At 32.4% G+C, this 144,179-nt stretch overlaps 9 protein-coding genes across 12 annotated transcripts; 2 read left to right on the top strand and 7 right to left on the bottom strand.

Moving 5' to 3' along the window:
- Nucleotides 1-4,974: 4,974 nt before the first annotated feature.
- LOC122606823 (cell division protein FtsZ homolog 2-1, chloroplastic-like) lies at nt 4,975-11,402 on the bottom strand. 2 transcript variants are annotated; one of them, XM_043779689.1, is made up of 9 exons: nt 11,288-11,402; nt 10,189-10,856; nt 8,500-8,799; nt 8,338-8,428; nt 7,470-7,594; nt 6,772-6,864; nt 6,366-6,431; nt 5,969-6,089; nt 4,975-5,348 (listed from the first exon to the last, which is right to left on the bottom strand). In XM_043779689.1, exons 2-8 carry the CDS (start codon nt 10,810-10,812, stop codon nt 5,970-5,972), a joined length of 1,419 nt encoding a protein of 472 aa, XP_043635624.1. In that variant the 5' UTR covers nt 10,813-10,856; nt 11,288-11,402; the 3' UTR covers nt 4,975-5,348; nt 5,969. The 2 variants fall into 2 exon arrangements, with proteins under 2 accessions (XP_043635624.1, XP_043635625.1); XM_043779690.1 differs by having other exon boundaries at nt 4,975-5,382.
- Nucleotides 11,403-13,778: 2,376 nt separating this feature from the next.
- Nucleotides 13,779-15,343, bottom strand: LOC122607339 (protein ABSCISIC ACID-INSENSITIVE 5). The gene is made up of 4 exons (XM_043780293.1): nt 14,234-15,343; nt 14,086-14,157; nt 13,958-13,987; nt 13,779-13,874 (listed from the first exon to the last, which is right to left on the bottom strand). The coding sequence occupies exons 1-4, from the start codon at nt 15,341-15,343 to the stop codon at nt 13,779-13,781; spliced, it is 1,308 nt and encodes a 435-aa protein (XP_043636228.1).
- A 5,782-nt stretch (nt 15,344-21,125) lies between these two features.
- On the bottom strand, nt 21,126-26,567 carry LOC122607340 (mitogen-activated protein kinase 3-like). Its single transcript, XM_043780294.1, has 6 exons — nt 26,353-26,567; nt 25,994-26,123; nt 22,779-22,916; nt 22,353-22,685; nt 22,076-22,259; nt 21,126-21,627 (listed from the first exon to the last, which is right to left on the bottom strand). The coding sequence occupies exons 1-6, from the start codon at nt 26,517-26,519 to the stop codon at nt 21,458-21,460; spliced, it is 1,122 nt and encodes a 373-aa protein (XP_043636229.1). The 5' UTR covers nt 26,520-26,567; the 3' UTR covers nt 21,126-21,457.
- A 5,809-nt stretch (nt 26,568-32,376) lies between these two features.
- Nucleotides 32,377-34,586, bottom strand: LOC122607341 (L-ascorbate peroxidase, cytosolic-like). The gene is made up of 9 exons (XM_043780295.1): nt 34,467-34,586; nt 34,018-34,192; nt 33,865-33,930; nt 33,337-33,385; nt 33,164-33,249; nt 32,996-33,075; nt 32,806-32,908; nt 32,573-32,631; nt 32,377-32,489 (listed from the first exon to the last, which is right to left on the bottom strand). The coding sequence occupies exons 1-9, from the start codon at nt 34,583-34,585 to the stop codon at nt 32,474-32,476; spliced, it is 753 nt and encodes a 250-aa protein (XP_043636230.1). The 5' UTR covers nt 34,586; the 3' UTR covers nt 32,377-32,473.
- Nucleotides 34,587-41,118: 6,532 nt separating this feature from the next.
- LOC122609253 lies at nt 41,119-41,625 on the top strand. The gene has a single exon (XM_043782311.1). It carries the CDS (start codon nt 41,119-41,121, stop codon nt 41,623-41,625), a length of 507 nt encoding a protein of 168 aa, XP_043638246.1.
- A 2,882-nt stretch (nt 41,626-44,507) lies between these two features.
- Nucleotides 44,508-52,825, top strand: LOC122606720. Of its 2 annotated transcripts, none has more exons than XM_043779578.1 (14): nt 44,508-44,622; nt 45,303-45,401; nt 46,052-46,179; nt 46,266-46,419; nt 46,514-46,623; nt 46,882-46,965; nt 47,051-47,099; nt 47,229-47,320; nt 48,644-48,779; nt 49,103-49,206; nt 49,590-50,878; nt 50,967-51,077; nt 51,209-51,931; nt 52,535-52,825. In XM_043779578.1, exons 2-13 carry the CDS (start codon nt 45,309-45,311, stop codon nt 51,769-51,771), a joined length of 2,913 nt encoding a protein of 970 aa, XP_043635513.1. In that variant the 5' UTR covers nt 44,508-44,622; nt 45,303-45,308; the 3' UTR covers nt 51,772-51,931; nt 52,535-52,825. The 2 variants fall into 2 exon arrangements, with proteins under 2 accessions (XP_043635513.1, XP_043635512.1); XM_043779577.1 differs by having other exon boundaries at nt 52,538-52,825.
- A 3,632-nt stretch (nt 52,826-56,457) lies between these two features.
- On the bottom strand, nt 56,458-58,990 carry LOC122609254 (probable terpene synthase 11). The gene is made up of 7 exons (XM_043782312.1): nt 58,967-58,990; nt 58,613-58,874; nt 58,144-58,516; nt 57,814-58,032; nt 57,565-57,703; nt 56,836-57,087; nt 56,458-56,748 (listed from the first exon to the last, which is right to left on the bottom strand). Exons 1-7 carry the CDS (start codon nt 58,988-58,990, stop codon nt 56,458-56,460), a joined length of 1,560 nt encoding a protein of 519 aa, XP_043638247.1.
- A 15,319-nt stretch (nt 58,991-74,309) lies between these two features.
- Nucleotides 74,310-78,229, bottom strand: LOC122607037 (APETALA2-like protein 2). 2 transcript variants are annotated; one of them, XM_043779959.1, is made up of 10 exons: nt 77,669-78,229; nt 77,461-77,486; nt 77,278-77,308; nt 76,608-76,695; nt 76,384-76,529; nt 76,117-76,161; nt 75,886-75,986; nt 75,676-75,800; nt 75,436-75,558; nt 74,310-74,827 (listed from the first exon to the last, which is right to left on the bottom strand). In XM_043779959.1, exons 1-10 carry the CDS (start codon nt 78,148-78,150, stop codon nt 74,567-74,569), a joined length of 1,428 nt encoding a protein of 475 aa, XP_043635894.1. In that variant the 5' UTR covers nt 78,151-78,229; the 3' UTR covers nt 74,310-74,566. The 2 variants fall into 2 exon arrangements, with proteins under 2 accessions (XP_043635894.1, XP_043635895.1); XM_043779960.1 differs by lacking the exon at nt 76,117-76,161 and having other exon boundaries at nt 77,669-78,228.
- A 51,245-nt stretch (nt 78,230-129,474) lies between these two features.
- Nucleotides 129,475-130,656, bottom strand: LOC122609255. The gene has a single exon (XM_043782313.1). It carries the CDS (start codon nt 130,654-130,656, stop codon nt 129,475-129,477), a length of 1,182 nt encoding a protein of 393 aa, XP_043638248.1.
- Nucleotides 130,657-144,179: the final 13,523 nt, after the last annotated feature.

The following is a 144,179-nucleotide window of genomic DNA, read 5'->3' on the forward strand; positions in this document are numbered from 1 at the left end:
GCGCCTTATAACTTAATCGTAAATATTTTTGTTCGTATTATATAAATTTGTGATAAAACATATTAATGGATTGAGTTTTAAATGTAATCTCATTGATATAACTTACACGCTTTGACTATACAATACAAACAAAAAGTTTTATGGTTAAAGTTAAAAGTAAAAATAATAAGAAAAAATCAAAATGTAACACTTAAGATGAATGAACTACTTATATAGAATAATTTAGGTAAATTACATATTTCATTCCTGAAGTATGCTGATTATCAATTTTAGTTATAAAATAAAGGAAAGGAAGAAAAGTGAAAAAAAAAACTAAGGAATATGGACAAGTTAACGGAGAAAACTAACGAAGTTGACCCGGTGACCAAAAGTGAATAAAAATGACAAGTTTAGTATAGAATTTGCAATTTTTTAAGTTTAGTGACTAAAAGCGAAAAATGTAACAAGTTGAAGGACCAAAAGAGTAATTTACCCTAAAATGAAAGATGTCTTATGATGAGGTCAAAAGTCAAAACATCTAATTTATTATAAATTAAATTCAATAGAATTAGAATGTACTGTACTATAAGTCTATAACACTTTTCTAACATGAATGAACAACGTAATTTTCAAACTTAAAAAAGAAAATACATGAAAATAAAAATAAAAAACCTGAGAAATTGAATATTTATGGCCATTTCTCTACACTAGCTAGCTAGCTAGCTTGTACTTTTGAAGTTTTTTCAATACTCGTATATGATATCATATCATAATCTCATGAAGTAAAAACTTGTATTTATTAATTTGTATAAATATATAAACTAAACTAACACGGGTTCTCAATCCTTACATGAGTTGATCTAGCTTCTTGAACCAAAGCTGTTTTTGCTGACAATATACTATTGTTTCCTAAAGTTGAATCAAAGACAGTGCAATCTATCCAATCATTCAACAAATCTTCTTGGCCCCATGTCTCTGGGATCCAAACCCGACCCGCCATATCAACCCGGTGCCTCTTTAGTCTCTCCCTTCCACTCTCTTCTGCCGGTTGTGGTGGTGGTGTTGTGGTGGTATTTTCACAAGCCACCGGTTCATAAGAAGTAGTTTTTGTTTCAAGATTGTTGTGGCTTTTATTATGGTGGTTTTTGGGAATAATGTCCATTAATTTGTTGATTTTGTCAAGTTGGTGTTTGTATAAGGAAGAAAATGAGATAGTAGCTTAGCTTAGCTAGAAAAAAGATATCACATATGTGTGTGTTGATTGTGTGTGTGTGTGTATATGTGGTAATAAAAGAAAGGTGGTAATGGTGGTGGGTAGGGTGTGTGTTAATGCATGTAGACCCATTGGCTTGTTTTCTATGGTTTGTCAAATAGTATACGTATTACCGATTAAGAAATACTAGAAGAATGTCTCCGCAATATAAAGGCCGGGAACGAATTAAAAACAATAAATGATGGTTATTTGGACAATGCGTTTAAGCGAATTAAATTTTTAAAAAAAAAAGAAGAAAAAAATATTTATTATCGTAGTTTTATATCATAGATATAAAAATGAAATGAGTGGCTTAATGTCATCATATATTCATATACAAATGAGTGATGTGACAATTTCACACCCAATATGATAATAGAGCGCAAATCTCTTATAAAATTCAAATTAACCTTGTTGTCTACGAATTAGCATTGACGCCTTGGTGACATATATATGCATGAAACCTCTAATGGTTCTTCAATGATAAATGAGGTATCATATAACATCCACGGTGACAACAAGAGCAACGTCTATACTATATCCAATAATCATCATCTTTTGAATTGCCGTCAACCAAATCCAAATTCCCAAATGCATTCAACCTCCACACCTTCATATATACCCTTAAGGGCTACGCACATCGCAATACCATATCCACTGGAAAAATACACTTCGCATTATAGAGCCCTTCGCAGTTCGCACCATAAACTCCCCGTGTATACATATATATAAAAAATGTTTATGTAAAAAACAATTAAATTTGAAGGACCATGAAAATATTTCCCACGGATTATCCACGGGTACCTAAACATATTTTTTGAGAAATATTTCCCACCGATTTCCCACGGTTAAGGTATATCCGTGGGTAATCCGTGGGTAATCTGTGGGAAATAGTTTCCCACGGATTAACCACGAACACCAGGAAAAATTAATTAAGTGAGAGTTCCCACGACTTTTTATTTGTGGGAAATGTCTGGAATACTTTTTTATTTTCGTTGGATTTTCCACGGATAGTTGTTTTGTGGGTATTCCGTGGGAAATCCGTGGGAAAATATAAAGCTAATTTGATTATGTAAATTCAACTCCATTCTGTGGGTAATCCGTGCGAAAACTTTCCACAAATCTTTTGCCATGGGAAAATCCGTGAGTATACACAGCCTTTCTAGTAGTGACATGTGCCAATTAATAAAACTAATATATAAAAAAAAATTTGGTTAATGTAAAACTATGACAATTTAGATATAAAATTGATGCATGAAGATTCACGAAGCACAAAATATATATTTTGATACACGTTAATTTTTATGGTTCACGATGATTTTCAGTAAAGTGAAACTTGTTACATTATTGTTTTACAATAATAATATTTGAACAAACAACGTGTATAGCAGGTCAGAGAAGTTAACGGTATAGATTCCTTTAAGTTATCCCAATTTGAGGAATAAAGTTAGAAAGATTTTTACCTTGATTTAAAATCAAGGGTTAAAATTCTAAAATGATTATTTAATCTCAACCCTTAATTTTTTAATCAAGGGTGAGATCTTCCTAACATTACCCTTCAAGTTAACTCAATGATGCAAACCCAGGTTCGAATCCCCATTCCATCAACTTTGAGATATATAGGTAGTCCTTCTATGAGGTCTTGACTTGGGTATACCTAGGTTCAAGTCTGAGGGGGCAAGATTTACCCTTATTAATTGTCGTGCGGATTAGTAGGGGTTTTCGCCCCATTGGGTATTTGAAATAAGCATTTCAATTTTGAAGGAGCTCTCTAGCACGACCTCAGTTAAGACAGCGTATGCTAAATTTTCCGCTGTCAAATCACGACACGAAGGGTGAGATCTTCCTAACATTACCCTTCAAGTTAACTTAATGATGCAAACCCAGGTTCGAATCTCCATTCCACAAACTTTGAGATATATAGGTAGTCCTTCTATGAGGTCTTGACTTGGGTATACCTAGGTTCAAGTCTGAGGGGGCAAGATTTACCCTTATTAATTGTCGTGCCGATTAGTAGGGGTTTTCGCCCCATTGGGTATTTGAAATAAGCATTTCTATTTTAAAGGAGCTCTCTAGCACGACCTCAGTTAAGACAACGTATACTAAATTTCCCGCTGTCAAATTACGACAGTGAAATTCACCTTTAAAAGAAAACTTATTGTGTAGTGTTTACAATATGCATCAATAATTGCAAGCATATATATAGTGGGGTTGTTTTTGGAATTTTGATAGTGTTGTACTTGACTTCGCTGATTTGTGAGGTTGATGCTGATTGTGGGAAAAGCTAGGAATTTTATGATTTTTATTTTTACTTCTGGGTGATGGGAACACGAAACCATCAATGGAATAGGGTAATCTGGGAAGTGGGAATTACGTTATAAAGAATCGATATCCATCACAAATTATAATATCCAATTAAACAAATGCTTTATTATTATGACGTATAACTAGTACAAATTAAATGACTAGTTGTTGGCTTGTCTTTTCTTCATAACTTACACATCGCAAAATGAAATCATCTTTTACACTGATGGGTGGTGGTTTTCGCATGGAACAATATGATACATTTTTCCAAAAAAGAAAAATGAAAAGAAAGAAACGAGCACCCCTAAGAATCGGAGACAAAACAAATGCTAACATGAACCAGCTCAAAAGGTTATACGAGTAATATCTTATCTTATAACTTATATACTCCGTAACCGCTAAAGTGTGAGTCTTGATTACATTGCAACTTATATAACTATCGTATTATAATATTATTGAAAATAATTGTTATCTAATAAAAAGAAAATTTAATCAAATAAATGAAATTTGATATTTGTTATAAAAAATCTACTCCGTAGTAAAATGATATTAATTTTTCATGAAATTTTTTCTCTTTTCATATCCACTTGTCAAAAGACTTTTGAACTCTATCGAACCATTAAAAATATGGCATTTGCGTATTAGATTCAACTATTGCTATTATACCAGGCAAATACCGACTAACTTATTATTATTATTACCGTATAACTAACTTATTTTTATTGTTATCTTTTTAAAAGCAGCTAAATAAATTTATAGACGTTTCATAAACGTTTACAAAACATCTGCCATTGTTCCAACCCCCAAATTCTATAGTTTAATGAGCAAATTTATCCATATCTATCTATCTCTATCTTTATTATTTCATAAAGTATTTGCAATGTGTCTTAAAAGTTAGAGTATAATATAGACATGAGATTGGTGTTACAAAATTTCTTGAAACCTATATGAGAATATGACTTTCATATTTTGTTTGTTCATGTCAAAGGATGAGTTTATCCAAGACTGCTAAGGGAATGAAAACCTTAGGGGGGCAACGGGGCTCGGCATTGACGAGGAATGGGTCATGCAGCTGTGGAACACTGTCGCCACATGCGACGCATGGTCACATAATGGGGAAGCTCCACATTATTTGCCGAAGAGGCATGGAGACGAGAGTAGGAGAAATGATTAGTGTTTGGAATTGAAGGAATATAGGAAAAATGGTGGAAATAATTAGAGGAATACAGTGAGAGATGGTGAGACATGAATGTCACTAAACTGGTATTATAAGACATGACGTAAACATGAAATGAGGTGACATGATATTATTGATGGGTGGTGACATATGATATCATAGTTGTCGCACCCTTCATAAATATATAATATTAGATATATAATAGGATTGTTTTAAGACTATGCACTAATAGTTGTTCCAAATGATTTAGTTTATATTAAAGTTAATCAACGCCATCAATATAAAAACTTTCATTCAAACAACCTTATTAGTCATTACCACCAAGTAGAGGTAGAGAGATCTTTACATTTCTCATTCTTCATCCTGTCTTTGACGCAATTTGATGTCGCTTATTCGTTATTGGTGTTTCACATGTTATTTCTATAACTTTGGGTTCTATTTTAATACTAAGATCAACTGAAAGTTTGAAATGTTACATATTAATTTATTCGATTCAAATAGCATCAAATTATTGAGATGGATTTGACAAGTGGAGGATATTATTTGATGGTCACTTCAACCACCTATTTGTGTAGATTCTTGTCCCCATAATTTTACGAAAAAATCTTGCTACTCTCTTCTCTGCCACTTCTTTCTCTGGCCATCAATGCAAGAGAATATATCATAATCACTGTAATTAATAACATTATAACTAATTTATTTAGATATTTTCATTATCATTTTTAACAAGATATATGTTACAGAAAAAGAACAATGTAATGCCTACACAAAATATAAATATGTAGACTATTGTAAGATGAGAAGCAAGTTTCACTGAAAATATTTCAGTTTTATACAAGTTCCAGATATATCTAAAGCTTGCGTGGAAAGAATATTAGTAAAACCTATGGATACACTGCTTTTCCTAGCAACACGTTCGAGTGTTTCATAATGTCGAATCTGTATCTCAGTACTAGAATGCAACTTTCACATAAACATGTGATTAACAGGGAATTGCTTATCATTTTTGCATACCAACAAAAGTGATCATTGAATGGTGACATGTCTAACCTCTAATTTAAATAATATTGGCAGCAAGTAATATAATTGCCATCCACTTTGCAATATGCAGTTACAACCTTTTATTTTTGGTAAACAGAGGTTGCATTATGCTTCTCTTAAGCCTTTGCTAGCAATGGCAAACAATCTTTCTACCTACACAACCATACTTCGGTATATATGTATATATCACAAGGGCAAAAAGTTAAAATAGCGACCTTAAGCTCTTGGATAGCGTGAGCGTCCTTTCTTCCTTAAAAACTCAGGGATTTCTACAGAGCCGCCTTCTGCGAAGGCTGGTGATCGCCGGTTCATTCCAGCTACATCTGTCTGCCCGCTCTGCATTTAGACCAAATTTATAAACACAACTGACTTGGAATTTTAGTAAAATTCCCTAAATATTGTCCTTGACTTTTTGAAAGGTTTAGTTGAGGTGGTGATTTATTTACACCACTAGCTCATACTTTGTGATGCTGAACATATGGCAACTTGAGCTAGTGGAGTACAGATAAAACTGGTGGTGTAAATATCATCTGCAGTTACTTATCGTAGGAAGAGAAATAACGGAAGGTCTTGTTTCGAAAGGGCTACATGGTCGAACCGAGTAACCGATACCTGGAGAGTCCGACTGTCACTTTCTTCTTGCCGTTTGAAGCCTGTTGCAATAAGAGTTATGCTAACCTGGGTGAAGAAAAAACTGCAATACATTAGACAATCCATACTTTTAGCAACAAAATAAAAGATCACCCTGTTCAAGACTGAGCAACTTTATGCAGAAGATGATAAGTAAGATGGCTTATTGGCATTTGCATTTCCAGACTATGTTCGTAGTGTTTTTCCAATAATATCATGAAGGTAGGTTAGCTTGCAACAATTTGATAGTTCAAAAAGCCATCCAATCAATTGTTAAAATTACTGGTAACGTAGGTGAGGGTTGGTGCCACTGCAGATATATGGTGAAAATGACTGCACCAAATTTATTGGTAAACAGTGAAAAAGTTGAGTTGAATATCAAACTTACTTGACCACTTATTGATGGATCAATGACCGCACCAAATATCAAGTTAGCACTTGGATCCACAAGATCATATATGACCTCCGCTGCAGCATTCACCTGCAAAGGTGCCATTTCAGATTTAGCTCAATGGTCAACAGATAAGTTTAGATATACTTAACACTGATACCAATATTAGAAAGAAAAAAGAAACTATTAAGATATAGTATATAATAAACGGAACCATAGACATTTCAGGAGTGTATCAAGATAGTGCAATATTAACATTTTCAAAAACAGCAAAATAGATTCAATAAAGAACATCCGTTCCCCCATTAACATCAGCAATCAATACAAATATTGTTAACGCACATTTAGAAAAATCCTGGATCTTTATATTTAAACCTTATTATTGAACTTTAAGGTCACACATATATTGGACTGACTTCTAAACAAATGGGATAACAAACATGTGCCAAAATGGATAATCTCAACAAAAAGGCCAGAGACAAATATGCTAGCACCAGTTCTACTCCAGGCAGAGTAATTAATATCTGTATAAAGATAAGAAGATAATACAGAGACAGAAATGTAATGGCGCGTTGCAGACACATACCTATACCTAAAGGGGGTTGTTTGTATGGCGTTTCTAAAATGATATATCCCATTCGGTACACAGATAATATTAGGTGTGAGGGGGTGGAGAGAGAGAGAGAGAGAGAGACCTCAAACAATGTCAAATCACTACCACCGGTAATATTCCACACAATTCCTGTAGCCCTCTCGATCCCAAGATCTAGTAAAGGTGACTGAATCGCATTCAATGCAGCATCTCTTGCCCGCGTTTTGCCTATTAACAAACAAAAGTTTATAAAGCACAAACTCAAACACCTCAAATAGGTAGCAGCTGTTGTGAATTAACAGCAATATCATGTACTACCTTTACAGGGATTGTCATGTTAAGTAACAAATTGTATTACAAACTTTCCCAATTTACAATAGGTGAATATTGAAAAACTATGCGAGATCCACTTTGATACTAAGATTGCGTTTGGTTTTGTGTTTTGTAACCGATAACTTAATCATTGAAGACTGAAGTCCCATTAATCAACTTCTACTTTTTGTATCACGCTATTCTGGATCGATATTTTGCTAAACTAATCAACTTTGGATAACTGGTTTCATAGCCTAGGCAACGCAACTGAATAGCAAACTATAAAACAATAATTACTTATGAAGCCCTTTCCACCCCAGTTGAGAGACCTTTATTTCAATTTTGCGGAACATTTCTACTTTTTCACACAAATGTCAATTTGGGTGTTTTATCGATTAACTCTTACAATACCAGAATATGCCAGATAATCATATATGTAGTTATGTGACTATTTACTACTTCAAAGTTCAATATAGAGCACACCCAGCCCTGTTTTCTATATCACGTTTTATTACAGCGATTATCTGATTCTAATTAATCAATATGACATGATCATTTTCAAATCGCATATCCAAGACCAAACACCCCAGAAATAGCACCAGGCAAGATCGCATAATGATATCTAAAATGATACGACACACGTAACTAAGTAGTAGTACCTGTTGCAGTTCCTATCCCCATTAATGACGAGCCTGCATTTGCCATAATAGCACGTACATCAGCAAAATCAACATTAACCAATCCTGGTATCTGCAGATTTATGCAAACCCATGTAAGTTAAAAAGAAGTCAAAAAAACTTAATAATGAAAGAGCTTCGTACCGTAATTATATCTGAGATACCACGAACACCTTGTCTAAGAATATCATCGGCCAGATTGAAAGCTTCGGTTACAGGGGTAGATGGAGAAACTGCAGTCAATAACTTGTCATTTGGAATGACTATCAGAGTGTCCACATTTTCCCTCAAAGATGCAATTCCTTCTTGTGCTTGCACTGCTCTTCTTCGACCTTCAAACGAGAATGGAGTTGTAACAATACCAACAGTCAATATTCCCATTGACTTTGCAACCCCCGCGATTACAGGGGCCCCGCCCGTACCAGTTCCTCCGCCCATCCCAGCCTGCATATTATAAAAAAAAAAAAGTTAAACAACTTTTTCTATTTATCTCAATATCTCCACCAACGGTTTTTATATTTTTTATTTTTTTGATAAAACATCATTTAATGCTTATTCTGATCTAACAATTTTAACCCTGAATACCTAAAAGATCAAAGCTGTAATCACTTTTACAGCTTTGAAACACCATTTATGTGACTTCAAGTCATTAAAATTGTGTTTAAATGCATATCCAAACACCCGTTTGTACACAAGTAGAAAAGTTGTAACAAGAGCCTAAGTGAATGTTTGGAAAGTTGCTTTAAGGATAATTAATGTGAGTAGAAAAATAAGATAATCATAGAACTTGGGAACACTTTGGTGATTGTACATTTATCTGAACAATCAAATTCTAGTGTATTTCCCCAAATTTTTTTATTTTGACTCTAGTCTCTAAATAATCAGGAAATTATGATAACGGTCACTTCATAAAACTGCTTATTGTGATTTCAAGTCATGCTAGTCACTTTAGATGCACATCCAAACACTCCTATTTGACCAAAACCAATAAGGAAGACCATGATTCCATGAGACAGAAGTAAATCCAAACAACAAGTATACACATCAACATCATAGATATCATCAGTTTCTACATTGGTACTACTTATGGGAAGACTATATTCTCAGTCTTAGGGCTCGGGATGTTAACTTTTGCCTCATTTTCCAGATTTTCCCAGGTTCTAAGTAGTCAAGGACATAAATTTCGGTGTTTCGGTCACGGACAGGTATACGAAATATCGTTTTTTTCGGTGGTATTTCGGTAATTCTAATATTATATATGTATTTATATATATATACATAAATAAGAGTAAAAGATAAAACCTGGAAGTGCTGAAACAGAATTCACCGAAATTTCAGAAATTTCGGTCAAATTTCGGTAATTTCGGTGGTATTTCGGTCAAATTTCGGTCAAAACCACCGAAAATTTCGGAAATGATATATAAACCGAAATTCAATACCGAAATTATGTCCCACCACCGAAAACCGAAATTTCACCGAAATTGATAACATAGCCCAGGTTACCAATTCATTTATATATTCACGTAATTCGTGTGAGTCAAGAATTTCCTTCAAACAATAAATTTCAGTTATTTAGGGCTTCATTTCAAAATTAGAATCCCCCCTCTATAAATGACCCCATCGTAAACTCAAATAATATCTAAAATATTATTATCTTTTATAAAAGTGTATGTTCGCTAAGACAATGCAAAACTGCAAATCTTGTATCTATATAACGCATTAACATAAAAGTGCACCTTCTATACTAACAGAGATTTTGACCAGCCAAATTTCCATGCTTATATTCAAAATGAAATCATTTTGATCACAATTATAACAAAGTGAAAAACTTACAGTCACGAAAACCATATCCGAACCATAAACAGCTTCTTCAATAGACTCCCTGCTTTCTTTAGCAGCATTCATACCAACCTCTGGGTTACCACCAGCACCAAGTCCACGAGTCAACTCTTCACCAATTTGCAACCGTTGTTCTGGGAAAACCGGTGACATTCTCATAGCTTGAATATCAGTATTCACAATCCAAAACTCAACACCCTTCATCGCACTCTCAATCATACGATTAACGGCATTCGACCCGCCACCACCAACACCGATAACTTTAATCTTAGCCTCATTATAACCACCCGAACCAGTTGACTCTCTCAAAATCTCAGTAACATTCGGATTAATCACTGTACTGTTTTTATTGTTGTTACTACCTCCCTCACCTCTAAGCATCGAAACCTCAGGATGCAAATTCAAAAACTGATCTTTATTGTTAAACTGATTCACATTATGCGAATTCGCCATACATTTAACATGAGGGCTATAAGAAACCTTGCTAGTACTGTTCGAAAACACATGTTTATCATCAATCATCCTCAAGGAATTCACTCTCCCACCGAAAACAGTTAGCCCCCCTATCGGATTCCGAGCTTCTAACGGTACTAATAATGGCGATATACATGTTGCCATTTAGGATTCCTCAATCCCTAAAGTAGATAACCCCCTAACAACACCTGTTTTTCAAGAAATTTGTGAAGATTATTTCCAAGAAACATAAAAATGCATACTTTCTAAATCAAATCAAAAATTTAGGATTCCGCCGACACACAGCAAAACGTTGTACATAAAAAGAACTGCTCCTAAAACTAATTATCAACCACCATATACAACATTATACTCAAGTTAACCATAACTCTAAATTCTATATTTAATGTTCAAAAAGTTAACTAATATGATATGGGTATAATGTAAAATGATTAATTATAACAAAACTTGAAATAAAACATAAGAAAGTTGAAAACTTTAAGTAAATTTAACTGCTAAAGCTCATAAGTACAAAAACCCTAAATGCCCACAAAAAAAAAATGAAATAATAAATTAATATAAATATAAAATTGGGCATGCATAAAAATGTGTATAAATTAAGAGAAGGAAAGTGGAGAACCTGAAATGGAAGTATGAGCAAGGATGGGAGTGTAATTTGGAGAGAAACGAAAAGGAGCTGAAAATTAGAAATGGGTCTTAATCTTTTTAGGTTGTTGTCAATATTATTCTTTTGTTTTTTAATAAAACAGAAATGATGATAATTATGATGTAATTAGATAAAAAAAAAAAAAAAGATTGTTGTTTTAGGTTGAAAAGAGGTCAAAAAGTGTGATAAAGAAAGACAACGAGACATCAATTAATCACATGATATCCTTATCGCCCAAACGTTGCATTGGTTGGCTACCAACATTTTCTTTTCTTTAGTTAAATTGACATTTTTTTTGGTATTATTTTAGGCTTCTAATAATTTGATAATGATGTTCATATTTCATGGTTGGTTACTTGGTTTTGTTTGCTACTTTCGATACCGATTGATTGTTTATACTTCACACTTAAAAGTTTGGTTACCAACATTTTCTTTTCGACACCAAACTACCGTCAAGATGTTCTAGTGGTTATATATCGTGTTTCCTCATAAAAGGTTTCATATTAAGAACCTCCTTTGGTACACATTTTCAAGGTTGTTGGAAAAATGGTCAAAAAGTTTCATAAGAATATCTTGATTAGACTGTGGATATTTAAGAATGTTGTGAAACTCAGTCGATATACCCGATTTTTTGAATTCGGATCGGACATCGACGAGTTGACGATACGAGTTTTCTTGGCTTAAACTAAAAATTGGCCAAGAGTCAAAATTCGGGTCAACTTGGTCAAGGCTTGAGTGTATATGGTCTTGGATCGAGTCAATAGAAAGTAAGTTTTTTTTTCTTTCTAGTTTTGATAAATTATGTTACTCGTATTGTTTCTAATCAATTATGTTTAAACTGAAAAATTATGTTATGTTTAAGTTTGAAGTTTTATATATATTTTTACTTTTTTCTTACCTATAATTTTAAAAACTATTATTTTTTACATAAAAAAAACCCAATTCAATTCGATCCGACTCAATTTCTAAAAAATCTTGAACCCCCCCCCCCTCGCCAATCCGATCCCAATCTCGAAGTTTTACAACTATGTGTCTATGTTCAGATAACTAAGGCTATTTTCAGTGACAAAATGTTCATTTAATATTGACCAAAGATATTGAGCCATCAAAATGCCATGATTGAAGATTTAATATGTTGGTCTATGTATTCATTTTGTTGGTCTATATATTGAAAAGGTTTTGTGTCAAGTTGGATGCGAGTTCAGAGCAATTTTCTTTTGTGTTGTTGAAAATTTAACTTTCAAAAAACATAAAACAAAAAAAAAAAGTTTTATGTTTTCGTTTAGCGGCAAGCAAAGATAATATGTGTCGCAAAAGAACACCACCTGTCTGTAGTTTTTCTTGTATAAATTCTCCTTACAACCTTTTGTGTACAACTTAGTTATATGGATGTTACATGAATTTTATTGTTTTCCTTTAAGCTAATTGCCATTATATTCAATATCTATTTTCCACACAAAATTAAGGTTGTTTTCTCCAAATTATACCAGCCAGGTCATATTATACAATGTCACCAAATTTTAGCACAAACATATATACCCAGGCGCGTTTGGTTTACAAATGTTTTTGAAAGTAATGGAATCTTTCAAAGGAATTAGAATCTAAAGGAATGGAATTTGACGGAATGTTTTTGATTTTTTGAGAATTCACAAATGTTTTTGGAAGTAATGGAATCTTTCAAAGGAATTAGAATCTAAAGGAATGGAATTTGACAGAATGTTTTTGATTTTTTGAGAATTCAAGTGACAGAAGGAATTTCATCCCTAAAAAATGAAGATTCCATCAAAAGATGGAATGTGGAATGAGATTCCTCCTTCTTCAAAACGCACTAAGGAACGGAATTCAATTCCAATTCCATCAAATTCTGTGAAATAAACGCGGTGATATCCTATTGTTTTTTAGTATTGGGTGTAACGACTATATATATGAGTGATGATTCTCTGCAGAAGTTCATATGAACAAAGCAGATAGCACGCCTTCTTTATCCACTGTCTTCTCAAGAACCAAACTAAATGCAAGACAATCTCGTTTGGCTCGCGCCTTATAGTTAGTCACGTCTTGTGTCTCGCACCTCCGAATGGAAGAAATTGTTAAAGTTTCTCATGCCAGTCGTTGACTGGTTGAAATTTACACCAAAGCAAAGTTTTATAATGGTTCATCGCGCATCTAAGATATTGTCTATATAACTGTATTAATCAAAATTGACAAATGCAGCATTCGTAAAGAGCTAATAAGCTTCTATATAATGACTATAATTCACACGACGTTCTGAAAGTAGCAGTTACAACTTTTACGGGACGTTCCACTATACATTCAACACGCAATGCACCTCCCTCGGGTTTTTGCATTGAACGGAAAAAAACAGGAACCACCTATAATATAATAACCTCTATTATTCGATCTCTATATAGTTGAAAAGAAATAAACAAAAAGAAGTACTAGTAGCTTGCTGTCTTCGTGGTAATCAGGTCGGGCAACTCGAGGTTCGCCTTAACACCCTCGACTTCCCTTTAACCTTCTGAACTTGTGGGACGGCTTTCATTCTCATTTCTTCAAAAAACTGCACAAAAACATGAGCTTTTAGTTTACATCAGAACAAACAGAACACTTTTGTTGGCGAAAATGGCCTAAAAGAAATGGCACCTGTTGTTTTCTTTTCCTCTCTACTTCTGCCTGTTCACAATAATAAGACCCTTTCAATATCTCTTCCCAACTCGAAAAAACATGTACAAAAGACGGTATACAGAAAATCATTAGGTTATAGTTCTTACCAGAGCTTGCTTGAGTTGAGCATTCTCCTCTTTAAGCATATTCAATTCTGCCTCCAATTCAACTGTGTAAGCCTGCAACAAACAAAAATGACCAAAATTCTGAAACTTAAAAGTCAAGTGAAAATTGTAAAAAGTAACTTCTACACACCTGTTTTCTAGCTCGTGACCTTGCAGCAGACTCTCGATTTTTTATCATCCTTCTTTGCCGCCTCTCCACCACTTTCTCCACTGGACCGTCGATTATCCTTTTACGACTTCCTCTTATGCCGCCCATATCCAACCCGTATTGATTCCCACTATCAAGCTGGCTAGTAGCCATCCCATCAGAAGATACTGGACTAACTGGCGACCCAATCCCCAAACCCTGCCCATAACCGCCAACACCCCCTCCATTTCCTACCATGCCACCATAACATGGAGGCGGCTGTGATTGATAGGTGCCGCCCCGTTTTCCTCCTGCATAACCCGGTGCCTCCCTAATGAGGGGGGAGTATGGCGGGATAACAGCACCGCCAGCCATCATGGGCCTCACCATGTGCGCTGATCCAGGTGGAGGCCCAACAACACGATTGTTTCCGTTGGGGTATAGCCCGAACGGAGGCTGTTGCTGCCCAGTTGGACCATTGGAGTGGTTTTGTTCCCTGACTACCCCTGCTTTCACTAAGAAATCCTCAAGAGTCATTTCTCCGTAAGTCGGCTGCCGTTGAGCAGAACCCGGAACTTGATCGTTACTCGAGTCATTCCCATTGCTTGGTTGATGGGGATCATGTTGAGTCTTTTGAATCTCGGACCAAACCTCGTCGACTGTTTTCCGAGAAAGTGGGCCCGGGAGGGTCAACGAGCCCTGTCGACTTAAGCTTAGCTGCCTAACAATCATATTCGGCTCGGCTGAACTAGTATTCAATCCCATCAAAAACTGTCCACTACTACTAGAACCGTTAGCCGCCATTGCAGCGGAAGTGGCGGTCGTTGCGCCACCGGCAGTAGTAGCGGCTGCAGGTTGAACTTGCGCGTGAGCCTGGTTTTCTTCAGCAGTCCAAATGCTATTGAGGAACTCGTCCATATTCATCGATCCAAAATTCTTTCCGCTCTCGTTAAGGGTGTGTTGAAACTCGTCCAAGGTAAGGGAATAGATGGAAGATTGTCGACCGAGTTGAGGCCCATTATGAACATTAATGATCCGAGGCTGTTGTTGGTCAGATTGTAATGGCGATTCGACTTCCCCAGGAGACATGATTTCTGTGTCTATCACCACCATCCGTTTATCTTGATGCTGGTTTTGATAAGTCCGATCAACTGGTCAGAAATTACCTACAACATCCAATTTATTATAAGTTTATGCCGAAAACTAAAAAGTTTAGCATATCATGGAGTAATTTGTTGTCAATTTAAAGCAACATATTCATTTGACTTTTCGTTCAACAAACAGCAAATTAAACCAAAATGACATAAAATGGATAAGGTTCAAAACTCTGGGAATATCATGATAGTACAAATTAATTCCGTTAAGATCTACCAATGTAACTAACAATGGTAGTTAGCGACGCAATGATCTATTGCTCCACCCCTATCAAAAACTCGATACATCTAAAGTTAATCTATGACTATTACTAATAACATGCATATATCAAATATTTGCTACACAATTTGCTGTCTACTATCTAGCATTTATACATGCAAGCTAATACTAATAACATCAACAAACTGCAGGCTTGCTCATTGGCCAATAACTTCTATAAATACCATCATTAATCATCTTACAAAGCAAAGCATGTGCCCAAAAAGTTTTAATTTCTAATACAGTAGCACACTAGCTAGTAGGTAAAATCCAATAACAAATTATAAAACCTAGCTAGTTCATTATCTTAGCTAGTAATAAGTTTTTTATAGAAGGTTATATATATATATATATATATGTTAAATGAACATAAATATCAAAACTACCTATACAGATTGTTTCATATAGATACGGCTTTTAGTCTTTTGTGCAAAAAAGAGGCCTAGAGCTCATTCAATATTGGACCGATTGATTTAATTGAACTTATGTGTATGAGCAAGAATTTACTGACTACCTTTAAAATTAAAAATACCTTTCAATATATCATCAATATATATATATATAGATACACATATACATAATCAAGATCTAAACATACTTATTGTGTAAATAATTATATATTCTCATAACAACAAGATCAACATAGCAAAATCAATCTAAAAGTTATACCTTTCAAATGTTGGCAATCTCACTAGACCTTAAACTTCTCCCCACAGTACTTCAACTTCCAAAATCTTGATATATTATATCCCTTCTCAACCCACATGAAACCAGCTCAAATTTCACAATTTTAACAAATACCCAAAACACCCTTTATCCCCCTAATCTAAAAGCCACCATCTTTTTATACATTCATACACATTATAGAAAAACTTAATTGAGGGAGAGAGAGAGAGAGAACAGGAATTTTAGTTGCAGAAACTAGCAGTTGTGATATATTGAAGACAAAAGAAGTAAAGGTATGGAATGTGGGACCTATTTAAGGGGCAAAAACGTCAAAGATAAATATAGAGAAAATTAGTAGTAGCAACATGGTTGAAGATGAGAGGATGACTGCAAATTTCATGCAAAAAAACTATAGGGAGATCGAAGGGTGTTTTTGGAAATATAAATTTGGATTGACACGTCTTGGACATGTGTCTGCTTTATAGAAAGCCTCGTATTTTGTTACATGTTTGGTTTCGTTACACGTGTCCTTTGCTGTTCAGAGAGTATATTATATCGACAGCCTTTTTTATATTGACCATATATACGACGTTTTTGCTTACGTAATTCTATTTCTGAATTTTAGTTTTGAGTTGTTTCTTTTGTTTGTTGTGGTTTTTTTTTTTCTTTTTATTTGTTTTTGGTTAGATCATATAATTCATATCCGACTTGTAAAAATGGAATATGGAAGGTTGAGAAAATTCATGATAAATAATTGGATAAAAAGTTGGACACATAATGTTACATTATCAAACGGAAAAAATTATTGGATGCTATTAAGAAACTTTGGACGTATTTTGACAATGGAGTTTATAAGCTTAGTTATTGATCAAGAGCTTTAAGTAAAATTTATATTAAGTTTTGTTAATTTAAATATCTGAGAAAGAAAATGTTATTACTCACAAGTTCTTCTGAAACAAATTAAGAATGTTAATAGAGTTTGGAGCTGGATTAATGTGGAGGCTTAATTTATTTTTAAGCATTCATTGTAGCTTTTTATTATTGGGTTTGGAGTTGGAGATTTTTATTAGAAAGTTCTAAGTAATTGGGACTGATAACATGCCAATGTAAAAAGAAAGACGAAAAGGAAAAGAAAATATAAAGAAAAACAAGAAAATTACCTTCACCAAATACATCCATCCAAAAGTTTCTAAAAAGAAATTAATAAAAAAAAAAAAATCAAACTTCTAGCTTTAACGAGAATTGCTACCCTTAAACAATAGATTAAACTTTTTCTTTTTTATTAAACTTCATTCTAATCTATTTTTACTCTTAATTTACATGCATACCTGAGATGAAATTCAGAATTCTCGAAAAGTCCCTATCATGTACCTATCATTTCACCACCAAGTCATCTTGAAAGTTGCATACATAAAGGTAAGACTCTATCAATTCTACTCGTTTCCGTAGAACTTAAGAGATAAACGAACATTTCAAAAATAAAAAAATCTTATAGACCTGTCTTTAAAAAAAACAAAACTAAAATTTGTCTTCTTATTTTGTTCTGGCTTCAAAAGCTTAGAATTTCTTTTGTGTCGATCCTTGACATCAATTAAGTACAACAATAATTCATACTAGCTAGATAATAAGTGAAAACACACATGACATTATATTTTACAAAGCACCAGTGTTGTTTATTCCTCACATCACATACTTGTAAACTATATATTACTTTGTGTTATTATTATCAAGGTGGTCTAGTGGTAAGACGTTTTCATATACTCATAAAAAATCTCAGGTTTAAACCCCCGTCAATTTACTTATTACATTCGACAATTGTCTCCGATGTAAGTAAGAGTGTAAGACCATCTTTAAAAGGTAGGTAAATTAATATGGCATGTAGGCTAATGGTTAATGGTTATAGGTAAAATTAATGGAAAAGTGAAAGAGATAAGAGATATGTTTCATCTAGATGAAAGAGAAGATAGTGGGTCTATTTTCTTTATTTTTTTATTGTTATATTTTGTTTTATTTTGACTCTGTATATTTTGGGATATTGTGAGGTGTTACATTTGAAGGTGAATGGTTAAGAAGGTAAAAAGAAGATAAAAGATGTGAGAAAGTGATGTTGATGTGTAAAAAAAAATGTAGGTAAATGGTTACAAATGATTTAACTCTCTTAAACATGTACATACATTTGAGTAAAATTTTGTCTTTACAATTAACTAAAACAACATTTATCTATTTACATGTATGTATATAATATTTATTATAGGGGAATGATTAATCCTTCCAACTAAATGGCCTAATAATCCTCCTAATTATGAGATGATAACATGTGAAAAAATCAGGGGGCAAAATTAGGAAATAGTATTAGTGGATACCACACGTCATCTTCTTAATGTATTAAGAAAATTATTAGACTATTTGGTTATAAGGATTTATCATTTTTCTTTATTATATATATCTTGATATATATTTCATGGTTTTGTGGGTGTCATAATACCATGTCAAATTGTGCTAACCATAGTTTTACTTTTGTATACCATGGTTTTACTTTGTATTTTTAAAAGGAAAATGATAAATCCTCATAATCAACTAGCCTAATAATCATCTTAATACATTAAGAATGTGGCATGTGGTATCCACTAATTTTATTTCGTAATTTTGCTCCCGATTTTTTCAAATGTCGTCATTTCATAGCTAAGAATATTATTATGCTATTTGGTTAAGAGGGTTAATCATTTCCTTTTTTAAAAAACATCAGATCCATGAGGACCATGACCTCGTAATATATACAGGTAAATGAAGGGACATGCTATAGATATCCTCATTTTCTAAAGGTACCCCCTATTACTCTTATTACCAGTCAAAGTTTTTACTTCATTTCATTTTCCAATACAATTAATTAAACATTAACATTTAATAACCCAGATTATTTGTAATTAATTCTTTTGCATTAAATGAGAGTAAATTTTATATATTCTTACACTACATTTTTGTATTTAATTGTTTTATTATTGTTAGGTTTTTAAATTTAAATATTACGTCGTATATATTTACACATCTATTATTATTATTTTTATCTTATTATTATTATTATTATTATTATTATTATTATCATCATCATCATCATTACTATGAAATATAGTTACTTTTTGCTAATAAAATAATGTCTATCGCTTACTTTTTGCTAATTTTTATTTAAATGCTAAGTTTAATTTATATTATTTTGAACTACATTACTTTGTTGTTGTTAAACTTTTGTTGTAAATTTGTTTTTAAGACATCGGTTTATATTTATATTTTATAACTATTATTTGTTAAATATTTAAAATTTTTATTACGCTTTTTTTCTAAAGACTTCATTTTCTTTTATATTTTATTAGAGTGTTCATTTTATTAGCTCATCCGAAACTTATCATTGAAAAAGAGTTTTTCTTGATATATAAATGATTAGATATATTTTTAATGTCATTATATTAGTTATTGTTTTTAGAAATATATCTTCATTAGTTATGTTATTTTTGGACTTCTATATAATACATAAGTTTTTTTTTGTCAATAATATTTAACAAAAATATATAAAGATAAAAATAAATAAATTTTATTAAAAATATATTGTAGTTAGTAAAAAAAGAAAGCATTTAATGTATGGGTAGAAAAAAAGTAAATATAATAAATGACATGATTAAATAAATAAATAAATGGTTGTTTTTTTATGATGTTGTCAGAGAGAGCAAGTCTTCGACTTAAATACACAACTCTAATCGATATTAGCCATGACGTGAAAGATTTATGGCTTTCTTGATCATATCATCCCAATGTTTCGGTCGAAGAAAAGCAAGGAAGGAATGTCGTACGTTATTGGTTAAAATAAGATTACTTATAATACCACCTAATCTATTTAACACAAACAAAAACTTTACACACTAAAACATGTAGTAAAATTTCAATTACAGTATAATTTTTTTTTTATTTCAGTTATTTAAAGTAATTACCTCATTTTCAATTGAAACTTTAATATAGAGTAAAAGTAAAAATATATATATATATATATATATATATATTTTGATACTTATATATCTAGTAGATATATGAACATTTCAAATAAATAATCACAAACACCCAATTATAAGTTTAATAATCTATCATCTATGCAATTCATCTGGTTTCATACTTTAATTACTTTAGCCCAACAGACAACCCAATATGTATTTGGGTAGTTATATTTTATGTAGTAGATTTTTTGATAATATCGTTAGCCCAATAGACAACCCAATATATATTTGGGCTCTAGGTTTTGTGCGTAAATTAAAGATCAAGTGTTTTTTGATGAACTGTTTTCTTATTTAATTTATTATTATTCATTGAATATAAGTATGAGACTACGAGACATATGATGATATGAATTATGAATACTAAAACACGAAAGCCTATTGGGTTGTACATTGGGCTAACGAAATATCCAACCATCAACTACATAAAATATATAGATATGGGTTTTGTGGAATTGTGGGTACAACAGACAAAACACCATTTAGCAAGTAAAACATCTTAGTATACAAGACTTAAAGTATAACATTTTTATTACTCCCTCCGTCTCATATTTAAGTGTCATATTTTGACTTTTTGAGTCTTTTTCTTTCAACTTTGACCGTAAATATTTTTGTTTGTGTTATATAACACTTGATATAACATATATGAATTGATTGAGTTTTACATTTACTTTTCATTGATATAACTTTTATCAACTAATATATAAAACAAACAAAAATATTTAAGGTTAAAATCGGAAGAAAAAGACTTGACCAGTCAAAATTGGACAATTAAAATGGGACGGAGGGAATATTAATTTATATTATGTAGCATACAAATCCAGTATTACAACATTTATAAGTTATTAAAGGAGACAATTCTTCCTCTACTAACCCAAAGTAAAAACAACAAAAAAATCAAAAAAATTAGCTAGAAAGTAATTACTTTCCTAGAATATTGTAAGTCATGCCCCAGGTAAAACATAGGATGGATAGAAGCTGCAACATGTCTAGGTTAATCATACAACATTTTTGCAGTTTTGATTTGCTTGTTTCACATTGAAAAACTTTGGTAAGTTTTATTTTAGTGCATATATAGAGTGCAATAAACACGGTTTAAGATAATGTTTTTCTAAGCATATTCCGGATTGTGTGCTAATGCTTCTTGGTAAATTAGTTGTTTGATCTGCTCTTCTCCTAAAACCTGGTGCTCAAAGTCAAATGAAAAGGGGTTGGGACAAATTGGTTCATCGTCAATGTCATGTAATCTTTCAAGGTATGGATGTGCAAGTGCCTCTTCGACTGCAAACAAGAGAGGATATATAGGTCATTTTTAGTAGTATAGCTAGAATTTCATGGGAATATATATGAGATGCAAAGGGGGGCAAAAAAAGGTTGGGTTATATGACAAAATCAACAAATTTTTTTATGAATCGGGTTGAGTTGGCCCAACTACTAACATATTTTGACTCTAATAACTAATTAGTGTATCAATTATGTTTTCAAAACTTGTAGTATTTCTAAAGTAATCTCATTTGTAGAGTAAAATGATCAAGAAGGCTTGAGCATTAAGAATAAATTTAGATGATTTTCAAGTGTTTTACCCATTCAAACCGTTTTCTTTAATACACATTTGACCCATTAGAGATCAAGCCCTACCCAAATCAACCGATTGATAGATCAATGTGTCAAATAGCCTACCACTTTGAAATGTATGCTTGAAAAAAGGTATGGTATTTTATGGATTTACCCGTTATACGTTTAGCTGGATCAAATGTCAACATTTTCTCAACCAGATCGATAGCTGACGGATTAATATGTGGGAAAGTCTCTAAAAATGATTTGCGAGGATGTCGAGGAAGCTGAGAAATATATCTAATTGCATCGTCGTTTTTGACAAACCCAAGATCAGCAGCAGAAGGTGTGCCCAAAAGCTGTAAACACATATTAGATATAATTAGAAAAACAAAAACTTACAAGTTTGAAACAAATCACATAACAACATATTTTTTAAGTACCAAATGTACCTCGGTTAAAAGTTTCATTTGATGCACATGATCTCTCCCAGCAAACAACGGTTTTCTATTCATGAGTTCCATGTAAATGCAACCAACAGACCAAACATCTATAGCAACCGAATATTCTGAAGAATTAAGTAACAGCTCGGGTGCTCTATACCATCTTGTGACAACATATTCTGTCATAAAGTCGTTATCTGCATTTGGTCTGGCTAGCCCAAAGTCGCAAATCTTCAAATCACAATTTGCATTTAGCAACAAATTACTAGGCTTTAGGTCTCTGTGAATGACTTTGGCAGAGTGAATGTACTTTAATCCTCTTAAGAGTTGATACAAGAAGTACTGCAAGTATGATGAATGAAATATGTTGATTAGGCCTAAGTTTGTAATGGCTTAAAATTTTGTTTTCATTTTTATTGAAAGTAAGAATACTACCTGACAATGTTCTTCTGATAAATTTTGGTTGGATCGGATAATTTGATGAAGATCGGTATCCATTAGCTCAGTGGCTAAGTAGACATCTGAGAATTGATCCAGTTGAGGTGGAGGAACAACATCTTTTATAGCTACCACCTGAATTTTATTAAAATTTTTGATCAGTTAACTGTTAACATATATTACAATAAATGTGTTGATTTTTCAAATGTTAACATAATTATCGTGTAATCTCTAAGAGCCTAAATGACACAAATAAACTTAAGTACTTAGATCATCTTGTATTATTAAGTTGGTTTTTAATAGGAATGGGAAAAAAAAATAATATAGGTTAAAAGCTTTAAAATAATAATAATAATAATAATAATAATAATAATAATAATAATAATAATAATAATAATAATAATAATAATAATAAGGGAAGTGATATTAATACAACAGAATTTAGTCATCTTCAACAAAAATACAACTTTTAATACACCGAGTACAACTAAATGATGCAGATTTCATTGTAGATATTTAAATGTTGTTGTAGGAATATCATTTCTCTAATAATAAATTAAGTTTTATTTAAGAAGGAAAGAAATTGGAAAGTAAGAAAAATAGGATGATTTTAGTCTCAAAATCTTCCTTTTATATAGGAAAATGATATTGGTACATTAATCTATCAAAACTATGCATTAGCTACATGTACAGTATGTTATAAATCTTATATAATCTAGTAAAATTATCAAAATGTTTGGTAGAATTATCAATTCCTTTTTATATATGTGGGATTATGAAGAAAAATGATATATTTATTAGTCTACCCTTTTAACTTAATTATAAGGATATGAGTATAAATTATTTGGTTTTAGTTATTTCCTTTTATTTTCTTACAACTTAAAAATAAAACTAACTATCCGTTAATTATTATTTTCTTTCTTTTACTTAGATTCGAACATAATTTTTTCTCTCTGTTACTATTATTATTATCTTTATTTTATCTTCCTTCCACTTAAACTAAGAGAATATAATGAACCAAATGCCCTACCCGACAACTTGAGTTTTGGGCGATTCATTTGGGTTGCTTCATTCCTTCTTCCTTTCTCACTTTTTAAGGAAAAGGCATTAGCCTTTTAACTCTAAACCACACGTTTCATATTAAAAAAATAAATAAAATAATTTTCAATTATTATTCTATCCCACCATTCAGGCAACTCCACTTTCATTTTTTTTCCCCAGGCGCCTAGCAACTCAGGATGCCACATGACGCTTTCTGGAGCAAGTAGCCCAACCCCCGGTAATTCCACTCCTCTTAGTCTAACTTGTTTCTAGACACAACCTTATGTAATCAATGAACCCAATCTCTCTTTTTTCAAAAATAAAAATAAAAAATGACAACATATTTATGATTCGCTTTAAACACACTTATATATGTCCGACGCGTCCCTAAGCACTTAGACTATGTGGTATGAGGCATCCCCCTTGAGAGGGGTCTTCCGACATGTGGCGCCAACTAAGCAAAGGGGCATTCCTCAAAAATTAGTTGTATGAGGCAACTCTAGTGGATAGGGGGTCTTTCGTCACGTGGCAAAAACAATGATTGTCTAATTATTAATTTATTTGTCTAGTTTTTATATTTTTAAATATTATTTTACACTAACTAAATATAAAATACATAAAATTATCATACACAAAATTAAAAAATCTTAAATAAAAATAGAATAATAATAATAATAAAATTCATTATATAACATAAAAACTTATAAAAAAATTACGTTTGATAATTAAATAAAATTTTATAAAACATAACAAAACTACAAGTTATAATTGATCAAATCTTTAAAAATACAAAACTAAAAGCTGAAAACAAACTATATATATAGATAAGGTTGGTTTTTGAAAAATACATGAAATTATAAAGTTTAAAATAAAATTATTAAATTATAATAAAAAAAGAAGCATGTGTGGTTGCAAGTTGCCTTCTTCTCCATCTACATATATATACACACACAACCTCTAAATATGAATAAGATATTTAACAAAAAGGAAAAAAAAAAAGCTAGAAATCCACTTTGTTCTCTTGAAGATCGGAATGCATAAAAAACAACAAGGAAAAGTGGGCGTCCAAAACCAACCGTGGACCATGGTTTGACCAGTCGAAACACGATCCCGGGACCATGTACACGGCGTTCAGGCTGCGTTTCAGGGCCGAAACTCCCCCCCCCCCCCCGAACGCTTCACACCGTATGGTTTTATCATAACTATGTGAGATATGTTGTGATATAAAAAGTTAGTAAACTTATTTTCTTCGTCTTTTCGTTCCAACTCAATATATAAATAAGTGGTAACTTCGTTTTTTTTTTCTTTTTTTTTCCCACTTTTATAACACACGTTGTTGTCTTTAGTATTCTTGAAAATCGTCTTATTATTTTCAAGTAAACATTTAACTGACATTTCACTTTTTAACGTGATTGCATATGATTGAATATTATTGTGTTTCAGTGACGACGGATCCAACATGTTAGTAGGAGGGGGAAAGGCCCGTCCTCAAAAGAAAAGTTCAACTACTTTATTTTATTTTTTTTACTATTAAGTAGCAATAAAAAATAAGTAAATCACTACAAAAGTCCAACTGATATTTCTTTTTCCCTATATCTCAAGTTGATGATAAAATTTTATGATAATTTACAATTTCACATAGGTAACATATATTGGGTAATTTATCTTTAACAATTCACACGTACTGGTTCTTTTGATTTATAAGTTTTTTTTTTGCTGGTTTTATTTAAATCTCTTGATCCGTCACACATTATGTTGTTCCTTTCTACATTTCCACTCACTTTTGTTTGGGAAGCTATTTGTACACCGCCAGTTTTTAATGATACACCATTAAATGTGTTTTGCAAAGTTGTACAGTACAATCCTATAAAACACATTTAGTGGCGTATATATTGTAAAAAAACGGTGGTGTACAGATCACCACTCTCTCTATATTCTTTTAAATAAAACTCACGACCCCATCTTTTTTATTGGAGACAATTGTCTCCAACGTAGGGAAACAAGGTTAATATACAAGACAAATAAACCAACTAAATCATCCTTCCATTCGTTACCTTTCATTTTAACTTCCTCCTAATTTTCTTTCTTTATGTCTCATTCTAAGCTAGAACACATATACGTGATCAAGTAATTAGGCCTTGTGTCTATAAAAAAAACTTATAATCACTCACATTTTCATGATCCAAATGTCGAAGAAGCTTAATTTCCCTCAACGTCCGCTTAGCATCCATGTAATTATCGAAAGCATTCATAATCTTCTTCATAGCAACCATTTCATTAGTCTCCGAATTCAACATTGAGCTAACAATCATATATTCGTTAACCAATTAACCACCATCAAAAAAAATAATAATAATACTTCATCACAAAACGAAATATCAAGGGTATTTCAGGGTCAAATAAACGTTATTTTTGAAAATAGATACTTATTGCGGGATGATATAAAACAAAAAAAAATAAAATGGACATTTGTTTTGAGACATAAATAAAGAGTATATATACTTAAACCACCAAGCATGAGCATACATACCAAACGATTCCATAAGCACCACGACCGATAGGCATAATGGGAGGAACATACTTTGAAGTGATTTCGAATTCATTACCAAATATGTTGTAACGAACAAACTGTCCATCATATGTTGATACAGCTGGGAAATCTGTGTATTGATTCGCAACAATATTTGACTCTGCCATTAGTTACAATATGAATATTGATGTATGTATGATGAGTAAAACAGTTATTGAGCTAAGCTTTTATTTATATACACAAAGAAAGTTGGTGGCAAATGTAAGGAAAAGTCAGGGAAAACAAAACATAACGCGTTTGGACCTTGGAATGTATAGTCTCGTGTGGAAATTCTATACTACGTGGAAATTTTATTATATTAATATTTTCCGACAACTTTCAAGATTCAACCCTTTAGAATCATTTATTTCGGTCGTGATACTTATTTTCGGATGATGCGATGGCATTGTGCCATTGACAACGGATCGAATAACCATTTTGAAATCTGAAGTGGTCATTATTGTTTATAGATTGACAATATATTAAAAGAAAATGTTTGATACAAAAGTAACTATATATATGTTTGTTTTCTTTTACCGACAAATTTTTTTTTAGAAAAAAAGTTAATTACTAGTTGCATGTTTTACTGAGAGTTGCAAATCGATACTTATGCGTATTTAAAATTATGTAAGCATAGTTATTATGTACAGATTATGTAATGGATTATGTATAATTTGATGGATATATAACTACTCGTGTTATCTCTAGTCAAACAAATAAGTTGTACCGGACTTAAGCCCTGTTTGTTTAAGATTTAATGGACTTTATAAAAATTACTTAATTTATTAAGTCAATAAAAAATAAATTTTTTTTTGAATTAATAAACAAAAAGATAACTGTATTAATAAACAACCTCAAATTAGTCTCCTTTTCCATTTCTTAATCTATCACAGCCAATCATCTTTCACACACCTTAATTATAACTTTTAATCTTAGTTACTCTCTTTTAATGTCATTATTTCTCAGCTCAATTATTCATTAGACCAAACTATCTATATTCAAAGATATAATAATTCATTTTATCAAATAGTGTTGATTTCAGAATATACTAATTAAAACAAGGAAAGCGAAACAAGATAATTCAGCTGGGCCATTACCATATGTTGTCAAACGTAATATATATGTTCGATGTCGTTGTATTGAACGGGTGAGGGCTGAATTATAGTAAGCTATTTTGGTTGGTCATCTGCATCATATTGTTTACTCGGTCTCCAAAACCATCTTATCCTTGTAATAATAATAATAATAATAATAATACTATGTATACAAAATAGTAAAAAAAATATTTATTTCTTGTAACAATTAACTTTTAGTAGACCACGATTAATGAAAAGTTAGAAGTTACAATGAACTCTCAAACAATATCAACCTAAGAAACCATATACCCACATATATCTCTACTACATTATAAAGCATTTGTTTCTTTCATGGGTGTTCTTAAAATTTCATGCTCTTTCATTAGAGATATCATTCGATATACTTTTGACGAATTTTTAAATCCAAGGGAGGAGCCTGGACGGCTAAGGCATTTGGCTATCACACTCTATGACATATCACCTCCTATGACCTATCACTTATCACCCTCACCATCTCACCGCTGCAACGCGTGAGTACTTTCTCTCATTAACAAAAAACTATAAACTCAATCCATCATAAACCAACTAATTAAAACATATCCAATCTTCGTTTCCTTGCCTTAAGGAAATGTGCTTGCACCAAAGCCTCAGTTGTTTGTGCTGAGAAAATTACGTTATTTTAATATATTAAAATTTATTTTGTCACGGGTAGATTTGTTTAAAAGTTTTTCATATCATATTTATTTAAGGACAAAACAACATTAGCCTCCCTTTAAACGTTGTGCGGTTTTTGGTTATTGTAATTATCCTTTATTTATGATGATGTGTCGTTGTATATATATATATATATACACTAAAAACCTTTGAATTTGAAATGTTCATTTGAAGGCAATATCATGAACACTAATAAAAGCAAATGTGGTGCGGTAAATCCAAATGGTGATACGAGGTGTGATTACGAAAAGTTGAAATACAAGTTTTCGATGTATCTGTTGAGAACCCAAGCGTGATACGATATGACAAAATCCAAATGGATACTAAGTGTGACTACGAATTAATGTTGAATATAAGTTTTCAATATATTATTTTAAAACCTAAGAGGGTTGTGATGTGACAGAATCCGAATAATGGTATACAGTGTGACAAAAAAAATTGAATAAAAGTTTCAATATATTAATTGGAAATTCAAAAAAAAAGTGTGCAATAAACCAATAAGTAACCGGTAATAAAAAGCCGAACGAGATGAAATGTTGCAAAATGCAAATAGTGGAGCGGGGTGTATGGAATGATAGTGATATATTATTTGGAAATCCAAAAAGGAAAAAGTGTGCAATAAACTAAAAGATAAGTCGTATTAAACAACCATAAACAGATACAATGTGGGAAATACATATAGTGATACAAGGATGTGACGTGGACGAACTCGCCATGTAGATGAGTCACTATTCAATTTACATAATAGCAACGGTTGGCTTTAAAAAGGAAAAAAAACATCCATGAAAAATAGGTGGGTGAGAACTAGGAATTGTATACTTGTATGTCAATTAGCAAATGCAAGTATGCAACATCACCATTTTTATCTGTCATCATTCTTTTCTTCTTTGATCATAACACTTAAGACACCAATCAAGAGAATATAATAATACTCATAACCGATCCCAACCTGACCCTATTTGGTTTGGGTGGGTTCGGGTATCCCATTCGTATTCTATTTGAAACATGTTCGGTTTTTGTCAAAATCGATTCAAGTCAAAGGATTCCAAACCAGTTCGAGTTAACCCAAAACTAGTTTTTGGACAGTGCTAGTTGTAGCTACAAGATTAACATCATAACAAAACAAAATGGTCCTTTCTAAAATACAAAGTGGTTTAGTTGAACATAGAGAGACTAAGGGGACAAAGTTGCTCACTTGATAAACTAACGAAATTTATACCCTTTGGATCGAACTAGGATTTATACATCCGTTGAATGACTCAACAACCTGGTGACGGGTGGTGTGCAATATGGCCACAACACTAATACTTCATCCCCAAACCATAAATTCAAGGGACATCCAATAGGAATTGAAAGTATCAACGAGAGGTGGCAAATCGTATCCTAAGAAGTTTGTAAATACGCAATTAATACAAGTATCAACATGAAAATAACTCTTTTAACATTTTTCTTTGATGGTTTAAGTATGACAAATTATATGTTTTATGTATATAAAAAGTTAAATAATGAATCTTAAAATATTAAAAATAATTCTTTTCCAAAAAGTGTAGACTTGCATAGTGTATTTTTTTCGTTAAATAGATCTTCGTAGATACCAAATTTGACGGATCTAATGAACAAGGATAGATCATTTGGGATTTTTTTTTTTAAGATGTTGATCATTTGCTCGCAACATGAGATCTAGCTTACGTTGTCATAATTGGGTCCGCGTTAGAGAGTCCTCTCACCCTCAATACCTAGTAAGAGGAGAAACCCCAACTAAACCATCTTGAGACATGACATTTAATTGGGGTAAAACCCTGCCCCTTTTGCACGAATCAAATCTGGTTCACTGGAGGACTTTATTTGTGAAAAATCCTTTGAATGTTTTTCTCATATTTCAAATCAAGACCTCCAAACTATTGAGCTATAATGAAAAGTACCATCATTGGCATCTATATTACATGAATCTAGCAGAAAAAAGGTAGATGCATTTTTAATATTTAAGAATAAAGCTGTATAATAACTTCAAAGAAACATTAAAATAAATTGTTATTTTAAACCGTATAATGTAGATTAACTATTGTAGAGGAACTTTAGTTAGACTTAATTGGTAAAATTTATTCGACAGTTTATTTTTTTAACGTAGAATAAGTATGTTAGATCTCATTTGTATTCTATAAAATTTATGTGATATTCACGTATTCGAACTCTAGATTTACTCTTTTATTATATTCCTTTGACCAAAATTATATATATATATATATATATATATATATATTCCTTTGACCAAAGGCCCATGTACATAATTTGACCGGAAAGTGTGACTTTTTTTTTTTTTTTTTTTTTTTTTTTATCCCTTTCTTTAACAGCAAATTCTAAATTATTACTTTACTTATTAACGATTTCAATATACCACCAAATGAACATCGCATTATATGGTCAACGGTTTCCATTTATGTTTATATGGTCAACGAGTACTTTGCAGGTTTTCGTAAAAACATTAAATTAAAGTTACAAACAATATATCTATGCTACATTGTATTTATAGTATCATAGAAATCAGGAAAAAAGAATAAAATTTATAACTTGGTAAAACAATTAATAGTTTCATAGAGCAATTGTCTCTTAGAAATGCAAAGAAAAAAAGAGTAATCTTTATAAATTTTTCAAGAGTATACATAAAATAAGAAAATTGATCCTCAAAATAATACAAAGAAAACTAGAACAATAACTTATATTATTGAGAGTAAATTATAATTAAATCAAGATTTTCACATATTATTGTTTATAATTAACGATATGTCAATATGCATGTGCATTGTGTGTGAGTTGGGCAGATTTAGGCCAAGACTTGGAGGGGTTCATTGAATTTTCAATATTATGGCTTTTATCGCCTAAGCGTGCACGTAAAGGTTCACTCTACCTTTTTAAGCCACTAACTAATCATTTATCTCTATTCTAAACTATACTTTTCATCCTTGTCTTTCTTCGAAAAATAATCAGATTTACTTGTGTGTTACACGGACTAAGATAAAAAGTCACGGTTATAATTTTTATGCTATTTTATTTGTGTTAACGATAGCCTTTAAAGGTATATTTATAAAAGGGATTAGTTTCCTGGAATGTAACTATCTTTGACCGAATGTTTATAGTAGAAAAAACTAAAGTTATGTGTATTGTATGTAAGCAACTTGAAAAAATGTTTATTGTATGTAAAAAAACATACGTGGCAACCATATACAGGTGTCACTTGTCAGATTTTAATTGGTTGAAACGAAATTCTTACATGCAATAAACATTATTTCAAACTTATTTACATACAATACACACAACTTTAGTTATTTCCTACTATAAACATTCGTTCAAAGTTTCTTACGTGAAAACTAATCCCTTTATAAAAAATCTTATTTCACCATCGGTAGAATACAATTTATATTTTACTTCTTTTTCTTTTAGAAAAAAAAATATTTCAAATGAATAGATCATTTATAATTTTGTTAGCAAGGAGACTAAAATAGCCATCTAATTTGATATTAATGGTATCGTAGAGCCATTAGCCCCGCTGCAGAGATTTTGGTACGCATTCAAGGTCCGATCCAATTGTATATACAGTTCTACGGCTATAAATATTACAAAAAAAAAGGGATAATGGGAAACCTAGCTAGTTCCATCAGTATCACAATTGGATATTAATCGATTCACCCCGTATGAATCATATAATAGCGGTATAATACCTCCATCTTAATCCTCACATGATTTAGGCACCCGAAAGATCGAACCCGTGTCTTTAAAACTTTACATGTAGGTTTAGGCTTCGATATAATTATTTGTATAAATAAGAATATAAAGATCCATATAACTAAAAGCGATACGACTTCATGTAGTAATTCTGATAATATATAATTTGCATAAGAATGTGTAACATTAAACCAGAATGAATAGAATTCAAATTTATCTCATGTATCTTCTTTCCCCCCTCAAAATAAACGGTAATAAGAACAAAAGGATCCATAACTAAAACTACGTACAGTAATCATTAACTAGATTACTAGAAATTAAGAGATGCCATTGATATCAAACTTTTAATTATTTCCTAAAAATAAAGAACCAACACCAATGAAGTCGAAATAAAGATTTATTAACCTTTGTGTCTCTAAAAAAACAGACCACATTAAAATGAAACACCATAACAAATGTGTACTCTAAACGTATATATTATTGACTCTCATGACAAAAAGCTAAAGAAAAAAGATAAAACGAAAGCATGAAATTGTAGCATGTCGCGACACCCTTTGATTCCATCTTGAAGGTTAAGCATCAGCAAATCTGCAAATGAAAACAATCAGAAACGATTAGCAAGTATATCCACTTTGTGACTCAATTGTTGTAAGTGAGTTTCGACACTTTACCCCAACTCGTTAAGTTTCATGAAGGACTCTGCAAAGGCTTGGAAGAAAGCATTGTTATCCTGTTAAGAAATAAAAAATTTGAACGTAAGAAATTTGATAATATGTGCATTTTGAGATCAAGAATTAAAACCATATTAGTCTCTCTAGTTGAAATAATCAAAAAAGTGTACTTAGATGTAATGATTCTGTTTTATAGTTTTTATGATGAAAGATGATCGATAAAGGGTGCTTACAGCAGCAAATTTCTCAACAAGAGGGCGGAAAACAGGATCAGCAAGGAGTGCCTTATCGGAAGGTAGCTGGATAAGCCCAGCTTTCTCGCCGGCAAGGAGTTCTCTGTAGGCAGTTAAAAGGAGAAAAAAAAACTTAGTAATCATGATTCATGAATGACAAAAAAGTTTAAATGGAAATAATAAATCTCACTTGAAGTAGCTATTATCAAAGACCAAGGGGTTAGTTGTCCATGATCCATCAACCCCAGACCGGTCCTTGTGAGCAGATCCCTGTAAACGTAAGTAGTTGCATTATGAAATGTTTTGTGGTTAATTAAAGGTAAGCAGTGAAATGAAAAAGAATGGCAAAGGTACCAACCAGGGTATGGCCACCCGAGAGAGCAACAATATCCTGGTCATTGAGACCCATGGTCTTGATGAATGCATTCCTTAACTGGTCAGGGCCTGAAAAGTAAAATATAAAATATTTATGACTTCAATATCGAAATCCAAACATAATTAACTTACACATATGTAAATTTTTTCACTAACCCATGCTGGGAACAGGAAGACGACCATCTGGAGGGGGAGCGTCTATGTCCTGTCATAATGGAAATCAACGAATAGGCTATAATCTTAAACGATATGGCAAACTTTGGTTGATTAACCTCTATTACTAAACCATGAATGCCGAGGTGGCAAATTTGACCCATTAAGGATGAGTTAGTCAGTAGGGGTAGTTACTAGTTCCATCTTATGGTTCAAATGTATAATAATCGAAATAATTGGCTAAAATGGATAAAATATTCAAATGGGTTGAACGGGTCAAAAGCTACCTAAATTTTATCGTTAAACTGTTAACTTGTATTACTCAAAAAGGTATAATCCTACCATTATATGAAACACTTTGATACAGTAATCATATTAGGCACATTAATTATGTATTCAAGCAAAACAAAGAAAATCTTGGACTAGAATGATTTGCCTCAACCTTTTTATCCACTACCCAACCCGCCCAAATTGTCAACTCTACTCGGTATAATTTAAACTATGGACAGTCACAAAGAAATGATTGTATACCAGTCTGCCTGGGTGAAAGGTGATAGGTGGTCCTCCAGTACTTTCAACAGCCACAATACCAGCCAACTATATCAAAATGTAGTCCAAATTATTCATGTAATCAACATATTATACTATCAATCAAATATATATATATATATATACACTATTTGCCTGATAAAAGTCGGCATAAGAAATGATTGAAAACTGTTGTTTGACAGGCTCCAACAGATTGACAGCAATGTCAAGGCCGACGTTGGCACCATGGGCTTGCTCGACTTTATTCCTCATAGTACCAAAAGGACCTCCAGTCTTGGTGTTTATATCAAAAGTCCCAGCAGAATGAAATCTAAAGAGATCAATAGTAAAACAAGATTACCAATTCATGCTTTGCTTATATCAATGGTTTAACAATTGTTTAAACCACTATGATAAGGTAAAAATTCGCTAGTAGCAGCACGTATTATGCATCAGCTTTACTAATGAACAAAATTTTTTTTATAAATTTATCAGGGTAAAACGGTTTACCCGAAAAATCATTATTTATTTAGAATAAATTAAACGTTATCTATCAGCTTATCGTAAATTTAACACGCAAAACAGAACAAGAAAGTCCATCTTACGTAAAACGTAGCATCAAAGGAGCACATTTCTTCTCAGCATACAATTCAGTAAGCTTCCTTTTCACCTCATCAACAGCTCTCTGGTATTCCACACTTACATTCGGATAGCTCTTCCCCATTTGTCAATAATAGCTACTACAAAATCAATAACAGTTATCGTCAAACCAAGTGACCAACAAAAAAACAAAAAACTCAGTGTGACATTAGTAGTCCAATGAGCAAAACACCATTAAAACATTATCGACGAAATCACATAACATAAAAAGCTAACTTAACATTCTAGACAAAATTCATTTCACGTTACAAAATCGATACGAAAACATATTAACATTACCAAGTTGGTCGAAATATGAAGGTAGAACTGATCAAGTTGTAAAATCGTCTGTGACAAAAACTAAGCAACAAGGTACCATTATATATATACTAGTATATAGCTAAGGGAGTTACAGTTGTGAACTCATAACGTTTTGACATGTTCATTATGGATTTATATCTAAGTGTTATGAGATGTAAATGATATGAATTAAATTGAGGCGTTTTTTACATGCTTACTTCAGTTTAGGAAAATTTATGTATAAGTTTCAAGATCGAATTCATTTTGTTTTGCATAATTGACCAACGTTACTAACTTACTATTTTCTTTTACATTGTAACTTTGTTTACTTTGACACTTCATTGTCCTTTCAATATTTAATACTATCTTATAAAACATTTTGCCCTTCTTTTTTAAGAAAAGATGATTTGAACTACCCAAATACCCAAATATCTATTTTTTATTCACTAACTTAAACATCTCTACCTAATATACATATAATAACCTTAAATCTCAATCACTCATTTTTTTTCTCTCTCCTCAAATCTCAACCACTCAGTTTTTTTTCTCTCTTCCATACATAATTTTATTTCTCTAATTTATTCAAAATCTTTTATCTCAAAAACCGTATATTGATAAATTATAAAAACTGTATGGGTGTTCTTAAAATTTCATGCTCTTTCATTAGAGATGTCATTCGATATACTTTGAACGAATTTTTAAATCCGGGGGCGGAGCCCATACGGCTAAGACATTTGGCTATCATACTCTATGATTTGACCTATCACCCATCATCTCACCGCCGCAACGCGCGAGCACTATCTCTCGTCGTTAATAATCATTCACTGATTAGTAAACAACCGAGAAGTAAAAACATTTTGTTTTTGAAAGACAACAATATCTATACTTATAATATAATAAACAACCTAGTGTTGAAAGTTATGTGAAGAAATTGTCTAAATGCTCTTAATAACTAAATTACATTATAATTCCTTTATATTTTAAAATATATGTATTAACCCTTTAGATCAATAATCTACATCACTCGACACCACTTCTACCATCAACAGTCACCCCCACCACCACAACGTCGCCGCCATGACTGTCGTCGCATAGCATAGCACGGTACCGTGCTAGTATTAACCCATCTCCACGTAATTATGTCTATATTTGTTAAGACGAAAATAGGTCATCGAAACAAATGGCCCGATACTAATGTTTCATTTTTAACGAACTATATTCAACCACGTATCTTCTAAAAACTTATTTTCAAAATGATATACATTTGCTTCAGTAATTTTCGAATCGTAACTTAATTTAAACGTATTTTGAAAGACTTTAAATTACACCTTTTACAACAATTTTCTTTTATACTGTAATACTCCCTCCGTCCCATATTAAAAGTACATTGAAAACTTAATTCGTCCATATATTTTATATAAAGTGTTATAAATTGGACATTTAATATGGAACGAAGGGAATAATAAACTTCTTTAAATGCGGGTACTTTTTTCTCGAAATCATGTTACACGTTCTTCTTATTTTGTGAGTTGTGAGAATAAGTTCTCACAAATTCACATCTCTTCTAAACTAAAGGAAAACTTCTATTAATATGATTGGTCCAGGAAAATCATCATCAACTTCTATGGATACATTCGAATAATATCAGTATGTCACACTACTACACTAGTCTGTTTACATTCAAACTTCCAAAGCATTCATATATGGGTGATGATACACACCACCTATTTTTAACCGTACATTACTAAATATGTTTTAGAGTATTATACTATATAATACCTTGGTGATGTATGACTAAAAGTAGGTAGTGTATAGATCACTACCCATTCATATATATTTGAATTCTCAAAGAACATGCTTTGTAAAATCATTTAACATTAACACTTTTCTAAAGACATTCGTATAAATATTAGAGTCTTTCTAATGATATAACTATAATTAAGGGTTGTTACTCATTGCACAATAAGCTTTTATTTTTCATATCAAAAGTCATCTATAATTTTAAGATAAAATTGAACTAATTTATACACTTTGACATCGCTAAATAGGCAAAACCATAAATATTAAACACATGCATCTAAGTTAAAATAGGTTTAGGTTTAGTATACTCCAATATAGATTAGAGAAAATCACGACAATATCCAAATTTTGTTGCGATCGTACCAAAATAGTCAAGTTTTTCAGGATTATCACAAAGGGATAATGACCTGTGAGTGTGTAGCTAACTAAGCCAAAATGTCTATGTAATGTAACCATCTTTAAAGTCGTCTATGCAATGCAACGAAAAACGTATTTGTGTCTATGTGATGTATGTAGCCGGCTAATCTATAGGTTACCGGTCACCAATTTGTTTCTTTTTATTTTTATAATACGTGGTTTGCTGAGGTGGAGTTTTGACCCAGATTTTTTTAGTTATCAATTACAAGTATTACATTTAGAGTTAATTTCACGGATCGTCCTTGTGGATTGTCTATACGTATTCCTATTAATATATATACATATTCCTATTAATATATATAAATATAGATCAACGGCAGCAAGGGTGGCAGTGGAAGAGCAGCAGCCCCATCATCACCGTAAGAAAAATCTGGCCATAGACCTATACATATGCCTATTAATATATATACATATAGATATATACATATTCCGATTTATATACATATAGATCTATACATACACACCTATAGATCTCCCCCACCGTAATTTCAGCGACAATTTTTGTTGGCGGCTGCGAGGTTTATAAAACAAGAAGCAACAACAGCAATTGTTTTGTCTCTTCATGAGGCACCACCACTACTATCGGTAATCACTTGCACCACCACCTCACTCTTATCTCTCATCTTTATTGTCATTCCGATATGTGTGTGTGTGTGTGTGTGTATATATATATATATATATCTATATATGATTCAGTGAGAATGTGAAGGTGGAATCGGGTTGGGATTGTGAAGTTGTTATTAGAGTTTCTTGATTTCGGGTAGTACATATTGTGGAATGGAAGGATGAATGGAATTCTAGAGTATTATAATTCTTTAACAGAAGATATATATTTTGTGTGAATGGATGAATCGATGATGATGATGATATAGATATACACTTTACCAGAAATATAGATATGATGTATGTATTTTTAATTTATTAATAATTGAAAAAGGAGTGCAAGTGGTGGTTACTGGTTAGTTAGAGCGAAAAGATAAAAAAAAAAAAAAAAACATATTCGTGCCGATTTTGGGCTCTGCTGGAAGATAGATAATCTAGGTCAAAGCACCACCTCAGCAAGCCACGTATTATAAAAATAAAAGGAAAAAAGTTGGTGACCGGTAACCTATAGATTAGCCGACTACATGCATCACATAGACACAATTAAGTTTTTAGTTGCATTGCATAGACGGTTTTAAAGATGGTTACATTACATAGACGTTTTGACTTAGTTAGCTACGCTCATAGGTCAGTATCCCTATCACAAAATAGTCATATAAATCGCAATAATTTGAGAAAATCGCATAAAGAACCTGAAAACTGCAATGCCAGACGCGCAAAATCGCTATGCGAGATGGAAGAATCGCAAAATCGCAATGCCAAACACGCAAAAGCGCTATGCAAGATGGAAGAATCGCAATGCGAAATGCAAGAATCGCAATGCAATCACAAGATCGCAATGCGATTTTGCTAAATATTGCGATTTTGTGTTTTTTTTTCTTTTACGAATTTATTCTTATTTTGGGAGTTTGATAAGTTCGGTTTTGATTAACTAGACATGTACCATTCATAATTTGTTAGCAATAAAATTTTTATTAGTTCCTGCCAATATGTGTATATATGGACGAGATTAATTGGTAGATACTTCAAAGTGTTGTCACTTTGTATACTTCAATTTGTCACTATGTATACTTCAATTACCATCATGGAACAAAAGAGAGCTAGTCGTATAAAAAAAAACGGGTCTTTAGAATTTTATAAGGATTTAGGATGCAAAGTGCTAGTACTCAAGATATAGTATATATATATATATATATATTTAAAGTTTCCCTCTAAATAAAATTTAAAACATTTGAATAATTTAATCAAACTACTACTTATAAACACACTCATACTTTCATCATCATCTTCCGATGTGGGACAAACACAATACAAACATACATCTTTTTGTAATAAAGAAACTACATTTAATCATATCTTTGGCTTTTGTATTCTATGAACTTTTATTCCACTTCAATCCCCATTGTGCCAAAGCATGCAATAATCTTGGAGTTATATGATTACATTTGATATCAGGTTTTTCCTCTCACAAATGCATGTAACTGCCATGTACATTTGTTACGTCTAATATATTTTAACAGTGCGATTAATACATATGAAAACATACATAAAGTTCATGGTCATGCTCATGGTATATCAACTTCAAGTTTCCGCTACTCCAATGTTTTCTAACTTGAAGAGTTTATGCTACTCCAATAATGTTTTTTAAAACATACTAGTTTATTACACAGTACATGAATACAAAACTTCAAATACATAAGAAACATACTACTAATAATCCCCTAAGTTAACAGTCCCGAAAGGAGATGAGTGTGAAGTCGATGTTGATTTCCCTTTCGATTTTGATCTTGATGAAAAACCATACTCTCTCGGTGGAGGAAATGATGTTTCTGATGGCATGCGTTCACAAGTCAGCCTTGTATGACCACGTTCTTTACAACGACTACATGTTATTCTTTTTCTCTTTGCCCTTAGACGGTATATGATCACGATCTTTGGGTCGGCCAAGTAGCCTTTTGTCCAAGACTGATAGTAGAACTGTTTGTAAGTCATCTGGTATCTTCCATTCAGAAGGATGAGGTATGGGATAAACAATCTCGGCATGAGTCTGTCGATATATTTCTAAAGTGTAGCAGTCCATAGCGTATACAATTGAATCATCTTGGTTTAGATGAAGAGAAACTTTTATAACATGGCCACATGGAAAACCAGAAATTTGCCATTTCTCACAAGTACACGTCTTTGCATCAAGGTCGACAAGCCTATTCAGCTTATGATCTATAACTTCAAACAATGTATTTGAACATGGTTCAACTTTCCATGATGTTGACTCTACAACACGTTTTGCAATCTTTTTTTCAGTCCATGATGTAAGATCAAAAGGATAACTCACATTGTTATCCGTTGGGTGATCATCAAATAGTTCTATTCGGAAACTTGCATTTGGATATATATATATTGGTTAACATTTGGATTATAAGGAAAATATAGTGGATTTTAAGAGTGTTGGATATATTGTGTGTTTTGATGATAATATGGTGGAACAAAACTTTGTTGGTGATGAAATTGTGTTGGAAACATGAAACTTTGATGTTGAACATGGTTCAACTCTCCAAGATGTTGACTTCACAACACATTTTGCAATCTTTTTTTTAGTCCATGGTGTAAAATCAAAAGGATAACTCACATTGTTATCCGTTGGTTGATCATCTAAGGGTTCTATTCGGAAACTTACATTTGGATCTATATATTGGTTACCATTTAGATTATAAGTGAAATATTATGGGTTTTAAGAGTGTTGGATATATTGTGAGTTTTGATGATAATATGGTAGAACAAAACTTTGTTGGTGATGAAACTGTGTTGGAAACCTGAAACTTTGATGTTGGTAATTATCTTGTACATTGTGATCACCAAAAACGGGGGTTGAAACACTTAATTGATTACTTCCAGTTCCTGACCCAATTTCATTATTTTTAGGTTGAACAACATACAATGCAACGTTGTCTGTTGAAACACTAATATAAGCCATGGATTAATCAACATCTTCGTTGTCATTTAACAAATGCACTTTGCCATCTTTCAAATAAGATAGCTTAAACCCACTTAGAGGCTCTAAACTCAACTTTTTTGCAACACGTAACACTAACCCTTTATAAGGTAACTTTTTAAATGAGAGTTTTAATGAAACATTCATAGGTAATGATAAATATTGTAAACAACCATTTACATTCTCCTGTTATCCTCCAAAACACAAATTGATCTACCCAAACAGTCAGGACATTGGATAATGTCATTAAGAAATACTAGACTAAAAACAGTCATGATTTAGACTAAATAACAAATTAACTAGTTGTACAAAGCTAAGTAAATAAAAAGTTTAATTTGGAATTGAGAGAGAAATTGGGGAGAGAAATATGGAATATATTTAGCTAATTATGTTATAGATTAGAACAGATTCAATCAAGTCATATACTTGGAATTTTCAGTCAATGAATTCCTTTCAGGTTAATGGTCTTCGTAAGTACCTCAGATAAAGTTAAGCTGCCCTCGCATTATATGGCCACCAGGTGGAACAAAAATGTCCCCCGTAAGGTTAATATTCATGTTTGGAGATTGTTGAAGGACAGGCTCCCAACTCATTTTAATCTTTGGTTTCGTGGTATCGTTAACAATTCTCTTGTTTGCCCAATGTGTTTTAATGGTATTGACACTATTACTCATACTATGTCAGACTGCAGAATTGCAAAGAAAGTCTGGACATCACTCTCGAAATGGTTGGACTACAATTTACCATACCAATTGTCGGGCGTTGATTTACTCGAACACATAAAAACTTTGAAAGCTCAAAAGAAGGTGAAGGATATCATCACCACTGTCACCTATGCAGCATGGTGGTACATATGGAGATATAGAAATGAAGCTGTTTTTCAACCAACAAAGAAAAGATATAATGTCTTAGTCGACTCTATTATCATGTCCTCTTTTCAATGGTACAGCTCTAGGTATAAGAAAGGGCACATAAGATGGGATGATTGGCTGAAAAGTCCATGCTTATTTGCTTAAGAGGTACGTCGCTAGTGAAATGTAGGTTGCTTTATATATTTTCACCCCGGAAATGGGCCGTTTGCTTATAATCGAGAATTATAATTGTTGTATTTCTTGATTGTATGTACATTAAATCTATAGTAACTTGCTAGCGATCATATATATATATATATATATATATATTCCTTTATGCTGTTTAAAAAAAATATACTTGGACTTTTTGTACCTAAATTTTATCTTTTTATGGATAAAATTGCATAAAATCTTATCTTTTTTATGGATAAAATCGCAACAAAACACACAAAATCGCAATGCGATTTCAAAATCTTGCGATATTGCGATTTTGATTCTTTTTTTTTTTCTAACATTTCCGTGCGATTTGTGAGTTTGATGTTTTTGAATTACTCCGTATAACACTTATACATTGAGCAAAAGGAGAGACATGCTTGATAACGACATGCTGGGCAAAATCACAAAAATGTTTTGTTATATGGTAACTACAAGAAATATTATCCTAATGGACAATTACTTCCTCCAATATGAATTATTATTATATACAATACTTCTTCAAAGAATATGACATATATTTGGAGGGGAAGAATTTGGCTCCACCAACTGCTGCGTTTGTTTCACATATTTTACATAATTATTAGCTATGTTTATATTGTGTTTGTTCCACATTGGAAGAAGATCAAAGTATAGGTGTATTTATAAATCTCGACCATTTGCCATAATATTTGAAGAACCGTTTATTTAGATATCTTGCTCTCTTTTGTTCCATGATGTTAATTGAAGTATAAACATAGTGACCAACTGATATTACTGATTGTATCAAACTAAAAAGACACAAAGCATCCATTCTTTTCTTTCAGTTCGGCTAACATCAAACAAGGAAATACCACCGGATATAACATTCATTACAATTGACAACAATTTGAAGATGCTAACATAAAAAAAAAATTGAAGTTCAAAATCGCAATATTCATCAAAATCGCATTGCGATCTTGAAAATCACATTGCGATCATCCACTTCGCGTTGCGATTCTTCCATTTCGCATTGCAATTTTGTGCCTCTTTATGCGATTTTCCTAAAATATTGTGATTTATATGACTATTTTGTGATAATCCGAAAAAACCTTGACTATTTTGGTACATTGCAACAAAATTTGGCTATTGTCACGATTTTCTCTATATATAAAGGTTCATGTAGGAGCCATTTTATTTGGAAGAACTATGAAAACCTCTAAATTATAAGTTGATTTTCATATGTGAATAGTATGTGTAAACAAATCCGTTCACGTATAAACAGATCAAGTTTTACTCTATACTACCTTTGTTCATATGTGGGGAGTTTTCACATGAACCTGACCCTTCCAATGTATCTAATCTAACTCTTTTATAAAAGAAACCATCTTTTTTTCCCCAAACTTTTTAGCCTTTAAAATACTTAAATTAGGCATTTCTTTTTTTACACCAATTTAATTTTTCTAAATATACTTATAATACCTTTAATAAAATTATTTACGACATATTATCCTTTTTTACATCAGTTACTTTTATCTTAATATAACCACACGACAAATGCCATTGCCCCACCGTCGCCACCGGATGTCGTCATCGCCATCACCGTTCCTATCCATCCATCGTTACCACATTACGCAAATACCGTTCTACTACCAAACTAAACTAATAGAAAGAGTGAAGGATTAATAACTTTGGATGGAAAGGTAGTTAATCATATAGATTTGACTATTTGGATATATTTAAACATAACTTTTAACCTTTGTTCTCTTAATCTTTACTCCTCAATAACACGAATACTCTTATTTTCCAATTTTTAAACCTTTAAAAAATCAAAAATACCTCTATTTTATCAAAAGCTTTGTTTTATGATTAACCTATATACCTAAAATACCTTTAATGAAATAATATACAACATCTATCCCTCAATTTTTAATATTACTACATTACTGTTTTTAAACTAATCACCTTTATATCAATGACCACACCGATAACACCACTCGCCGACGTTACCACACCATTGCCGCCGCTATCACCATCGTCGTCGTATCGCATGAGTTTTCGTCTGTTATTTCTTAAAGTAAGTGACTAAATTCTTAGTTAATAATAAACCAATAAATGAAATGAAATAATATCATTTTGTTAATAGTCACATTATGAATATGAACTAGAAGGTAGCAAACCAAACCATCCAAAGGCTTAAATTTGGTTCACAATAAACAAGGCTATAAAAAAGAAAAACATATATAGAACTTAGCTTGAATACTTACCTTCTTAAAATCTTAATAACCTAGTGTATATAATATATTAATTGATAATGAATGAGATATAATGACCAATCCACTTATCACGTGACTAGCACATGGACTCGTTAACGGACCAAAACTAACAATTGGTCAACTTAAGATTGAGATTGCCACTAACTGTTGACTATTGTATCAAAATAGCCATTTTACATAACTTTAAACCGTTATTGCAAATAGGTTGATAATATTGAGACCAAAAATACATTTTGTAAATAGAAACACTTAAATTAAAAATACATAAATAATGTTAAAGATCGTCCCCATAGTTTTTAGAAATTTCAAGTTTTATCCATATTTTTCATAAATTATAATTGTGATCCCTGATTTTGGAGTCGTATCAACATTTTTGTTAGAAAGTCAACAATTTAGGTTAAAAGTCAAACACTTTTGGTCTAAAAATTAACGATTTTGGACTAAAATTGTTGATGAAGTTCGTTAAAAACATAATTTATGAAAAATAACTCTAAATATAAAAAAAGAAAATTAAAAAAAACACATCCGGCATCCCTTTCTCTCTCTCTTTCTCTTTTTAATATATATTTTTTCCAATAAAAAGCCTCTTTGTGGTTCTCTCATCTTCTTCGCTTCTCAATCTTATTTTTTTTACTCTCTCTACATACATACATACATCTATATCTATCTATATCTATACACCTGTATCTATATTCCGTTGATCCATCGCCCTACTGTAAGTATCCGATCAATTCTTCCTTAGATCCTTCTTATTTTCCCCCAATTTTTTTTATTATTATTTTAATCACAAGATCCCTAATTTTCACGATTTTCATCAACGCTGAATCCGATTACTTTCCGATTAATCGATATATATACCTAATATATATATGCTGTATCTATACGTCAGATCGATTGAAAATTAGTTTAGGTTAATTGAATGCATTCAATTGAATCTGTAGCTGATAATTAGGGTTTTATGGATTTGATTTTGTTTAAATTAATTAATTTTGATTCTGGATATATATATATATATATATATATGTATGTATATGTGAATGCTATGTAAAGTTAGGCAGCTGGATATAAAATAAAAGTATACTTTTTTTGAAGTGGTGAAAAAAGTTAATTGACTGAGCTTTTCGGATTAGGTGAAGTGTGGCCGATTTACGATTATTTTTGATAAATTTTATAAGTTTCATTAAAGATTGTTGACTGAGCTTCAGAAACGGTCAAGGGATAGCGCGGTTAAGCCGTGTATCTCCCTGGTCTTTGGGAAAGCCTCCTTTATATACCCGGTTTTTTTTTGTTAGATAAGAGAGATTTATATTATTTTAGTCATGTATGTATATTTATATGTGTGTGTATTTTCATAATTTTAGTTATATTAAGTTGTTTGTGTTTTTTTGGTAAAAGGTAATCATGAGTGATGAAGGAGAAAAGACGTGTCCACTTTGTGCCGAAGAGATGGATTTGACTGATCAGCAGCTCAAGCCTTGCAAATGTGGTTATGATGTATGTTTACTTTGGCTATGTGTTTGATGAAGTTTACCTTTTTTTCCGAAATTGTCTAAGTTACTTGTTGGTATTAAATTAAGGGTGTTTCTGAAATTGCTTTTTAGTGTTTGATTTTCAAGTTTATTTGTTTCGTATTGAAGAGTTATTTGTGTTATGGTGAAGACGGCGATACCATTGCCAACTAGTGGTCATTATCATTAATTATAGCCAGTGTGAATATAAAGTGTCTCCTTCGCTTATTGTTGTTTAATTTGAGTGGTCGGACATTGATGATAGGATACAACAAAATGACAACTTTTATTCAAGAAAGTTTTGCTTTGTAATTTATTTCAAGCTTTCAACTTGTATTATGTTTACAGTTAGCTGTCACTCACTTTCCTTAATTCTCTTTTCGCTGTTTTATTTGACTGCTCGGATTTTGATTGCTGATTTGGCAAAAAGATGATAACTTCTTTTTCAAGAAAGTTTTAATTATTAATTTCAGTCATTATATGATGATGATTACAGTCAGTTACTACTTCATTTTTTGTGCAAAATATTTTTTTATAAGGTTTTTACATTTGTATCTCTTTATCACTGCACAATCTGTATAGTTGGGCATGGTTAATGTTACTTGTTGTTAACATTAAAGAATCATTACATTGCAGATCTGTGTTTGGTGTTGGCACCACATAATGGATATGGCTGAAAAGGATGCTACAGAAGGGAGGTGTCCTGCATGTCGTACCCCTTATAATAAGGAAAAAATAGTAGGGACGGCATCCAAGTGTGAAAGGTCTGTTTCCCTGTGTATGTTACATTGAAAGTTGACTTATATTTATTCTATAGGCATTAACGTGTACTTTTCTATTGAGCTATCAGATTGGTGGCCGAAATGAGTGTGGAGAAGAGACAGAAGTCACAGAAGGGAAAGACTAAAGCATCTGAAGGCAGAAAGCAGCTTAGTAGTGTGAGGGTTATACAACGAAATCTTGTTTATATTGTTGGATTACCTCTTGAATTAGCAGATGAAGATGTACACCTCTTTCCCTATTATCTTTTAGTGCTTCATACAAATTCACATTTACACACTATTCTAAATTTTTAACTCGATCAATGTCTTTATATAGCTTTTGCAACGGAAAGAATATTTTGGTCAGTATGGGAGGGTGCTGAAGGTTTCTATATCTCGGACAGCTGCTGGTGCTATTCAACATTTTGCAAACAATACTTGTAGTGTGTAAGTTCAATTGCTCTTAAAATGGGAACTGATAGATATTTTTTTGAATGATCTTATATATGTCATTATTTATTTGGTCATGTTAATTGTTGGCTTTTTTTGAGTACTTGATGTGTGGGTCTATGTTAGTCTGATGTACAAATATTATGGTTATGGTTAGTTATTGAAGGCACAATTATACTGGCAATTTCTTTAACTATAGCATGGTTTTCTCTATAGATAATCAACCTTTGAATTTCTAATATTTTCATTGTTCAGATATATTACTTACTCAAAGGAGGATGAAGCGGTTCGAAGTATACAGTCAGTACATGGGTTTATTTTGGAGGGTAGACCTTTGAGGTTAGAACCCATATAACATGGACTAAGAAGTTTTTTTTCTTTTCTTAATATTATATTTTGCTAAAAATTTGAAATCTTGTTGCAGAGCCTGTTTTGGGACCACAAAATATTGCCATGCATGGCTAAGAAGCACGGTATGATATTCAATGAGTTGACTTTATCAGTTTATTATTTACTTTTCTGCTCGTTCACGTTATTCCCTAAGAGTTATGGGACATTTTGAATCTATATCTCTGATTGAGCAATTTCAATTTGTTGTCCAGCCTTGTACCAATCCTGATTGCTTGTATTTGCATGAGTTCGGATCACAAGAGGATAGCTTCACCAAAGATGAAGGAATTTCAGAATATACAAGGTATACTTCATTTTTATAACATATTAGAATCATATTGGTGCGGCCATGTCCACTCGATAGGCGATATTGACTTTTCTTGAATCTGTACAAACAACTTGGTAGACTTTTGGAAAACATGTGCATTAGATTGTAACGTGTATTTTCCTGAGCTATTTTTTTTAGATGCTTGTTGTATTTTTAATTCTTTCTTCTAGGTTATGGATGTAGTTACTATTATAGTTTACTGGTGAGTTGTGCTGTTAGATTTAGACAACAATGCGACTGTGTGCAAATAAAATGGAGCAACAGACTTGATTAATATATTGAAAAGTATAAAGGACCCCTGGTCCATATTTGCTGCACATTAGATTTTTTTATATGATCATAGACTACGTTTATGGGTATATCAAATTTGTATTGTACACTAAAACTAGGTATTGAAATAAAAACAAGGATCTATGCAACGGTTTCAAATATTGTTATTCCTTTTAACTACTTCTATTATTCTCTTCATGTTTGTTAGAGATTTGCATTCAGTGAGTTGTGCTGTTAGATTTGGACAACAATGCGACTGTGTGCAAATAAAATGGAGCAACAGACTTGATTAATATATTGATAAGTATAAAGGATCCCTGGTCCATATTTGCAGCACATTATGTTTTTTTATATGATCATAGACTACGTTGATGGGTATATCAAATTTGTATTGTACACTAAAATTAGGTATTGAAATAAAACAAGGATCTATGCAACGGTTTCAAATATTGTTATTCCTTCTAACTACTTCTATTATTCTCTTCACGTTTGTTAGAGATTTGCATTCAGTAGCGTTTCAAGTGCTAAAGTTAATCGTTTCTTTTTTATGTTTCAGAAGTTTTTTTCTCGGTTATTTTAAATGCAATTTTCCTTTAACTCAATTCTCAGAGCTATCAAAGAATTATGTCTCTTGGTCAAGTTAGTGATAGAAAACTGGTTTTTTATTGTACCATTTCCAACTCACAACACCGAGTAGCTTTTTTTTCTCTCTTCGATTTCACCTTATATTCACCCATATATACCTTCTATACAGTCTTGTTTTTTTGGTGCAATTATTTATGAAGTTGCAGTTGTTTTGGCTCAATTACTAGTTACCATGATTTTGTAATTCTGACATGTTTATTACTCAATTGGAGTTGCTGATTAAAATATAATCGATAGTTTGTAGAGGAGTTGCCATTTTTTGTATGAGGTATCTGATCTTAAACTCAGGTTTAGATTAGTTTTGAGATATGTATGCCTTTTTTGCCAGTTGAAACTATGTAATAATTTATTGGGCCATAATTAACATACCTAGTGGTTTTAAAGGGGTAGAGTTCAGCAAGTTACCGGTGCTACACATGAAATGCAACGACGTGCGGGAAATATATTACCACCTGCAGCAGATGACTATTCTAATAACAGCACTTCATGGGCAAAAGCTATTAGTAAAAGTACTACAAATGTAAGATATTTTGAGTTGACCTTTTGTTTGATTTAATGTTCTTGCAATGAGTTTTATACACATTTTGGTCCTATGACTTGATCCAAGGAACTTCTATATAAGCTGTAAGCAATTTGTGTCTTTGAAGTTCAGCTGATGATATTCTGGAGATCATTTTAATGATGAAGCTTAGTAACAGAGATTTATAACGAGAGTGTAATTTATTTATGGTTACGTTAATCAACATGTTGAAAGCAAAGATTGCTGATACTATTTGCATTGATGTCAACTTTAATTTAAAGACACATTGACACATTTGGTCATTTCTTAATTCTTATCAATAGGATCCACCAAGTAGTATGAAAGTTTCCCCACCAAATAGTTTGAAAGTTTCTCCGCCAAATAGTAGTTCTGGGAGATTCGCAGCTCTTCCTGCAGCAGCCTCATGGTATGTTCTTTTTTGTGCACACGTTAAATTTGTTTTGGCTAAGGGCAATGTTAATCTATTGGATTTTGAATTGGTTGAATTGGGTTATCTACTATGAGTAGACGGGTAAGTTGGGTTGAGGGCGAAAGTGAAACGAAAAAGGGGATGGATCAAATGATTCATAACGCCCTCCTTTTTTTTTTGTTTATGCATACAATCTTATAGATTGCCTTTAAATAATAATATTGTTTTTCAATTAATACATCAACTGTTAATAAAATAAGTTCAGAAAATGTAGAAAGAAGTAGTTGTGATCATCCCGACCAATCTCTCTTTGACCCACAGTTTCAGTTATCTGCTCATCATGCCACCTCTTTGAATATCTAATGATCCATTTGATATAGGGGAACACGTGCTTCAAATAGTCAACCTCTTGCTGCAAATGCATTGAGTTCTAATGGACCTTCTAAACAAAAGATGGACACTAGTACTATGTTATCGGTTTCAACAGCACCGGTGAGTCCTTCACATGCCAGTGAGATGCTAAAGAAGTGTAGCGGAGAAAGCCCAACTGCTAATGGAAAAGGTAAGCTAGAACAAACAGAATCTGAAAATCAGGTTATGGGCACAAACCATCATACAACGGCGTGCGAGAAGCCTGCTATGGACAATGACTTGGATGTTTCTGATGAAGTAAAAGTTCACCATTTATCATCCGACATGTCATCACTCAGCGTTGGGGCAAGCCATTCATCACAACCATGTGATGATGAGAAACTTCCAGAAGCGTCCCCCTCAAATCAAGCAATCAAGGCCTCCGATCCAACCGTAATTGATTATGTTACAGAATATTCTTGGAATAAAGTACAAGAAGTGGCAATCAGTGAGGCTGAAGCGGACTTATTATCTTTTAATGATCAGAGGCTTAGGGACCCAGAAGTTGTTACAAACACACATACACATACAGGCTATACACAAAATATGCCTCAATCATCTCTATTAAATAGCACTTTGGGTTATTCTCATTCTCCCCGTCAGCAATATGTCTCTGTTAATGGCAGTTTAGATCCTTCATTTGGGAATCAGAATTTTGATAAAGGGTCCTTTTCAAATACAGTTAGTATGCCGGTAGCTAATGGGCACTCTTCAAATCTAGATGGTGATTCATTCTTTGAAGCCTCTAATGGGCATTCTTACTATTCTGCTACCGAAGGGAGTAGGAAACAAATGGGAATGTTCGATGATAGAGTAACAGTTGTGTCAAATGGGGATCACAAAAGTACCTTAGATTTAGGAGAAAACAGTATAATATCTAATATTCTGTCGATGGATTTCGACCCTTGGGATGAATCGTTAACCTCTCCTCAAAATCTGGCTAAATTTTTAGGTGACAGTGATAAACATCTGGGGTCTCAGAGGGTTTCAAGCTCAAGGAAAACACAAAACTGCAATCAGTCGCGGTTCTCATTTGCAAGAGAGGATGACGAATCCATAGATAATGGATCAAATTTCACACATAATTTAAGTGATTTTGGGCCTGGCGTTGGCAATCGGAACTTTAACCGTGATTTTCACAGTAACTCAGATGCTTATCTGGGCCAAGTTAGCAATTCGAATGGTTTCTCTTCTTTTAATTTCGAGGAATCTGATCGTACTGCTAGCCATCATTCTTCTATGTCCAATAAAGTTCCAGGTAACTTTTAACGTTATCTATTTGTAATGAGATCCACTTGCTTAGTATTACATCTATGATGATATTTTCATGATCTTTGATGATACAGTTTCGAGGTCCCAAATTTCTGCACCTCCTGGATTTATGGGCCCCAGCAGAGCACCACCTCCAGGCTTTACCTCTAATGAGAGGATGGAACAGACTTATGATAACCTATCTGGTTTGTTACCGGACTTATAGTTATTACTATTATTACATCTTTTCTTTTTCTTTTTTTTTTTAAATCTTAGCGTGTGTGTTGGTTGTTTTTTATAACCATTTTGGTTACTAATTTTTTTGTTCACTTTGCAGGCAATCATATGTATGACAGTTCCTTGTTACTGAGAAAAGTGCATCAAGCACCAGCTCCTGTATATAATGGTGGTGTTGGTGACCTTGAGTTTATGGACCCTGCAATTTTGGCAGTTGGTGGTAGAGTTCCTGGTGGGCTGAATAGTCCAGGGTTAGACATGAGATCAAACATTCCTTCACAACATACTTCTTTTGAAAATGATAATAATAGGCTGCGACTTTTGATGCAAAGATCCTTCACTCAGCAAAACCACAGATTTAGTGAGCTAGGGGATAATTTATCTTTTCCCCAGAGAACAGATTCTTATGGAGTTCCTTCTAGAATGGTAGAACAGAACAATCGATCCCTTTATCCACAGCAGCAGGCTAATTTCCAACAGCCGAGGATGTCAAATGGGCATTGGGATAGTTGGAATGGGGTTCAAAGTGGAAATGATATTGCAATGGCAGAGCTTCTAAGAAATGAGAGACTGGGGTTCAATAAATATTATTCAGGTTATGAAGATACAAAGTTCAGGGTGCCAAGTTCAGGTGATTTGTATAATAGAACATTTGGAATTTGATTTTCGAAGGATCTAACTTGCTGGCCTGGTTGGTGGTCTGAGCTTGTTGGGCATGTGATGTGAGACGTTGCACCCAGAAATGGTACGGTATGGCTGATTCATCTTCATTTGATTGGTGAAAGATTGAATTTTCTGAAACAAGGGCTTCAGAAACCAGCAGGTGACTCTTAACTCTTGTTTCATTCCTTGTTACTCTTTTAATTGGAATAATCTATCTGGCATATCATTTAGGCAAAAGTTTTGAGTGTATAAAAGTTTTAAAATACCAATCATTTTTTCAAATAATTCCCCATATATATTGGAGGAATAAATGGGTCTAATTGGAAATGGGTCTATTTGGGTTGTTGTTGAACTTATATATCAAACGGGTGATCTATATTTAGTTAAGTAATATGTAACCCTTGAATCTGTTTATTCGAAGGTTTATTCCATTATGGATGGTATTGCTTTTGTAATCATAGTTTTCACATATTTTTTTTGAAACAAAATGAATTACTTGTCGGTCAGCACAACCTACATGATCCACTTTGATCTGTTTATGACACAGTTTAACCGCATATTTAACCTGCCCATATCTTGTCACCTCGGGTATTAATATGCGAATAATTTATCAACGTTTATGTAGTCACTCCAACCGTTGTATTAGGAGTCTTTATGTTTTATCTTATTTATAAACATTGAGCTTTACACTGGGTCATATTATCTAGTGTCCATAAAGGTTGTCTGCTATTTTGAAGATTTTAGTAACTTTTGTTTGAATTAGCAGGCATAGCTAGTTATGAGATTGAGGACCTTGTTCCAGAAGTCGAGTGGAGGATATGCTGTACATAACCATCATTTAATCCGGGTGATTCTCCAGTTAAATAATCTTCGTGTTCTCTCTAGTTTCTATCAGTGTGAAGATAACCAAGTTAATTTGCATCAAATGGTCGTAAAGTGGGTTTTTTATTTACATGAATTAACATTCTTTGTGGCGTGATTAAACCAATTATACTACATATACATTTCTATACATGAATTTAAGTGAATTCATAAATTTCCCAAGTTCAGTTTATCCTTGATTGCCTAGTGATAGTGTTGATTTGTAGTTTCTCATATATATATATATATATATGCTATTATTATAATTTATACATTTTATTCATGTAACCGAGGGGATGGTTTAGTTTATGACATGATCACTTTTAGTGTAGAACTGAGAAAACAGTGTTAAGGAATACGGATTTATGTATGCAGGAAAACGAAGTGTAGTCTTGGTATCAGCCAGACAGCCACATATCTAGTCCCTTTTAAAGTCTCTAGCTTTTTCGGTTGGCTTGGTTTCTAGGATTGCAATAGAAGGGTTGAAATGTTATGGCAAGAATGCATCTTGTTTGTGCTTTTAAGGGCGCGTTTGGTTCACAGAATGTTTTTGGAAGGAATAGAATCTTTAGAAGGAATTGGAATATGAAGGAATAGAATTCGACGGAATGTTTTTGATTTTTTGAGAATTCAAGTAACTCCATCCCCATGGATTGGAGATTCCATCAAATGATGGAATGTTTACATTCATACGGAATGAGATTCTTCACTCTTTGAACAACCAAACGCACTAAGGAATAAAATTCAATTCCAATTCCATCAGATTTCATCAAATTCTGTGAAACAAACGCGACCTTAGAAAGTGTGTATTTGGCAATGTCTCAACGAGTCAACGTTATTTAAATTACTCCTTGGCATCCCAGACGGCCAGAAGTAACCATGTCTCAATGCTTTTGGCCATCGACCATGTGTTTTAGAACATGTAACAAGTTGACTCTCATCATATTTTATTGATTAGAACTCGATATATAGTGTCATAGCGCATGTGATAATTTGCTGGCACACATCAAACAACATATCTAAAACGAAGTTGCTCCGTAGCAGTTTATTTTTTAAACTGTGCTTAGAACATGTAACAAGTTGACTGTAGGTCTGTAGGATGTAAACTCTATTATGATATATATATTATATGGCATTTGTTACAACTCACAAATCAAACAACATGACACTTATGAATGAACCCATCGTAGGATTTTACACATACAATCGTTTTAAAACATGTAACCTGTTGACTTTCATCATATTGTATTGATCCAACCTAGAATATATAACATGTTGGCTGTCATCATATGGTACTTGCATACATTGAACTCCATGATATATAGTGCATGTGACTATTACTTGCACACGTTAAATAACATGATATAAAAGTAACTCAAGCATTTTATGTTAGTCATAAAATAAGGGAGCTGATATTAGTACATTACTTTTGATAGATTTATCATAATTATATATTAGTGACTTGTACAGCCAGCTATATAAGTTATATGTTATAGTAAATCTATAAAAAAATAGTGGTACAAATATCACGTCCCATAAAATTAAGAATAACCGAGTTTTAAAACATGTGTCAAGTTTACTATCATTATATTTTATTAATCTAAACTTGATATATTTGACTCATGTTTCAACTTGCACTTGTTAAACAACACGACACTTAATAGTTAACTTCTCTGGAGCATATTATACAACTTGAACAACACGACACCTGACATTTAACTCATGGTCTCATACGTAGCATTTTAGACATATAATGAACAAAGTGTTTTTCAACATGTAACCAGTTGACTATTATCATATTTTATTGATATGAACTACATGATATATTATGCATGTTACAATTTGCACTTATTTATAAACTAACACGTAAGAATATGATATTTAACTCTTTCGTAGCATTTTAGACATACAAATTACTCGCAATTATTAAAAATGAACAATGTAGTTTAGACCATGTAACTAGTTGACTATCATCATATTTATTGATCTAAACTCTATGGTATATATAGCGCATATATATTACGACTTCCACACGTTAAACAACACGACACCCGATAGTTAACTCCTCATAGCATTTAATTAGGACATACAAATTAAATAAAGAATGAAACATATTGCATTTTAGAACCTGTGACAAGTTCAAGTTGGTTGCTTTCAGATTTTAGAACTCCATAATATATAAGGCATGTGACAATTACTTGCACACATTAAACAACACGACATCAAAAAGTAAGTTACTCTTAGCATTTTATTTTAGACATACAATACAAATATAAAGAATAAGAAAACGCGTTTTAAGACATGAAACAAGTTAATTACCATCGTATTTGATTGATCTAACTCCATGCATGATATATGGCCATGTTACAACTTCCACCCATGAAACAACACAACACTTGAAAGTTAATTCGGTAGTAGTTTAGACTAAGGATGAGCAAAAAAACCGTTGATCCGCGCCTGACCCGGAATCGATCCGCCCGAAGCCCTAATGGTCCGGGTCACGGGTCACGCTTTTGTTGCACTCGCGGATCGGGTGAAGGCAAAAACCGAAAAACATTGAAGGAAACCTGTGACCCGCCCGAACCGACCCGTACCTTCATGGACCGGGTCACGGTTCCGATTTTCATGCATTCGCGGGTTGCGGGCCAAGCCGGGTTTTTGCGGTTCGGGCCATTTGCACATCCCTAGAGACACAAATTAAGTAAAGATTTAACATGTGTTTTAGAACATGTAACTAGTTAACTATCATCATATATTATTGATCGAAACTTTTATCATATTATATGGTGTAGGTTACAACTTGCACACATTAAACGACACGACAGTGTGTTGAAACTTGAAAGATAACTCATCCATGGCATTTGTAGACATACAAATAAAAAACGAACAATGTGTTTTTCAACATGTAACAAGTTGACTTTCATCATATTTTATTGATCCAAACTCCATGATATATGGCTCAGGTTACAACTTACACACAACAAAAAAATATGATAGCTAAAAGTTAACTCATCCGTAGCATTTTAGACATACAAATATAAAGAATGAACAATGTGCTTTAAAACATATAACAAGTTGGCTCTCATCATATGTTATTGATCCAAAGTCAATGATATATGTACGAGTTACAACTTACACACACAACACACTAAACAACATGACATATAAAAGTTAACTCATCTATAGCATTTTAGACATACAAATAAAGAATTGAATGAACAATGTGTTTCAAAACATGTAAGTATGTAACAAGTTGACTTCCATCATATTTTATTGATCCAGACTCCATCGTATATGGCCCAGGTTACAAATTACACACACTAAGCAACACGTCAGCTAAAAGTTAACTCATGCATCCGTAACATTTTAGGCATACAAATGAAGAATGAACAATGATTAAAACATGTAAAAATTTGATTTTCATCGTATTTTATTGATCCAAACTCCATGTGTATCATTTTAGACATAAAAAAAAAAGAAAAGAAAAGAATGAATGATGTGTTCTAAAACATGTAACAAGTGATATTTCATCATATTTTATTGATACAAGCTCCATCATATATTACGCAAGTTATAACTTGCACACATTAAAAAACACGACTTGCGAAAGTAACAGCATTTTCGACATACAAATAAAGAATGAACAATACATTTTGGAATTGAACAAGTTGACTATCATCGATCATATTTTATTGATTTAAACTTCATGGTATATATACATATGTTATAACTTGCACATATTAAACCATTCAACACTCGAAATTTGATTACTTAGTATTTTAGACATATAGAAAATGCAAAATATATAAACATCGCATTTTAGAACTACATATCAATGGGTTTATAGAAGAAATATTGAACATGGTTTTCTACACTAGATAAATAGCTATTTTCATCATGTTCATAAACAATTTGAGATGTTCTTGACGCGTTTAGGGCAACTCTGAATATTGGCAACAACACTAGATTCGGCGTAACTAGTTCTGCATTTAGCTCACTCCATAGACCATGAATTAGTTGCAATATTTGTTTCCTTCCCTCTTCCTCACTTGTTATGTTCTTTTCTTTCATGAGCAAGTGTATACTTGATTGTGTATCCCCTCTTTCATGTTCCTCCTATATATATTATTATATCAAGACAAAGCAGTGGTTAGATGATTGGTAAAAAGAATAGTATTCTTGGAAGCATTCTTGCTAACGTACCTTAGCAGTTCCTAGATCATCCCATAGACGAAGAATGGTTCCAGTCACGGTAAAGAAATTAGGGTACGGATGAAGAATATGCCTCATATTCTCATTTGTAACCCCTTCCGATATGAGAAAGAATAGATGCACCATCGCCATATATGCCCCTGATGTTGTTACTCCATTCTCTATGTAGTCTTTAAGGTTTGGCATGGTTCCTCTTTTAACATATTCAACTTCCACCAGGTAACATTGAGCTAAATCAATCCACTAGAATATAATAGGAAATTTTATTATTAGATGTTTAACCAAGGTTGCGGAAGTCGCTAAACGCTCCTAGGTCGGTTGACAAGCAAGTTGGGAGTACTTGGGTGTATGCAATGAGTACTCGGAGGTCAAAGTGGCCATGTCGTGGAGTACTCGGAGTAATCGGCCGACTCAAGTCGACTTGACATCCTACCATGTAGCGAGTACTCGGAGAGTACTCGGCTCTACTCGGTAGTAACATATGCTACTCCATACAAGGGTTAACCAAAATTTTGTAGTCGTGATTTCAAGCTACAAACAAAGTGGTACAAAGTGAACCAATTGTGCAAATTCGTATACACATATATGAACGGATCAAATTATACTTAGTGTTACTATGTTCATATGTGAATAGTTCATGAAGTTTTATAAGTAAGGTATATATATATACATTAAAACAATGAACATTATTTACAAGTAACATGATAAAATTTTATTTACCGTCTTGCATAGAAAGGGTTTGACATTCAACCCACGTTTTTGGAGGATTTTATCACAAATATCATTGTTATTGTTATAGAGAATCATGTAGCATGTTTTCATGTACTCGGGCAGTTGCTCCAACTCATTCAAATCAAATCTGTCAAAATAAAATGTCTAAATTTAGTTCCATTTAATTAACACACACACATATACTCGTATAATATAACTTACACATATATAAGAAGATAAAAATTATGAAATATAAACCTTTGAATTGCTTTAGTAAAGAGTACAAGATCATCATAAGAGCCATAGATATCATATATATCATCGATTACCAACATAATGGCAACGAGTTTAGCTAGTTCAATTCTGCTATCGGAGTACTTTTGCTCCGGCAAGACTCCTACGGTCCATAGAAAGCACTCGACATGTCTATCTCGAACAAAACCTAGCTTCTTTGCTAGACCCAAACCTCTCCACCAGCTAAAAGTTATAAAATCACAAAATTAGATACCCAATGTATCTATCTATTAATGGAACAAAAAAAAAAAAAAAAAAAAAAAGTGGAAAAAGATGTAAGTATATATATATTACCTAGAAACCTCATCCAATTCCCTTTGGAGAAGAGATTGGACATGATTGTAATCCAACTTTGCTAGTTCTAGCAAAACTGGATTGTGATCAATTTCGTTACCATATTCGTCGATATATCTTCTTGTTTCTAACTTTACCATTCTCAAGTGCCTTGGAACCTCTAAAGCTTGAAGAACCGATTTACGAAGGTTGGGTGTTAATAGTGAAACTGAATTCCGAAGATATGTGGTAGTAAATTCCTTGGCAAGTGATAGAACATCCTCTCCATTTGCACCCAAGTATGAAGCTTCATATAAACTCAATAACCCTTCTACATCTTCACATAATGACTTGTTAAACATCCCATTAGCATCCATGAATTTTCCGAAAACATCTGATTATTTAGAGGCAAAAACCATGCCATTTAATTTGTCATATATATTTACATGGTGAAATTAATGTATTCTAATAATTAAGATTAACTTAATACCTGGATTAATATGGATGCCATTTTGTCGTTGAAGACGAAAACATAGAGCTACTGTACACAAATTATCAGCACGCAAACCTCGTTTGAGCTTTGTTTCTAATATTTGAACTATCTCTTCTTCGAAATAGCTCCCAACTCCTAGTCTTTGAATGGTGTCGATTAGCTTCAATGTGGTCGTGGGATCATCGTCTAAAGACGACGTAATTATTACAACTCTTCTTGTCTTTTCTTTAAGTCCTTCTATCCTTTTGTTAACACCAACCTGCAATATTGAACGCATAATAAAATGAGATATACGTTAGTAGTGTAATGCTCTCTCTCTCTCTCTCTATATATATATATATATATATATACCTTGATGTCATGACTACTGTCCATGAGATAGAAAAATAGCGAGATCAAAGCTAGGCTAGCTAGCTAGCTATGGCGAAACTTTTCTCGAAATATATATGTAGTGTAGTATATATATTATCAGCGACCAGAAACATCAAAAGGATCGATCGATAAACAATCTATCGGAGCTTCGATCCATCTATTGTTTTATCTCAACATATATAGACAGACATATGTAAATGCTCGGGCATGCGAGGGTTATATGATTTTGTTTGAATATTCTAGAAACATTTGTAGTCGGAAAGACTTTGGAAATAAAAAATGATCGATCATACGTTATTTTATTTTATTATTTTAAAAGTGTGATGTTTATTTATTATCATTGGAATCTAATCTAATACGTACCTCTCGTATTAGATTACGTAGTATAGAGTAATATTTAACAAAAAAAAATAACATTTAATAAAAATAACTTTACGATTTCTCGCTATTATATTATTGGTTGACCAATTTGATAAAGAGAAGATTACATTTTTGTTCATTCAAATTGGTAGGATTTCATTTATTACCATTAAGTGAATTAATTACATGAAAAACCTTACATTTGGTCAATTTTATTACTTTTAACTCCGCAATTAACAATCCTCTGTTAGTTCCGTTAAGTAAGGGGCAGGTTTGTCATTTCACCATGATCCTTTTTTCTTCCACACTCAAACACAAACCCAAATTTCTGATTTAACGATCGACGGAAAATTCAAAAACTCGTCGGAAAACTAAAAATGGCAATTACTTGCACGTTTTTTTCGAATCAGGACATAAAACAAGTTGCAATCAACTCAGAAATCAATCGCGCAGAAACCCTAGCCAAAAGAAAACCGAATTACAGTTCGCCAGAAAAACTTGACTTCGCCTGAAAAGTGTAACTGTCAACAAAAATCAACCGATCGAAAAATTGTACCATCATCATGATCAAAATTCGACCGTGATTAAAACTTGATGAATTTCAAATTGATTTGACGGAAAAAACGATGATGAAATATATGAAGAAAGTTATGAAAAAGTTGATGAATCTGTTTTTGTGTTTAAATGTGTAGAAGATTCAAAAAGAAGGGATCATGTTGAAATAACGAATCTGCCCCTAACTTAACAAATCTAATAGACGACTGTTAGTTGCGGAGTGAAAAAATTGACCAACTTCAGGGTTTTTTTTGTAATTAATTCACTTAAAGATAATAACTGAAAATTTTACCAACTTGATGGACCAAAAATGGAATTTCTCTTTAATAAATTACCGAAATGATATATGTGATTTGATAAAAAAAAAAGTATGGGTTTTATACTTGCAATTGAAATTACGCAATATACCCATGTTTTACAAAATCGCAATCGGACCATACTTGGGTCTCACGGTTGTTGCTTGCGTCGTTAAGTCCTCACGTGCCTTGGACATGATGGGTAGTTTTGTCATTGCACACCCTCCAAATGAAACCCAAAAGTTATGAACGTTCCGACAACTTCTTAGATTCCGCTCACTTTTTCAATCAAATTTTTGATACTTAAAGCAATCCAAGTCCAAACTTAAAACAAAACCAACATCAAAAAGATTAAATCATATAAGTAAGGATGTTTGAACCTAAATTAATTGGCTCAGTGACAAATAAGGATCATTACCAATCATTACTCTCCTGATAAATCAGTGCAAACCTAACAAACTCTTAGCGAGTTTAAGGTGGAATGATTGGGTAATAAATATGAGTTTGACTGATTGAATCCTTATTGATTGTGAGTATTGAATGAGATTGAATTGAATGTGAATTAAATGTGTTCCTGACAAATTCCTTACATGAGTATTTATATAGGAATAATTAGGAGGGTGACAAAACTCTTTCTAAGATTCACCTAAAGTGAATATCCTTTTTGTAGTAATGATGTAACTTATACTCATTATTTAAAACTATTCATATATATATGTGTATATATATCAATTAAACAAAATTGTACAAGAATTCAATTGGACCGAGGCTATTGTATCTCGGGTATATGTTGAGAAGGCAGGAGGGTTTTAAAAGAGTGGTAAAGGTTTCAGCCCATTAGGTTAAATGGTCGTTCCATTCCTTCATCTCACGTATTTTGATCTCGAGCTCCACTCTTTCTAACCATTCCTTTTCTTGCCATATAGAGTCCGGCAAGCCTTCCTTGCGACAGCTATATATCGAGCCTTGTCACATCTCGAGCATACCCTAAGTCGGGTCTTTATATATATATATATATATATATATATATATATATGTTTTATTTATCTTGAGTATACAGCCCTCCTTCCTTTGTCACATCTCGAGTTCTCTGTTATATCTCAAGCCCCTGTTGTCACCTCTCCAGACCTTCCTATTTTTGAGAACATATCTCGAGCCCCTGCTGCATATTTCGAGTCCCGCATCTCGAGTCCCTGTAAGTCAAGCTCTTAATACATATATGTATATAAGTCGAATATGTCATCTCTCATGCCTTTATATCTAGGGCATGCCTCCTATTTTTAATTTTGTAAATCAATCCCTTATATATATATATTTCGGGTATCCTTTCTCAAATCTTGTTTCTACTATCCTTGTCTCGAGCCCTCGTACGTATCTCGAGCTTCCCATGTCTTTGTTGATCTCGAGCCCCTCTTAAGTTCTTTCAAGCTCGTTATATCTCATGCTCTTGTAGCCTCATGACTACCCTTTGTATCTCGAGTATATATTTTGCAAGTCGAGTCCTCTTTTAATTAAAAACTAAATACATATATATATATGTACATATATATATTTCGAGTATTATATTAGGGACCTCCAATTAGTGTGTGTCTTCACATTTTTAAAAATTTATTATTATTACAATAGGGAAACCGAACCCTACTTATATTATGTTATTAAGGAATAAAAACAATTAACTATCACACAAATACAGTCGAAGAAAATAAATTACAGTACTATTCATTAATAGTCTAAAGTAATTTCTTGATATTTGTAGGCTTTTAAATCTTCGATCACTTTCGAAAAACTAACCTTTGAGGTATTTATAACATAAACAAATACGAAATACCACCTTTTATAAGCAATACTAGTCTTAATGCTCGTACGATGTACGGATTATATAATATTTGATAATATAATAATACTTATATAGACAATATATAGAGAATATATGACTGTTAGATACTTATCTTTGATACAGGTTATGTCACATATCATATAGTCATAATGCACGTACGATATATGGATCGACTATATATGTTTATCGTGAATAGTTACTTTCTTTGTATAAAAATTGAAGTTATAAGAACTTAAAAAGGACTCGTGAATTTTTAGCTATATTAAATAAATATAATATCTATTGATACGTATAAATTTAATCATTTACGTAAATTTCATGGTATTACATAAACTAATTCTTAAATTTGCATTTGTCGCATGCATTTGAAATGCAGAGGTTTGTAACTTTGTATAAATAGATATAACGCTTTCAAATACGTTTATGAAATAGATCAAAAATATTTTTATCTCTACTCCTTTATAAAGCAAAACACCCTTTTTATTTTTAGTAATTTCTGTCTTTGAAATATTAAAATTGCCCTTGGACATTTCCTTTTCTACTCGCTAATTACACTCTAAACCTTTATTTTAATAATTAATACTTTAATCCCTTATATTCTAAAAATTTCTACTATCACAATAACATAAACCTAAACCACTTGACACCGCCGCCACCACCCATCACCGAAACCACTAGACCGTCTTCCCCACCACCGCCGCCGCATTGCGCGGGTACCATATTCATTCCTATAAAAAAAAAAGGGCCTTTATGCGAAATTTGATTATCTAACTTAAGTTCTAAATTTTGTAAGGAATAAAATATATTATATATAATTGGACTACCAACTTATCAAGAATACAGGATGTAAGACTTCTGGAATTGTTATCTCTATCCTTGGTAATGTGTTATTGGATTAGAAGCCCAAACGAGTAATGCTAAGGGCCTAAGGCCTGCACCATATGAAGTAGGATAGGGCCATGGATTTTATCATCTAAATGGATTAAGTAGTATCGGAGGTTGTATTGGATTTGTCAAACATGTTTTAGTGTTTATGTTGTTTATATAGGCTGTATTAAGTACAAATGCATAAAAGATATACTAGACCAATTAAGTCATAAAAATAAAAAGCACAAAATGAGACCGTATAACACCCATTACCTTCTTTAATAAAGCAAAATAGTGACTTTTTTGTCTTCACATGTAATTTTAGTATATATAAAAGATCTCCTTTTTCATACTAAAGGAGGAAAAGCTTGTGACATCACAAAAGTGACGTGTCGAGCAATGAAGGCTGCCACATTGGAAGTATGACATCAAATAGTGTGTTTTTTATGGTGTTTTTTGTGTGTGAAAGAGGGTGTTTTGGGTGGGATTAATAATTAATAATAATCAAATAATGAGTGAGAGGTTGTTTGGGCGGGTCTTTTGAATTTTGAAAGTGGGAAAAAGGCAAGTAAAGGGATAATGGAGAGAGAGGCTAAATAAGGTTTCATAATCATCAGATCTAATAAAATTTATTTTCCACCACTTTCTTTCATCTCTTTCTTGATCTTTGATTCTTTTTCGGATCCAAACTTTTGGAGGTAAATATATATATATATATATACACATTATATTATATAGATACATATATCTGTATATCTATCCATATACATACATACATCTATAAATCAATTTGTTTATTTTTTCTTGAATTCGAGAAGAAGAAGAATAAGATTAAAGGATATAGGCATGTGAAGCGGCTTCTGATGATGATATATATGTAGAGAAAATTAAAACAGCTTCAGTTAAGGATGATGATGTTGATGATGATGATGATGGAAATCAAGGTATTTGTCAAAATTAAATTCGAACCAAATCTTTATTTCTTCTTTTTTCTTGATATATTCAGATTTATGGTGGACTTGTAATAATTAGTGGATCAAAAATAGTCAAGAATCTGGATTCGAAAATCCTACAAGTCAGCAGTAGATGAAGATGATGATGAAAAGGTAATATTCTAAAGTTTTTTTTCATTTTCTTTTTGTTTTACTACTGATTAAAAAAAGAATTTATTTGGTTGTTCTTGGTTTGAAAAGGTAATTTTTTTTCATTTTCTTTTTGCAACAACTATTACTTATATAGTTTCAACCTATACTTCTTATAAATGTGAAGTTAATGTTCATATGTAACAATCTTCTCATTGAAATAAAGGGATTCATAGCTTGAAGATGATGATGATGATGAAAAGGTATTGAAACTCTTGAATATAATAATCTTCTTGCTATTGAAAAAGTTTGAAGTACAATATAAAGGATAGGGAGAACACACGGTATCTATTGAATTCAAAATATTTGGTCATGCTTTTGATGTAGGTTCGTTGGAAACTTTGAGTCTTCGTCAGATTTTCTAGATGAATAGCTCTCAGATAAATCCTCCCAGGTATACATAATTTTTCATTTATTGTTTTTGGGGGAAAATGTCACCAAATACTCAGGGAGGTGTTGGAAAGCAAAAAAATGTCAAGATTTTGATGATTGTAATGGTCTAACTAAGCTTTTTACAATGTGAGATTTTTACAAGATGTTGAATTATATCCAGGGTAAACTGGTCAAGCTAGGTTCAGGTTTAATGTTGAGCTTTTTGCAAGATTTGAAATTATTTAGGGTAAACTGGTCAAGCAGATTTAATGTTTTAGCTGATGCTCAAACAAAAAGGGAGAAGAGAGGTGAGCTGATGCGGACAAAAGGGAGAAGGGAGGTGGTTGTACTCAACTCAAAATTCTCAGCCCTTGGTGTCGATTCAATTGAAACGGTAACTTTTCATCACGGTTTACAATATAGTAATCATCAAGTTTAAGTTTTTTTGTATAATCGTGAGTCATTGAACGAAAGGACAACGATGAATGCCAATTTAAGTGCAGTTGAACTTCTAATTTAGTCGCCACATAATACATTGATTTCTCTTAAACGGACTGTTAGACTAAAGATGGCAACATGGGTGGGTTGGATATGGGCTCGGTTATAACAAGTCTCTTTTTTTAGTACATATCAGGCTGACTTGAAACACTCCTTGTCCTTTTGCTTCTATAGACATATCAAATGGATCAAAAATGATTTAGGCACTTCTAGCATGAAAATACACTATGGGCGATGTTCATCGGCCCAATCTTTTTTTAGGTAAATATGTAACTTGTTTTATATGTTGTTCAAATCTCATAATTGAACAACTTATGGTTCTTGAATAACCCATATTATTTCCAAGAAGCAGGTGAATTCTAGAATAGACGTGGGTACATCATTGCACTAGATGCAGGTGAATTCTTGAATAACCCATATTATTTGTAGGGATGGAGTAATCGTTCCATGCTTTCAACCATTGCTCTTGGAGCAGCCCAGATATATCATTACACTAGACCTCAATGATATAATTTACATATTAAGTAGTGTAATACTAGACCAGGCCATTTTAAAATGAGTGAGTCAATCTGGGCTAAATGGGTCAACTACAAAATGTTTGGTTGAAAAGGTAACTCACCAAATGTGTAGGGCTAAAAGTAGGCTGGTATTAAAAAGGCAAGACTACTACTGTTGGAGGTAAGAAGTCTCAATTTCAAATACTCTCAGACATGTTTAGCTTAATGGCTTAATTCTTCATTGTTCGTGACAGGAAACTTCGAAGACAGGTGATCACCAAACGCTTAAGAGTGCTAATGGTGAGGATGTCTGGATGATGATAATTATTTGTTTAAATTTGTTTACTTATAACTTGATGTTTTGTGTTTTGATTGATAGATTTGTTTATAAACTAAGTGAATGGTGGCTGGGTGGGTGGGACTAACAAAGTTATTAGCAACCAAATCAAACACATCCATGAAATCCTCCAAATCAAAAAAAAGTTAGTCATGTTTCGATTTTTGTTATAGGCGAAAAAAAATCAAGTAACACCTCACCGAGTGTCAAAGCGGGCGGGTTGGGTAACATATGCAATGGTTTTAGTCAAAATGTATGGTTTATATAGGGTTGGCCAAACTGGATTCTTTTGTCCATTTATTTTATAATTTCATAAGTAATCAATGTATAAAGCACTTCTGCCCGTAATTTCATAGAAGGTTATAGTCAATGGGATTTGAATATAGATGAAGCTTCTGCCTAATTTTTTCATAAAAGTAGGAAATTAAGAATCTGAATCGAGAATGGGCTAATGTATTTTAGAATGGCACTAACTTATCATATACTTTTAGTCTATATATATTGTTGTTTTGGTCTTATGTCCAAGGATGATGACTGTACCAAATGACATGTATGGAACCCGATTGTTTATCAATGAGGATATCGAAGATACTGACAATCTAAGAAGGTAGAGTTATTCTCTGTTTATACGTTTTTGAACATAATATAGTCTACCCGTTGTGCTATAAATTCTTATCAAGACACCGCATAGGCATGTTGATGAGATTGTTGAAATAGACAAAGTTACCATTAATGTAAACAAGCCTATACTCAAATGATTAGTTTATTTATGCTAAACGATTAATAAAAACAAGAGTCCAATTGCGTTGTAGTTGCAAGCTTTCTGATCAAGTTGTGTAATTAACAACTTATGTTCATTACATCCGTTGGTTTAAAATTTAATGACAATATTTTTGACTTTAGTTAATGTGATTCAAAGTGTACCATGGAAGAAGCTCATCACCAATCTGCCAAACTGGATGAGTCTTCACAGATACGAACCGACTCTAAGGTGTTTTATAAACAAGTTTGTGTTTATTTCTGTTTCGGTTATGCTTACGGTTAAAGATAATATATCAATTCCACTACAACTGCTTAGTAATTTATGTAACATTTTCAAAGGATGTTGGTTCTATTACGGGAGACTCTTTGGCTATCTAGATCAAGAAGGACTCTGCCACAAGCCCTGGTTTAAAACAACCTATTCCATTTGTCATTGATGAAACTACAATTGGTGAAAGCTCTACTTGCAGCCTGTTAACAAGTGGTGAAAGCTCTACTTGCATGAAATCGCCTGTTTTAAGTTGCAGAGTCAAAACTCAATAGCCGAAAGCTTGAACCTTCATGTCATTTACTACTTATTATCAGAGCCATTGGTCTTTTTTGGGTATAGCCGGTGTACTACAACCAAGTAGATGATTATGATTAAGACAATCTTTTTAACATATGCAAAGTGTCACCGTGTGTTTCTATTGTCTAACTTAATCCTACTTTGTCCGGTTTATATCTAATCCTATTCCATTACTTTCACATTATATATAGCTAATATATTTTAGTGTTAAATTTCGTTGTTTTAAAATCGATCCGCGGGATAAAAATCTAGTATATCAATAAAAAACAAAAATCCGTATGTGGTGCAATAGAAAGCATGTCACTTATTAAAGGAGAGGTCACTAGTTCGAAACTAGGTAGAACCTCTCCATATTTTTTTTTGATTTTTTTTTTCCTATTTATAATAAGAGGTACATAATATGGTTATTGTCATTTAGAATCGACTTTGATTTATAGATATACTCTTGTATGAAGTACAAAGTGAAATTAGTAGAATTTATAATTTAGTAATGTGGAATGTCTACATATTACTATCAAAGATTCAAAGTATATATACGATTATACGCGTTATCTAAAATACAATTAAACGCTAACTAATTAAAGTTATATATATCCTCATACATCATCAAATACTAAAAAAAAAAAAAAAAAAAAAAAGATTATGGTAAATACTACAAAAAACTTGTTGTCTAGACTAAATTACAAAACATACACAACTCAATGTGTGTTTTTTTGCAGCCCGCAATTATAAACTTTATAATACACAAGTAACATTTATGAATTAGGAGATAAAAATTAAACTTAGCAAATGAAAGATAACAAAAAGGAAATTGTTTAAGTTTAAATCTAAAACAGCGGAGCCATTGAACATGGTAGAAATTGACAAAGGTTTTTGGTTGGCAATTCCTTTTGGAGGATGGTGACAGTACTCAACTGTGAACATATATATTTAAGAAGATATTCTTTCGTACTTATAAATTATATACTTTGGTTTTAAGTAAAATAAAACAAGTATTTAAGTAAAACAAATAAAACAATAGATTTTTCTTCACTGAAAATCACCGTGCATCAAAAAATTATCATGCATCAATTGCTTCGTGAATTTTCGTGTATCAATTTAACCATGATTTAAGGGTAAAGATCTTATATTATTTATTTTACTATAATTTATGTTTTACAATACCCAACCCTTACTATATACCTCTGTTGATTATTGTACAATAGTTTCTCTTACATTTTAAGGAAAAAATTGAATAAACGAAGAATCGATGATGAATATAATTGCATGGATATATTTAAAATTATATGCATAAAATATTGTATTTTGGATCATAATCTGTAAATATAAGATGTGGCTGGATGAAACAAATTAAATTATTTATATGCATCATGATATAAATCTTAAACATAGTTCAGGAATGTTTATCATTTTTAAAAAAAATATATGCTATACAATTAACAGTTAAGATGCATGACACGGTTATTTGCAAAAGAAATAGAAATCGACGTTTGCTCCAACATGTAACTTGATATAACAAAGCGTAAAATTAATCAAGAAAGGACATGCCCTTATAAATAGTTTCCAATCTTGGTCATATTACAAATCAAGTTGGTGGACATCTTGTATTTAACTCTAAATCTAATACTAGTATTTTTTTAATGTTTATAGTTTTTGAATTTTAAACTCTGATAATGAAATTATAAAATGAATAAACGATTGTTATTTTAACATATAACAATGGCACCATATTCAGGAAGGGGATATCATGTTGTCGAAAACTTTACGAATATTGTCGTATTGTGCATAACTTTTAAAACATTTCTCTTTATTATTATTATTTCTTTTGGTGTGCCTTGTAAGTATTATGATATTTCTTTGGTGTTGTGGGAGTAAAATAATTATATGGAGGTGATGGTGATATTTTCCCCTATCATTACCTTTACCCTTATTTAGTGTCGACATAGCTGAAGAATCACCAAGCATGAGGGTTCTTTTGGTCATTCGATCATTTAACCTATTTTATTTATTTATTTATATTTATTTCAGAAAATGAGGTTTAAAATATATATATATACGAGCATGGTACCCGCGCAATGCGGCGGCAAGTCGGCGATAACGGTAGTGGCAACATCTATTGGTGTAAGTAAAAGTATTTAATTTAAAAGGGTTAGTAGAGATATTTTCTAATATAATTGATTAATGGTGTGATTATTTAATATTAAGCAGAGGCGGTACCAGGAAAAATTTTTAAAGGGAGCAAACTTAGAAAACTTATGAAAAATAAATCTAAAAGGGGGCAAAATGTTAAAATCCTATAGAAAATTTTTAAAAGTTTCTGAAAAAATTCTAAAGGGGGCAAACTTAGAAAACTTATGAAAAATAAATCTAAAAGGGGGCAAAATGTTAAAATCTATAGAAAATTTTTAAAACTTTCTGAAAATTTTTAAAATACATGACAAAATTTAAATTTGGAGGGGGGCGTTGGACCCCCTTGCCCCCCCTTAGTACCGCCCCTGATATTAAGGGTTGATGATGATGATTTAATTTATTAAGGGTATTTTGGTCAATTCGCATATCTCATTTATGTAAACTTTCAACATAAGGGTTATAATTTTTATATAGAATTATAAATATATATATATATATATATTATATATCAAAGATCTATATTAAGAGTACAAACATTGAATTGAAACAAAAATTAATAATTTGATAAGAAACCAATAACCATTTGATATAACCTCATCATTTAATTTGCATCTTGATGACTTGAAACTCATTTCGTCAACATGTCTCTTGCAGCAACAAAGGAAAAAAAAAAGCTTGATGTTGAAGTTTAATAATATTCCCATGATGGAAAAACGTGAGGTGACATATAACCCTTTGATGCAACTTGACTTGAAATCCATAAAAATGCTTCAAAGTCCAGTGAAAGAGAATTAATATTCTTATTAAGATATATTTACCATACAGTATAACTATTAAAAAATATTGTGCAAATCAGTAAAATATATTTGTGGTAAAAAAATTAAAGAGAAATAATATTAGTATCATAATTTTTTATTACTCTACCACACTATACTAACATTATAGCACCCTGAACAGATTAATGAATGAAAATCTTTCATACTAATATCATAGCCTTAAATTAAATGTTATCCCTTATAGTGCAATCTTTGTGTGATGGGCCAAATCGATGGTACTCAAAAGTCAAAATCAACTACTGACCAAGTTTATACGGTGGTCATAACTACCAAAGATACTTATAATAATGGTTGAAAATCTAAAAAACTTGTTTTTAAATGTCATTAATGAACGGTATTATTGAACGGTAATAACCATGAACGGTTACTTGATCCATAACCAAGACAACATTTATGTAATTATATCATGGGGATACCGGCTAATAATCATAATCATAGATTAATATATATCGCATGCTACAAATTGCAGATATACACGTCAAACATATAATTTTATATTACTAACAGAGTACCCACACAATCCAACGGTGGTAATGACGACTACGGTGTGCTGGTGAGAGCGATTGTTGGTAGTGGAGACGGCGTCGAATAGTGTAGATTATTGACGTAAAAATAACTGATGTAAAGAGTTAATAACGATATTTTAAAAAATAAATGACTAATTGTGTAATTTAATTATTAAGGGTATTTTAGAAAATTCTCCCATGTAATTTTTAACATAGGGACTATTTCTTATATAATATAGTATATAAATATAAAAGTATAGATAAGCTCAGAAAAACTAAATGGAAAAGATAGGTGGCCGATCGCCCTACGCTACTAATTATGTTTAAAAAACTCTATAGTTTAGCATTTAAAGTGAGTAGAGTTATGTCCGTACGATTTGGTGGTGTAATAGAGGCGGTAGTGAAGGCGACTGCTGTGGTGACGCGTGTCGGTAGCAACAATGGTGGCGGTGGTGGACGGCGATTATGGGTGGTGGTGGTGCGTGACAATAGTTGTGGTGATAGTGGTGGCGCGCGGCGATAGCAGTGGTTGTGGCGACGTCGATTGGTGGTGGTTGTGGTAGTAACGGCGGCGATTGGTGTGGTGGCGGTAGTGATGGCAAGTAATAGATTATTGTTTTAATGTGATTTTGATAAATTGTTAGAAACTTAAAAATCGATATTGAAATTTAAGTTGAATGTTGAATTTTAAAAAAAAAACTTGTTTTATAATAATAGTATAATAGGTATATATATGTATGACGATTCTTTTAAGGTTCTTTATATTTATTAGTTTGTCTACATTCTACTTCTTTCATATTTTATCTCATTACAAAGTTGTTTATCATTGTTGTATTGCCTTGTACATTTATGCTTCCTTTCATATATTACTACCTTCGAACATGTTTTAGTACACTTTGTTTTTCTAAAAAAATGGTTACTTGGCGATAAACTGTTGTCACATGATAAGGACAATTTGGGCTATTTACTAAACCGGATGTTAATAGAGCATGGATAACGTCGGTCCTTATTATGAATCATTTGAAAACTAAAATTTTCGTAAGAATTAGAAAACTGGCCAAACACATTATGTTAAGTTCAAATCACAGTGTGTATTGACCGACCAGTTTTCTAGTTTTCGTAAAAATTTTAGTTTCGTATGAAATTTCTTGTCCTTATATTATTATTATTATTATTATTATTATTATTAAGTTGATAAAATTTTAGATTTTTACAAAATTTATAAATAGTACCATGCATTATTTTTAAGGGTTTTGTTAAACGAAGCCCTAAGGATTTTCGTTAAAGTGTATTAAATAGTTGTACGCTTACCATAAAAATCAGAGGATGGACTTTTAATATAGAAACGTACAACCTTTTTATGCACCTTAGATGAAGCTCTAAAGACTTCATTTTCATTTAACATTGTGGTATTTTTAAAGGTTTGGAACGTTGTCAAAGAAAATGATTTCATTGATGACACAATAATACTTCAATGATTTGTTGGCTAACTAAATTTACCGTTGAAAAAAATATACATAACATGGAAATAATAGCAAGACTTTTACTTCTTTTATACCAAATTTTGGCAAAACCTGACGTACATACTATTTTACCAATTATATCGAAATCTAATACTTGAGGGATCTTAATCATGGAACAATCGAGGGGATCTTATAATCCTATTCCTATAATATTAGATGTAGCTTCAATTCTGTGTAACATATGGGTGTCGATCGTTTGTTATTTTGCAAAAACTGATTTAAATCATTAGTTAAATCCAGATACAAGGCTAAAATATATATATCAACAAAAAACTCCATTAAGCTTAAATAAAAGCTTTGTTTTCCATGATTCAAGACTTGTTAGTTACTAGTTAGTGTATATTTTACTAGACTAAAATCATCTATGAATTTTATCATAAACTAATACTGTTATGAAATTTACATCCACACAAGGGTATCACACTTTTGTATATATATATATATATATATATATTACTACTATTAAATATTACTGTTATGTATTATATATTTGTATTGTTTGCTATAATGATTATATATAATGGTATTATATTAACCAATGGGGTGAAACCCTAATGGTACCGTCATCATGTGACCACATGGACCCATAAATGAAGACTATAGGTCACAGGTTCAAAACTTGTCAAAGACAAGTAGAAAAACTATATCTTGTGATCCCATGTGTAAGGATGATGACTTACCGGACATGAGTTCTATCCGGTGTGCGCTCTGGGTACCAAAACAATACATGGGATCAGAGGGTTCCACCCATTTATCCCCTCTTTTTTTATTACATTATTGATGTACAGTACAACATTTTAAATTATGTTTGATGATGTACGGTTAAGAATTGATGGTGTACAGCTCAACACCATAAAAAAAGTTATATAAATATAGAATCCTCTAAATACATGATATCATATTGTTTACTTCTAGCTCCATCCTAAGCCCGAATCCGACCACATGATTTCAATTGTTCTTCCTTCTATGGTAGTTTTGTTCACAACCAAACCTTTTACCTCCATACCAACAACGAATACGAATTAGTCAATTCGCGATAACGATAGGTTATAACACCCCTAGGGTGTTAGGTGTCAAATTCCTAGTTAAAGTTTGGAACGAATGTGAAATGTAGGAAAAGGTTAAGGGGGGTTCAATCAATTTTTAATAAGAGATGGTCCCGTTGAAGACAAGGAAGGACCCTATGGCCTTTTTGTCGTGGCAAAACCCTCTCCAATGAAGCTATCAACTTGACTATAATTGCATTAGATACCTTTTTTTTCTTTTTTTTTTCTCTCTTTAATTAGTTGTACTAGTCAATAACTTACTACCAATTGGATCAAAAGGAGCATATTACTGCCTATATTCTCCACCAATGTTTTATGAGAATACTTTTTCTACAATGGGGGTTATAATTTATGTTGTTTGTACTGTAACATATACACAAAAATAACTAATTGAACCAAAAACTCGATGTAAACACGAGAAAAATGTGTGGTTAATTTATGATACGATGGAAACATGTTCGTTGAACTTTATGTTGTCATTTAGCGAGATTGTTACTGATAACTAAAAGTTGTTTTTTTTGGACGTGACAACCGTAATTTGAAGTGACCTTTTTAGAGTTATGACGAATGATTTACCTTTTTTATGACAAATTTGAAGTGAAATGTTGGTTTTAAAGTGGTATAACTTATATGGTTCTTTTTTTTTAAACGATCGTGTCATGGGACGGCGCCTAACCGTTACATTCATACGGGCAGACAGTCACTAGCGACCGATCCACGAAGTGATCAGGGACCACAAGGAAGGGTAAACCCACCAATTTAACCGCTACAGAAGACACGACGTAAATTGGAGGTAAAACCTCGTCTGCTCAGACTCGAGCCCTGATCTGCTAGGATCCAAGCATCATTGCAGGACTTCGGAATGCCGCTGGAATTTTTAACCCATTGGCTATATGGTTCTGCATTGCTTGATGAAAGCGAAAATGTTAGCTTTGATTGCAAAAAGATGAAACGGATTTAGATTTATATAAGCAATGCAGTAAAGTTATTTGTGACAAACTGGAACTATATTATGTATGGCATGAATGAAAACATCAGTTATGTTTAAAAGTCCTCATATATAGTTATCTTTTCGTACGGGTCCAATAGGAAAATCAAGGCCGGTGTGCTAATTTGTATGCGCTTATATACATATCCTTTGTTGATACTCACAATGTCGTCTTGAAATAAAACGAGTTGGCTTTCAAATGTTGAGTGAATCAAGCTTAGCCATCATAGCTTCCAAATCTGGATATGCACATCAGTGACCGCCATTTTACTACTAAAAATCTGTTTAGAAGTAGACTAGTAACACACTTAGAGCTCATAGATTCTTTCTCTCTTTACTCACACAGAGACACAAAATATATATCAGGCAATTTTGTTGCTTAATAGCATAGCCTATAGCAATTACTATATGGAAACAATCAGTCAACGGTCACTATAAACAATGTTTTGTGTTGACTCATTAAGGTGGAGGTGGTGGTGGCCTTGTCTGGTAATAGTATTGAGAAGAGCTTGTGGCAGCCATGGACGGAGAATGATAATGGCTGTTGAAAGCCGCCATTGAATGGTGGCTGCTGCCAGAAGTCATGACAGAAGCGGCTACTGGAGCTGAGAATCGTGATGATGCTGCTGACGGATTGTGATTGTGGCTCTGCAGTTGCCACCCCCAGTTGGGCTGACCTTGTAATGGGCCTGCTATGGTCCTACTATTTGTCGTATTTCCCTGAGAAACAACACTAGTTAAGACCAAAACACATTTCATTGGCGCATCGTAATTCTTTTTAGCTCAAAGTATCTTCAATCTATCATAAATCATGTATTACAGTTGGGCTAATTGAATAGAAACGTAACCAACAGATTTAGGGGAGATAACCCCATTTTGATTTAAACTAACGAACTTTCAAAAAGTTCGATTCAAGGTAACATGCCTAGCTTACCAATCAACACAATGATGTCAAATGATGTATTGGTAACTTTTTTGACCATGTAATTTGATGTTTATTTATCGTACAAATAAGTTGGTCATCCAAAACAGATATCTAATATCACACCATAGTCTGTTAGCTTTAGATGTAATTATCCTTTACAAATTATGTAATTACTGATATGTTCCATGTAACTATTTGTTGAAAATCTGAAGTCAAACGAGAACTCCAGGTTTTTAGTAAATGAGTATATAAACCAACCAAGCAACAAAACGGAAACAATATCTATTGCACAAAAACTGAACAATGTCTGGTCTTTGGATGCCAAAAATTGCATCATGTTGACTAAGCGTGTCGTAATTATATCAAAGCAAGAACAACTTACAATACTTACTACAGAATCTACCTCATAGTTGGGAACATAGGTTGGGTATACACCATTCCATGATGGAGATTGTCCTGCTGTTATGGGTAGTCCTTTAAAAGCTGTTTTACAGCCTGCTGTGGTTGAAACAGGGTTCTCGAAATGCTATAACATAACATAGAGAGTAATTTATCAAAAGATGTTTCAAAGATGGAAGATTAAACCGCAAACGTGAGATGATTATAACATTCTTAACATAAACTTGTTTGGACTATTTGTTACCTGTAATCTCCGAGTGTCATTCCCACAATTCATATGGGATTGCACTAAATTATCATTTCTACTAGGACCGGCTCCAACAGAAGGGGATGCAATTCCCAAGCTTAAAGTCAGATTATGGTCGTTCTCTGAATCACACAATAGACGCATTTTATAACCTTAAAAGATATTTGGTCCAAAAAAGATAAAGTGATAACGGAAAATATTAATTACCATGATTTGGTGCAGGAAGTGTGTTCCCTTCATAAGTACTGGCCTCAAAGTTGGTCACGGCTTCTTTTCCATTACACTCAATGGCTGCCTTGTCATAAGCCCTAAAAAATTTTTAACAAAAAGGGAGAGATTGTTGGATGATATCTTTTTGAAGTTGGGATTGAGAAACTTTGGTAATTATAATTCAGTATGAAGGAGGGAATTGAATGTTTAATTCATGATTATTAGGACCTTGCAGCATCTGCTTCACTGTCGAATAGTCCAAGATATATATACCTGAAATGCAAGCATTGTAATCTCCATGATGATAATTTAGGCCCCGGAATCATTTTTGTTTATCAAATTGGTATCTATTACTTGCTATCCAGACAAGGAATCACACAAATATCATATGAAGTTAACCTAATCGTCAATCTAAATCCGCCTCAAGTGTCTATATAGTCATTGGCTCAAACAATGCATTAATTCAGATGAGTTTATAACAAAAAGGTGCCTCACTTTTTGCCTAGAAACTGCCCCATTCGTGCTTCCCATCTGCCACATTTGTGTAACGTTACCCCTCTATATTTTGAGCTTCCCCTCGAGAACCCTGTGCTTTGCCTTCTTAGTATATGCACAAATTCTTCTTTTGAAAAGTTCTTCATCTACTCAAACCAAAAACAAAAAAAATCTCAATGATAGAAAGAAAGTAATCAAATTACAAGTAAAAACAAAATTCAAACCTGCTTCATGTCCTCCTCATAATCACTTAGATCGAAATTTATATCAGCATCAACACCTCGGAATTTAATTGCTGCTCGATCATACGCTCTGGATATCACAACCAAACTTTAATCAACAACAAAGAATAAATTAAGTCGCAATACACAAAATGGCTAATGTCACCAAAATGTAACATACTATATGTTAGATAAATGTATGTAATGACATATACTTCATTCATCCTAAAATTATGGTTCAATAGAGCAATCACACCTTTAAAATTTGTACATTAAAATCAGCAATTCAACCATCAAAGTGTCAACTTTACTTTAAATGCATTTAGTATATCATTTTCTGAAAGCAGTACTCTACAGTTTGGTAGATGTATGGTCGTCTACGTCTCACTTCCGTTAAATATATCATATGAGTTGAAAATAGCCAAGGTTCAACATCAATGATTAAAAGGGGGCAATTAGTAACCAATAACCATCACCATACGAATTCTACATGTATCTTAAGAAAAATTAAGATACAAATTAAAAAGAAAATAGCCTTCCGGTTCAATACCATTTGATAAATGTTGGTGTTACCCACCCAGCGGAGCCTACACGCAGACTGCTTCGGAAAGTATATACATTTTCGTGCCATTAGCCTAAAAATAAAATAAAACTTATAAACAAATTACCATACCTAGCTGCAGCATGAGCAGTATCAAATCCCCCTATATACACAACCAAGAAATTAAAATAAGATTCAGGACTATAGTATAATGATTAATTTATAATAATCACAATTAAGTTACCAAAAATAGTAAAAAACATAGATAATAATGTATACTAAAAATAGCAACACAAAGAAAATAAATATCCTTACCCAAATAAACTTGTTTCCCACAATCCCTGCATCATAACATAAAAAGTACAATTATAACCATCATACCAAAGTATATCTTTTTATATCTATATTATATGTACCTATATCTATATCTATAATTCTATATATATATAGACACTATAGTATTACGAGTAGTATTTATTTATATACATAATAAAAAAAATAAAAAGAAAGTAAAGAAACAAACCAAATATGTGACTCCCATCTACCAGTCCTTCTATAAAAAGTAACACCTCGGTATTGTGAACTTCTTGACCTTGGTCCTCTTCTACTCTTTTTATTAGGTTGTACTTTATGCAGTACTTGTTGTACTTTGATTTCGTCTTGTTTTTGTACTTTCATTTCTTTCAACCCATTATTCTCAGCACACAACAAAAATGACTCCGAGTTCGAGTTGTGACTCAGTGGAAACAGATGCTGAGTCACCAACTCGGTCTGACGAGCCAACTCGGGCTGAACATTAGTATCACCAACTTTTAAGATATCAAAGTTGAAACCGGAAAAACTAGAGTCATCGTCACCGTCACCATCGCCGTCACCGTCGCCGGCATTACTGGTGTCAGCATTAATGATGGATGAGTTTGAGGTACAAGATTCTTGGGTGTCTCTAAATGATGTTGTTTGGTCTTGGTCTAGTTGATTAAGGAAGTTTAAGTTAAGATCCAACATGTTTTTTTTTTAGAAAAACAAAGTTTTTTAAGGTATTTATTATGTTTTATATTATGTGACACAAACAAATATATGTGTGTGTGTTTGTGTCTATGGTTTTTTATGGATTTTGTTTAGAGATATGTTGGAAATGAATTGGTGATCGGAAAATATCAAAGAAAAGAGAGAGAGAGAGAGAGAGAGAGAGAGAGAGAATCATGGGAAAGATAGTGATTCCATTGGAGGGAGAGAGAGAAGGGACAATTGTGTGTCAGTGGCCTATTTTAAGAGTGAACATTAGTTATATGGAATGGGGGTAGAGGTCTATGGTGCTTCATGGTTACCGGTATAGCAGGTTGCCTCTTTCAAAGATATTCTCTCCATCTAAACATAAACGGGATATGGGAAAGTATGACGTAGATAGATTTACTATACCCAAATACGAGTGTAATCTAGCAATAAATTAAGGAAAATGATTAATTAATCTAATTGGCGTGATTAAAGATATGCCTAAAACTTTAAGAATTTAACATGTGGATTCCATTAATTCTCTTTTTTAATTTTGCCACATGATTTTTTCACATGTTACTATCTTATAATTAGGCACATCTTTAGTTACACCAATTAAGTTGATTTATCATTATCCATAAACTAAATAGAGAGACTGTTTTCTTTTGACTTTCAACCAAAATGTGAAAAAGTTGTAGGAAATGGGAAACGATATACCTATCAACAGAATATTACCTATTGTTTTAAATTAAATGTCTGTCACTACTCAAAAAATGATGTACCTTTTTTAAAATAAGTTCTTGATAGTATTTCTAACACAACAATCACTACACATAAAAAATCAAGAGATAAAATAATAAAAAATAATAATAAATTACATATGTCATAAGTTTATAACTTTAGGCGGATTATTAGTACAATAACCACTGGCTTCAACCCCGGTGGTCATGGTTATTTTCTAAATCCATTATGTGGGTGCTGTGGGTGAGTTTACCCAAAGCTCCAAGTTCGAGTCTTGGGGTTCTCATCTCAAAGGAATTTTCCATGAGGAGGGGGTTGGAGGTCCAGAAAATCTCTAGTTAAAATTGTCTCCAACACGTCTGAATCGAAACTCACTTTACAAAAAAAAAAATAAATAATAAAATAGAATATCTTAAATAAATTAATCATTTTCCCTTGTAATTTTTTTAAAAAAATATTCAATTTAATCTTTAAAGAAGTTTTGGTGGGTAAAGATGTAAACAAACTCAACATTCTAACTAATATTAATGGAATTGTGTTAAAATGAATTAACGTATATCAATGCTTGTTTAGTTGAATGGACAACCATGAAAATATTTTGTATTTGTTAATTTATGTGTTGTGAATATTCGATGGTTTTTTTCGTAAACGCTTGTCCGGTTTATTTTCTTGCCTTTATATGCATACTCAGTGCAGAAATAACGTCCGATGCTAGATAAACAAAGTTTTGGTCGAAGTTGACAAGGGAAGGAAATTGTACTGTTCACACCTTTGGCATGACTAGGTTAAGGGAAATTGGGTTGTCTTTTAAGGATAAAGAACACAATTAACAAAGACAAAGTAGAACTAGCGTTCTTGAGAAGAATTAAAAAAAAAAACAACAACTAAGGCACTATTGATTCATAAAGTGCTCTTAGAAAATTGAAAAACCTAAGTCAAAGACAAGCGTTTTCAAATATCTCTCTATATATAAAAGTCTATCAGAAAATGTTGCATTTTCTGAACGCGCCACATCAACAATTTCCTACGTGGCATGAGCTCCACCTCATCGACCATGTTGGCCTCACATACTAACCACGCCTCGCATACTAACCACATATGCATGTATTAGTTTGGCAAGTAACAATCAATTAATCAATATTTAATTTCAAGACAAAACTTTTGACGTGCTTCGTTCCGAACTCAGCACTTCCGTTTTCAAAGTTTGGATGCTAGCCACCAAGCTATTAAAGTGATAGATGTTAAGTTACTTAAGATTAGATTTGGTTTAAAAATCAAAAGTTGGAATCGTATATTTAAGTTTCAAATCATCCAAAATTATAGTGATATAAACTCTTGCATATATTGTATTTCATTTTTTGTAATAATCTATTGTAGACAATATTCGTTAATTTGTTGCTTAGCAACACCTTAAGATACTTTTTGGTTTAACTCGAGATATCACAACGTACAATTGTTTGTATATAAAAACTAGATGTTGTAAATTACAAACCAACATTTTATTAAAAAGAAAAAACTTTAACGCACTCATTATTGACGGCGTATTCATACAAAAACGTCGAGCTTCCGGCGTATCGGGTTACGGGAGCCGGTGTATTGGTGATTTCGTTAAGTGTGGTGGCCAAAGCGCTAGAGGAGTTAGGTGTATTGGATTTTTTATTTTTTTTTCTTTAAATTCCTAATAGATTCATTAAAAATAAGGAGATTTAAAGATTTGATTTTCACTTTGCAGGGGGTTGAAAATGAAGAAGACGATTGCTACAAGATCCGATAAGATGGAGTATTTAATATAATATTTCAATAACCCCCTAAGCTATTTCATATTTTGCAAAACAGTATTTTAGTTTTGAATATTTTCATTGTTAAACCCTATTCTTTAATATAATTAATATTTATAAAAGATTTGTATTATGTATATTCTTATTAGTGAAATGTGGTTTTTAATTTATTATAATATGTTTTTTAATTGGATTTTTAGTTTTTTTCAATTATAGTATAATTATGATGTGGCATTAATAAACTGAGAGTTCAGTGTGGAAGTTAATGGTAAAACTAATTCAGTGTGATGGGTCGGTGTATTGCTGATGTGACACTAATAAAATAGGGTTCAGTGTGGTGTGTTAAAAATGGTATTTTGGTGTTTTTAAGTATGACATTTTATGCGTCATGTATGTGTTCAATGTGGATAGACTATTTGTCTCTAAAAAAGTGTTTTGATTATTTGGTTATAAGTCAAAGAGTAAGTTGCATATAATATGAAAGTATGTTACCCTTTTATGGGCGAAAACAAAGTTCATTGCATATAATAGAAATTTGCTTAATACATATTGTTTTTCAATGCAATTGTTATTACAGACCAAACTAAAAAGTGATACGATGTAATTTACGACAAATTATGTTGAAAATAATATAGACCAGTACAACACACAGATTTCACCTAGTGTACATTATATAGATAGAAGTGTAAAGACCTCCCACAATTAGGACAAATATGAGAAATTTGTAAGTCTAGAAATGGACCAGTTAGATTTCTTCATAGTAGTTGAAAACCAGTGAATACCCTACTTGAATAGAAAATCTAGTGTTTCCGAATTCATGTTTGCTGGACTTCACTCCATACCAGATCCGACTCAATTGAGGCATTATGACAGTAAAAGTCAAAAACTGAAGACTAAAACAGAAAAGACCCTCGAAGTGTTGGAGCCCAGTAAAAGTCTTATCTAGATTAAGACTCGAGGAATACTTCAATGTAAAGTAATTACGAAGTTATAAACTGGGATTCGAACCCAAGTTAATCCTCAAAAATCAAATACCTTACTAATGGGTCACCAACTCATTGGCAATTTATGTTACTTTATTGCTTTGTCAAGTTATATTCTTACTTGCATTATTCTTTAAGTTATTATAAAATACCAGATTATCAATGCGACATCTCTTCATTATAAACTGACATTAGTCTTGATCCAGCTAACTCGCTAGTTAAGTTTCTTTATTGACATAAAGGTAATTACAACATATATACTTGGGACTAACAAATGAAATTGTTTATACTGTATAATATTTCTTCTATTTCTCTACTAGAACAATAAAAATGAAAATACTCTAATTTATCTTTCCTAGAAATTTATTTCATTTTCATTTCTTTTTCTTCATTTTCCATAACCAAGCAAACCTTTGTGGTCAAATATAAGGGATTGGACTTGTCATTCTTGCTATCACTGGAATGCTATGATCTAAAGTTGTTAATGAGTTCGAGTCCGGTTCGACGGGAAGAAAATCTCTAACCCGTTTGGCCAACAAACATAACCCTGTCAAGAAAACATGTAGGGGGATTAATAGCGAGTGCGTCAAGAATATACAACTCTAATCCGGTCAACTGTAAATTAGTTTCGATTGAGTCAAATATTAACATTCTAGTTTTCTTATGAAAAAATAGCTTGGTTAAAATCACCTTAAGATTTTGGAAAAAGGGTTACAAATTCACTGCCCCAAGACTTTCACAAACCCATCTAATGCGAAACTTTCCTGACAAATACATGTCACATCCAAATTTTCCACTTGTGCTCTGTTTGTTTTACGATTTTTCCAAATTTTATTTGTAATAATTAATCTCAAAAGCTAAATAAATAAGTAATTTTATTTATTTACTTAGTTTTTGTTATTATATATGATATACTAGATTATTAACCCGCGTAATACGCGAGAGAACATAATAAAAAATATATTTAAAGTTTGATAAATGTTAAGACATATAATTTATAATTGATTTTTATTATATAAAGTTGTTTTGTGTATATACTTGTTTAAATTTTTTTGTAAAGTTAGTTTCGATTCAGACGTACGACCTTCAACCTCCTCCTCTTGAAAAATCCCTTGGGATGAGAAAACCAAGACTCGAACCCGAGACCTTGAGAAAAATTTCACATCCGGACCCACATATTGGATTTAAAAGATACTCATGATCAACCCATCTAAGTGAAGTTGGATGATTGATAATATCAAGATATATTTAATTATTTGAAATTGCTTAGTAAAATCTACAAATTAAAAATGGAAGTCAATCAGATATATGGTGTCATTTTATGACCCGATCTTATAAAAAAATATATAACTTTTATTAACATATTGTATGTTTCATAATAAAATGAAAATGAAAAAGACATAGATACAAATTTTTTTCTATATATATATATATATATATATATGGTTTAGTGCGTTCGAATGAAACAAACTATGCCCAAAAAGTTATAGTGTGCACGAACTAACGTTTTTTTTATTGTATGCATAAACTTAGTAAAAATGTTCAAATCATGCAATGTGTATACGTGGCAGCCCATACCCATATGAGATGCCGCGTGCAAAAAAAAAATTTTTTGAACATGCCACGTGTAAGGTTTTGATTGGCCGGTCACAAAAAGTTAGATGATTTAAACTTTTTTATTAAGTTTATGCATACAATAAAAAAAGTTAGTTTGTGCACACTATAAATTTTTAGGTATAGTTGTTGCATTTTGACGCACTAAACTCATATATATATATAAGAGGAATTATGAAAAAATTTTATGGCACCTTCTCTCTAAATAATGAATGAACTTGAAGAAATATAGAACGTAATATAATTTGTATAAGTATAATAAATATCTTTTATTATAAGAAAGCACAGTTGATTTAATAACTTATCGACCAATCATAACTCTCGATTTTTTAAAGTTGACTTTCGTTTTGAATTTTGACTTTAATTTACACCTTTTTGTTTAACATCACAAATTTAGACTTTTTACCCAATATTTTTAATATAATAAATAAATAATCATAGCTAATATATATCCGAAAGAATAATAGCTAATATTTATCCATATCCAATAATATGTCTTATTATATAAGTATAAAGTTATTAATTCAAAATAGATAAAATTTAATGTAAATATATTAAGATATTAAAAGTAACTATACTATTATTTTCTTATTAAAGTGTTTAGTAATTGTTATGACACGTAAGAAAAATAAAGCATATAAAAATATAATTTATTATAGGAAATACATATAACATTGTCATATTTCAATTGAAATATTTAAGATATTTTTAATCTAATGATAAGATTTTTTTTAATCGTGTAAAATAAGAATATAATACAACATGTATAACAATAAAGCAAATAAAATGATAGTGATCTATTATGAATTTCAAATGGTCAAATATCGCTAAGTATGTCACGGTTTACAACTATGATGAACATATTATATTTTATAATATACAAATACCGTTAAGCATGTCAACATATTTTTATAAGATATTTCAATATAAAACTTAAAATGTTGATATATAGATCAGTTTTTTATTACTCAATAGTATATTAAATTTTAAACTTTAATAAACTAACATCTAATATTGATAAAGCCGTAAGCCTCATGTATCAGACATGAGCCTAAATCTAGTAATAAATATAAGTATAAGTAATAAGTAATAATTAATTAAATAATAAATTGAAATAAATGAATTGAAAGGAAATAGTTAGAAACGTAAATGTAGCTAGAAAATGAAAAAAAAAAAAAAAGTCTTAACAACTAATCCAATGGTTAGAATTTAAGTTTCTTATCATCCAACAGTTGCCTTTTAATTAAAAATGAATTTAGGGTGCTGATTTAATATTATTGAAAGATTATATCATAAAAATTTATCAAAATAAACACGTAGAGTGTTAGTAATAGTGAAGAGATAGACAAGGTGGAATAACTTTCACTTGGGGCCGTTGAGGTCAACGATCACAAAAATAGTGTGGTTATGTGATGGAATTGTCAAGGCCGTCGAGGTCAATGAGTTCTTTTTATTTTTTATTTCTTGATAGGTAAGAATATTGCAGGGTATTGTTTTTTGATGTCATTGTACTAAGTATGGTGTGGTTGTTGGTGGTGTTAAATGGTGCTAACGTGACACTAAAGTTTCATACCATATGTTGTGGTTGTGTAACCATTTAACAATACTTTTAATCTTGAAGTTAATATGAGATTATCACACTTGATAAAAAAACTTACCTTTAAAGATGAAGACTAATGTTCAATTTTTTTTTTCTCATTTTTATTCAAATCCTTCTTTTTTACAGTGGTGTGCTTTCAGCCCTCAAACTTCTCACACGTTGACAATGAAACTTTGAAGTCTCATCTAAGAGACTAACATAGTTATCTTTGTCAATTTGTCAAATTCATTCATATTTACTAAAGAACCGTAAATTAAACAAGTTTGAAGGTTTGAATGAAAAAATAGAAAGTAATTAAGTTGATTTTTCTTTTTCTTTTTTTATCAATAAAAATTTCGTACGTTAATATGTATGTCCCAGGTAACAGCAGCCATTATAGAATTATAAAATATAAAAAATAAAGGGAAAGAAATACAACAGTGGGATTGGGTGGTTTCATAGACAGGAGCAGCCATTAGACCGTCCATTTGTAGTAAACGTATCTCTTTCTGTAGTGCATTAAAGTCTCACTCGTATTTTATATGTAACAAGAAACAAGAGGGTCGTTCAGACTCATGAGAAAACACACGACTTATTTTATATGTAACAAGAATTAATCGTTACCCTTTCTTAATAGGAAGTGATAAATCTATAACAACTATTAGCCATCTACAACAAATGTACATGTTTTACTGCACAATTTACAACTGCGTAAAACATACATTGTTATGGATGACAAATAGTTGTTGTAGATATATCATTCCCCTTTTTTCATTATGTGCTTCAAAATGTGTGTCTTAAACTGTAAGAGGGTGGAGAGTAGCCATCACTTCTCCAAACTTTATCAAATTTTCACCTTATCAATATTTAATAAAAAAATTTCACCTCAATTTTTCTCTAACTTCATCAAATCACTGATACTTCCCAAATCTCCACCTCATCATTTTTATTTTATTTATTTTAAATACTATATATTTTTAAAAACTATATAAACTAAAACATATATACATATATTATAATCAATAATATAAAAACTTAAAGTACCAGGCCTGATATGTAATTAACATAAATAAAAAAATAGTTTTGAATTTTATATATTAACAAACTACAGGGATTGAAATCTAATTAGCAATAAACAAAAATATTTATCAAAATAAAAAAAAACACTACGTGTGTCTTCTACTTTGTGTCTTCTTCTTCACATATTATACACATACATACATATATATAACTTCCATTGATGAACATTAAATAAAAGCCATATTTTGACTGTTGGTTGGGTCCACACGTTTGTCTCTCAGTCAATCCGTTTCCTTCTCTCTCTCCTCTCTCTTGAGTTTCTCCATTCAGTTTTCTTCACTGATTTTCTTTATCTCTCCCTTTCGGTTTTTAGGCGGGGCATCGTAGAGCGACGATTGTGTTCCCCGACCCTACTCCCCCTATTTATCTTATTATTATGTCTTTGGACTTTTTTTTCTTTCATTTCAACTAAAAGACAAGAGTTTTGAATTGATTTAGATTTAGTGGCTTAATAATCCACATAGAACGATGTAATATTTCCTATTAAAATAAAAAAAATTGTATAAATAAATTATCCGATTAATTTTTCAAAATTACACCAAAAAGTATGGATTTTATAAGATTATGAAGTGTTATACTTATCCTAGCATAATGTGACGCAGGTGTAGTGGTGGCGTAACTAGTGGTGGCAGTGGATATATGTAATTAATGTAAAGGTAATTGTTGTGACAGGGGTAGTGTGGATATATGGAGTGATATTATTGACTTTTGAGTGAACCCTTCCCCCTCCTCCTCGCACCTCTCTTTTTTTCAACAATAGAGAAGTTGATATCTCCAAAATGACTTCCTAAATTATTAGTACGAAATGACATGATTGCCTGCCCAAAGATTTTTAACTCGCTAAGATATGACATGGATTATCCGATTCTCATTTTCTAATTGTTTATCATTATCGCATATTTATAATAATGGAAACCATAATATAAGTCGTTTATATTCAAAAGCAAGTTATCGGATTCCGGAACATGTTGCTTAACAGTGGAATTTCGGCAACATTACAACAAAATTAAAGATTCCGGCAATATTGCGGCTATATTGCCAAGAAAATCACAATTAAGCAATTAACTGCAAATCTACAATATATATGAATTAAAACAAGAAACATAATATATATCTATAATCTGTACTACCTAATAAAGCAAATGATTCTTTATTTTTCTCTTAAACTTTGAGCTTTTGAAAAACAAAAAATATCACTCTACTTTATTCACTAATTTAAACATTTCCACCTAATATACCTATAGTACCCTTAATTAAATAATTTACAATATAGATTCCCCAACCCTTAAAAATAACTATACTACCACTTTTAACATCAGTTACTTTTATACTCACCATTATTGCCTCTCCCACTACCGCCACCCGTCACGACCACCACTGCCCCCATTGGTGCCGCATTGTGTGGGCTTAAGTCTAGTACAAAAGAAAGCATCTCACCCCTTTCATTTCACAAAAATGAAGCTAGAACATCTAAAACGTATATATATATATATATATATATATATATATGAGCCCTTTAATTCAAGAACTGTGCGAACTCTTAAATTATGTATTGGATCACATGTTTTTAAAGTTCATTCACATGTGAATCGTTATAAAAATGTATGTTGTAGCTAGAACAAAACATTTTCTAAAACCTTATATGTAGCCGCTTGTTCACATGTGAATGGAAACGTGAACAAATTCATTCACAAGTTCACACAAGGTTGTATCGAAGGTTTTCAAAAAAATTATCTTCAACAACATACATTTGTATAATGTTTGTGATTGAACTTTAAAAACATGTGATACAATACAAAAATCAGGAGTTCTTACGGTTCTTGTAAAAAAAGTGGTTATTGAAATAAGGAAAGTATGTATGTATGTATATATATATATATATATGGTAAGAAACTATTGATAAATTAAAAGTCTGACAATATGAAAAATCTTAAACTCATTGGATGTTGAGATTCCATGACGGATATAAAATGCATGGAGCATGTCTCATGATTTAGAATGTTTGACATATATGTGAAAAGTTCTCGAGAATAGAAATTAATATGTTTGAAACTTTTATAAAGAACTGAAATCCGAATATGAGTATGCTATAAGTATCATGTATTTTGATGATATGAATATCAACGAAACTCTGAGAGTGTCCAATGGTGATTGAATTGTTGAACTAGAGATATAAGACAAAGTTTGTTTTGGTTTATGAATTTAATATCTTGAGATTAAATTAATGTGCATCATGAAAACTATATGATATAATGATATTAAATATACTTGATATTGATTATTGATGTTCATGCTTATGAGGTCACATGATGTTGAAAATACCCCTTTTATCATTACGTACGAAGATAATGATCACAATATTGGTTTAGAACACGTTTGCACCCCTTGAGCAATATTTTGTCCCACTAGTTTTTATCATGTTAAAGTTTTTAATGCAACAACATCCCCAAACATCTCAAAAAAATTATGTAGACTTTTTCCTGCACTAAAGTTTTCCATTGGGTTTATCTAGTAAAATTTTAACGAGGCACAATATCTTCAATCAATGGACATCCAAGAAGGAGTATTATGAATAAATATTAGTGGATGTCCATATAGGGCAACTAGAAATTTATATTGTTTAAAAAGTTTAGTTTCTTAGAGAATACTATATCTTTGTAGCTAGTAAAATTCGGCCCCGCATTGCGGGGCTTCAACTATTCCGTTGAAAATTCCAGTATAATAACATTAAACTCTCAACCGTCAAATCAAAATGATTATGTTATTAATAAGTTTGTTTCAAATATATACTTATTTACATTAGGTTACTTTTGCGCATTACGGGATTTCAATTATTGTGATTAAGTTTTGTTATTGAGGATTTATCGCTATATATCTTAGTTAAAATTTTTAACACTATGCAATACATATTAGCTTAAAATCAAAACCACAAACGATTCTAAAAGTTTGTATTAACGAAATATTTTATATGTGTAATAAACCAAAAGTCAAAAATGAAAGAATATAATTTAATGAAAAGTTTGTAATATATTAGTTAATAACATAAAAAAAAATAGTGTAAGAAAACTAAATAGTGGTACATAATGATATGTACGTGACACACAATGGTTCGGGATATAGCGATAAAAAAGTTACAGTATATTGATTGGAAATCCAAAAGAAAAAAAGTGAAAAAAAAACAATAAATAACTCGTGTTTGAAACCCCGAACAAAATACGATTTGGCAAAATTCGATTAGTAGTTTAGGATATGTAAAGGACGAATAGTAAATCACCATATAGGTGGTTACTATTCACCATGTTATTGTTCATCATTCGATTCTTATTAATATAAAGATATAATAATATAAACTTCTCTATTGAGGATGTTAATAAAAGAATATTTCTCTATCTTCTCCTCTATATATGTTTAATTTTTTTTATTGTTCTTTATTTACATATGTTGCATGCTGAACCACGCATTCGGATCTCTAAATTGGCCACCAAGTTACGACTAAAAAAACACCCTTTATCTTTAATTATGAATTCTTTTTTTTTTCCCTAAAGATTTGAAATAATCTTCCTTTGGACCCATTGTGTCTTGTCTATTCTGTATATGTTTTCGCGTGTCTATTCTATAGTGTTTGGTATGTCATTTTTTACGTATTGTCTCTCTTTCTAAAAAAAAGTTAACACCAAGAACTGCGACCGTGAGAAGCTACAAACTTTAGGAACGGTAATATTAAGAGGACAGTGACAAATAGCATAATTTTCGACCACACTAAAATTAATCTTGTAATTTAATTAACTGGATTATGTATTTGCGTTATGTTTTTTAGATCGATAGTGATATTTACACAATAAAAATTAGCACATACACAACATGTACAATACTTTGATATGATGCACAATGTATAATTATGTAAAATATATTTTTTTATGTGTCACTAATTAATTATTGTTGTGATAATATTAGAAATAAATTGTTGTATTTTGTATATCCTTTTGAGTAATTCTAGGTTTTTTACCATCAAATTATAATACCACCGACAATTATTTGTATATTCAGTAAAAGTCCAAAATAAATTATTGGGATAAAGTTTGTCAAAATAATGAGTATTATTATTAATTTTTGAAGGGCAAACAAAGTTGGTCGAACTTAACTACAAGTAAAAACCTGTGAAGAAACTACAAAAACTTTGAAAAGAAAATAAAGTGGGTTTGACAATATAAAAATTTCCACTTAAGGAAAAATCACAAAACCTTAAAAAAATCCCTTCTCATGTTTTTCCATATCGGGCAAACACAAGTTTCACGCCTCCCCCCACTTTTTCCATTACCGGCTAATCCGGTCACCTCACCGTATCACTAACGCAATCCTCTTTTCCATTTATATCTTGCCACGTGTCACCACTTATGAATGTTTTTCTTTGTGTTTCCTTGATTTCCCAAACTACCCTCCATCAATTTTCCCTACCAGCCTTTGCTTGACTAGACCATCCACAACGTTTGGGGTTTTTTTTTTGGCGTTAGTAGATTTCATATTGAAAAATAATTAATTCTTCTAATTATCCTTGTAAAAAGCTTCTAAAATGATTTTATCACATGTTATAATCTTATAACTATAAGAATTTTTGGACAGAATAACTTAGGATATATCATTACCTTTTCGTATTGTAATTAAGTAATTATGTACCTCTTGTGCAGTCCCATGTCGATTTTATTATCCACAAGAAATTTTTTTGTAATTTTAAGCGGGACCAAATTTAGGTGCCCATTTCCAATGTCTATGACAACCCTCATCCTTTATCCGGACTTGGTATGATATAATATATATGTTATTGAACCTATCGAACTATCGTTTCTTGTAAGTATAAAAACATAAACATAATTCAAAATGATCCGAAATCTAAAAAATCTTGAGGCCTTTAATGTGTAAGGGCCACGATCGCATAACTCACATATATGGTAGAGCTAGCCGGCTATGAGTATCCTACTAGTCCAGCAATATATCAAGTAGACTTTTATGTCTGGATCCGGACATGAACGGTTATGAGTGTGGAGATTAAGTAACGAGCGGAATGTACGGTGAAATATATTTGTAATATATATTTTCTAATGAAGATGCAAATTCGTTGGCATTAGATATATATCATACTCAAATCAAGTCACAGTTTCTGGAAATTACAACGGTTAGCATTATTGACATGGCGATATGATTACAACAAACTATGCGATATATCAATGTTCGCAAGAATATCGATTGATAATCGTAAACTAGTCGTTTCCTAATGTAGTTTAAGGAAGTGCGTTGTGATCCGAAAATGACATGGAAGTTGATTAAATGTAGATTAGCTCAGGAGACGAAAACTTACATATATAAAAAGTTAAGCACAAGGAATAAACTTTGGAATTATAAAAATTTGATACTAGAAACTCAAGTAGTTGAAAGATGCAACTAATTTTTTAATTAATCTTATAAAATGATACTATTATTTACTCAATTTTTTCTTTTTTATCTATGCCCCACTCATTTTAAAAATAATTACAAAAAATATATAGATTGAAATGACTGAGTTATCCTTAATGAACTCTTTTTAATGGAAAGAGTTATTAGAAATGATTCAATTTGTCTTTAGCTAACTAATTTACAAGCTAAACTCTTATTTTACTAATTTACCCTTTAAGCCTTTATCTTCTAAATTATATCAATCTATACCACTTGACACTACCACCACCATTAGTCGCCGCCATCAACACATGTCGCCTTCTCCACCAGAGCGTCATCACCACCACCGTCGCCGCATTACATGAATACCATGCTAGTTATCCTCATGTATAAACATCAATAAACGCAAATTGGTATTTAGAAAATTTAACAATCATGAGATCTTATATTCAAATATTGTATTGAGCAAAATGTTTCACATAATAGAGACATGGGTTTATTTTCCCCAAAATGAGTTGTCGCAGAACCCATATTTATCGTTAAAAATAACAAAGACGCAAGTGCCATTACATATCGATAAGTGTTGAAGCGCGTAATATGTCATTATCTATAACTTTTGTATGAAGAATTAATTGAGTTTTCTAAGTGGATAAAGTGTATATAAATAAGGTGTAATTAGCTTTGTATTTATTGACAATTAATTACTATAGCTTACTTCATACGTATCGAAAAAAGGTTATGAATGTGGTGAAACCCAGTGACATCGCCATTATGTAATCACATTGATCCACAGATAAAGACTGCATATCCTGTGTTTGAAGCTTGTCAAATTAAGACAAGTGAAAAAATTATATCTTGTAATCAATGTGTGAGGGTGACGAATCACCGAACATGAGTTATATGTCGTGTGCGCTAACATCTTTGGCTCGTCGCCATGCTTTGCCAAGAACCTAAGAAAAAAAATAATAAAAAGAGTTCATTTATTTTTGGTAAAGTGTAATAGATCATGTCATACATTAACACCAGATCATTAGACATATCAAATAGATAATTTAATGGTTTTATGAGTTTTGTTAAACGAGACCTGTAGGATTATGTTAAAATTGCATTAAATAATTATATACTTATTATAAAATTCAGAGAAACTTTTGATATACAAGTTATAATTTTTTTATGCACGTTAAATGCTGTTCTAAGAACTATATTTATCATTTTCCTAGTTTTATTTATTTATTTTGGGAATACAATACAGCAATACATACACACTCCCAATTGTACAAAATTATAAAGCAGAAAAGTCTAAGACAAGGAAAAGACGAATGGGGTGGGGCCATCTTGGATGTTGGCGAGCTGTTTAGGTGTCGGCAATGAAAATGTACGAGGTTTTTTTAATAAAAAATGTCGAATGACCGACGTGGAGTAATCATCTCCATTCATGGAAAGTCTACTCTGTCTCCCAACTTTCCATTTTTATATATTTTGATGATTCTTTTATTAATCTTTTTTCTGTTGGTTGTGGATTAAGATGTAACCGGTACCACTATAAAACATATGATTTATGACATTATTTAATTTATACATTATAGTTTATTTGTGCAATTGGAAAGTTTTTAAGGTACGCACATACATTGATACATACATATATCATTAAACATTTCTTTATTTGTCCATGGAGTTTGTAAGCTATGACAATTTGTTTGCTCTTTAAATTGGTAGATACATCTACATATGTTGAAGCTGAAACTAATTAAGACTATTTTGAATTGCCACTTTTTAAGAACAAATAGTTATGTATATATACAACCATCTAAGATTTTTAACAAAATTAGTATCAATGGCACTGTAAATTTTAATCATGTTTTTGCTGATCAAGAAAAAAACATGAAGCCAACACGTAGGTGAATTGGTCATGAGTTTTTCTTCTAAAGGTTTCTTATGTGGAGGTCTGGTATATATCAAACCATGTGATATGCATTATGGTGAATCATTAACTCAAGAACTAATTACTAACACTTGTTATTCATATATACTAGTAAAAAAAGAGAAAATTATGAAATGGTATAAATAACATGTCATATGATAAGAAAAAGTAACAATACAGTGACAAGTTTTTATGTAACGTTATTTACATATTAAGTATAATATCATGTTAGCTTATGAATAAACACCGGATGCTTTTATATATAGGAGTTAAAAAACAATATCAAAATATGTTTTTATTTTAGCAACGAGTTAATAGTTAGAAGTTAGCATTCGCATTCGAGACACTACAGTGACATCCAATTAAACAGTATGCAGAAAGCAAATCACGCATGCTGATATGAAACTAAGGACTCTCAAAAACTCCCTTAATAATCCACTCCTGCAAATGTGGAAAATAAGATCTGAACCCTTGTGAATTTTCACAATGTCTAAGACCTTATGCGCCTCCCCAATCTTAATCCATTATAATGTATATTTAATAAAGCTTAATAATTTCGATATGTTATTATGTTTACCTGCCAATAATTTCGCATCTGAACCAAAAATCGTGACAAAATTATTCAAAATATATCAAACATATATTTTATAGTATTATATCGAAATTTGTTGAAATGTCTCTTTTATTTGATTAAAGTATCTTACCTACCCTTTGCCCCATGAGAAGGGGCGGATAGATTACCCGCTTTCTAAATTATATAGTAACATTTATCTCAAAATAACACTGTGAACTTCTTGTTAATAGTAGTATTTCTATTTCTCTTATCGTTGTCTTAACTAAGATAACACTTAAATTTTGATCACTAATGACGTTTAAAATTTAATACTTAAACTTTGAAAAGTTAATATAACCGCAAGAGTGTCTCATGATCAAGTTCTTAACCGAAGTTTGGAAATTTATTTATAAAAGTTTTAGGTGTACGTTAATATCAATGTTTTAAAAACCGGTATTTTAGTTACAACGGTGTGGAAATTTTTTTCAATATTACCGGTATTACCGGAAATACCGGCCGGTATGACTATTTTAGTTTACTTTATTTTTTAATATAAAAATCCTACAAAATTTGTTATAATTTAATGAAAATAGTCAAAATCCAATTATAATCTACTAAAAAATAATACCAAATAGGTCTTTCATAACAAAATATAAGTTTTAAAGCTCACAGATAACAAAAAAAAATAACATTAAAATATCATAAAAATATTTTTTCTAACATTCAATAACTTTTTAAAAAAAATACCGAAAATACCAGAATGATAATACCGGAGAAGGCAATACCGGAAATAAAGGCCGGTATTGAATAGTGAAAATACTGAAAAAATACCGGGATAACCTTCGATACCGGCAATACCGGCCGATATATACCGGTATTTAAAACATTGGTTAATATTAGATTATCATAAAATTTAGACACAATTTTGGAACCAACTTACAACTTGTCAAAAATTGGTTTAGCAACTTCTTGGTCATTATTTATTTAATTTGTTTGAAAATCGATACTCCCATCCATGTCTCACCGCAATTGAGCGTTTTTATTCAAGTATCCACGCTAACATTTTCGGATCGGTGATGTTTGCGTGTGGGGTACATGGTGAAGAACTTGAAATCATTCTTCATTGTCAGTGCCGTCTCTTAGTATTTATGTACCTAGTCCCAGCAAAAAAATGAGACCCTAAACTAAATGTAATAAATTATAGGGAAAAATCTATAAAAAGGTAATCTTTTTACCCAAAATTCCTAATAAGGGGAACCTATTTAGGTTTCGTTTATTAAAAGAATTTCATTTCTAAAAATTTCCCAATAAAGATAATATCGTTAGTCTCCCGTTAAGTAACATGTCTGCATGCCATGTCATTGAATAAGCCTACGTGGACATCTCATGTAGCATTGCATAAGGGTACATTAGTTATTTCACCCTCGTATCTCTTCCCCAAATCATTAATTATTGATATTTCTTTTCATTTATCAAAATTAAAATGTAAAAAATGAATATATATCACATCGGTTTGGTTGACATCTCCGTCACACACATACACAGCCCTTTCATCTCCATCACACGCGCCACAATCATCCCCAAATCAAAACCCTCATCACCACCAACAGCACATGGTCAGCCTTCATAGAGCCGTGATGGGTGAATCACCCACAAATCTAAACGACTACGATAACGTGGAGTACTGGTCAAACCCAGAACGCATCGGGTAGGTCACATAGCAAGGCGAGTACCATGTATTTTATACCTGATTATGATAAGGAGAAAGAAGACTAGATTAATTTGATTCGACGATCGGATGTTCAGCTTTCAAGATCTATTACCGATAAGCAGATTGTTCATTATGATAGTAATAGATGATGATCATCATCTGTTAAGGAGATTGTATAACTTTTAGTGATTGTTTGTTTTATATTGTTAAGTATATGTATATACACGATGGAGAAGTTAACACAAGTTGCAAAAGGAAAGAGGAGGTTTGAATTTATCATCTGTGTGGTTGTAGGCCCAAAGACGAACTACTTTCGTATTTGGAAGAAATTACAGTTGGGGGTAGGAAAAAGATTTTAGTGATCATGGATTAGATATGGGATATGGTGGATCTAAATGAGATTGGTTTAAGTATCGATGTATTGGTTGGATTTTTAAAAGGACAGTGGAATGAATAACATTTGGGAAGAACAATGGCATGAATAATGGTGTGAAGATTGTGACGTAAAAATTGATTGGAGAAAAAGATGTCGTTGGGCGGAGAAAGGTTTGTGAAGATGATGATGACGTGTACACACCAAGTCCGTAGTCTACGTGGTCTTTTATTAATAACGTGGGATGCAGATATGTCATTTAATGAGTGACTAACGATGAAAACTAACGATATTATCTTTATTGAGAATTTTTTAGAAATAAAATCCTTTTAATAGACGAAACCTAAATAGGTTCCCCTTATTAGAAATTTTGGGTAAAAAGATTACCTTTTTATGGATTTTTCCCTAAATTATATTAAATAAACTGACAATCAAAAATCAATTTATGAAACGATTAATAATTTAATAATTAAATCTAAAATTTAAAATTAACAATCTAAAATTATGCTCAAATAAGTAAAATCTAAATTTAAAACATAAATAAAATTTCAATATATTCAAAATAATATAAAAAAATCGTTAAAAAATGATAAGCAACAAACCTGTTATGTTATTATTTTCTTAAATAATATATGAGAAAAGTGAATCTTTGATTGTCATGTACTTAAACTTAGATATAAAACACATCACATATTAATTTTTTAAATATTTTTGTATAATGAATATTAAAAAAATGATTGGGCTCAATGTTTTTATGATCAAAAATATTAAATGTGTGAGTTATATACATAAGCTTAAATAGATGACAACTACATATTTCTCATCCTCCTAATATATAAAATGAGAAAAATAACTACTTACGTTGTCAAAAAAAAAAAAAAGACAATCAAGTGACAATGTCACGGCGGTTTGACTGCTCAGTTCTGAGATATTTTAAAACCGCCTTTCTCAATGGTGAGCTTGATGAAGAAATATATATGGAACAACCTGAGGGTTTTTCTGCTCCTGTCCAGGGGGACAAAGTTTGTAAAATTGTCAAGTCTTTGTACGGATTGAAACAAGCTCCAAAGCAATAGTACCAAAAGTTTGATCAAGTCATGCTCGACAATGGTTTCAGGATTAATGAGTGTGATAAATGTGTTTATGTCAAAGACATATCTAAGGGATATGTTATACTTTGTCTATATGTCGATGACATACTCATTGTGGGTAGTGATGATAGTATGATCAAATCTACCAAAGAAATGTTGAAGGCGATATTTGACATGAAGGATATGGGTTTAGCATATGTCATTCTTGGAATGAAAATTACTCGAACCCAAGATGGTCTAGTGTTAAGTCAATCTCACTATGTGGACAAGATCCTTGAGAAATTCAGTCCCGAGGACTCAAGAGTCGCTCGATCTCCAATAGATACCACGCAACACCTATCGAAAAATAAAGGTGAAGGTGTTGCTCAATTGGAGTACTCAAGGGTAATTGGCAGCTTAATGTATCTCATGACAAGTACTAGGCCTGACTTAGCCTATGCTGTTAGTAGGCTAAGTAGATATACTAGTAATCCTAGTTCGGAGCATTGGAAGGCTATGACTAGGTTACTAAGATACTTGAGATATACAAAGAATTATGGGCTGCATTTTGGTCGAGATACAGCTGTATTGGAAGGATGTAGTGATGCTAATTGGATATCCGATATAAAAGATTCCAAATCCACAAGTGGATATGTATTTACTCTTGGAGGAGCAGCTATAACTTGGAAATCGTCCAAGCAAACGCTAATTGCTAGATCCACGATGGAATCTGAATTTATAGCATTGGATAAAGCTGGAGAAGAAGCAGAATGGCTACGACATTTCTTGGAATATGTTCCAAGATGGCCAAAGCCGTTAACGGCTGTTTGTATACATTGTGATTGCCAATCGGCTATTGGTAGAGCTCAAAATGCAATGTATAATGGCAAGTCAAGACATATTCGTCGTAGGCATAATAGTATACGACAACTGCTCACAACAGGGGTTATCACTGTTGACTATGTGAGGTCAAATGTAACAACCGCTTTACGAATATTCTAATTAAGTTCTTAGATCATAGTTTCGCCATCTGAACGGCTAGACGGTCCAATCTATTTAAGTTCTTGACGTACTTTAAACTTAAAATTTGTGCTTATTTGAAGGTCAATTTGATCTTAAATCTTGATTTATGTGACAGATTATGAATTAATTCGATAAAATATGAAAGTTCGGTTCGTAAATGTTCATGTCCATAATTGTTCCAGTGCAAAATGTTCACAAATAGTCCCTTGGAAATACCTAGTGCATCCATATGGAAAAGGTATAAATAGGAAATTGTAGTGTGAGAAACCACACTATTCATTCATCACCTCCAAACACCTTTCTCTCACTAAAAACACATAGTTAGGCATATAAACACACACAAAATCACCACCTTGATCTTGTGTTGTTTGAGTGAAATCACTTGTACTTTTGGGTTCCTTGTGACGATCAAAACACGTTTCTAGAATCAAATCACAGGTAATAACAACATCTTTTTGAGGATTTGATCAAAATAAAAGTGTACTTTTTATGTTCTTGTTCTTGATGATTTGGTCCGATTTTTGTTAAAGAATCATGTTTATAAGCAATGGGTTTGTGTCTAAATGTGTTTAACATCATTTTGGTGAAAAAATTTGGGTCATAACGTGATTAAATTGCAAAACCCATTTTTCAAATATGAACATAACTAGTTCTTGAAGTTCAAAGTGTTCATATGTTAGTTTGATTCTGAAATATGAAAATATGTTAAGAAAATGGTGTTATTATGATAATATATACTGATAAAAGGTTCTAACACATTCCAAGATCGACTTAGACCTCTATAGACTTGATTTCTTGGTTGAGTAGGCTCGTGTTCATGTTCTTGAGCTGCTACTGCTGCTATTCGTTGTTGTTATGGTTGAAGTGTGGTTCGGTCTTGATTCACATTCTGGGCAACTGATCATACGATCGGTTTCACTCAATCTAATGTGGATTCGACTTTAGACATGATTAGGAATGCTAGAACGATCAGAATGATGAAACGATCTAAACTTGTGAGCATGAAACGATCTAAACTTGTGAGCATGAAACAATCTAAACTTGTGAGCATGAAACGATCTTATTGAACAGAACCAAAACGATCTTAATGTCACAATGATGAAACGACCTAAATGCTTGGGCTGGAACGATCTATACAACCACAACCAGAAATGACCTCTTTTAGCTATGAACAAGAAACGACCTCTTTTGGCTATGTATATGAAACGATCTCTTTGGACATGAACCTAAAATGACCTAAAATTGTGCAACAGTGGGGACGATCTAAATAACAAATGTGAGACGATTTTGTGCATTGGACTTGAATTAATTTGCTTACATAAAACACTAGTCGATCTTGTTCCTAATCTCTCTAAAATGATCTTAGTTCTTAAACCCTAATTCAATCAAGATGCACACTTGATTAAGTATATTCAAGGCTACAGCTTGACAACAAAGCTAGTTCATAAATCGAGCTAAACAACGTCCCATGTACAAACCCTATTTAAGTGCACCAAAAACATAAGTTGTTCTCAATTATTAAAGTACGAGTGCTATGAACCAATAACTGAGTTCTTAAGACTAAAAGTTCATTATTTAAGACTTGTTCAACTCATTAACACAATAAGTACTTATGTGTGAGTTCTAAAACGCTCAATTCGAGTCCAGTACATGTACTTAAAGTTCATTTAAACCCTTTTTGAGTCAAAACGTTCAAATATCTTCAAAGGACCCAAATCATCGGATCATCAAGGACATTTGTGATTAAGTAATCACCAAGACTAATATATGTGCATATTATGTGACCAACAACGTGTACTTAGATTTCTGTCAAGGTGTGCTTGGATTTTGATGGATATAATCTATCTACCTCTGTGCGTGCTCTTTGTGTTCGATAACTGTGCGGGTACCAGATCACTGTGAGTTCACTTATCCCCTTTTCGTACATTTTGTTCAAAGTTCTTTATCGGGGATTGAAAAGCATAAAAAAAACTATTTTGTACGCATATATATATACAGACTTATATATATATATATGTTCTTGGACTGTTCTACGTACTATTTTTATGAACGTACAAACTATTTATGAAATAATTCTGGATTATCTTAAAAGGTGTATTTTAGATTTTGAATGGGCAGGATCTTGAGTACATTCTTAACGTCATATCTATTATCTAAAAGGTGTATTTTAGATCTTGAATGGGCAGGATCTTGAATACATTCACATCATTTATATGTACTTATCGTTCTATGTATGAGACCTATATTTTACTGCTATCAATTCATCTCCCATCAGTTCTGGGAATGGACCGTAGGTAATCATGGACAGCGCTGTTAGGGTAGGCCCACCCTCATTCTCCACGGTACAGGAGGATGCATATTATCTGTACTTATACTGATCATTTGTTCTGATCATCTGTTCTAATCTAGATCATACTTATAACTTACTTGATTATGTGAGCTCATTGGTTCATTATGGTTCATTTTTGGCCAAGCGGATTAGCAGTAATTATAGACACACATATTAAGTACAATACTGGTTCTTAAACTATTGTTATTACAGCAAGGTATTTTGACAGACGTACAGATCTTATGACATGTTCTTATTATACATACAGAACTATGTATAACTATCAAGTACTTTATGTGAATCTCACCAACTACTTTTGTAGTTGACCCTTTTGAACTTACATGCTTTTCAGGCTAGACTATTAGATCTTTAGCATAGGAGTCTTCATTCTCTCAGCTCATTCCTTTGGGATTGTTCGTACGTACAAGATCAGTAGCTGCGAAGACTTCCTTTTGCTTGGTTCAGTTCAAGACTTGGCGCTGTAAAGACAATTGTTCTATCTTTCTTGATAATGACTATTCTGGGTTTATCCCATGTGCTGTAATAACTTATAACACTACTTATCTTTTAATGTTAATGGCTGTGTTTGAACTTGTACTGTGCATGCTTGTGCTTATCTGTGCATCCCGTATATTCCGCTTTAGCGGGGTGTTATATCAAAGGATAACATTGCAGATCCGCTAACTAAAGGTTTAAGTAGTGAGGCAGTTTATAAGTCATCGAGAGGAATGGGGCTAAAGCCCATTGAGTAAATTTGTACGAAGGAAAACCTAACCTAGATGTAAATGGAGATCCCATGATCTAGGTTCAACAGGACAACCTAATTGTACGAATAGAGGAGGTTATTGTGGGGGAGCACCCCCAAACATCAAAAGGAGTTTGCAGTCACTGTGGGAGGAGAACCCACCACAATAAAGTGAGTTGCAAATTTTCCTAGCCCATTCCTATATCAAATCAGTGATATCATAGAGGTTAAGCTTATAGCTTTTAATGAATGTGAGCAATTACCTATGTTAGAGAGAAGTGTGGTTGCTTCGAATGGAATTGTAGGGGCGCAATTCCTAGAGCTCTTGTAGAACCAGAATAGTGTTCCATGACCATAATGGACACGAAAGTGAGGAGTTAACCAGACTAGGGAAAGTATTGTGTGATGTGCAATAACGTCTACATAAAAATGAGTTAGTTCAAAGACATCAAGTTCTACTAACTGCTATGAGACTAAGTGCACTCACAAAGGAAAGTTCAAAAGGTAACACCTACTTATCCTGCAATACTTGACTGTCGGAATTTATCTTTAATAACCATATCTATTAATGTGGGGGATTGTTGGAAATTTTATGTAATAACATAGAATATCCAAGTTAATAGATATGTTAAAAGGAGTTGAAAGAGTAATTAACTAATGTGAGTTTGTCCCACATTGGTAGAACAATAAACACTAAGCGTGTTTATAAGGAGGAGTGTTGGAGGAATTATAATTCCTTATAAGGGGCTACACCCCAAGTGGGCTAAGAGGGTGCGAAGCACCCGACGCGAGCCGCTATTGACTGGGACCGGGGGCGATGAGGCGTAATGTGGGGTTTTAGTGGCGCACTTTGCATTTAGCATCGCCGCGAGCCGCTATTGAGCCGTCTTTATGTTTTCCTAGTTCGGTGTGGCTTGATTATAGCTTCCATGGCTCATAATGGTGGCTTAGCATTTTGTTGTTATGGCTTAAGTGGGTTGGTTTATTCCTGGTTTAACACTTGGAATAACACTTGCCTTAGTTCAGCAAGTGACACCTAGTGTTAAGGTGTTGTTAACTTTCTAAAGTTAACATGTGTCTTCCACTTAAAGAAAATCTGATATATATGAATCATATTAACAACAACAAAAACATAACACTAACACTTCAAAAATTTGGATCATCAACTCTTCTCTTTCACTTCTCTTCAAGTTGTTCTTGAAGGTAAATTCCGGGTTGTTGGTTAACTCCGGCAGTACATACTGCTTTGGCTGTTGTACCCTGGGAAATTGACGGGTTTACTTGGGTAGCCCGAAATCAGTTTTAAGGGCCTCTGTTTAACAGAACCCTCAGCCCGTTTTGCCTTCTTCTTTTTTGTTTTATGTTTCTGTTCTATTTTCTTTCTTGTATTGATTAGTTAATAGTTAATTTACTTGTTATATCTTGTTGTAATTCGAATTTGATTATCAATAAAATGTTCTTTTATTGAATGGTGTTCTAACATGTGTATGTACGATTTTTCGGCGAACTAGCTAGAACATGGTTCAACTAGATAACAAATCGAGCTTTCGAATTAATTAGCTATATTGTAGACTTGTAGTTGAAGTTGAGAAAAAGAGCAAGTCAAACTCATGTTATGGCATTGGTTGCTTACCAAAACTTCCACACAAAATCAAACTTCGTTAGTTTCAGTAATATATAAGCCTTCAAGTCTTCTAAGTATGAATAAGTTTCTTATTTGGAAAAATAATAGAGCACATGATGCTATAAAATGATTAATCAATCATGAGGCTATGAGTATTGCATAGGCCAATCATGTGATATTGTGAATCATCATACTATACATACAAAAGGCCAAGAGTAGTATCTAAGTTTGGTTGTATATACTTGTATGGCTGATACTGAAAACCTTGTATTGAATAGATAGTGATATTTGATATGATATATTAGTTTCTTAAACCTTCTTTATATATATTTTGAACGGTAGTTACTCAAACAATTAAAGTCCCCTAAATCACACCAAACGAGTTTACATCAACGTACGAATTCAGTCTCTTTTAATAAAGTACAGCACATACCACATACCTTATCTTCTTAAAGGGGTGAGAGTGGTTACCACTTCCCCAACCTTTCCCAAATTTTCACATCATCATCTTTCAATAAAAACCCTTCACTTCAAACTTTCCCAATTCACCCCAAATCATCTCAAAATAGGTGGCGCTACTCACCCCAACCCCAATTTCCACATCATCTTTTTAATTTCCAATTATTTTTACTTTACCCTTTTATTACATAATATTTAAAAAAAATTACATAATACTTAAAAAAAAAATACATTACATAATACTTTTAAAAAAACTAATCATCAAGATATGTCATATTTTATGGTGATGGGTGTAAAAAATTAGTGATGAAAATATTGAGGTTTTTGAATTTTATAAAAATGCAGTGAAAATGAGAGGTTATGTATGTATATATATATATATAAAGGGATAAAAAATGAAAAGAAAAAAAAACAAATTCTGAAAAGAAGCCAACGGCTTGAATCCTTGATGACCGTTCCACACCACCACGTGGCCAGCCACCATTCATTCCTTACCTGCACGCAGACCCCACCTCCAATTCTCTCTCCTCGGTCTCACTACACCGGATTACTTCCATTTTTCCCCACCCCAAACCCCTGGCAGTGGTGTGCCCACACGGGGTCACTCGGGCCCAAACACTTCCCCATCTCCACTCCTAACCCTTTTATGCACAATTCATTATCTATCAATCATTTATTTCAGGCACATGTTATATATATATATATTGGGGAAGGGAATATGAGGCTGTTAGGCACCGAAATTGGGTGAAAAACCTCTCACATACCTTTTTTTAACCATAAAAATCATGGGGGACAAGCATTTATTCAAAATATTAAAATATTAGTATATAAGGGATTTTTCACCCAAGTTGGGTGCATAACAACCCCATACTCACTTTTTGTTCTCTCTCTCTCTCTCTTTCTCTCTCTCTCTCTCTCTATATATATATATATATATATGGGAAAGATAATTATAGTACAAGCAATCCAAAAAGTACAAAACGTACAAGGTTCTTCCTCCTTCTTCTTCGGCGAGAGTGCCACTGCCAACCACCACCTCCTTCTTCTCCGGCGAGACAACCACCGCCGCTATCATCATCTCCGACCACCCCAACTACGACGCCGACGCCGGCAGCAAGGGTTTCACCCGTACCATATCAAACCGTCAGTATCTATTGGATCGCCGCCCGTCAAATCCATACGATTCTCATATGCGTCCCGTGACAACCAGTTTAGAACGGATGAGGGCAATGCCCGTACCGTATCCCCCCGAAAACGAACCTGATTCTCGTCAGAAAGGTCGCCGAAGGTGATGGCGGTGGTTGTCTCGCCGGAGAAGAAGGAAGAAGGAGAAGGTGTGGCGGTCGCCGGAGAAGAAGGTGGTGGTTGGCGGCGGCAGTTTCGCCGGAGAAGAATGAAGAACCTTGTACCTTTGTACTTTTTGGATTGCTTATAATATAAATAACCTACCTATATATATATATATATATATATATATACTAGCACGTTAAAGTAATTGATATAAAGAGTTTTCGTGGCGGCAACGGTGTGGCGGTGGCAGACGGTTGGTGGTATTGACGACGTCGAGTGATGTTGATAATTGATGTTAAAGTAATTGATAGAAAGAGTTAATTAATTAAGATCAAGAAAAAGGATTGATAGTGTTATATTATGGGTATTTTAGTCATTTCTTCTCATATAACTTTCAAATATGGGGGCTATTTTTTTTATTATAATATATATATATGTATATATAGATTTTTTTATAAAAAATAGATACCAAAATAAGATATATTTATTACAAAATGTTATAATTAACGGTCAACGAAATAAAGCTTAAACAACACCGCTACCTAAGGTGACCCAAAAGCAAAAAGCAACTCATACGATCACGATTGTGGTTAAGAAAACAAACACATGATAATTTGTAGTACATGACTGCATGCATATATAACATATACATGCTCTTATATAGATACAAGCTCGTTGGTACGTAATTAAATAAATAATAATAAAAAAAAAAACATAATTGTTAAGGGCCGAAGATTAATATTGGGAGTCTATTTTGATAATCAGTTGCAAACAAGCAATGCAAGGCATATCAGATGAAAAATTATTTGCATTTGAAAGTAATGGTAAAAGGTTCAATCCTTTATAGGCTACAAGTCTAGCTTGTATACATCTCATTAGAAGTTCATAGCCTGTAAAAAAAACGTGTATCTAACGTTACTTTTTACTTTCCTTAAATAATTAGTTGCATACAGCACACTTCACCACCTTCAGGTGGCATACCCAATAATTTACTAAATTAATTACTAACAATATAAAATTATTAGCTAATAATGATATAATTTGGTGGTCGTTGACACACCTTATCGACATCGTACCCACATATTTCATTTCATTTCTTATTAGATACTGTTGGTTTTGTATAATTTTAATTGAAAGGAAAAGATTAATTAAACGAAAAGATTGTCGTAATCATCAATGAACATTAATTAATAAATACAAATACTATGAGGTATTCGTACTTAGCCAATGATGGTCAGCCCAGCTAGTCAAAGATACTACCGGTGTTACCAGTTCGATCCTTATGGATGACAAACCTTGTGGTCTTTCCTTCTAAATACTTGTAATGATTCATGGTCAACATCTTGTTGTCTAAGGAACGTGTAAGACTTCACCATTATACGGTGAGGATTATTTGATGTCATTATTTCAATTGATTGTTCAAAAAAAAAGTTAATAAAACTAATTAATTAAATAGATTCGTACGTTGGGAGTAATTTGAGATACTGTAATATCTATAAATCTATAAACCTTTATAAAACATATTGAAACTCTATTTTAAGTTATTTAAGCATTTTTTTCAATATCTCCATATTGTCTCTAATTCACACATTACCTTTAATTCTATATCTCTAAACACAATCAAACAAACATCCTACCATGATATAACACACAGTAACTTTTTTCTCTCCTTGCTATTTACACACAACGCATATCAATTCCTCTTTCACTGTTTTATATTATCTTTACCGTTTAACCACCACAATGCGCGGGCACCAACCTTGTTTGTTTAAAGGTATAATGACATTGTAAATTATAAGACATTCGTCATCTCATGAACTTACACGTCATATTCTTAAATAGGATAACAGTTGGAATTTTTTTGGTTAAATAATTTGCTAATCTATCTCTAAATCAATACGTTATGAGTTTTATTAAGTATAACTTTAGACAGCTGATATAATTAGTATGTGGTTAGAAAGTCTTAATACTTAAAATGGAATTAAAAATTTGAAATTACTAAAAGTAGGCTTAATTAACCTGTGTTAAGAACTTAATTAGGACATGATATAAAGAAAGGTTTAAAGTACTGTTAGGACAGAAATGCATTGACAAAATGTGTAATTATAAAAATGATGACTAATGACGATGATAATGATAGCATAAACAAAGACGTCGATAATCGGTTGGCACTTATTGAGTGGGTGAAACATCCATATATTTTATATATTTTGATTCCTTAACAAATAAGAATGAGATGAAATAATAAATAATAATAATAAATCAACATAAATCATTAAACCACTAAAATCGATTTTCAATCTACGTCCCATTTTAATTGGTTGATATAACCTCGATCGTTCGTCACCCTCTGTAGCTTGTCAACACTCTTCCTCCCCATGAAGAGCATTTTAGGGAAAGGATGTAGAAATGAAAATTGATAGGCACGGCAACCTGCATTAATTACTATTCATTTTATATAAGACAAAATGGAAATAAAAAAATAAAAAAAGGTAATTGGATGAAAATCGATATATATAGAGTAGATGACTAGATGGAACTAACAATAGTAACAGCTTTTTGTAACTTGGATGTACAAGGATTTAAAGTGAATGAGATCTACGAATCGTTTTATGTCAATATCTTTAAGCAAGAATAAACAAATGCATACATACATACATACATAAAATAATATAAGAAGAGTGTAGGCTTGGACCAGAAAAAAGGGAATAAAACATAAACAAATAAGAATATGCAACCTTATTTAATTGATTTCTAGGTTTGTTTCTTGTCGTTATAGCTTTTTATATTACTTTTTCTTTACCTGGTAGCATAACTAACGAAAGATTATAATCATTTTTTAATCCCATTTGATAGTTATAAATATAAGAAATATAGCCAATTGTATCAATGATACTTTTTATAAGCTAAAAACAAATCATAGTGAACATAAAGTATTTAAAATACATATAATAGTGGAAAGAGATTATTAGATTTTGAACAGCATATATGCTCTTTAGTTTCAACAAAGAATAAACGCCATGAATCATTATTGAGTGCATACAAGGTATTCTTGTTCGGCCATATATGGAATAGTCTTGTCTCCTAAAGGATCAATGCCAACATACAAAAATGTTACTCCACAACTTTAGGTTCAAAAGTCATCATACGACTATCAAAAAAAAAAAAAAAATGTACAAAAGTATATTACATTTATGGTCTTTGTAGTTTGTTAAGTATTACAACTTTTGTTACTATCTTTGAAAATTTACACTAAACATCCTTTGAGTATACACTTTTCCACTCGAACCGTCCCTCGCCCAAATGTTCGTTTAAAAGTTAAGTTCTGTCATGTGGTTTGTTAAATATTACAAAGTTTCGTTCGTTGCGGTTTGTTTATAAATAGACTTTTGGGTGATGGACGTTTCGAGTGGAAAAAAACATACAAGACGTTAGGTAAAATTTCGTAAGAGACAGTGTCAAAACTTATCAATATTTAACAAGCCACACGGCATGAGTGTAATTTACACAATATTAAAAAAAAACTAAAGAAAAAAATCTAACCTCTTATCTTCATATATTGGATCATTTATTCTGTACCATTATATTTCTTGCGTCATATATGTTTTGTTTAAATCTACAACAATTTATAAAGTTTCGCTAAACAATGATAATATGAAATAATCGACGACATAAAAAATAAACAAAAAGAAAACCATTATTAGAACTAGACCATTTATTAAAATGGTTTTTAATAATGGTTTCTCATGACATGGATTCAATAAGTATTTTTTAGGCAGAATAAAAACCATTTTAATAATAGTACAGCATCTAAACAATAGGAATCTACAAAAATGTGAAAAACGAAGGTAGATGTTTGTAGAGACCATAAGATGTCAAGATGTATTAGAGAGAAATGATATATATACACTAATACATGCAAGAATTCATGGTTTTAAGGTTGCGTTTATAGAGGGAATCAAAGATGAAATGGTTTCATGATCTGGATGTACATTAGATCAACCATATATATGTCAATATGACAATATGTACATAAGTCTTAGGTGGAGATAACCTTACAACAATGTTTAAGTGATTCTAACAAATACATATATTTTATTACACAGTGTATACAACTGAATTGCAGATATTGTTATATATGGATAAAAGTTGTTGTGAGTATGTCATTCCTCGAGTCTTACCAGTTTTTGGTGATAGCCATTTCTCCCATAAGCAATACCTTCAACCAAGCCTACTGTTTTCGTTTCCCTAATATAAGTATTTATTATATTTTCCCTAAGGTGAATCCTACTTATCAAAATGCTGTCTTGGTCTAATACTTAAGTTTATTTATGATCCATAAAAAACTACACATGAGGCCTAGTATGTCGTATATGTTGATCAAATGTCAAAGGAATTCAGTTGCAATCAAGACGACCTGTTTTGAGATTTGTATTTTAATAAAGCTTGTTGGACTTTTGTTCTGCTCTCAAGTTATTTCACTTTCCAGAGATATGACTCATAAAGCCCAACCACCAATTAGGCCCTACCCTATTTAACTAAATGGTAACTGGGTGGGAACCACTTAGTCCCATGTACCGTATTGATACCCCAAGTCCTACAATATAGACTGCAGCCTTGTTAGGTCCCCAGAGAAATATGTGCGAAGAAACATGCTTCGCACGATTTGAAACTGCGCACTGGCTATCAACCCAGTGGGTCCCTACCGTATTTTTCTATATCCATTAAAACATATATCAAGGCTATATTTAACATATTATTACATCTAGGCTATTGTAAATTTACATATTATTATATGAAAGGTGTTAATTACTCGTGAATGATGAAATGTATAGCCTACGTTGTTTTAACCGATTGCTGAATGCATCCTTAATTTAAACCTCTTGGTGAAAAACCTTCATCGCCCAAAGTTTTTGAGGGAAAAATTCACTCTGACCTACCATAATTGCAAATGGAATACATTTAGTCACCACTAAGTATGTTTACAGTATGACTCAAACTAGAGACCTCTTATGAGGAAGAAGCATCTTTTCTTGCCACTAGACCACTTAGTGATGGTCATATACTCCCGCCATATACGGGCATTAAGCATTGGAATAATAAAAGTAATTATTAGCTTTACAATGAGATCATCACAATAATAGATTAAAGTTTAAAGTACTTTTGTTCCGCATATGACAGTCCTACATTCCTACCAATCACACATGGTCGGACCGGCCCAGCTACTAAACAAAAGCAGCCCAGTGTTTGGTATGCATTATCACTATTAAAGGTCATTGAAATTTGATGATATGTGATATATTAGACTCTGTGACGAGCCTACATGAATAGCTATGGTGTCCTGTGTGATACCATTAATCATCTAAAATTTTTTACCTAATATATATCAATGTTATGAACTTATGATTATTAAATTTTGCATAAGCCACCTCTAAATAACGACACGACTCAATATCTATAGTTTATTAGTATGGTCCACTAAGATAATTTATATCAGCCCATTAATTTTGTTTTCTTTGTGAGCCCAACTAAACATAAATACCTTTTCTTTTAATAAAGTCAGAGCCTAATAGCGGTTTTTGTTAACCCATTCCTCTAATGCTTATTACTTGATTTTAATTTGCAGTTTCTATCTTTTATTTAAGCTTCATAATGTTATCTATATAATACTTCTATTAGAATTCTATCCCAATGCCTAATGTTACTTATTTTGAGACATACAAATTGTTCAATTTGCTTAAAGTGGTTATATTAAACTCTCAATCATTTTATCTTAAAAAATATATCCACTAAATTTCCAACTAATTTGAGAGAGCGGCCGAACATGGGACTCAACCACCGAAGTCAACGAGATAAAATTAAAAGAAGATACTTGCTTAAATGCCCTTGTCGATCCCAAAATCATTAATTTTAGCAAAGAGGGATCGCGGAGTACAAGTGGTAAGTTTATTTCAATATGGTTTGGTGATCATAAATATTGGTTGGAGTTTAGAATAAAGCAAGAAGCGGTATTTTGTTTTTATTGTTAATCATCATAATAGTGATACGATGTTGAATTTTAAAAACCAAAAAAACAAAGTGACAAGAAAGGTGTAAAAACATCATGTAACGAAAATGATATTGACAATACGTCATTGCATGCATTTGACACGATTTTCTTCAACATACTTGACGTTCGTTTCGTTTCCTAGATAGGTACAATTATACTGCTAGACTTGACAGAATTTCTGCAAACCTTGTTAGATTGCCGCATGCTCCCAGCACCCCCCTTCAGTTCAAGATAGTGTGGTCCTCAAATGTGTTTTTGATTGTTTGTGCCTTGATTGTGACAACTCATAACTAAACTCAATTATTAAAGAAAAGGTAAAACACACACTTATATTAATCCAGCCCGAACATGTCTGTTACCCCCCATCAAAAGATAAAACGCATACTTACACTCATTGTAATTCTAGCAACAACTATCATCTTCTCCGGCTACCTAATTCCGGCCAAATGAGTCAGCTGAACAAAATCATTTTCACGGGATAGACGTACCTAATTCCCCCCTTCAACTATCATCTGCTGCCCACCACCGTTATCATTTTCACGAGATAGACGTACCGACAAACATATTGAACCAAACAAAAGAAACCCATTTACAGACCCATACATGGATCCAAGGAACCCTCGTTAATGAATTTTATATAAGTTTAACTCTATTGTTGTTGATGATTGTATTTTAATCGATTTAAAAAAGAAGTTTGTTGGATGAAATATATGAGATCTGAGAATGTAGAAAATTGAGATCTAAAAGAGAAGGTTGTTGGATGTACCTTTATCTATTTAAAAACAGGATGGTAAATTAGAATAGTTTGATTTTCATACATGTGGTCCATCCGTCCATGTTTTTACTCAAACAAGTAAAGTACTAGTTATCGAATTTTTAATGGTTTTTTTATGTGGTCCAGCACCTATGTATTATTTGGTGAAGGGGTGCTCAAATCATTCCCTTGTTAGATTTCTTAATTTTGGTATAGTTTGGGAAGCAAGTACTCAGAGACTATGCCCAAATGGTCATTACACTTTTTTGTGTTCACACTTCACACAATATGTGTAACTTTCCACATTCATTGAACCCAAACAAAAACAAAACGAAATGGTCAGATGCTAAATGACAAGAGCTAAATGTTTATGCCATATTTGTGTAATCCTCGAATTTTGGTGCTGTATTTCGACACTTCGATGCTATTTCTTTTAATTTCCATTCAAGCCCAGCAACAAATAAAATCTTTATCTACGTATAGATTTGTAATTTTCCCTTCAAATGATTCATTTTATTCATTGACAATATACTCGTATAATGTAAATAATGATAGGTCACAATGGGCTAAATACATAATGGGATATGGGCCTAAATTATAACATATAGGAATGATTGAATGAACTAGATCCATATCTAAATGTGATACTGTAAATTATCTTTTCTTTTTCTTTTTTTTTTTATAATTTCCGAAAGGTTAGATAATGAAAATTTGATTAAAACTGTTTTTAACTAATAATTTACATTTTATTTTCTTGCGCATAAACCTACTTAGTTAAAAACAAATAATTGTATATATCCGATTTATGTTTTCTATGAAATTATTAAAAAACAACTTAATTTGTATGCTGGTGCTGAAAATTATTTAGAGCATCATACAACGTTCATAATTATATATGGACGAAAGTGATGTTGATATATATTCGCAAATTTAAAAAATAAATAAATAAATTTTATTTGCTCATGTTTATTCATTTAAAACTATCCATCAATATTTCGTTAGATATTTACAGTCGTGCTTCTAATAGCATAATAATCATCAAAGAGACAAAGACACATTACCCCTCTAAAAATTTACTAATACAGCACCAAAATTCATTTTATGTTTTCTATACCATAAACTGTATTGGACCAACAAGGAATTTGCCTAGTGGACAAGCATTTGGTGACCTTAAGGTCTCAGGTTCAATCCCTGCTGGAAATAAAAAAATAATTCCTTTAAGGTACCCGTTACCAATGAAGCCTAGACCCATATGTAAAGTTTAAATACGCGGATTCGATCCTCGGGGTGCCTAGATCATGTGAGGATTATGATGGAGTTATTTTACCGGCATCGTATGGCTCATACAGGGTGGGTCAATAGATATCCAATTGTGATACCGGGGATAGGGTTCCTCTATTACCCTTTTTTTTTAACATAAACTGTATTGGAGATAGTTGAACTTTAAAGGAAGCAATAATTAAGTACTTTTGGTGCTCTTACTACTAAAGAGTAAATTCACCCATGATAGGTTGCTTTCTTCAAAATTCTTAGTTCTACTACTTTGAATATACATGGACTTTGGATGGAATGATTTATGGTCCAACATTGCACTTCAAAATCCTTCATCGAAATATTATTTTGGCTACTAGGTTTGTTTGCTTTTGTGCATGTCGTTTTACTCAAGTATTCCGCTTATTTGACATGTAGAACATAACCATTAGAAAGACAAATTCTTGACGACATAATTTTGGTAGAGACCAGTTGTCAAAGAGAAACTAGACGAGAGATGAAAGGTCACGTGAGGAGTTTATTCAAAATTTTGTAAACCATACTTTTTACCTTTTTAGACAATCAGAGATACTCGAAGGTTGAGACAATATTTTTTTTTAGGAAATTTAGCAGCGGCGTACCACATGAAAGATAAAATCGTAAAACTATCATATGGTCATATGGATTTAGCTGCAATTACTAGGAAACTTAAATTTAGGGTGTGGCCCAACAGTCCCATTCACCTGCTGAAAGTTCCAAGCAATTTCACTGAGACCTTTATTTAACCCAAATTTAATCAAGCCTTACTATCTATACATATATAAATCAATATTTATATTTATATTTATATTTATATTTATTATATAATAAAATAAAATATTAAGTTTCTTTTTAAAAAATTGTAATTAAATATTTATATTTATATTTATTATATAATAAAATAAAATATTAAGTTTCTTTTTAAAAAATTGTAATTAAATTGTTGATCATTTTAAAATACCTTTCATTTTTTATTCATTATTTTAAAGATTTCTTTTAAAATACCTAACATTTACTCTCAGTTATAAAAAAAAAATTACCCTTTTTACATTAATTACGTTTATATTAACAACCATACCACTACTGTCGCCGGCATCACCGCCGCTGCTATCCGTTCCATCAACACCACCAGATGGTGCGCATATAAGACTAGTATAGTTATATGTGTACGGAGTACTTGCATGAAGTCGCAAAAACAATTAAGTTGTATTGTATTCTGCAAGAAATAAAGTATCTATAAAATGGCTAAATGACATCTAAAGTCAAGTCCATAAATCACCTGCAAGGCCGGCCTTAAAAAAGAATAAATTGCACCTTTCGTATAGTATCTCTATTTTGGCATGTTTCTCATTATTTTTCTCTCAATAAACTTTTAAAACCTATAAATAATTAAAACCCTCTGGGTAGATAATTTTTGAAGTGATTAATTAATAATGCACTTTTTTTTTCTTCAAAAAGTGTGTTATTGTTCTATATCTTCCAACAAATTTTATTCATCCATGATTCCATGCACTTTTAATTGTTGATCCCAATTAAGCGTTTCACATTTCACAACTCTGAATTTAGATACACATATTGAAGGAAATATATATATTGGGAACATATAAATACCAGCTACATTAAGGTTGAATCATAGAACAAACCATAGTTTATTTAATATATATTTCGTTATCGTTATGCATAAAAGAGGCATCTCATAATATTTGTAAAAAAAAAAAAAAAATTATCAAGGGAAGAAGATAAAATTGGTGTAGGATCCACGTAATTGACATAGGACAACTTTCTTTTTTAGTACTAAACTCGACACATCGTTGTTAACAATTAATGCCCATTTGACAAATAAGTAACAACTTGAATATTGTTAAGTAATTGAGCTGATTAAAAAAAATGTACTTAAGGAGAAAAAGTGAAAAAGTGAGATTAAGATATAAGACAAAAGAATTGTATCATTTAAGATGTGAAGATGACGGGGTTAGGTCTGTCATCATGCTATAAGTCATTGCTTACTAATTTCCTTTTTCATGACCCCATCAAGCAGTCATTGCATCCACATATATATATGTATTTTATTTTTATTACAAGTTAGTGTTATGGCCTTGTGTGGGCCGGTCATCTTGCACCAACAAATTAAGTCGAAGTAACCATATAAATGGATTAAGATCCTCTAAAATTCAAATGAACTTTATAAGTAAAGTTAAGGGATTTCAACAACTGAATTAAAATTAATGGTTAAGATTAAAAAGTTATCTTTGAATCTTAATCATTGATTTTAATTCAGTGGTTAAGATTTCCTTAACTTTACCTATAAAATTACTCTAACTTTAGAGAGATTAGTATAAAGTATTTAGTTTATTCTATTATTTTTAACTCATTTGTTAATAGCTTTAAAATGTTGTTTTTTCTATTCATTTTACAACTTTTACCCTTATCTTTTAAATAATGTTAGTATCATTTTTTTACATCAATTACTATGCACGCTATTTGTGTATAAAACCCGGAATTTACATTGATTCGACAATGACCATGGTGTGCATAAAATATCAAACCGGTCGAGTTGAGTTTTTCTGTGTATGTTAAATTGGTTTCTTCAATCTTCAAGTGATGATGGCACGATCGTTGTAAATGAAAGAAGTAACGCAAAGATCGATAAAATTCAATGGATCTAAAAAGGCTGCAACAAATTGTCAATTCATCTTACATCTTAATCGCCTTATCTAAAATTAATATAATAATCAATACATGCTTACTATTCAAATACAGAAGTTTTATTATGGACTATAATTTGAGATTCTAGATCATGTTTGAAGTTCTATTCTATGTAAGTTTTGTTGAAATACATTTTATAAGCCTTTGATCTAATAAAAATCTATAGACCATAAAAATATTTCGTAACCTGAATGTGTTATGATGGATACAATTTTTTTTTTTCATGTTACCAAACTTTTGAGTATTTCAGTAACCTGAATGTTATGAATATTTCGTTTTACATGTACTAATATAGCATTTGCATAAAGTGTGTGGGAGTAAATATTTTGTATAATGACATGAGATTTGATCGATTACTATAAGAGAAGATTATTTTAAAGTTGATCATTAATTTTAACCAAATGATTAAAATGCTTATAACTTAACCCCCTCAAGTTTCAACTTGAGGAGATCACCTTCCTCCCTTTTTATAAATAGTTTAATACAAAGGGTGGGGGGAGTGTCTCGCCACCTCTCCCCTCCCCTCCCCGGTTCTTCTCTTCCTCCCTATCCGCTCTCATGCTAGGAATGTCTTCCCACCCCTCCTTACTTTTTTCTATTTTATTTAAACATATATAAAATAAGAAAGAAATAAATAACGAAAGAAGAAGGAAGAAAAGACAAAAGAAGAAGGAAGAAAAGACAAAAGAAGATAGGCACCACTGTCCCCAAATCACTCCCCACCCTATCGGTACCGGAGGGTCGGACCTTTGTTCAAACCTGTACCTGTCTGGTGCGGTCTCCTGCCTATGCGCTCCGTCCAACCTCATAGTTCAACTAATGTAAAGTTAGCCTATTTAGTAAAGGTTCTTGTCCTCTTAAAGTAGAGATCACCAAGATTTAAATTTGGCATGATGTAAAAGTATTATTTGGACAACACCTCGTGGTTGAGGGTGTATAAAATTTAATCATTATACGGAAAGATTTCTTTAATGTTGTATGTTAACTTAATGTTCGGAAAAAAATAAAAAGAAAGAAACACTCGTAGTTCATGCGTATAACATTATAAAAAATTTAAAGGAAAAAAAGAGCAGCACTTTTGAAGAGTTGAAGACTTGAGTATCCAGCTGTCATACGAAACACTACTTAACTTGCACCAAAAGTTATAAATGCTCTTCACTCTAAACTCCTCACATAAACTCACATTTACAATTTATAATCCCTCCATTCTCAATATTTCTTCATAACTACCCTAACAAAACTCTATAAAACCCAACCTTCTGCCTTGTAATTCAATACCCCAAAGGCAAAATTCAATCATCTCACCACTATGACCCTTGTTACTTTCTTTGTTCTGGTTTTGGTTCAAAAAGTACCTTAACCTTTTGTTCTTTTCTTTTTCCAATTTTAACCTTCATCCCCTGCTTTCATCTTCAATTCCAATCTTCATAACCCATCTTTATTTCATAGAATTCCTCTGTTTTTCACCTTAACTTAGCTAAAATCTCTAGTGTATTCACACAATTCAAAATCCTCTGTTTTATACTCTGTTTTTCCATTTTCTCTTTCACCTCTCTAAATCTTTTTTTCTGGAAAACCCATCTTAGTTTTTAGATAATTAAGACTATTTCACTTTCACTTGCTTCAAATCTCCATAAATTCAAGATCTTTTAGCTTTTATTTTGTTTTTCTTGACCCACCAATGGCAGCCTTTGTCCCACCACCACCAGCCAAGAAACCCCACGCCTCGGCTTTTCCACAGAGGCGCGGAAAGGTGAAAGCTCAGATTTTTGGAGGGATTGCAGAAACTGTGTCTTCTGCAGCCTCGAGAGCTTTCAGTTTTCTTAAAAAAGATGATGACTTATCTGCCCCTGCATCACCACCACCGAAAACCACCAAGACTATTGATGGTTAATGGTGAACTTGAAAGGCCATTTTGGTCTTTTCATAATCTATCTTTTTTATAAGATTAAGTGTGTGCAAATAAACCATGAGATTGATTCTTATTTTTAAAATGGAATCATCTTATGGAGGGTATGTATTTATGTATGTTTTTAAGTGGTGTTTGATCTTGTTTTATCTCTTCATTTATTTGAGAAGAGATTGGATTGTGATATATGGGCTTGTATTGTAGTGTTTGATCTTGCTTTGTCTCTTCAATTATTTGAGAAGAGATTGGATTGTGATATATGGGCTTGATTGTTTCCTGTACTTTCCACTTTTACATCATGTATTTTGTATGAAAAATTGGAAATAGATTTGATGTTTGTTTGTGTGAATATCTTGTTATGTTTTTTTATGTTTTTCATTTATCTTTTCTTTATCATAGATTCATAGGTATGTTAGTAGGTATATCATAGAATCATAGGTATGTTAGTATGTATGACAAATAATTTCTATTTCAACAGTTATATTTTATTGAGCAATGCCTTTTTAGGAGTTAAATCCACAAGTTATGATCAACTAGACTCCAATTACATTTGTTATAGTTTTTTGGCTTTAATTTGTAAAGAGGGAACTACTTAAAGGTGTTCAAATGGTTATTTTAGGTTTTAAACAAATATAATAATTGTATTTATTCAAAAGAGTAAAGAGATTTAAAGTGCAAAAGAGATATTTCAGTGCAAAGTATTTAGAAAAGTAATATTAGTTAGATTATGTAGCATGAAACTATATGAAAGTACTTTTTATTTTATATTATACTTTTGTAACTAAAAAGGTGAGATTGCAGATATAACAAAATGAAAATCGATCCAATGATTCTGGGCTGATTGTTTGGAAAATAACATATTAAATAATTAACCATTATATTTTAGTTTATTACAGTATTATAAACAATAATAATGATATACAAGTACTTAATTAGAGCTAAACATACATGTCACGCTAAATTATTTATATAGATTGTGTAACGTGTTTGGCTTTTTGACATAATTATTATATATGAACCTTGGTTAATAACGTCCATATCAATTTGGCAAGATAATGTGCCATTATAATATTTTATTACAACATGACCAACCACTACAATACTTCTTGTTAAATCAATCCAAAAGGCGAAGACGACCAATTATTAGTTCTCGTGTAAAATATTAAAATGTTGTAATAAAAATTTTGATAAATCGAGATAACACACATTTAATTGTATAATTTTTAGAATATTTTTTAACATGTAATATAATAGTTTACGGGGTAATGTATTTTTTTTGAACAATGTAATTGTAGCCGTACATTAATTAATGTATGTGAATATTTACTTGATGAATGTAAAAAACTAATGGAAAATGCTAAATACAATCCTAATGTGTATAAAAAAAAACTTGTACCTTTCATATTAAAAGTCTGCCCTTGATTTTCATGGTAAATGTACAAACAATTTATGCACCTTAAACACAGCCCTAAGGGCTCTATTTAACAAACCCCAAAATTAATTAACATTTTCTAACTACAAAGCTAGCTTGACAAAACTAATCACTGATCAGTAAGAAAATTAATATAAAAGGCTAGATTGATTAGCTACTACGATTTTCTACTTAGAAGCTAGAGACTAGCATGAGGAATCGAAGACATCTTGAGACATAACGAAATCGAGGAAGAGACGTTGATCCATTTTTCGATAGTACGTAAGACAGGAGCGAAACATCTGTTTCTAACATAAGATAGGTAAATTAAGAAGTGGCTACCATTTTTAGAGAGATCGAATAGGGCAAACATGAAGCAAGATTAAAGAAATGGTTGATGTACGTTTGTCCCCCAATTTCAAACAGATTTTGGTATTATCTTGTATACTTATAAAGTCAAATCGGGTGGCCAGTTATTTAGCTTACATTGTTTATCTCTTTGATGGTTGACATTGACCTCATACATTTTCTTCACTTTCCATTTTGCATTAATATATAAAAAAAAAAGGTTTAGTTTAAACTTTAAATTAATATATATGGGATTCTGCTTATCAAGAAAGCGAAAGTTTTGTTTAGTGAGAACTATATGTCTACCATAATAATTTAAATATGTATACTCATTTATAAAAATCGTGATGATGAGAAAGTGTTGATAAAAATGTATATATATATATATACACGATAGAAATTGGTATTTATATTTCAGTTTTATATTATTCAGATTAAGATTTGACTTTGTAATTTTTACATACATACGTATAATGGTAATTTGGAAGGAAGAAATTGATTCCTTGTACCGTATGTTTAAGCTGACTTTTAATGAAGCACTTTTTGTTTTGGTAATAAAACGTGGAAAAGTTGAAATCATCACTTTCAAGTTTCAAAACCACCTTCCAAACACCTCGTTTAGCCGTCCAAGTTCACTTTCATTTCCTTCGAATATATCCATAAGAAAAATAATTTTCTATCACTTAATTATCTACAAAGAAAAATAATAGTTGTCGCAAATTTGACATGTTTAAATTAATGGATGAAAATCTTTTCTCAAGTTGATTGTATAAAAGACAAGAAACTAATTTATTAAAAAAATGAACTAGCTGTAAAAAAGTCACGTATTTTTACACTCATAATAAACCACAACTTGACCTATTGAGTTGTGAGAATAATACTCTAGATTAACATAAGTAGAGCTTGGAAAATAATCTTTTAATTCTCAAAATTTCCCAGTTTAATAATAGTATGACGATAGTGTCATCTGTTGGAATAAACATGATTCGATTCGAGTGATAAAACATCCCCAATCATCCTGTGGAACCTGTAAGAACATTAAAGCATAATTGCTATTGATTTCGGGTTTCCATAACAAGGTGATTGAGTAATAATGGGATGATGAATTCGGCTGGAACATGATGTACGAATTAGAGAGGAGAGACACACGAATTTGTGTGGGATTATGTGTGTGTGATTAACCTTAACTTAGAGTTACTTACCCTCTATTTATAATGAGAGTAATTACACATTCAACCCTTTAGTATTTACACATTCAACCCTTCTGGTGTTTAATATGTGTATCATTAGTCCTCTTAGTTACAATCACCTAATGGGAAACCCTATACTACGTCTCTAAGAGTAAATACGCCCATCATATATTTACCTAGACATAGGGATTTAAGTTATTGTCAATTATCATAATCAGGAATGATACATGATCAGTGACGGTCACATTAACGTGGTTCCAACATTCTCCCACTTGACCGAGCGATCATTTATCTATGAGTATTCAAATAAGTTCTGGAATAATACTCATTTTGTTTTAAACCGAAATCATAGCCAATAAGTATAGTCGTAGAGAAGAACATCAACTCAGGACCCCCACTAGTCAAACTATGACTCAAATTTAAAACTAATAAGCAATGAACAATTGACTAAGACAAATTTTGTTATATAATGTCTTTACACTATTATGAGCTCGAAGTGTAACTAATAGACAAACAAAATCTGAATAAGGAGGAAAATTTTTCATTAACATAATAATAATGACCAATAAGTACAACATGCTATCATAATATGTCTTTAAGTAAGCCTCATCTTCGATACGTATCCTACGAAGATTTTAGGAGGAAGACCTTCGGTCATTGGATCCAGTAGCATATTATGTGTACTTATGTACTCAATACAAAGAACATTTTCCTCATTCCGTTAACGTAAAACAGAAACTTTGTATCGAGATACATCTCAGCGCCAGTTGAACTGTTACTGTTCAAAGAATTACGATAGCTGAGTTATCACAATAAAACTTCAATGGTCTAATAATAAAGTTGACGACTTTCGAGTCCACTGACCAGGTTCTTTAACAACATCTCATGACATGAAATTATGAACGTCCAGACATCATGGTAGATGTTGCAGTCAGTTTCTACTTATGACTCAGTCAAAAGATAGGTTTGCCAGCTAATCATAAATATACATCCAGAAGTAGATTTCTTATTGGAATTAGAACATCCCGCTACTTCTAAGTTGTCACCTCTTCTATAAGTTAATATGTAGTCTTTAGTCCTTGCAGATATCATAGAACCTTTTTAGCCATTTCCAATATGCTAATCCGGGATTATATACTTAACTCCCAAGTATACCGGCAATATGAGCGATATCTAGACGAGTACATACCTGAGTGTACGTAATGCTCTTAACTACTTACGAGTAAGGTATCATCCTCATTTGCCCTTTCTTTAATCTCAATGTTCGGACTTTGGAAACAATCACATACATTTCCTTTTTTACTAATAGATCTATAGTGGGTGTGTAGTGTTGCATGTTATGGCGTTCTAAGATATGTTCAATATAAGCCTTTTGAGAAAGAACTAGAACATCATTACGCCTATCCCGATGTACTTCGATACCTGTGACATTAAAGGCATCACCGAGATCTTTTATGTCAACATTCTGCGAAAAGTAAATGCTTCGACTCATGCAACATATCCAAGTAGTTACTTGCAAGTATATCATCCACGTGCAAAACAAGGATTGTAAATTTACTCCCACTGATCTTGAGATAGGTGCATTAATCCACTTGATTTTCTTAGGAAGTCGTGTCTTCTTATGACTTCATTAAACTTAACGTACCATTTTAGTGATGCTTACTTCAACCTGTATATGGACTTATTCAACTTACAGATCATGTGCTATTTACTTTATGGAAGTTCAGGTTCACATGTATCCTTCTTAATGCAAGTTTGCATTTAGGAAAGTGGTCTTGACATCCATCTAATATAACTCTAAATCATAATGAGATACGAATGCCATGATGATCCTTAAGGAATCTTTATGAGACAGGAGATAAGGTCTCTTGATAATTGATTCCTTCCTTTTGAGTAAAACCCTTCGCAAATGGTTATGGCCTTATAGCGTGTGACGTTTCCATTCGGGTCTAATTTGGTTTTGAAGATCCACTTACAACTTATAGATTTGGATTCTTTAAGAAATTCAACCAAGTCCCAAACGTCATTATGCTACACAGAATTAAGCTATTAAATCATGGCTTCATTCCACTAAGTGACCTGATCGCTATTAATGGCTTCTTAATAAGAGTTAGGATCAGTAAGCTTTCCAATGTCCTCAACTTCAGTTAAGTAATGAAATCATCAAAGTTATTGTCTTGCGTGACCTAGATGATCTCCTGAGTTGATTTTCAGGTTTAGTACAGAAGATGCTTTGCTTTAGCATTATTAATAAGATGTTTTAACATTAGTAATATCTCTATTAGGAGGTTTAGAATTCTGATAGAGAAGGTGGATCAGTGATATTAGGAGCAGTGTTGGGTACAAGAGGAGTTATCGGAAGAGTAATAATAACCGACGAGTGGTTCCCCCCGCTTCTTGTACTTCCTGCAAATCTTAAGTTATGATTTGTCGTGCTCCCATGATCTCATAGTTCTCGAAAAAAATATGACATGCTACGTGTCAATAATCCTAGTAGTGTAGGAAAGACAGTAAAACTAATAACCGATAAAGAAACGGGTAAAATATTTAGGATTCAGTTTCTTTAAGTTAGGGTTATAGAGTTATGCTTTGGCAGAACAACCTCATACGTTCATATATTTTAGACTCAGTTTCCCTTCTGTCCAAGAATCTTAACGACAGATTCTAATGGAACTCTTATTGAGTATATGAACAGCTGTGCGTAAGGCCTCAGTCCAAAAGAAAGTAGGTAAGTTAGTGTTGACAAACATACTTTTCACCATGTCTATTAAGGTTCTATTTCTCCTTTTAGCAACAGACTTTCGTTGAGGAGAACCAAACATGGTATATTGGTTACTTATTTCATGTTCCTTTCAAAAGTTATGGAAAGGATTAAGAGCTTAACCAATATCAATATGTAAACCATAATACTCACCTCCTCTATCTGATCTCACAACTTTTATTTTATGATCAAGTTGATTTAAAACCACAGTTATAAGATCAATAAAAGTCTCTAAGGGTTCAGATCAGATATAGGTGCATATAACATGAATAATCGTTAATGAATGTAGTAAGTGATGTATGTTCTGAGATGGTTGCGGGATAGGAGATACTAACATCAGAGTGAATTATTTCCAACAATTTGGAACTTCTATTAGCTCCTTTCTTAATCCCCTAAGCCATTGAATACATGTTTTAAAATCACTAAAGTCAAGAGAATGTAATATTCCATCCTCTATGAGTCGTATCATGCAAACTCGTGAGATGTGGCTAAGGTATTTATGCCACTACATGGAGTAATTCTCTTAATTAGTTAGGTGATTTTGTCTTTGTTTTAGTTATATCATCAATATTAGGAGACAACAAAGACTGTGAGAAATTATGATCTAGTTCTAACTTATACAACAATTCATCAAAGAAACTATGACCAATGAATTCATTATTATGAGTAATGGCAATCTCGTCGTAACCATGAATTAATACATAACTTTCAAGGTGTTAGACTAGAGAAATGGATACAAGGTTCCGAGAAATTCTCGGTACAAATAAGGTATCTACTAGTCTAATACACTTTCAAGTGTTTATATGTAAATCAAAGTCTCCATGGTTTCAACATATAAGAGATCAACCCTTCCAACTCTAAGCTTTCTTTGGTCATTTGATAGCTTCTGACTTGTATGGAACTCCATTATAGAGTTGATAACATGAATCATAGAACTAGAATCACTCACACATGTATTAATAAGTACATCAAACATAAATAAATCAAATATTACATGAAATAAGTTACCTTTATTAGCTAGCAGTTTCTTGAAATTAAGGCAATATGAGAACAATGAGAATTTGCAGTTACGATTGCTAGTATAGGACTTAAAGCTAGAGGTATAAGCACCATGATTAGCCTTTTGAACTTTATTTGCAGTATTATTATTGTCATATATTTCCTCTTAATGGAATTAGCAGTGGTAGTAAGGTGAACACTTTAGGTTGGCCCAACTTAAGACGACCATTTTCTTGCACACACATTTCATTTAGTTCACTCATCCACCATTTATCCTTTATAGCGCTAAAGTTAATTTTTGAAGGTATCAAAATGAGCATGCAATAGGGTCATTAGAAAAATGCACAAGAAAATTATCAAAGACTTTCAATTTTAGGACTCTTAAACTTATGAGTCATGTCAGTCATATTCATTATGTGTTCACAAATACTGTTATTTCCTTTATTCTTAAGCTACTTGCATACGCTTTATACATTCCCTCAGATACTATGATTGATGAAGTTCCAGACCATCATTAGTGACAAGTGATTTGCCTTTCCCACTTTCTTAAAAATTCGCTTTATGAGCTGCAGAAATGTTAGCAGTAATAGCAGTGGGTTCATTATGACGAATGACATAGTCAAGGTCTAGCATCTCCAGAGTTAGAGGTAATTAATCCTTTCATAAAGCAAAGTTTGCATCAATAGGCGACTTAATGCCTAAGTTAGGTACTAGAGTGAAAATAAGGAGGATATCAATTTATGATACAAGTAATAGAAGATTATTGAAGTAATGCCTAAAACTAAAGGCAATAAGATTATAGTGACATAATTAGCTATCTAAGGCAGACTAAGCAATATCTATAAAACTAATGGAACTAAAGTAATGCCTAAACTTAACTAAGGGCTAATAATAATGTTCATTATAATAACATAATTAGATATCTAAGGCTTATTAAATAATGTCTCTAAAAGTAATGGAACTAACGTAATGCCTAAATATGTAAGAGGCTAAAGTAATGTTCCTTAAAGTAATGAGACTAAGACCATTATACTAATGAAGCCAGTGATAGGTAACCTATTGTAAACACCAAAACAATAAGTTGACATAAGGCTCTACTTAGGTTTGAATCACCTTTGGGCAGAAGTAACTAATATCTAAGTACACATGAGCATTAGGGTCATGTGGCACAATGCTTATCTTTTGACCTTTGGGCACAAAATTAAGAATCGTGTATCTTATGCATGAAAAATATTCCTTTTAGCATACAAAGTGTATTAAATCACCTTTGGGCAGAATCAATATACTTAGTGTTCATTATCCAAAAGGAAAAGAACGCACAATGAGAATCATATTTGACCTTTGGGCACAAATGATGAAACCATGTACATTAGTGCGAAGCCCCCACACATTACGGGGGTCCGGGGGCAGCGCCCCTGGGAGAGGGGTCCAAGGGGCGGCAGCGCCCCTGGGAGAGGGGTCCAAGGGGCGGCAGCCCCTGGCGGGGATCGAGCTGCCAGGTCAGCGCGACCAAAAATTTTTACCCTTAAAGTGCTATGGAAAAAATGTCTCAGAAAAAATTATTTTTGAAAAATTAGAGACAAATTCAGCCACAAAATTATAGGGTAAAACAGTAAGCACGAACTCATTCATCAGCTAAAATCATCTTCAGTATAATACGAACTTAAGTAATAACTCATGACTTAATAAGCACGAAATAGTTAGTAAGTTCGTGATAATGTAAACACGAAGACATCCTTTAGTTGTGGAGATGTAAGCACGAAGATGTATTCGGTTCGTGATAATGTCAGCGCGAAGTTGTCATAAGCTCGTGATGACGTAAGCACGAGTTTGTATGTAATTCGCGTATGAAGATAGCTGAAGTTCGTGTGATGACGTAAGCGCGAAGATCAGCAGAAACCATGATGATGTCAGCGCGAAGATGACATCAGCGCGCGGATGACGTCAGCACGAAGTGGGCTTTAGTTCGTGATGACGTCAGCACGAACTCGTGATGACGTCAGCACGAAGTTCTTATTCTGCAGATTTTTAGTTCGCGAAGTTCATCAAATTCGAACCAAATCATGACTTATAGCTCGTAACGAGGCTCTGATACCACATGTTGGAATAAACATGATTCGATTCGAGTGATAAAACATCCCCAATCGTCCTGTGGAACCTGTAAGAACATTAAAGCATAATTGCTATTGATTTCGGGTTCCCATAACAAGGTGATTGAGTAATAATGGGATGATGAATTCGGCTGGAACATGATGCACGAATTAGAGAGGAGAGACACACGAATTTGTGTGGGATTATATGTGTGTGATTAACCTTAACTTAGAATTAATTACCCTCTATTTATAATGAGAATAATTTACACATTCAACCTTTTAGTATTTACACATTCAACCCTTCTGGTGTTTAATGTGTGTATCATTAGTCCTCTTAGTTACAATCACCTAATAGGAAACCCTATACTACGTCTCTAAGAGTAAATACGCCCATCATATATTTACCTAGACATAGGGATTTCAGTTATTGTCAATTATCATATCAGGAATGATACATGATCAGTGACGGTCACACTAACGTGGTTCCAACATCATCTAGGTAGGATATCCCCATTTATATAACCTAGTAAAAATAAATAACATTAAATAAATGAGAATTACAAATATGTAATTATATGCATTCCATTCCATATATATAGTTTGCCAATGGCTCGATGCCGTAACTAAAAAGGTAATTGCCAAAAATTGGGTGGGGCTTGGCATTAAGGTGGCTGCATTTGGATTAACTAGTTTTTTTTTCCCGGGCGTTGCCCCGAGAGACATTACGTGACATGTAAACATGTGAAAAATTATATAAAATGAAATTTTCGTGGCAAAAGTTAAAAAGTAAAAAGTTATGTGATAAAAAGTAAAGAAAAATAAAACGTTGGTGGCTGAAGTTGAAAAAATAAAAGTATAAAAAGTAAATAGAACAAAACTTTGTGTGAAAAGTAGAAAAAATAAAAATGATGTGGCAAAAAGTAAAATTACTAAAACTTCGTAAATTTATGTGATAAAAAGTAAAGAGAATGAAATTTTCGTGACAAAAGTTAGAAAAACAAATGTATAAAAGTAAATAACACAAAATTTTCGTGCGAGAAATAAAAGAAATAAAAGTTATGTGACAAAAAATAAAAGTTTAAAAGTTTCTGTGATAAAAAGTAAAAAGAATGAATTTTCGTGGAAAAAATTAGAAAAATAAAAGTTTAAAAACTAAATAAAACAAAGCTTTCATGCCAAAAATAAAAGAAATTAAATTTAAGTGAAATAAAGTTAAAAGTTAAAAGTTTCCGTCATAAAAAGTAAAAAAATGAAACTTTCGTGACAAAATTTATAAAAACATATGTTTAAAAACTAAATAAAAGCAAACTTTTGTGCTAAAAGTAAAAGAAATTAAAGTTATGTGACAAAAGTTAAAAGGTTAAAGTTATGTGGCAAATATTAAGAAACCTAAAGTTAAAAGGTTAGAGTTAGCTGATAGGGACCATTGTTGTAACAAATTTAACGACAGGGACTATAATTGCAGGAAAATTTAACAGCCGTTAGCTGATGAGGACCATTGCTGCAACAAATTTAACGACAGGGACTGAAAGTGTTGAAAATGTGTAGCGCACGCAAACCGATTCATGCTTTTTAGTATATATAATAATGAGTTAATGGCTGGCAGCCGTCCGTTTCTAAAAGAGTAAAAGTCCACCACTTCTACTCACCCTCTTTTCTAACTCTAGATTCTAGAATGCAAAATAATATATTTTTTACAAAATAAATAAGAATTGGAGTTTACTTCTCATAGACTTTGAAGCTATATATTTTTAAACATAATTAAAATGTTATACACTACAGTTTGAAAATTATTTTTAGAATACCGTTACTTTGATAAATTTTTTGAAATAGTCGTTTTTTAAGGGTATTTTGTCAAACAAGTTTTCGAAAAAAAAAATTACAACCGGGTAAACCGGTAATTCAAATACCGGTTTCAATTATTTTGGTCGAAAATGGGTTTTCAATTACCGGTTTCAAATAAAGTTGTTTGAACTTGGTATTTGAGTTACCGGTTTCAGACTTGATGTGACAACTTGCAGAGCGTAGAGCATCTTTTGTCCAACACAGTACGATGTGACTAGTTACTGCGAAACCGGTTTTTGATTTACTGGTTTCGAGCTTCACGACAAAAGAGGTAGCAACCGAATAATTAAGGAGAAATATATATATATATATATATATGTGTGTATATGTATATTACGAGCAAAAGAAGAAGCATACTCTCAAAAAACATATATAACCTCAAAAAACTTTTAAAATAACCGATAAAAACAAATGGCAGATCAAGCATTTTCTGGTAGTGGTGCATACACAAATATCACTAAGGCTGGAGCTTGGAATTAAACTCCATTGGGTCTCACATGGCTGTTGATTACAAGGTTCAATTGGACGTGGCACGTATAATTGATGGTTTAAAACAAAGAAAGTCGGCCTACGAGGCCGAAATTGCAGAACGTAACACAGTGATCAATCCGAATAAAATAGATAGAAGGTACTTGATGTATCTGCAGTCGAATGTCCAATGGATGGAACTAACCATTAACAATCTTACTCATGTCGATATGTCAATAACGAGCCAACTTGAGGAAGCGCGACGCTTTCAACCCGAATTTGGCCAGGTGGGTAGGCGGCCTGATGGTTACGTGACTGATTCGGGAGAGGAATACGCAACACAAGACCCTGAAACTGCAGAGGTTGGCTATGAGTACGGTGAAATACATTCACCGTAATGATGGTGACAGTGACGTTTCCTCTTCAGATTCCCGATTTGGTTCACCATATTATTCGGTTCACCGTAACGATTGCAACATGTAATTGTTAGGATTTATGTAATTGTTTCCGTTTTAAATAAAATTAGTTGGTTAATTAGTTTTTAATGTCATTTTCGTTTTATAATGTTTTTAATGTTGTTTCGTTTTAATATAAGTGACAAAAGGATACCTAATAAGAAAAAACAAACATAAATTTTGTATTGAAAGTTGTCATGTTACATGAAAACGCCTAGGAATTCAGAAAAAATAAAAAAAGATTAAAACAACACACAAAAACAACACACAATAACGAAAATAGATTAGCGACAACATTATTGTCATATTCAAAGTTTAGGGCATGTCCTCCTGTTATGGCCCAATCCGCCACAAATGTCACATCTAGCTTGTTGTCTTGAGGTTGAAGATCTGCTGGTAGAACTCTCATCCATCTCGTTCCGGTACTGTCTGGTGCGTCTCCTACCCCTATGCGTGACCAGTTTTGTCGGGTATCCCTGGATCTGCCAATCTATCTCCTCCCAGTAATGCACGTCTCAAAGGGGAGCAAGTGCAGCATTATACTAATTTATCCACGTCCTAGTTGCGTATCTTTTACTACGAAGATTAGCAGCTCTCTCTTGTCTATATCCGCAAACAGCAATAGCATGAGAACATGGAAACCTTAGATGCTGCCAAGCTCCACAAGAGCATATTTTCCTATTCTCCGTCATGACAACATTGCATGTGTACTCGCCTTGTGCATTTCTTTGGTTAGTTCTGACCGTGTAATTTCCTGTTCATTCATCAAACACTTCCACCCTATGGCTTGTCGAGGCTCTTTCACGCATCTGATAAACCTCCCACGTTTTGCGAGCTAGTGGTGGTTTCCAATTACTGGCCTTCCAGTATTGACTGGCAAAATGGTCTCTTGTCCAAGTAAAAGTGGTTTCAATTAAAGCTCTAATAGGTAGCATTCGAGCCTTTCCAAGGACATTGTTTTGGCACTCGGCAATGTTTGTCGTTAAGTTACCCCAACGACGAAGCCCCGAGTCGTGTCTTAGAGTCCACTTATCCAAACCAATGTTTCTCAAATACGGCCAAACACAATCATCTTCACCTTTGACTTGATTCACCGCCCAAGAATACTTGGATGGTTGGGATGTAGAACCGATAACCCAAGCCAAATTTTTGATTCTCCTATTCTTGAAGTGGGAGTTGACATTGCTACAAACGTGCCTCAAACAATACCGATGATGCCACTCGTCAATTTGGTTCACTGCATTAAGTATGCCTTGGTAACGGTCTGAAATGATACACAAATCACCCTGCAACTGCGATCCGACATGCTCTTGGAAGAGATTTAAAAACCATCCCCAACTTTCATTAGACTCTTCATCAACCAAGGCAAAAGCGACAGGCAATAATTGTCCATTGGCGTTCTTCGTCACTACAGTTATCAACTTACCCTTGTAGCTGCCTTTCAAATGAGTGCCATCGACAAAGATCCCTGGAATACAACGTTGGAATGCCTTAATTGCCGGTCCAAATGCCCAAAATACAAACTTGAATGTTTGTATACGGCTTGAACTGGTTGGATAATGGAACCCTTCCACAACAGTGTCTGGGTTAGCACATTGTAATTCAGCAATATACTTGGACAATGCATCAAAGTTACTCGGCCATGTTCCATACAACATTTCAATCGCCATCCTTCTTGCATTCCACGCCTTGGCATGGGTCACATCGACATTGAAAGTTGTTTTTACTTGCGTCTGGATCTGTTTGACTTTATAAGTTAAATCCTCCCGCACCTGTGACAAAATTTCAGAAGCAATCATACTTGCTGTTATACATCGGTTATTGTTAGATATCACTTCTCCATAGCAATTGTAACTCTCCACCCACTTTGTGATCTGAAAAAATCCCAAAGTGTTTCTGCAAGATCCAACTACAACCCACTTACACGGGACCCGGTCCATAACACTACGATAATTCTTCCCCCTGGTCATACACTGTGTTTTCCAAAACGTTGGCCTCGTATCTTGAACAATAAGTTCTTTGTTTTCTCTTATGTTCTAAAGCCTAACAGCGTATACAAGTTCCGCCTTGCTTTGAAAAAACATTCCTTTTCTATCACATTTCTTTCAACCAAAATACCACATCTTCTTGGACTTCATTGAATGACATGTAACAATCGTGCATTTTGACCTTTTGACTACGTGTACAATTTGACCAACAGTTTAGTTAGCTATTAAATTTCAATGTGTTAATATGGGTCAATTTTGTGATTTAACTTGAAATTATGTGCTAATTAAGGTCATTAGTTAGTGCAAATCGACTTTCGTTAGATGACATTTAAGAATTTCTAGTGGAAATGAATGTGGATCCTACCCATGGGTTCAACCCAACCCATGACCCATTCAAGTCAACCCAACTCTATCCTTTTCTCTTTCACTCATTCTTTCATCCATTCATTCAATTCTCTCATTCACTCTCTCTATCTACCAAATGCAAGAACATTTAGTTCTCTCCCTCTCTAAACTCCAGTTCATTAAATGTTGTTTCAAGTGGAATAATAACAAAATCATCATCCTAATTATCATTCTAGCATCATATCAAAAATTCAAGGTTTCAAGTGCAAGAAAAAGCTCCATTTAGGTCAAATTCGGGTTTAGTCGCTTGCGGAGGTTTTAGTAAGTGTTTCCTAGCTCAAATTCATCATTTCTAGTTATTAAACTTGTATTTCAACTAAAGCTAAGCACTCTTGGTCTTCCTAGCTTCAAAATCCGAAATTAGGGTTTCAAGTTCTTCAATTAGGTCAAAAATCGACTTGGAGTCAAAAGTGATGTTATGAAGTGAATCTTTTGAGTGGGTTATGTTCAAATGAGTTTATTATGTGCAAAAACGATTTCAAGAACTTCTCAAAACTAATTTCAAGCCAAAACTAGGTTTTGGGTCAATTTTGTGTTCAAATGGGTCAAGAACGATTTGGACATGTAAATGTGTTAAGGTATTGGATTTGAATGATGAAACATGTTTAGTTATACTTAATGATGTTTATTTATGCTTCAAAATGAGTTTTGGAGTCGTTTTGGTTGCTGTTGTTGCTGCTGTTCTGGTGCAGTTTTTGATGACTGCGACGCAGTGGGAGGGGTAGTCCTCACTGCGGCGCAGTGAAGATTTTCGGATCAGAATGGTGCTTGGGTCTCACTGCAGCGCAGTGGGACAACTTAGGTCTGACTGCGGCGCAGTGAGACTAGTCCAGCCGAAAGTTTTCCTCTGTTAACTTCAAACGCATATAACTTTCAATCCGGAAGCCCAATCGAATCATATGACCTATCGTTAGAATCATATGAGAGTATAGTTTCTTTTGGTAACATTCATTTGGGTCTAATTTTCTTTCATTTCTAAAAATGTTGAGCCAAAGTGCCTTGTTCTTACTCGGGAAAATCATTGTATCGTCAGTGGGTTAGCGACTTGACTTGAATCAACTAGACCAACTTGTCCTAGGGTTTAGAGATGACATTGATGACATTATGTTATACTTTGATAGGTCGGGGACGTTTGGTGAACAATTGACGTTGTAGCCCATTCTAAACTTAACTTTTGCAAGGCAAATGTGAGTTTTCGTAGTTTCCCTTACTCTTTAAGAGTCGGGCTTAAAAGTGTACTTCGTGCATAATGACATTTGTGATTTACATGTTGTGTGATGATTTTGTAGATGTGCAAATATGTGATTCACTGTATGGTTATGTTGAGATGTTTTTAGGATAGTTGTGTATATGTGAAAGACGTTAATGCCTTTGAAAGGTTGGAGATGTGGTGGGAAGGCTGCGGGTGACCCTATATATAAGTGTCAAAGGCCTTTCAAAAGTAGTATCGTATGAAGTATATACACATGGAGTTGAGTTATGTGTGGACAATGAGGGTCATGGATGATCAAATTATGTGCAATGAATACAATGAGGTTCATGACGACAATACAAACGGGTACTTTTAGTACTTGATGACATTATACGGGTACGATATGTACTTGATGACATTTTAGGGGTACTCTTAGTACTTGATGACATTAGGGACGACATGCGGACATTGAGAGACATTGTGTACAAGAGTGCAAAATCTTAGATTATGTTTGACGTAATTATGTATAGGACGACATTGGTACGCGTTCTTTTTCATTCTTTCTTACGAACTCACCAACCTAGTGTTGACATTGTTTAGTACACTTTTCAGGTAACCAAGAGAATCCAAGAGCTTGATTTCATTGGTAGGAGTTGGACTATGACCATGGATCCGTGATTCATTACCCGCTGATGGGACCTTGCTTAGGATCATGAGCCATCTTTTGATATTGTTTTGTAAAACTCTTGATGGTTGTATGCTCCTTGTGCTTTTGTGACATTTGTAAGCAAATTATTAGGTCCACGGATTCCTTTTAAATTCATATAGTCTCGTTCTACGATAATTTCATCTTGTGTCATGCATTTCGGTACATTTCGAGCCCAGATCGGGGTGTTACAGAATGACATTAGACGATCTTCATTATAATCAACAAGATTAAGTTGTTGTTCATGCTCCAAAGGACCCTGTGCACGGGCCTCTTCTTCTTCTTCTCCTTCTTCATCTCCAGATACATCCCCATCAACGATATATCCGTCGATGGTATCATCGCTTGTATAAGGTGCCTCATCACTTGATCCATCACCCATTGGTTCAATTTCATCATCTTGAACATGTTCATCGTCTTCATTGTCATTGTCTTCATATTCGTCATTGTCTTCATCATCGTCATTGTCTTCATCATCTTCGTTGTCTTCATCATCTTCGTTATCTTCATCATCTTCTTTATCTTGTGGCTGGTTAATCCCTTGATAAAAACAGTGACTTTGAGTCAAGCTTAACAACTGGTTTGTAAAAGTAGGCTCGAACTTCACTTCAAATTGTGCTTCACCCAGATGATAAATCATTGACAAAGTATAATCATCCGTAATTAAACTTCTAAAAGGAATACCCTTAAATTCATACCATAAATATAATTGCAGTTTGAACTCTTGATTTGAAATACCAAAAGAACTGTAAATGACATCACAAATTTGTGTGCATTTTGAAGGATCCCATTTACGAATGATACACAATCATTCCATATTAACTGAACTACAATTGGGTTGAATGATGAAGATGCTATTTTTTTTTTTAAATATAACTATGAAAGTGTTTGAAATGTTATCTGAAAATATTTGTTGAGATACTGATAATGCTTCAAGATACATCACATATATACTACATATAAAATATTAGGTTTACAAGTTGAGTTAGGGTTTCACCGGCATGCGACACGTGTTAGGGTTTAGGCCGAACCCGGTTTTTCCAATACCGGGTTCAGGCTTCTTGTACGCTTTACTGTCCTAGTCAAAGATGCTCTAAGTATGTCACATCAAGTCTGAAACCGGTAATTCAGATACCAAGTTCAAACAACTTTATTTGAAACCGGTAATTGAAAACCCATTTTCGACCAAAATAACTGAAACCGGTATATGAATTACCCGTTTACTCGGTTGTAAAGTTTCTTTTTTCGAAAACTTATTTGACAAAACACCCTTGAAAAACGACTGTTTAAAAAAAATTTCTTGCTTTGATATACAAATTATAATAATGCATTATTTATAGAAGTTAAAGTCCTTCCGTAATTATTTAATTGAATAAACTAGTTAAGAAAACTTCAAGTGATACAATAATCGATTAGAAAAGTGGCTGATAGGATAAACTAGAACAATACCCGTGCGTAGCTCGGGTTTTACTTGAATATCAAGTATTTCACAATTTTTTTATTTGGTCTATGTCATTCTTTTTTAGTTAAATCTTTTCTTTCTTAGCTTTTATCAAAGATGGTTCATTTGCACCTAATGTCTTCTTTTTATTGATTTTAATCACAATTTTATTCATCCCAACTTTACCTACTACTTAAATCACATATTTTATCTCTAAGTTATGTTTGATATACAGATATAATCGTTGTTGCATTTATTGTACCGGGTGTGATGCGGTTTTTATTTAACAACCTAAATACTATTGTTAATCAACACATGGTGTAATAAAAGGTTTTTCAAATATGTACGCAAAAAAAAGAGATATTATGACGGTTAGGATTAATTAGTTGGAGTTGTTTTGTTCTTTGTTCTTTGAAGCCGATCTTACTTTTGTAATTTGGTAACATAGTAAAGCTTAGCAATGGGCCAATGAGTTGGTAAAAATTAACCTGATATGTATTCATTTATATAGTTGAAGTTCTTTGTAAAATGTTGAGGGAAAATTGTATCTATCAATTTCAAATTTGCTTATTTTTCTGATTATTAGTTAGCTCTGGCGTAGAGTTCTTCGTAATTTAATTCAGCACATGCAATTATCAAATTAATTAACTAAGAGATAAGACCGCAGACTTAATATGCCAGTATATATCTACTATCCTATATTTTTTAAGAAGCACTAGTAAAGGAAATGTAAAAGACACATGTTTTTTTAGCATTCAACAAACTATAAGATAAAGTCCTTAATAAAAGGAGGAATTTATACGGTCACGATGAGTTAATTTATAAATCCAAGGGATCACATTAATTTTGATTGTCACTCACCGGTGTAAATTATTATATAATAACTTAAAGACCACAAAAGAAGAAATAATGAACAAATACCGACGAATCAACCTTGAACAATAAAGTAACCCGTCATAGGTGGGCTATTTTCGTCAATATAGTACTCACAAACAAAAGAATTTTTCTTACCTATTCTGTTTGGGCTTTCCATAAATGGGCTTTAAACAAATAGTTGAGACTTAAGAGTTGAGACTACTTATGTAAAAGCTTCTTTACTAAAGCTTAATTTCCAAATTCCAATACTATCCATAATTCCATTTGCATGACTCAAAGCTTGGCAGTTGGATATATTTTTCAGTCGTGCAATCTCTAAATGTCTAATAAACTAAACCGTGCATTTTAAAGTTTAATATGAATGAAAAAAAAATTGCTTTCTTTAGATAATTAATTAGTTATGAAGAAGAATTTTTTATTTTTATCCTTTTTTGGTAGAAAATAACAATTTTTTTAGATATTGCAAAGCGGTTAGGTTCAATTGGTTTGATCCGGTTTCAAATTAGATTTAATACTAGGGTTAAGTCACTGGATGACCATCGTACTTTCCTTCTTGTACATGGTTGCCCATCAAACCAGAAAACTAAGTTGTATGCCCAACATACTTTTCATATTGGTACACGGTTGACCAAAAGTTGACCGGTTGACCGGTCATAGCCGGTTAAACGTATTTTCTTTTAGGGTTAAGTCACTGGATGATCATCGTACTTTACTTTTTGTACATGGTTGCCCATCAAACCAGAAAACTAAGCTGTATGACGAACATACTTTGTAACACCCGTCATTTAAAAGTCTGGATTTCAAAAAACTTTGTCAAACGGCGTTTAAAAAGTAGCGGAAAAGGATCACTTTAAAACTGCCCCATCCGTAACCGGATGATGCCTTTATAAAATGGTCTTACTAACGTGCATCATCAAAACAATATAAATGAAATCCAAGTTATGGCACCAACAAATGCCATCATTATTACATGTTCATAAATCATAAATGAAAGTAGCCAAAACGTAAGGCTAAGGGAAGTCTAAGCATTCAACAATCTATGTTAGTCTTCTTTATTACTTCTACCCATCTCACTAAGCTAATCATTTCCTAGCTCAAGCTTACTTATCCTAAAGGCACAACATTTTCAAAAGAGCAAGTGTTAGCTAATAAATTAGCTAAGTAAGATAACATAATTTGAAAACATTTGCCGATTCATAATATATTAACAAAACGTATTCCTAATTTGTATAATAATAATATATTGAATTAACACCAGCAGATTCCGGCCAGAAGCAGCAGACACTAAAAAACTTAACCAAACATAAATTCTCATATATTGAAATTGAATTCATACATGCTCATATATGAAAACGAATTCATTTCACTAATTGTCAAATAAATCTAGGGTTTTCAAAACCCCGAATTCCAAACTAAATTCAATACAAATAAATCTGTTATACATGCAACAGATCTGGAAATTTATTTCCTAATTCCAAACTAGGGTTTTCAAAACCCCCAAATCCAAACTAAATTCATGTACAAATTTTGCTCAACCGATCAACTTTTGGTCAACCGTGTACAAATTTGAAAAGTATGTTGATCATACAACTTAGTTTTCTGGTTTGATGAACAACCATATACAAGAAGGAAAATACGATGGTCATCCAATGACTTTTCAAATTGCGACGTCATTGCCACGTCATCAAACAATAATGTAACCGGTAAAAAGGTAAATTTTTGGTCAACCGTGTACAAATTTGAAAAGTATGTTAGTCATACAGCTTAGTTTTCTGGTTTGATAGGCAACCATGTACAAAAAATAAAGTACGATGGTCATCCAGTGACTTAACCCTTAATACTACAATGCTTTAATCTACAACATACTAAAAACCGGTCGAACCAGCCACTTAAATTAAAATCAAGCTTTTTGAGGGCTTATGTTCTTCACTTTTCGTTTAGGACCCTATATGGTCCCAAAATCTCATAAACAACCATATTCCATGTACTCTCAAAAAAAAAAAAAAAATTATAACATGTTCTGTTTTGATGTAGATGTCAAATTTTATAGAATATGAATAGGGTTGGCTGGTATTTTTCCTAAAGGCACATATAAAGTGAAATAAATGCATCAAACATCCTTTCAAAAAGTGATAATTAATTACGTAACAAAATGTTTAATGTATTGTATATGCGTCCTCATAGCACATGTTAGAAACCCAATATGAATTTAGCTATTGTTTGGATAGTGATGTAAATTAGGTTTACATTTTTTTTTTTTAATATAAAAGAATGGTATAAATAAAAATAGCTATTATAATGTCACATCTTATGACATAAAACAATCCACTGATCCACACACCACATACATATTATTTCCATAATATACCTCACAAGTCACAATTAACAAATATCATCATATATGCAATAAATCCATGACTACTATTTGCTGGCTTCCATCATATTGATGATCACCTCTCGAATAACTCACACACGGAAAAAACATAGTGATAGTATCGGGGTTGTTTTAAGTTATAAGATTCGAACTAACAACCAAATGCAGAGATTGAGTCTCTATTGTTGTTATTGTGACCAAATATTGAAGAAAATTAATTGTCTAATTCAAATAAGCTTGTACGAGTATGGTACCCGCGCAATGCGGCGGCAGTAGTGGGGAAGGCGATCTGCTTTATTATGGATTTTTAGTAGTTACGTAAAGGAAAAAAAAAACAAAAAAATTTAGGAGCAAATTAGATATTTCAAAGACAGAAATATTTAATAAGAGAAATTTGCTTTGTTAGGAAGTAGAAATATTTAATAAGAGAGATTTGCTTTGTTAGGAAGTAGAGATATCAGTTTTAGTTTTATTCGATGCTAAATCATTTTTAGTGCATTAACTTCTTAGTTGATGAGTGATACCAATATTATTAACAAGCATGGTCCTAAAATAAATATTACAAAACCAAATTTTTTAAACATGTTATATAACGTACTTGCAACTTTAAGTTCCATCCATCGGTTTTACTTATTTACGCTATATGGAAAAAGGGCAATCATACTCAAGGGCTAAATGAAATTAATTTTTTTATAATAACTTAAAGGACCAGTCATTTTCTCATTAAAAAAAAAGGAAAAACCCTCTAGCATAATCTGGAAATATAATCATAGATGAATGAATAGATCGAACAAACAATAAATAAGGCTATCTTCAATACTACAGACGCCCTTAGGCGTCCTTGAGTTGTCACATCATATTCTTACAAATCTTTATACACAGAGGCGGTACCAGGAAAAAATTCTAAAGGGGGCAAACTTAGAAAACTTATGAAAAATAAATTTAAAAGGGGGCAAAATGTTAAAAATCTATAGAAAATTTTTAAAAATTGATTAAAAAATTAAAAAAAACATGACAAAATTTAAATTTGGAGGGGGCATTGGACCCCCTTGCCCCCCTTTTAGTACCGCCCCTGCTTATACATCCTTACAAATCCTTCAAATCTTATAATTTTATCTCTAACCATACAAACATCCTTAGGCTATCTCAAATGGGGTGCCCTTAGGTGCCTTTGGATATCCTTTGCCGTTGAAACTTGTCCAAAACTAAGGATTTTTTGAAGGATGCTCTTACCTAAGGGCATGCCTTTACTTGTCCTTAGCTAATATATTTTTGTTTTTATTTGGGGGTAAAGGATATGTAAGGATATAAAAGGATGTTTGTATGGTTGGAGATAGAGTTATAGGATTTGAATGATTTATAAGAATGTATAAGGATTTGTAAAGATATGATGTGGAAGCTCAAAGACGCCTAAGAGGATCCTTAGCATTGGAGATAGCCTTACATATCTTTTTACATCCACTAAAATCAAAAATATATTAGGTAAGGACAAGTAAGGGCATGCCCTTAGACAAGAGCATCCTTTAAAAAATCCTTATTTTTGGACAAGCTTCAATGACAATGGCACCTAATGACACTCAACGGTACCTAAGGGCACCCTATTGGAGATAACCTAATAAACAAATGCTAGCCAATCTTGTGAGAAAATATAAGTGAAGGGGCATAAGTTGTAAATTTAGATGATAGACGTGGTCAATTCGCCAAACTTGGCCTCCAAGTAAGAATCTTTAGACTTTTGGGGTTTATAAAAGAATTTTGAACCCATCAATTATGAATCAAATGACGTGTCAATGGTTTGTGCTGCCCGACATTTTGAAGAGGAACACAAGGGCAAAAGTTTTCCAGAAACTTAAAGGTAGTAAAAACTAACCGTAATCATAGTTGTGTTTTTGATGTTTTTTCTTCATAAATTTTAATATAAGCATCCCCCCCCCCCCCCCCGATATACACCTTTTTATGCAAGGGGTGTATCTAAAAGTTATGTATATAGAGGAGGTGGAAATAATATACTTCATGTACGTAATGCATGTAGACATTATTTGTCACGGAAGTTTTGTTATTAAAAACTTTTTGATCTGTCATGAAAATTACTATGGGAATTATAATCATAGAGACGGATCCAGAAATTTATATAATCAGTATGTTATTTTTATATATGTTTTGTCACGTATACATATCCACTTTTCTAAATTGGTAAAATTGTGTGTTACTTTTGGGTTTGGAAATTTAAATTTAAACAAACTAAAATAAAAATATAAACACTTAAACTGGTATCAAATATTATGGAGTTTTTTTTTGTTTTTTATTAAGTATTAAACCTAATAAGACCTTAAATCTAAGAGGCATAAACCTTTACCAAATAGGCTAATCTCTCATGGCAAAATAAATTGCCATATCTGTATAACTGTGTAAGGTGTATGTAAATGGAATACAAATTGTGCATATCCATAAGTAAGCCTACATGCATGCAATGTTAATTAGGACTCTTAATTAGACAGTACAAAATTTTAAGTTGCATGTTAATGATTTTGAGAAAGGAAAATTAAGATCAAATTTAGATATGTTGTATATATATTGATTAATCTTGTTTTAATATGATCAGTTACGTTCATAAATGATTTTGGCAAGTTTAAAAGCTTTGCATGTTGGTAATGGTAGTGATTACTAAATATTATATATTTATAACTTATGGCAAAGTTCAAACTTAAACGAAAAACGATCCATTATTATTTAGATTTTTTCTAAAAACAACTTGATTAAGGCCGGCTAATTTAAATGAACACACACTAACTTAACGTATGTTCGTTGAGGACTCACGTAATCGTATATTTTCAGGTTTATCATTTTAATCAATCACCTTATTTTGTGTACGTCTTTCATCATGACAATGTTGTTTATGAGGTTTTATTTTTTAGTAAATAGCTTTCCACAATGAACCTTTGTATAATATATTGTGGAACTAATTAATTTGAGCAGAGTTGGGTAAAACATAATGCAGTCTCCATACAAGGGGTACCGTTTATGTATCTATTTTTTTTATCTTTCATCTTCTTGGTTTAATTAATTCTTGTTGAAGCTGGAAAAAAAAATACAAAGTTTTAATTTGTCTTCATGTATTCAAATATACTGATCAAATGGCAATCGATATGAAGCTAGGAATAAAGCGTACGTATGTTAAATGGGATGCCATGATGGTATATAAGGAAAAGACAAATTAACGATAAACAAAAAATGTTATATGGTTATGATGCACATTGCACATTGATTAATATTTCTAAATTTTATAAATCTTTAAAAAAGAGACAAATACTCAATAGCATAGAATAAATAGAAGTTCTCATACATCAATTGTTAACTATTGGGCATATTTATGCTTATAAATTGTTACGCATACGGCATATCTATAATATTATATCATAATATATGAAAGTATAATATGAGTAATACGTTTAACATAAAAGTAGTATAAAACTTAAAACAACCGGTAAAAACACAAAGTTACTACTATATGAGCCAAGGTAAAATTAGAATTGAACCACATGTGGAATACATTGTCTTTTACTACAAACTTGGCGCCAAAGGCAAAAGTGGCTTGTTGGCACGTGGCATTACAACACTTGCACTCACTTTCTTTCTAGACTCCCTAAAAATACAATTTATAAATCCACTTTCACTACCAACTCTATACACAAAAATTTTTTACTCGTAACATTTTTTAAAAAAAACACGTACAATATCTTCTCAAAATGGCATCACTAAAATCTAACATCAAAAAAGCCCAACCAAAAAGAGGTCAAATTAAAATCAAGATTTTTAAAATGTTTGCTAAATCATTACAAAATTTAGCAAGTGGGCTTGTCGGAAAAGATAAAAAAGTTGCCGGAAAAGATAAGGAAGTTGCCGGATATGTGATCAAGAAAAATCAACCAATAAGAAGGGGTCAAATTAAAGTCAAGATATTTAAGATGGTCTATAGATCAATTAAGAATCTTGGAAATGGGTTTGCTGGAAATAAGAAGAAAGATGGTTGCTTTAGCTCTCCGGCGGCTGTAACTCCGGCGGATGTAACGTTCGAGGCTGTAACTCCGGTGGAGATTGTCGGAGAGTTGAAATCAGTTCATGAAAAGAAAAGGGGTCAGATTAAAATTAAAATAAAGATTGGGAAAACAATTGATGGGTCGGTGATTGAAGTTTCGAAATCTGGTGGAGAGATGAAAGGGGACGGCGGTGGCCGTCTCGCGATGGCCGGAGTTTATGGTATGGAGTTGTGATAGTGTTTTGTTTCCGGTGGGTTATTAGAAGAAACAGAGGTTTGCCGGTGGTTTTTTTTATTCATTAAAGTTTGTTTTTGTTTCAATTTTAATGTAAATTAATATGTGATTTTAATATTATTTTTATATTAAAAAAAAAAAGATTAAAAAAGGCTTTGTTCAGTTGTTGACAAATTAGTTATATGATTATGTAAATTTTATTGATTTTTTTCATTTTCTTTTTTTAATTTGTTTGTTCCATTTATACACTACTCGTATTTTGTAAATAATTTTTGTACATTTTTTTTTATTCATTGAATGTGATATTTATCATTTTTATGTATTTTAATAAAGTGTTGTGAATGTTTAGCCGCCAGAAATATTTTTGAGAGGGAGGGTGTGTGGTCAAAATTATCATGGAATTGAAGGAAGAATAATATGTGTCATGATGACGGCTTTCGGCCAATGAGTGAATAGCAGAGCATCAAATTTAGCGGCATTGGGTATTAGCGGCGACGTCGCCGCTAATAGTGGGACCCCCGACAGATACCGACCAGCTTGCAGACTAACGTGATCGTCGACGTGGCAGTGCCACGTCATCACCATTAGCGGCGACGTCGCCGCAAATGGTGATGACGTGGCACTGCCACGTCGACGATCACGTTAGTCTGCAAGCTGGTCGGTATGTGTACATCGGGAATTTAAGTATCGGGAATGGTTTTTTGTATTTGTTTCAGTAAAATGAACATTTGTTTCAATAATATAAACACTTGTTTCAATAATATAAACACTTGTTTCAATAAGATCAACAGATAGTGCATAGGAATTATCGTTGCAACAATTTGAGACTATATATATATGGAATGTCTAATTATCTATCGTATACTTATACTTGACAACCAATATTCATGTAATAATAAGTCGTGGTTTTCATACTGAATCTTTGTCTATTTCGGAAAAAAATTTGGGTACATAGGAATCATCATTTTCATTACATATTTGTAGTTGTTGTTATTGTGTATCTTTTCCTTTTCAATCTTATTGTTTATATATATATATATATGTATTATGAATATAGATATAGATATTATACGTATGTGTAAATATATATATATACATATATAGGAATCATCGTTTTCATTACATATTTGTAGTTGCTGGTTTTGTGTATCTTTTCCTTTTCAAGCTTATTGTTTATATATATATATATGTATTATGAATATAGATATAGATATTATATGTATGTGTAAATATATATACATATATATATATATATATTATGGACATCATTAATAGTTAATGAGGTTGATGTTGATTTGAATTGTTTCAGATGGATAGTTTAGAGGATATTTGGGCAGACCCAGAAAACGTACGTATTGAAGTGCCGGATAATGTGTTTGAGCAACCTGTTGCAGACGGTGAATATGAATGCGAACCTGGGGACTTTGAAACTGATGAGGTGTTCGGTTCCTTTGAAGAATTAACGGAGTGGGCTCAAAGAATAGCAATGGATTTGGGTTATGTTCTAGTTATACGGCGGACGAACAAAAACTCAAAAGAGGTGGTCAATAAAGTGACACTTATATGTCACCACGGTGGAGCGCGCGATGCAAGGTTAATTGGTCCACCTAAACGGTCAAGTAAGATAGGTTGTCCTTTCACTTTAATAGGCCGCTCTGGGCGTGATGGTGGTTGGAGGTTATGTGTCCAGGATTGGAGACACAATCATGATCCAACTACTAATCTGCAAGGGAATGCATACGCCAGACGGATGACGGATGAAGAAAAGGAATTTGTGGGAACCCAATCGGATCGCGGTTTGTACCCACATCAGATCCTGGTAAACCTCAAACTTGAATTTCCAGGAAACTTGACTCGCAAAGGAGACATTACGAACTTCCTAAAAGCGAGAAGAAGGTCGGGGCAAGCAGGGCGCACTCCAATGCAGGTACAAACATTAAATATTTTATTGTACTACGTAGTTGGAATTGACTTATTTACTCTATCTTGGTCATTAATCGCAGGTTATGTTTTCATTGTTGCAAGAGAAAAGGTACTTTTACCAGTTCACCACAAATAACAAAAATGAACGCTTGGAGAACCTATTTTTCATTCATCCAACATCAATGACCCTATGGCGCGCATTTCCCTGGGTTATTGAAATAGACTCCACTTACAAAACTAACATCTACAACATGCCGCTAGTTGAGATCGTCGGCGTGACTTCAACG

This window comes from Erigeron canadensis, chromosome 7 (assembly GCF_010389155.1).
Source record: "Erigeron canadensis isolate Cc75 chromosome 7, C_canadensis_v1, whole genome shotgun sequence".
Taxonomy (NCBI): Eukaryota; Viridiplantae; Streptophyta; class Magnoliopsida; order Asterales; family Asteraceae; genus Erigeron; species Erigeron canadensis.

Bases quoted from the DNA above. Each gene is read 5' to 3' on its own strand.
- LOC122607037 (XM_043779959.1), bottom strand. From the start codon at position 78,150: ATGTTGGATCTTAACTTAAACTTCCTTAATCAACTAGACCAAGACCAA. The intron at 76,530-76,607 runs GTTTGAATTTTG...TGGTTTGAGTAG, and splicing joins ATGAGGAGGACATGAAGCAG to ATGAAGAACTTTTCAAAAGA. The intron at 75,801-75,885 runs GTAATTAATATT...TGTGTGATTCAG, and splicing joins ACTTCCTGCACCAAATCATG to AGAACGACCATAATCTGACT.
- LOC122607341 (XM_043780295.1), bottom strand. From the start codon at position 34,585: ATGGGGAAGAGCTATCCGAATGTAAGTGTGGAATACCAGAGAGCTGTT. The intron at 33,250-33,336 runs GTTAGTGAAAAA...TTTACTTTTCAG, and splicing joins TCTTCCTGTTCCCAGCATGG to GCCCTGACCAGTTAAGGAAT. The intron at 32,909-32,995 runs GTGAGATTTATT...AACTGCCTACAG, and splicing joins TTTGATAATAGCTACTTCAA to AGAACTCCTTGCCGGCGAGA.
- LOC122607339 (XM_043780293.1), bottom strand. From the start codon at position 15,343: ATGGTGGTGATAGACACAGAAATCATGTCTCCTGGGGAAGTCGAATCG. The intron at 14,158-14,233 runs GTGTGTAGAAGT...TGTTTGTTGCAG, and splicing joins GGTCACGAGCTAGAAAACAG to GCTTACACAGTTGAATTGGA. The intron at 13,988-14,085 runs GTAAGAACTATA...TATTGTGAACAG, and splicing joins CTCAACTCAAGCAAGCTCTG to GCAGAAGTAGAGAGGAAAAG.
- LOC122609254 (XM_043782312.1), bottom strand. From the start codon at position 58,990: ATGGACAGTAGTCATGACATCAAG. The intron at 58,517-58,612 runs GTATTAAGTTAA...CTAAATAATCAG, and splicing joins TGGCATCCATATTAATCCAG to ATGTTTTCGGAAAATTCATG. The intron at 58,033-58,143 runs GTAATATATATA...TATAACTTTTAG, and splicing joins GAATTGGATGAGGTTTCTAG to CTGGTGGAGAGGTTTGGGTC.
- LOC122606823 (XM_043779689.1), bottom strand. From the start codon at position 10,812: ATGGCAACATGTATATCGCCATTATTAGTACCGTTAGAAGCTCGGAAT. The intron at 8,800-10,188 runs GTAAGTTTTTCA...TATAATATGCAG, and splicing joins CGGATATGGTTTTCGTGACT to GCTGGGATGGGCGGAGGAAC. The intron at 8,429-8,499 runs GTACGAAGCTCT...ATAAATCTGCAG, and splicing joins GTATCTCAGATATAATTACG to ATACCAGGATTGGTTAATGT.
- LOC122607340 (XM_043780294.1), bottom strand. From the start codon at position 26,519: ATGGCAGAGTCAAATATTGTTGCGAATCAATACACAGATTTCCCAGCT. The intron at 22,260-22,352 runs GTACATTTGGTA...ATGTGTTTACAG, and splicing joins AAATGAAACTTTTAACCGAG to CTTTTGGGCACACCTTCTGC. The intron at 21,628-22,075 runs GTAAATCCATAA...TCTTGTTTGCAG, and splicing joins TCCAGCTAAACGTATAACGG to TCGAAGAGGCACTTGCACAT.
- LOC122606720 (XM_043779578.1), top strand. From the start codon at position 45,309: ATGAGTGATGAAGGAGAAAAGACGTGTCCACTTTGTGCCGAAGAGATG. The intron at 45,402-46,051 runs GTATGTTTACTT...ATTACATTGCAG, and splicing joins CTTGCAAATGTGGTTATGAT to ATCTGTGTTTGGTGTTGGCA. The intron at 46,180-46,265 runs GTCTGTTTCCCT...TTGAGCTATCAG, and splicing joins ACGGCATCCAAGTGTGAAAG to ATTGGTGGCCGAAATGAGTG.
- LOC122609253 (XM_043782311.1), top strand. From the start codon at position 41,119: ATGGCCACCAGGTGGAACAAAAATGTCCCCCGTAAGGTTAATATTCAT.
- LOC122609255 (XM_043782313.1), bottom strand. From the start codon at position 130,656: ATGGACCGGGTCCCGTGTAAGTGGGTTGTAGTTGGATCTTGCAGAAAC.